The sequence below is a fragment of the Vipera berus genome (genome assembly GCF_964194415.1).
Source record: "Vipera berus genome assembly, chromosome: 1".
Taxonomy (NCBI): Eukaryota; Metazoa; Chordata; class Lepidosauria; order Squamata; family Viperidae; genus Vipera; species Vipera berus.
In genome coordinates, this window is record NC_138202.1 from 336,119,472 (window position 1) to 336,263,650 (window position 144,179).

Sequence of the window (144,179 nt, forward strand, 5' to 3'; positions counted from 1 at the left end):
ATGGAGAAAGCTAGGGAGTTCCAGAAAAACATCTACTTCTGCTTCATTGACTATGCTAAAGCCTTTGATTGTGTGGATCACAACAAACTGTGGCAAGTTCTTAAAGAGATGGGAGTACCAGACCATCTTATTTCTCTCTTGAGAAACCTATATGCGGGTCAAGAAGCAACAGTGAAAACTGGACACAGAACCACTGATTGGCTCAAAATTGGGAAAGGAGTCCGGCAAGGCTGTATACTATCGCCCTGCCTGTTTAACTTATATGCAGAGCACATCATGAGAAAGGCAGGGCTAGATGAATCAAAAATTGGAATTAAGATTGCTGGGAGAAATATCAACAACCTAAGATATGCAGATGATACCACTCTAATGGCAGAAAGTGAAGAAGAACTAAAGAGCCTCTTGTTGCGGGTGAAGAAGGAGAGTGCAAAAGTTGGGTTGAAACTTAACATTAAGAAAACCAAGATCATGGCATCTGGCCCTCTCAATTCCTGGCAAGTAGATGGGGAAGAAATGGAGGTAGTGACAGATTTTGTTTTCCTGGGCTCCAAGATCACCGCAGATGGGGACTGCAGCCAAGAAATTAAAAGATGCTTGCTCCTGGGAAGGAAAGCCATGGCAAATCTAGACAGCACACTAAAAAGCAGAGACATCACCCTGTCAACAAAAGTGCGTATAGTCAAGGCTATGGTCTTCCCAGTTGCAATGTATGGCTGTGAAAGTTGGACCATAAGAAAGGCTGAGCGCCAAAGAATTGAAGCCTTTGAACTATGGTGCTGGAGAAGACTCCTGCAAGTCTCTTGGATTGCAAGGTGATCAAACCAGTCAGTCCTAGAGGAGATCAACCCTGACTGCTCTTTAGAAGGCCAGATCGTGAAGTTGAAACTCGAATACTTTGGCCACCTAATGAGAAGGAAGGACTCACTGGAGAAGAGCCTAATGCTGGGAAAGGTTGAGGGCAAGAGAAGAAGAGGATGACAGAGAATGAGATGGCTGGATGGAGTCACTGAAGTAGTAGGCATGAGCCTTAACTGGACTCCAGAAGATGGTAGAGGACAGGAAGGCCTGGAGGAACGTTGTCCATGGGGTCGCAATGGGTCAGACACGACTTCGCAACTAACAACAACAACAAAGATTTACCCTCAAGTATTAATGTGATTTCAAATTAGATTTTTTTCTCTCTTCTGTAGCCCTTAAATTTATACTAGCCCCTACTAATGCCCGTAAAAATTTGGTTACATTCCTCTTATCTCTAAATGGTAGGAAAAAGATACAGGATAATTACATTCTTTGCTGTCACCTAATGGCCCCCCTATATGAATGCTTTATATAAATGCTTTGAAAATATGCTTGTTCAACTACACAAAGTCCTTGACGTACGACCACAATTGACCCCAAAATTTATGTCTAAGCAAGACATTTGTTAAGTGAGTTATGCCCCATTTTGACTTTTCTTGACACAGTTGTTAAGTCAATCATTGCAGTTGTTAAGTTAGTCACATGGTTAAGTGAATCTGGTTTACCCGTTGGCTTTGCTTGTCAGAAAGTCGCAAAAGGTGATCACATGATCTTTGGATACTGGAATCATTATAAATATGAATCAGTGGCCAACTGTCTGAATTTTGATCACGTGACCATGGGGATGCTGCAACGGTTGCAAGTGTGGAAAACAATCATAAACCACTTTTTTCAGTGATGTTGCAGCTTTGAACGGTCATTAAACAAACTGTTGTAAGTTGAGGACTACCTGTACCACTATTCCCAGCTGGGTGGGTCATAATGGATTTTCTTTTCTCAGTTTTACTTCTGTGATCCTTTTAGATAGGTAAGCCAGACTTTGAACCTGGACTTGTACATGCAAGGTGGTGCTCCATCACGGGGCCATCACTCCTCTCATCTTTTTGCTTGCTGCAAGGAGACATTCTCACCTTCATAATTATGTCCATTAAATCTATCTGCACTGCAGACACCTGCAATTATGGTGTCATTGAGGGATTGCATTTGTAATCCTGAGAGTGCACTGCCTCACTCCCTCCTCTGAGATGAATTGTCTCTTTAGTCACGATAAATTCTATTCTTGCTAGTCATATACATCTTTAGATGGTAGAGTGATGAGACTGTGAACTCAGATGAAGCTCGGGTAAATAAGACTTAATGGTCTATTTGCTGCAACAAGAGGCATTTTGCCAGCTTGGGAAATGTAACTTAGAAGTGATGCTGCTGTATTAATATACAAATAGAATGTGCAGCAAAACATGGTAGTACAATGCAGTGTTCTTATTTAAGATAATAGCCATTCATTTTATAATGCTTTGTCTCTCCTCCACTACTTTTCTTTCTTTCCATGCCAGTGAGTGTCATGGAAAGATGAGTGAGTGAGTATGAAGGATACAGAGTATGGAGGGAAGATTACTAAAACAATGATCATGTAAATGAGTCCTGAGTCTGGACCAAAAAACTAATTTATGAAAATGCCTCAGATATCCCACCCCCAAATTCACAGGAAGGTAAAAGAGAAAGAAAGGGAAGCACTTTTAGATTTGCAAAATTCTGTTACAATGGCTATTCTAATAAAAGTAGCTTTAGGTCTGCATGGTGTCTGTTTCTTAGTCTGGTTTACCATATAGGGCCAACAGCCAGTCGCTATACAATGTACATTGAGCAATCTTTATTGTGTTACTTTTGCATCCTCAGAAAACATGTTAATTCAACTTAAGAATATTTTGTGAAGCCAACCAGTATTGATGGATATGTGACCGTTCTGGTTGTGACCTCCCAGAAATTATTTTTTTAAAAAAGGCTGCCAAAATTATCATAAGACAAGTACTGCTTGTTTATGAAGAAAGGTGGCTAGAAAGGCAATACAGAACACAAAAAAAAACAGATTTAGATTTAGATTTTAGATCAGAATAACAGAATTGGAAGGGACCTTAGAGTCTTCTAGTCCAAACCTCTGCTGAAGCAGGAAACTCTATACCATTTCAGACAAATGGTTGTCCAATTTCTTCTTAAAAACCTGCAGTAATGAAACACCCAAAACTCCTGGAGTTTGTTCCACTGATTATTTGTTCTCACAATCAGGAAATTTCTCAATTAATTTCAACCATTGCTTATTGTTCTGCCTTTATATGCTTTTAAGAATAAGTTGACACACACCCCCTTCTTTGTGACAGCCCCTCAGATATTGGAGGTGGAAGAATACAGCAATTCATAAAATGAAGAGCAGTGTGGGAAATGTTGCTCTTCCATTCACAAAACTATACTATAAGGCTTCTGACCAATTGACTGAAAATAGATTCAGAATAAGCAAAACAAAGTTTTTCACAGAAGTGAACTATTGCTTATATCTTCAGGCTGCTTGGTAGATTTTAAGAGGATTAGGTAATATTAGGTAATATTCTGATTGTTAATTATCATGGCTTATGCTGGTTCATGATTGTAATGAAGTTTGATTGCATGATTATGACTGAATATGTACCTCTACGTGCAGTAGCTATCTACATGAATTCCAACTGCTGTGAGAAACCACAGAGAGCTTTTGCCTTATACCTTGCTTGTTGGCTTGCTAGAGGATGTCATCATCATCATCACCATCATAATCACATCATCATTTTAACCACTGTCTATCCACTGCAGGATGAAGGCCTCTTCCACATTTTTCCAACCAATACAGTCCCAACCTTTCTTTTGCCAATTGGGACCGCGATACTTGCTGATGTCATCGATCCATCTTGTTTTAGGTCTCTTTCATGGATGTTTTTTTTTTATCAAAATGGGATCCATTCTATGACTGCCTTAGTCCACCTGCCATCTGTTCTTCTTGCTATGTGACCAGCTCATTTTCATTTTAATTCTTTTACTCTCTTGATGATATTGCATACTTTCATTTGTTCTCTAATCCATGTACAGGTCTTTCTATCTTGCCTTGTAATGCCAAGTATGGATCTTTCCATGGCTCTTTGCACCACTCATAGCTTTTGTATCGATCATGAGGTTAGTGTCCATGTTTCACTGGCATATGTTAAAGAAGGTAGCACACACTGATCAATTTTTTTTCTCTTCAGGTATAGGGGCAGGTTGTTCTTGAAAATTATGCTTAGCTTGCCGAATGCCTGCCAACCAGTGGTGGGATTCAAATATGTGAACAACCGGTTCTCTGTGTGGATGCCACTTCCATTCTGGGAAGTCCATTCTGGGCCTGGGCAACAAAAAATTAGCTACCGGTTCTGCCAAAGTGGTGCGAACTGGCTGAATCCCACCACTGCTGCCAATCATATCTAACACACCATTGAATTTCCTTTATTGTATCACCTACAATTCAGATCCATTGGCCAAGGTATATATACTGGTCTACTATGTCTAGTTCTTCTCGAGATATAATTTTTTTTTCTTTCTTTGGTGAATTTATGAAACATAACCTGGCTCTTTTTTAGATTGATTTTTAAGCCAAATGTTTCTCCTGCTTGTATGTCTTTGGATCTTGTGAGGAGAGAATTACATCATCTGGAAATCTTATGTGATTTAAATAGGTGCCATTGATTTTTATTCCATCTTTTGCCCAGTATAGTTTGTAAAATTCTTCTTCAAAGCAACTGAGAAAAGGATAGGTGATATTGTATCGCCTTGCTGTACACCTTGTTCTATGTCGACTTCCACTTTAAGATCATTATGGCAAATTGTCACCACTTTTTCATATACTGATTGTAGTAAGTTTATGTAAGCAGTGTCTATGCCTTGGCTGAGCAATGCATTAATTATTGCTTGCTAGAATACTGAGTCAAAAGCCTTTTCATAGTCAATGAAAGCTATACAGAGAGGCATGGTGTACTCGTTGTGCCTTTCAATGACTTGCTGAACAACCTGGATGTGATCTGTTGTGCTGTAGCCACTTTTGAACTCTGCCTGCTCCTTTGGTTGTGCATCATTTAATGTTCTCAATATTTTTTTTGCTATTATCTTGGTGAAAGCCTTGAAGATGACTGAAAGAAGGCTTATTGCACGATATTTCTTTAAATCATCTTGGGCCCCTTTCTTATGTATAAGAATCACTTCAGCATTTTTCCATGCATCGGGTATTTTTTCTTCTCAAAGACATCTCAAGTATAGTTTTACTAGTATCTTGTGTAAATTGTGACCACCAGCTTTCAGCATTTAAACCGTAACATAATCATTTCCTGAAGCTTTGCCATTTTTTATTGATCTTTTGGCACTTTAAACTTCCTCCAGTAGAATATCTGACATTTCCTCTTTTATGGGTATTGATACTGATCTTGATCTTTGTATAGCTCTGAATAAAATTTTCTGGTTATTTCTAACATTTCCAGTCTTGTTCTACACACAGAGCCATCTTCACGTTTTAATGCAAAAACATTCTTTCTTGTATATATATGCTTGCATTTTGCTTTATTAATCCCTTTGTTTTCTTCAATTGCCTTTTTCTCACAAGCTTCACATTAAACTGACGTGTTTCTTCTTGGATACATTTTCTTATGGTCTTGCAAAATTCAACATACTCCAGTTTATTAGTGAAAATTCCAAAATCTTATTGTAAAATTTTCAATATTCCAATTTTATCTGAACCCTATAACATTCTAAGATCAAATCTTATTTAGCCTTTTGCTGCTTATTTTAAGATTCTTTAAATTCTTAAGTCTATGATTAATATGTTCTTTTGTTCAAGACTGAAGGCTCGTCCATTATTTTCAAACTTGACATTCCAAAGGTTTCTAATAACCTAGAAGTAGTTAATGAGCAATTACTGAAAGTGAGCGTAAAAGTAAGATTTCTAAACTAAATGTTCTTTCAAAGGCTGTGCTACAGTTGCCAACAAGATGGCTAATCTTGTTATCTCCTGGTCCTCAAACCTACAGAAAACCACTGTCCTATGTTCTCCTCATGAGGAGCAGCCACTCAGGGCACATGTGGGTGCTCTTCCATCCTTTTCTTATCCAGAGAGGTTCCAAGGAAGTGGTCTATTCACTGGTTCCTTGATCTTTGCCACATTCACTGGCTCAGCTTTTGAAGAGCTGTCTTCAGTTCTTCCCAGAAGTCACATCTGCCCTGATCATCTAATCAGTTCCCTCATCCATCCTCAACTTTTTTTTTTTAATCCCATTTATATCCGCCCTTCTCTGAAGACTCAGGGCAGCTTAAAATCTAAGAAGCACAAATCAATGTGCTTAGCAATAGCCTTCATTCTATGTATATGCCTGCTTATTAGGGCTTTCGGGGGGCCCCCAAGCAGCGTTTTTACAAAGTCAGCTTATTGCCCCCAACAATCTGGGTCCTCGGAAGGATGGAAGGCTACCTACCTCGGAAGGATGGAAGGCTGAGTCAACCTTGAGCCTGGTGGGACTCGAACCTGCACTAAATGCAGGCAGCTGGTGTTACTTAAGGAGGCATTAGCCCACTGCTCCACTGCTACATCCCAGTTCATTAGATCTTTGTCTGAAAATCCCAATATTTTTTTACACTGATAATTTTGCTAAGCACGTCACATTCTTTCTCCCACTTAGAATTTCTTTATATCCCCAGCAGGAGAATACTCCCAAGTTTAGTATCCCTGGTGTAGACAACTTCCTATAATTGCTGCAGCACTATTTCCTTATATTTGATTTTCTCTCTAATTAGCTCTTTGCTCATCATGGGCATAATCTTAAATGCAACCTTTTATCAGCTCTTTGAACAACCACTTCATTGGCTGACTAAAAACAATGCTTATTTCTTGGATGAAAATATTTCTGGGTGAAAATACTTGATGTGTGTTAAATACTGAATACAGAGTTAAAATATTTTGGGATATTTCACGAAGTGAAATATTTCAGGAGTTCTGACCCACTGATTTGCATTTGTGGGCCAGGTGTAAACATCTCAACTGGTACATGAATATGATGCTGTATGCAAATGACACATTCTCTCCAATGATTGACACTTACTTAACAAAGGGTCATGCTTTTCAGATGAAATTGCCTTTGGAAAATTTTTAGAGAAGAGGGCATTTTTATTAAGCAGCCACACTGACAAGTGTGAGATGAAATTCTATGTATGTGGAGAAATGAAAGAGGGCTCCTGCCATTACTTGTACTATCATTCCTATCATTTCATTGCAGTCCTTGTATTGTTCAATTTCACAATACAGGAAGGTGCTGGTGACAGATTAACACTTTAGTGACAACAATAATGGCACCATTCAAAACTGCACAGGAGAAGGCAGTGGTAAGCTATTTCTGTCTTTTACTAGGAAAAAACATGTGGATGGGCAAAAAAAAGCGATTAACAATACAATGCCAGACATGGCCCCTCAGATGGAAGAAGGAAAAACTGAGGATTTTTTGAATACTAATGGTGTTTATGATGTTATTAGATTAAAGCTGTCTGGACTTCTAGTTGTTGATAATACCAGAAAGAAAAGAAAATCTGAAGCTGCAAACACAGAATTATAGTGAAAACATGTAAAAAGCATGAACATGGGAAAGCTCAACATGATGAAACATGAAACAAATTGACTACCCATTGACATTTATTTTTATTTATTTATTTATTTTTGGGACTTATATGCCGCCCTATCTCCCGAAGGACTCAGGGCGGCTTACAACAATAAAAAACAACAATACAAAAATTAAAAAGAATTAAATAACAGCCCCAAAATAAATTAACTACAGTTAAAAATTAAAACATATTTAAAAACCCATCATCAATCCAGGTCAGCCTGATGGAAGAGAAAAGTTTTGAGGTCGCAGCGAAAGGACCGGAGGTCCGGGGCCATCCGAAGCTCAAGGGGAAGTTGGTTCCAGAGTGCTGGTGCTCCCACAGAGAAGGCCCTCCTCCTGGGGGTCGCCAGCCGACATTGTGTGGCCGACGGCACCCTGAGGAGGCCCTCTCTGTGTGAGCGCACTGGGCGATGGGAAGTCGTCCCCGGTAGCAGACGGTCCTGCAAGTATCCCGGGCCTAAGCCATCCAGTGTACCAGCAAATTTTGAAATGGTTCAGAACTAGACACTTTCAGTAAGAACATCTTAATGTTTACTATTTAGTGCTCTCTCTCTCTCTCTCTCTCTCACACACACACACACACACACACACAATCCAAAACCAGAAAAATAATGGCTTTGCTACCATAGCCAGGAAGAATATAGCAATCCAATGATTTCTTCATTCTCACTGCATTCTTCAAACAACCAAAACAATGCCTATATACATGGACACCACCAGACAGAGCACACAGAAATAAAACTGGCTATATTATTTGTACTAAGGGGTGAAAGAGCCCAGTTATAACAAATCTGGCTACGGGCTAATTGTAGAACAGACCACACACTGTCCAACCAAAGTGGAAAAACGAAGTCAATATGACATATAACGATCAATTTCAAGAAGAACATAAGGAACTGCTTTGAATCTAACCAATAGCGAACCAGAGGAGCTGCAGAGTGAAATCAAATAAGCAGTAAAGAACAAATGTGAAAAGATACTGCCCAATATGAACAGAGCAAAACGAATTATGTGTTACAACAATTTGGAAAATGTCCAAAAGACAAGAGAAACCAAAGCTAAGAAAGGCAGATATCTCAGGAAAGATCTTAAGAATTTCAGAGACCTCCTAAAAGAAAGAAGCAGTATTATGACAACATCTGTAAAGACACTGGAGATGGAAAAAAAAACAGAAAAGCAAATTAAAGCTTTTTGAAAGATCTCCAGACTCATAAGGGGGTTTGAACTTCAAATTAGCGTGCTAAAGGAAATCAATGGTCAAACAGTAACTGATTCAAGGGAGATCAAAGATAAAAAGTGTATACACAAATTCTGTGTTAATAGGGAGGTCAACATTCAAGGTAACTTAGAACAGATGTCCCCAACCCCGGTCTGTGGACCAGTACTGGACCGTGGCTTGCCAGCAACCAAGCCAAACAAACAAGGAAAGCCCCATCCACGAGATGCAGGCACACAACAAAACCATGCCCCCTCCGGTCTGCAGAAAAACCTCTCCACAGAACCGGTCCTGGTGCCCAAAAGGTTGGGGACCTCTGACTTAGAAGATATGCTGTGTGTACAAGAACCTCTGATACTGGAAGTTGAATTGGCACTTTGTGCTGGAGAAAACTAAGGAAAACACTAAGGGCAGCCAGAGAGACAACAAATGGATCATAGAACAAATCTGTCTAGAGTTCTCGGTCGTAGCATAAGTGATCCGGCTCAAGTTATAGTGTGTATTTTGCACATATTACGCAAAGACTTGGAAACCCTGGTCTCATAATGTTTAGGAAAGTGGAAGGCAAGAGAACAAGGAGCAAGATGGATGAACTCCATTACAATGGTAATGGGTATCACATGCTTTGAAGCAAGTTGAAGATGGAGCTTAATGGGGGGGGGGGATAAGACATATCCATTATTTCTCAATTTTTAAGATATGCGGACTTCAACTCCCACAAATCCCCAGCCAGCATGCTGGCTGAAGAATGCTGGAAGTTGCAGTCCATGCATCTTAGAATTGCTGAGGTTAAAAAAAGCTGACTATGGGGTTAAGAGTTAATTGACAAAACTAATCATTTTTTAAAAATAATAATACATCAAACCAAGAGAATGAGTAACTCAGAATAATGATCCCTTGGGGATTCAACTGAAAATCCCACTGCTTGTAGCACTTCTTGGCTTCTAATCTCGAAAACCCAATTCTTCCCATGCCGGCACCAACCAAACCTTTTGGACTACCAATACCGTGACCCCTTACCATGGTACACAGAAGGCTCCCCTCGCCACAACACCACAGCAAAAACATCCTGTGCATTATGAGAACAACGAGTTGGTGCAACAAGCGTTTCGGATGCGCCCCTCCTCCCTCCCGGATGTCCGCGGGGGCGTGTCCACCGGAAAAGGGACCGCCTCCTGCCGGTCGCCACCCTATCCCTCGCTCATGCGCAAAGCGAGCATCGGCCGCCGCCTGCGAAGGGGCCGCTATTGTGCCGCCGCCGCCGCCGCCGCCTGCGTGTGCTTTGTCGCTTCATTCATGCTCCCTCCTGGTTCCGCCCACTCCTGGCTGCGCCGCGAAGGCTGAATGAACGCCAGAGGCGCCGCAGAGGCAGAGCGAGCGAACGAGCGCCGCGGAGCTGGAGTTTGGAGAGCGGGCCGGCGGCCGGCGGGGTCAGCTGAGCCATGTACGGTAAGAGAGGACGGGCGTCCGTTTTCTTTCGCTTTTCTTTTCCCTAGAACTGGCTGCTTGGTTTTCCCGGCTGGATCCGCTGGCAGGTTTCTTCCCTCCCCTTTTTAAAGCTCTTGCCATTGGAGCCGCGCAGGTCCGTTCCGTTCTCCCCAGCCCCCCCTCCCTTCCCCGTTTCCTTCCCGGTCGGAGGCATTCAGACGCTCTCTTCTGCACGGTGTTTTCCGAGAGCCACTTGCTCCGGAGAACCTCCTCGTGCCTGGAGATTTCCCTTCCCCGCCTGACGCTTTCCTTGACGAGCTGTCTCTCCAGGGAGCCCGCGAGAGCGGGGTTCTCTCCCGGCTCTCCGTGCATCCGTGGAAGGGGGAGCGTGGTTAGGAGTTGTTTTTACCGGCAGCCGACTTTTCTCCTGGGGTTTGCGGGCACGGGCTTGTTCGGGAAACGAGTCGAGTGATGTTTCAGGAGCCAAGTTCATCTTTTTTCTAAATTGCAGCGGGCTGCTTTGGAAAATCGTCCCTTCCTATTTCTGAGAGCCGGCCAGACAATTAAGAGTACTTTCTTTCTTATTCCAGCAAAGGCCAAAAGGTCAGAGATGCGGTTGGAAACTGAACACTGTTTGGGAGGCTGGGGGGGGGGAATAGCGTTTGCCTCTCCCCTATGGTTTTTTAAAAAAGTAAACATCGGTCTAAAACAGCGTTTCCCAACCTTTAGGAACTTGAAGATGCGTGGACTTCAACTCCCAGAATTCCCCAGCCAGCTATGCTGGCTGGGGAATTCTGGGAGTTGAAGTCCACGCATCTTCAAGTTCCTAAGGTTGGGAAACGCTGGTCTAAAAGATATACGTGGGTGGAACGGCTTCTTAATTGAGATGTCATGTGTTGGACATTACTGTCTGGGGAGCTGTCCTTTATGATAGCCCTCTCAGCATAAAGATCGCCACCTTGACAAAGTTCTCTGTCAGGAGGTGTTTTTGTTTGTTTTGCTAGCATGTAAGAGAACTCCCTCTTTCAGCCCTGACCATTAACTGTGGAGACAGCTTAGCCACTTCTGGAGAAAGAAATCCTGCGTGAGCAAGGTTAAAAACCCTTTCTCCTCCAAACTGCTTCCTTCCAAGGAAAGAACTACTGTCTGTTTTCTCTCTTTCTCATGCACACATCTAAATCAGAGCTCTCTGACACTTTGGGCCCAAACAGAATAGACAACAAACACACAGAGCTGAGGGGGGGGGGAGATGCAGAGTTCCATCAAAGATTACAGCCTCCCTTTGTAGTCTTCATCCTGTTAACTTGCTTCATTGATAGCTAAGCAAACAGCTTGCAGTTTATATGGAATGACTATTGGAGATCTGCGGCAGAGGCAGTGTTTACTCTCCACCCCTCCATCCCACCTGTCCCTTCTACAAGCCATGTGTTATCTAATTCTCCTTGGATCGCTATAGTGCACTGGCTGCAGTTTTACTGGGCAATTGTAGTTGGTGTTTGCAGCTGTCACTGTGTTGGTACAAGGAGGAGAAGTGAACTCAGTACAAAGTTTGAGCACAGGAAAAGTTTGATAACTGCACTTTAGAAGATCCAAGTTGCAGGAGTCCATAGATAAAACACACTGTGAGGAAATGAAGTGGAATGTACCAACCACTGTCCCTCTCCCTGTGATCATACATTCCCTGCATCCTGAACATGCTAGAACTAGTAGCAGGCTCCAAGAATCAGTATAGATCAGGGGTGTCAAACTGCTGGCCCACGGGCCGGATGCACCATACCGAAAGCACGCCCACCCCATTGCCAGTAATAGCAAAAAAGATGTGATACATCACGACACGTCACGTGACATTGTGAGTTTGACACCCCTGGCATAGATGGAGCTGCTCCCTAGCAATGCTTATTCAGTGGCTGCCACTGTTAGATGTGCAGCATCAGGAGTGGGGTGAGTAGTGGAAGGGATTCATTAAGAAGAGTGCCATCTCCATCACCTCAGGCACCAGGCTTTGCTTGGCATGACAAGAACTTCAGTTTAATAGAGCCCAGTTTGAAGGAAGGGGACTCAGTTCGAGGAGTGAAGTATGTACTTTAAGCATCTTCAAAGCTTAACCATTTCCTTCAACCCACTCAGGGGGCTGTGTCCATTCCAGCACTGACTCTGAAGCCAGAAATCAACCCCTGGTTGTGCATCCATGGTGAAAACATATCTAGCTGGGTTCTGCTGAATGAAACTCTTAATGTTTCCTCCTTGCAAACACTGGTCCAGCAGAGTTGTTCTGTGGCGAGTTTCAGTATTGCTCTAAAGTTTGTTTATAATTCTAGAAAGAAAGCCTTAATAGTATTTTGCAGCACAAATAGAACCCCTGTACATTTTAAAATTTAAGCAGTTTGTTTTCATGTGTTATAGATCACTAGCCACTTCGTTTATCTAATACAGTATACCCTACCACCCATGAAATCTTACGTGATAATAAATTGGCTAGTTTTCAAGATCTGCATGATTATATTGCTGTTTTTTCCACAGTAATTCATTTATAACTTTAATTTATATAGTTTGGATTTTGTGGTATGTTTTTATTTAGTGGCTCTTCAGCGACATGAATCAGCAGCTTTAGATAGCTATAGAAAGAAAAATTTCCCTGTCATTGCACAAAAAAATCTTGGCTACTATTTATCATACATTTCTGCATGATAAAAATATAAGGTGGCAAATCTTACCCCCCCAAAATAGGGTTATTTTTTAAATATAACCCAAATCTGATTTTCAATCCAGTTTTATAAGGCAGTGCTTCCCAACTTTTCTGACACCAAGGAACGGTTTTGGAAGAAAAATTGTCTTCCACAGACCGGGGAGGAATGGTTTCATGTGCAACAAATCCTGCGCATGCACAGATGAAGCTTTGCTCACTCACCCGCCATTTGCATGGCCCAGTTCCTAGCAGGCTGTGGACCGGTACCAGTTCATGGCCCAGGGATTGGGGACCCCTGTTATAAGGGATATGAGACAGAAATTCAGCTAAGACAATATGCTAAGATTAACATTTCAGCTTGAGCTTAATTTCATTAACAGAAAGACCCATATAGAAAAAAATAGTCTCTGAAATGTATGCCAGGATTCTCCAAAATCTGGTTTACCTTATAGGTGAGCACTGTACAGATAGATTCTGCTTTCTCTAGAAAAGCTAGAATCATTGGGCACGTATTTATCAAATGCTCTTTGCTGTCCAGATGCCTACAGAGCTCTTAGCTGTTCAGTGAAAGGTACAAATAAAAAAAAATGCATATATGTTTTGTCTGTGACTTGGTGTCTTCTTTCTCTTTGGTTCTTTTCTGACAGTATTCTAAATTTGCATGCATTTTATCTCTTTTTAACCCTATTAAAAGCTCAATAACTTGGCAAGGGTCCCAAGAGACAAATCCTTACACTTACAGGGCTGTTCATGTCAAATAGATCACTAAATCCCTTCCTCTTCCATTAATGTTGATCCTTAATGTTCAACATGCGAGATTTAAAAATGTGACAAGAGATTATTAAATTTGTGTCCATCTGGTTTTTTTGCATCAGCAAGAGTAAAGGACATTTGTGTCATTTCCTGCTCTGGATGGGGTACTTTTCTTGCAGGGTTCCTGCCTGAATCAGGAACCCCAAAAAGAAGAACAGGTGAAGGAACATTGGAATCAAAAAGCATCCGGCTCCAAATTTTCAGAAGTGGTTTGCTGGTACCTGGTACCTTCATTCTTCACTCAGCTTTTCTTTCGGGAGTGAGTGGGTCTAATCAGTTCGTATTGCGTCCATTGTCTTGGGCTTTCCTTAGCAAGATGGGAATTTGATCTGGGTGTTTGTTTCTGAGTGATTCTTGAAGGACCACTGGTTAGTCCTTGCTCTTGTTTTCTTATTCTTCAGAACTAAATATTTACAATATGAATTTTGGGTTGTGCTTCTTGCAGTAGGCAGTTTCACCTATTTGCTACACAGGAGTTTAAACAGTGAAGTTTCTGTGGCCATGATCAGATGGTAAAGTGGGAATTCTGATGTATTTCTAATTCTTAATGATCCTTTGCTGGTGATTCTCCTGAGGAGGTGAAGAAATGGCCGAGGGGAAACCATATAGACGTAGACATGCCCTGTTGCTCACTGTGCTGTGTTTGATAATAGAACTTTAATGTATGATTATCATGAAAACACATGATGCTAATTAATTTTTAGGGAGACAACTGCCTTTCCAGAGAAAGGGTTTTGTATACAACCCATGGAGAATCTTATTTGAAAAGAGAAAGCCTTAGTATCCAAGAAAATAAAAAGGGCTAATTGGCACACATAGCTGTGGGTTTGTCCAATATCAAAAAGTTACATTTCACATGAGCTTGCACAGATGAAGAAAAGCTTTTTATATCTTTTTTATCAATAGGGTCTCCAGCAGATGTTGAGAAAGCATCAAAATAGACACTTGCAGAAGGTGCAAGGAATAAATATGCCTTTTTACTTGTCTTTGATTAATGTGGGTATTTATAGCATTTATGCTTATTTTTCTTCAGGAGTTCAAGGGGGTTTCAAATTTTCTCCTCCAAACAACAACAAATAGGTTGGAATAAGCAATCATGACTGGCTATGAAGTTTATGATCAAGTTACATTTGAACCTGGATTTTTCTGAGCCCTGTTCTGCACCTTAATATTGACACTACCCTTGTTCTTTATCTTTAATTGCATGTTTTTCAACGTTACCTTTAACAGGGACACTGCCTTATCCCTTTGCCTTGAGGCGACTGAGCTTTACAGTAAGAAAAGTACAGCTTTTGATGGATTGCTACTCATCTTGTAGAATTTTTCTCTGTTGCATCAAGACCTTTTTACTTCCTTGTTGATATATTCTTGATTTACTAAGCATTGTATTGTTTACCCAGCTCAATTTACTAGCTGCTGACTTGATTCCTGGATATACAAATTGTTTAAAATAAATTTGGGAACTCTTATAAGAGCTGCATGTTCTTTGCAAAAGATTTTGCACTGAACACAAATACCATTCCCTGATCAGGCTTGCTAGGCCATTATATTATCTGGGAATGTGCCCTTTATTAATCCTCCCTTGAAAACTTTTGATAAAGGTCACATTATAGAGTAAGATGCATGGTAACCTTTTTATGCAAAAGTCCTTGTGCATCATTTATGATTTCTCACTGAGGAACCCAGAGGGTCCCTAGAAGATAGCTTGAAGATACTGAGCTGGGTTGAGTGTCATTCTGTCTATTAATTAAATGCAAGTTTGCACAGCTGAAAGCTGGCTGGTGTTCAGTTATAGATGACTTGGCAGAAGTGTCTGTCCAAGGAAAACAGCCCTGATGGAACATCTCAGTGAGTGCTGCGTCGTAAGATGGAGATGATTAGGAGTGCAGTTGGGACTATGATTTCTTCCCAGGCTCTCTTCTAGGTGGAAGGAGAGTAAGTGCTAGTTGTATCAGGTAGAGACCTTCATAGAAGAGGTGGACAATAAATTAAAGTTTTCTATAATTTGGCCCAAGCTGTATGGAGCAGGAGCTCTCTGAACATATAAAAAGGAGAAATTAGAAAATTCTGTTTTCTTGAAAATGTTGATGTAATCTTCAGGCATAAGTCTCTATGTCTAATGAGGCTAACCAGACTTGGATCAGAAGCAGCTACCTCTGTATTTAATTAACAAATATAATTACAATAGGCCATTAATTTAAGGAACATTTTTTTTACTTTTTGTTCACAATTTTCCTGTTTTGTTTTAATCCGTAACAGTGACGTGAACGAAGAATGATTACCATGCATCCACCATTCTCACAGCTACATGAACTATTTATTAACACTTATTAAGATGGATATGAGGATGGAGGAACACTTTCTTAAGTGGTGGTGCATCTTTGCTGATTTTCTTGCTGCGCTTGAAAACAATGGAGACTAGTTATAAAATAGGACGAAGAGAGAGTTGAAATAATGGTTTAAAGTCCAAAGATACAGTCATGGATACATAAAAGAGAAATATTTCTAGGCCCAAGCCTATATGATTGCCATAAAATGGAACAAGGTTATACATAGGCACAGACTGGGAACTTTGACATTTATCAAATGAGATAAGCACCTTTTATCAATGTATACAGGCAAATATCTCCTTTGCATACAGAAAGCTATATTGTTTCCCACTGACCTCAAATAAAATGAAAGATGGCTGCTTCAGAGGGAGACATTCAAAAATAAGGATATACTCTCTATATCCGTGGTGGCGAACCTATGGCACGGGTGCCACAGGTGGCACGCATGCTGTTGCCCCAGTCCTAGGCCTTCAGCTGGGCTTTATAAAACCTTTTTTGCTTTAGGCCTCCGCCACCGTGTGCAAAAAAAAAAAGGTTCAATCAATCAATTTCAATTTCTCGCGGGGGAAAAAAGTTCTTGCAAAGTTGGAATTGATTGATTGAACTTTTTAGTCCCACCCAGTCTGCCATTACCACTGCAGCCATGCCCACCCAGTTGGCCACACCCACCCAAAGGGCCACACCCACTTGGCACCCGATGATACATAAGTGGGTTTTGGGTTCCAGTTTGGGCACTCCGTCTCTAAAAGGTTTGCCATCACTGCTCTATATGAACAGTATTCTAGTCATTGATTATCATGAGTGGTATTGATAGTTGGATTCTCAGATATTGCCTAATTGCAAAGCTGTCATCCAAGTTGTGGGTAAAATGTTTGATTTTGCTGCATTTTGGGGGCATTTTTCTCTTAAGGCTAATTGACTTCCCACATAAGGTACACGGATAAAACAAATGTGCTCTATTCCGTCCTGAATAATCTCCAGGTCCTTTTACTGGTCCATTAAATCTTGATATCACTTAGCTAGTTGCAGGTTGTTATTTTTATGTTTTGCTCTAAAAGAGCTACAAAAGTTATACCTCAAGCTTTCTGTGAAACTGACACCTAGAACTGTGCAATTCTATAACTTGTTCCAGGCATTCTCAAGGACTGGCTCATCCTATTATGTCTCTTGATCAACTAATTGCAATTATAGTATACAAAATGATGCTGATCTGGACAGACTGGAGATCGTGTCTAAGGTATTTGGGGGCCACGGAGCTTATTCTTAGTGCTTCTTCACATGCAGGAAAAATCCAACTAGCAAGGGAACAGTAAAGAGAGCATGAGTAATAGAGAACAGTTATGCAAATGTTTATCTGCTCTCCATAATTCACTGCCTCCCCCTCTTTGCAATAATTTGAAGGACAGCTTGTCTCATTAGCTAACTAGTAACCTGCAGGTGGGTTGATGAGTGATTTTTCCAGACTTGGGAGGAGAAGGCTGAAGCTACTAGAATTTCTGAGCTTTCATAAGTTCAAAATTTACCTACTATATTAGCTAATATAGTATAGTAAACTATATTAGCTATTCAGAAATTGGCTACTGGGTGGGAGTGAGGAGGGAAAGCTAAGTTAGGGAGGCTGTTTCAGTAGCTGCTGTGGCAGAGAGGAGAATGGCCTAGCCAATTTTACTATCAAGGTTTCTGATATGTGGCTTTTATTTATTTGCTTGCTTGTTTTTCTTAGAGTTTAGAGATATTTTGCAGCCAATGAGAGTTCCAGAAGGGTAGCTGCCATGTTAAATCTGTCACAGAAAAGTAATCTGTGGTTCCTGTGGCTTTCTGAAGATTTCTGGCTTCATAGAGGCATCCATTTTCATGATAAGAGGATGTAGAGGTTTTTTATAGTCTGCCTGACCAAACGGGACATGAAAGTTGATGCCATTCTAATACTTCTAACAATACACGGATACTGAGTGGCAGAAGAATGCAGGACTGATTAAAAATAAAAGTGGGGAGAGAAGAACATGACACTCTGCATTTATATTTTCAAGTCCAGTGTCACTCAGATGTTGGGAATTGGGAATTCAGGGAAGTGTAATCTACATTTTGTCTGCAGCACTTGATTTTGGTTGGTATTCTGTGTATTGGTTTAGAAGTCAATCCACCATGTTGGTGTGTATGCATGCATATTCTTCCTTGGCTTTTTTGAAATAAGTATTGTGCTGTATATGGTTTGTTTGGGTTGGATTTAACATGTGCAAACCCAATCATTTTGGTTTGTAAAGCCACATTTCATGGATGAGCATATTATGTAAACACAGCCAATTGTGGTTTATTCAGCAAAACATAATGGAACACAGTCTTTTACATCTTCAGGTGAGCTAGATCAGTGACAGGCAATCTTTTGGAAGAACTTAATGGAAGAAGTAGTGGGAAAGGTATAACACTGGGGACCAACTTAGATTGGATTTTGTTGTCCTGCATTTTGAAAAGAGGATTTTGGTGTTTCTTGGATTATTAAAAACATGATAAATCTTCTTTTAGGGCTTATAGTACCATTATTTTCAGCCTCAAATGCTGAAAATAATTACAGTGGTTTTCTGCAAATCACAGAGCTTAGGAAAGGGAACAGAAAAGGAACTTGGGAGTTGTCTATCACCTTGAGTTCATAGATTGCTTAGTTATTATTTTTTTGTGATCCCCTTTTTGCTATTATGAATTTATAGTATGATCCCCTCTAATGTTTTATAGCATCTTCTAGCACCATCTACCCGAGAATCTTGTTCTCATTACTGTTATTTTGAGACAAAGAAAGTTGTAAGCAAGAGTCTCATAGCTTTGGGCTAGATTTTTCCTTTGCATCCCTGGGATCTTTCCACAGAACCAAATAATAGGTTGGATCAGACATATCCAGTTAGGTCCGTGGTGGCAAACCTATGGCACGGGTGCCACAGGTGGCACGCAGAGCCCTCTCTGTGGGCACGTGCATCGTCACCCCAGTCCCAGGCCTTCAGCTGGGTTTTATAAAACCTTTTCACTTTAGGCCTCCACCGCCGTGTGCAAAAAAAAAGGTTCAATCAATTTCAACTTCTTGCAGGGAAAAAATATCTTGCAAAGTTGAAATTGATTGACTGAACTTTTTAGTCCCACCCAGTTTTCCATTACCACCACAGCCACGCCCACCCAATGGGCCATGCCCACCCAGCACCCGACGATACATAAGTGGGTTTTGGGTTGCAGTTTGGGCACTCAGTCTCTAAAAGGTTTGCCATCACTGAGTTAGGTGGTAAAGGAAGAGACAAATTCAACATTATTAAAATAAAGAATTTATTTTTATTTTCTTCCATAAGCCTGTACAGAAATGCTGCATTAGTAGTGGGGTTCCCTTGCTGTTTTTCTCCCATCCTGCACCGTGGTGTCAAAGCATGTCATTTTGGACATGACCATATGTTGAACAACTGCTACCGATCAAAGAAGATTTATTTTAAACCAGATGGGCAAAGACTATGACCTAATAATAAACCAGATGGGCAAAGTATGACCTAACCTCCTTGTGTCCTTGTAGCAAACATAATGTAGTGCACAGTAAAGTTCTCAAATTTATTTACATATTGCTGCTTCCATTCCAAAGGTTGGTTAGTACCAAATCTAGTAGAATAGGCACAGGAAAAATAATAAGATAGGAGTGTGGAAAATAAATTGCATTTTCTTTAGTAGAATGTGTAAAATGCAGGGTATGCTAATTTATTTTTCCCCTTGTGCCTGAAATAAAAAGGATAAAAAATTGACTGGGTTGTCTAGTGAATGGTATCTGGCAATACCTACCTTTCAAGTTCCTTTGCAACTTAAATGGCAATGGGCAGTAGAGAAGGAGGTTCCTTGACCACAAATAAAATGGATGAAGAATCACATGTTACTAGGAGTTTCAGATACAATAACATTTTAAGGGTGTAAAGCTCGATGCCAGCACTTTGAATTTGCCAGAGAAACAAACTCCTTTCGGATATGCCAAAATGGATGATTAATTTATGACCTTCCAAAAGATTTGCAGACTAAATAATGGCCCCCAATCCACGGAAGGCAACTTTTGCCAGCTTGCTTGGCTATGTGATGATCTCAGGGGGAAAGAAAAATTACTAAACTCCCTCTGCCATAGAAGGAAATAGGAAATAGAAGAACAATTCTTAGAAGGAAACACCTGAATCACTGAAAGTGCTTCTTATGTATGTTGACTTGAAAACTGTTTAAAAGATAGAACCTACTTAGATCTTGAGTCAGCAAAACAGGAAGCAGTTCAAGCTCATCTCTGTAGTTATGATCCCAAAAAAGGTAAAATCTCAAGACAGACTGGACTCTGGATGACTTCATGGAGAAGTCAGCTCAATCTTCTTGGCAGCAACATGGAAGTGATTTGTTATTGTTTACTTCCAAGATGTTATTTTTTAAAAAAAAAGTTTCTGGTTTGTCCTATAGTACTGGAATTTCCTGATGTTTTCCCATCAAAATGCTCACAGGTCAGATCCTGCTTTTAGCTTTTTAAATCAACCAAAACTATAGAGATTCACAGCAAGATGTTTTATGCCAGATCACTTTACTGTCCATTTAGTTTAATGTTATTTGCTTCAGTTGGCAGCAGCTCTCCAAGGTCTCACTGAGAAGAGGGGTCTTTCTAATTCCTTGACATGTGCTTTTTTCTCATTTTTTTTAAGGGATCACCAAGAATGATGTTTTCATTTGTTTGTTTATCATTTTGGAGGACCACCCATCTCCCTCATGTTTCCTCATCTGCCTACCTGAGCACATGTGTATCTTCATACACACTAAAATACATTGACAATAAGTGGATCAGGTCATTCTCAGACTCTTCCAGTCTAGTAAAATAACATCAGGATACTTAGATAACCCAAGGGGTTGGGTTTTTTTTTTATTTCTCTGCACTGATTCTTGTCTGGATCAATTGACTGTTACACTCCAAGGTTGATAAAAGTTCTCTGCAGGTCGAGTGCTCCTATTTAGCAACAGCACAGGGGAATAAAAGATGGAGGGAAACCGAAATCTTGATCCATTTAAATTCTTCATCAACTTAACAGTTTGCTGTTCATTGTGCTGCCTAGCAAGATGAAGGCTTTATGTACTAACAGCAGTGCATTGGGGGCATTTTTTCAGGGATTACCAGGAGAACCGTTGCCCCAACAGTCCTGTGTCACTCTCAGCTATGTTCAAGTTGGCAGTGGTTTTCTTATGGTCTTGTTCTTGAAGACAGTTGGAAAGAGAGCAAGGGAAAACCAACTGAATTTGGCTGCTGAAAAATGGCAATTGTTGAGCCTCTCATTTCAGAAAAGAACATTTTGTTCTCCAGTTTTGGTGTCCTAGTTCTCTAGACACAATATTGTAATAATTGGTAAAAATGCTATACTTTCTAAATTGTCAGTTCCATTTTCTGTTTATCCTATCTTGACAATTCCTTCTTGGCTGGAATCTTCTATGGATATTTTTTTTAAGAATTCAGTCCTGCCAATGAACCGTTTTTATGGCTTTAAAGGCAGTTGGCAAACCTTGTGGCTGAACCATACTCTCAACATTGCTTAGCTCATATACGAAGTTTGGGGTGGGCAGTATAGACCCATAAATACCAGTATGCCTGTGACCACACTCTCCATGCCTGTCAGATCCCTTGTCTGATTTCTCCTAATTTTTAAAGCAAGAGGAAAATGACCATGTTAGAAAACCAAGTGGAAATGCCATCTGCATGTACTGGAATATTGCCAGACATCACATAAACTTGATAGGGTTGCCTTAAAAATAAAAATGTTATGTACCTGCAACTTGCTACCTTGTTTGAAAATACGTTTACCTGGCCAGATGTAAAGGAGTATGGAGGTGACCTTGGAGAAGGAAGGAGGGAGCTGTTAAGGGGGAATTTACACAAGAGGTTACACAGTCTTGAGAAACAGGAAAAAAATAACTGCATGCACCTTGATTTTGTTTACACATAGTCCTCAACTTACAACCATTCAATTAATAAACTTTCAAAGTTATGAGAGTGCTGAAAAAAGTGACTTATCATTAGTCCTGACTCTTGTGACTCACAGCATCCCTGTGGTCATAATTTGTGTGTTTAGCAATTAGTATACCTTTAGATGGTTCCAGAATCCTGGGGTCATATGATCGCCATCTGCAGCCTTCTGAAGAGAGTTCCAACAAGCCAAAAGTCATAAAATCAGGTGCAACTCACAACCACATCACTTAGCGATGGAAATTCTGGTCCCAATTGTGCTAAGTTGAGAACTGCCAGTTGTATAAGATGGGATGGAGAGAAACTTCACATGTTTTTAAAATTCTATGTTGTTCTACCTTACACAATTTACACAGTTTGGTCTTGTGATTAAAGCATCAGGCTAGAAACCAGGTGACTGAGAATTCTAGTCCCACTTTAGGCATGAAAGCAGGCTTGGTGACTTTAGGCTAGTCACTCTGTCTCAGCCGAGGTTGTTCTTGTGGGGGGAAACGGAAGGAGGAGAGGGAAGTGTGTATGTTCACTGCCCTGAGTTACTTATAAAGTAATAAAGATGAGATAAAAAATAAAAAATCAGAAAATCCAATTGGCTGTGCCTTTTGTGGTCCCCATTTGGGAAAATGTTTGCCAATTTTCTCAAAACATGAAATTTACTCTGTGAAAAAAAAATATTTGGAAAATATGCAACATTTTATTGGACTTCTACCCACATAAGCTTTGATCAGATTGGGTCTGTTTTATTGCAGGTGCTTTTGTGCCTCTTCAATTAAATACAAGAATAAGTTTATAAAATGACACAATACATAATATCAAATACGGTATATACAGTATATACATAGAAAAAAAATCAGTAAATATATCAAATTTAAAAAGCTAACTGTAATAACTCTGCCATTTGTAGATAATGGGGTGAGGGAAAGGATTCAATTTCGCTTGCTTATCCAGGGATAATTCTTATTCACCACAAGCATGCAGTCATATGGTTTTTGTCAAGCAAGTTATTACTCAGTCTATCTGTACTGATAACAGCAATATTATTCATACCTGTCTTTCTGTGGTTCTTTTGAAAACCCTGCCTTTTACTGTCACTTCTGCTTTCATAACAGCTCATGCTTTATGGATTATTTTAATTACACATAATTTTTCTTCATCTGAAAGTATCTTTTGAATTCTTTAAATTAACCTTCTTTGTCATGATGCTATTGCCATATGTTAACAATTCATTTTTTTAAAAACCCCAGACCTTTATTCAGATCTTTGTATTAGTCCAACTTACCTTAGTTTTACTTTTGCTATACTTCCCACCTTCAATTTTCAGAATAAAGGTTCACGTTTTTAAATAGAGCTTTCAAAATAACAGGAAGGGAAGGGTGTTTTCTGGTTTATCTTTTTTGCTTTAGATGAGTTGCTTCATGCAGGTAATGTTGAGATGAGTTACTGAAGTTGTTCAGCAGATATCCCTCTCTATAGTGATGGGATTCAGCCAGTTCGCACCAGTTCGGCAGAACTGATAGCTAATTTGTTTTTGCCCAGGCCCAGAATGGACTTCCAGAAGCGGCATCCACACAGAGAACCAGTTGTTCACATATTTGAATCCCACTACTGCCTCTCTAAGGGACGCGGTGGCTCAGTGGGTTAGGACGCTGAGCTTGTCGATCGGAAGGTCGGCAGTTTGGCGGGTCGAATCCCGAGTGCCGCGTAACAGAGTGAGCGCCTGTTACTCGTCCCAGCTTCTGCCAACCTAGCAGTTCGAAAGCACGTAAAAATGCAAGTAGAAAAATAGGGACCACTCCGGTGGGAAGGTAACAGCGTTCCGTGCGCCTTTGGCGTCTAGTCATGCCGGCCACATGACCACGGAGATGTCCTCGGACAAGCGCTGGCTCTTCGGCTTTGAAACGGAGATGAGCACCGGCCCCTAGAGTCGGAAACGACTAGCACGCATGTGCGGGGGAACCTTTACCTTTACCTTACTGCCTCTCTATGATAAGATTATATTCAAAATAACACACAATGGAAAGGTGACAGCTTCCATCCTTTTCTGCACAGAAAAATGCATGATGTAAGATGGCCCCATCCTCTAATCCATGGCCAGGTTGTATAGATGGTAGCTAAAAGACTAAATTCCTACACTAGATTGTGTCACCCTTTAGATTGCTAAAGTGGTTCATATTTTGGCCATCTCTTTAGGATTTCGTTGCTGTAGAGCGGGGGTGTCAAACTGCCGGCCCGCGGGCTGGATGCATCATAATGAAAACGCGCCCACCTCATTGCCGGCAATGGCAAAAAAGTCACGATATGTCGCAACACGTCATGTGACATTGTGAGTTTGACACCCCTGCTGTAGAGTAAAACTATACTGGTTTGTCTTGGTAGCAGTGATATGCTTTTGGGGTAGTGGCGGAGGAATCCAGTGCTTTGCTTTTCTGTGTGAATAATTATTCCAACTCATATTGCTAATGATGCAATTACTCATGGGGCATATTGGGAAGGGTGATATAAAATCAATGATGCCACATGTGAACTGAGCCCATTCTTTTTCATTTTTTTAGACAGTTGGGATTTGTACTTACGTAATTTATTACATTTTTGAAATCTGTTTAAAAAATTTCAATTAAATTTAGATGCTGCCTATCTCACTGTTCAGGGTGACTCTTTTTCCTTCGTTCCTTAACTAGTCCAATCCCATTATAGGCTCACATGGTATTCTGTGCATTTTCCAGCACAAAATGATGGAAACCTGAAATTTGGGCATGCAGGTAGAGGTGCCTTAGGAGTTGCCAGCAAAGGTCCCAGGAAGTTGCCCCCTCATTTAATAGGAGCACCTATGCTTCTACCTCAATTCCACAGATTGAGCTGCTGGATTCCAAAAGTGGATTCTTATCTTCATTTTGTAAATTCTCTGCAGACATTTTCTCCTTCTGCCATGGCTCTTGATACATTTTGTCAATGGCCAACTGTACTTTGCCGTTCAGAGGAGCTGCAGAGACTCATTTAGAAGTTCAAAATGCATTTAATGTGTTTATTATAATAAAGTAATGGCTCACGCAGGCATCAAAGCAGTTAAATAAAGGTTGCAATCCCAAGTGGCAGTGGTTATAGATGAATTACTGTAATTATCCTCTGTTAAATCAACTTCCCCAGCTTTGAAACATCTATTTTTCATGTTTTTATGCTATCAGTCTGCTTGCAGCGTCTTGGCAGGTGGCAGTGCCTGGCTGCTGACCTTGTTTGGATTCAGAGGCTAAGTAACATCATGCATGGTTAGAACTTGGATGGGCAATCTCTGGGATCCCAGAGCTACAAGCTACATTTGAAAGTGGAAAAACTTTTAGAAGAAAATAGTGTAAAATCTAAAACCTCTGTATTGTTACCAAGAAAACTAAGTCTATTTAGCTATTAGACACAGTGTGCAGATTTCATCTGCTGCTTTGATCAAATGCTTGAGGTACCACCAGTGGGCTCCAGATCTTGAAGACATTGCACTAGGTATCAGTGTTTCCAGTCTGATGAATCTAAATTACGTTTAACATTTTATTTTCACTACAGTATACCAATCTCCTTGTTGAAGGAACCCTGAATGATATACCATAAACAAATCAATCAAACCCAATTTAAATAAAACCATCATCAGTAAAAACAACAATCCTGATAAAAAAATTAAAATAAGGTTCCTTTTAAAAATAGTCTGAAAGACAATCCTGGAGTTGTTGATATCCTACAAATGTTTAGTTAAGCAGGTAGGTTTTTTTAGTATTGGCAAGGAGACTCCAGGTGCAACTCCCCAAATCCTTAGCTAACATGCTCTTGAAATCTGAAATCCTTGCCAGATGGGGGCATAGCAATTCTGTACAGTTGATATGCTTCAAGACTTTATGCATTGTTCTTCGTGCTCAAACTTGGATTAATTGATTTGGATTTGCTATATTTTGCAGGAAAGTGAAATATAGACAGTGATGCTCTTGGGAGAGTATCACTGTCTATATTTCATTTTCCTTCAAAATCTACAAGAATACATTTAGTATCCTTGCTTCACAGGTCCTCTGTCCTGCTGAGATGTCTTCAGACTTTGGATGCACTAATAGATACATTTAAAGCATATAATTTTGGATTTTAGTGTATTTTAAGTATACTCTAAAATTCTAAATTATTTTACATAAGAATCTTCTGGCTATATATTTTGAAATTCTAAAATGTGTTTTTTATTGCAGAAGATGATATATTTTATAGGTGTTTTCAGTGCAAATCCACAAAACTCACCTATTTTTCCCTGAATACTTCTAGTTCCATTATCTCCTACAACCCTTTTCCTCCCCAAACATTTGATGCTATGGAATCACTGTTGGCTTAAAGAAAGCACTATGTTGTAGCAGTTAAGTTTCCAGAAGGAAGCAGGGAGTGGTCATTCTCCATCTCATTTTGAACAGGAAGTGTGTTCTTCTCTCTGTACAGAAGTTTTACTTGACCAGAGTAAGGTATACTGACAGAGGAGTATGTACATCTATGTATAATTGGAACTGTAGTCTAACTTGATTGAAAAAAACTAATACATTTATCAGTTACTTGAGTCTCAAAATACTCATGTGGTTATTTTTTAAAAGAGTAACTTTACAAAACTGTTGATTAAATGTTATTAAAATCCCTTGCACCTATTAAATTTATAGGCTTTAATGCATCTTTTTGAATAAACTTTGCAGTTTATGAATTATTGATATGGCCACTCTTATTTCCCATCCTTTCTTTGCCCAAGCTTTGCAAGGTAATATTTTAACACTACAATTCTTGAGCTGCTGTAATGATGCATTGCCATGATTATCAGCATTCTCTCTCTCTCTGTCTCTCTCTCTCTCACAGATAAGTTTCTCTGCAGAATTTTATTTCAGGCCACTCTAGCAACCCAATTTTGCTGTTAATTAAAAATGCCAAGGAAGAAAAGATAAACTGACAAACCAGTTATTTAAACAATCTTTTCTACTTTCTTTCTACATGATTCTTGCAGTACCTCCTGAGAAAAGAGCTGAGTTATAGGGAAGTCAGTCTGAGATACAAATCAATGCTGATTGTTTGGTTGTGCACTTTAAAGCAGAGGCTCCCATCTCTATTGGGGGCACTGGGTATATTTAGAATTTTGAAAACACATGGGCTGTTTTGCAAAATGATTTCTGGGTAGGTGGTAACCAATTACCAAGGGCTTTCCCCCTCTACCAAGTTACCATAAAATCCACCCATCCTGAAAAATATTATATGCACTGTCCCAATGCTGATCCATATTTTTCCTCTGTTGATCTGTTCCTAGAGTTCGCTGACTACAAGATGACAAAGCCTAATACACTTTGGAGACTATCTTTGAACAGTATCCAGTAAAACAAAAGTACTAATTTATCAGATGTTACCTGCTGTTCCTCCTGTTGGAATGCTGTTACCACTTCTTATTGTTATCATTTTTCTGAAAGATGCACATATCTCTAAGCAAAATATTTGTATCTCCCCCTAGTTTTATTTCATAAGAAAGCTAATGGGACCCAGTTGAATATTTTTAAAGACAGATGGTGCTTGAAGCTGGTATGTTAGATTATAGCAGGGGTCTTCAAACTTGGGCCTTTTATGACTTCTGCACTTCAACTCCCAGAATTCCACAGCTAGGCATGCTGGCTGAGGAATTTTGGGAGTTGAATTCCACAAGTCATAAAAGGCCCAAGTTTGAAAACCCCTGGATTATAGTGTGCTTGGTTTGTTTTTGTTTTATTTGTAGACTTTTTAAATATAAAACCAAAATGAAATTGGGAGCATCAAAGAAGATCTCCAGAGAAACATTGGTTCCCTCTAGATGCAACAGTGCTGGGCTCAGATATTTAAAAATGGTTTAGCCCAGTGTAAGGGAAAGATAGATAGATCTCAGGTTCATTGGAATAGATGGATATTTCTTTAATTTAAGCTTGTAGTGTTGGCCATTATATCTGGGGCATTCTGGATAAGAACCTGGTGAACCCAAGGGCTGTTTCCCACAGCTCAATTAAAGCATTCTGCTGTCATCTGTGAGCCAGCATAAAAATAATTGTCATAGTTTTTGCTGTTCTCATTGCCATATTGTATTGTCTCTGTTCTGGTTTGTAGCCACTGGACAATATTTTTATTTCTTGTGCAGAGAAGCTGCCACCCACCGTTCACCTTCTAATAACACTAACCAGCAGGAAAATCTGCCAGTCACAGTAGTGCTTATGATTTATATAGTAATGGTTGGGCAGATGGCTACATTTATGGGTTTAATCACCTGTCTGAATTTGCCTTCCATCTTCCCTGGCCTGAATCAACCCAAATAGTTTACAGCAGGGGTCTTCAAACTTGGCCCTTTTATGACTTGTGGACTTCAACTCCCAGAATTCCTCAGCCAGCATGCCTGGCTGAGGAATTCTGGGAGTTGAAGTCCACAAGTCATAAAAGGGCCAAGTTTGAAGACCTCTGGTTTACAGGTATAGGTTGCAGCATTGACCCTTTTCTGTTGTTTCAGTTGTGTAATCCCACCACAACTTTGAACTATGGATGGCACTCATTAGTCAGGCTTCTTTTGAACACAGGTTTAATGCTTTTTGCAGAGGAGTACTAAACCAGTTTTCATTTAGAACTCTTCTGGAGAAGTGCCAAACCTCTGTTACAAAGCATCAGCTGACAGCTAGGAATGGGGATGGGATTTATATGGACTGGATCTTTCACTCTGGTGCTCCACTGAGCAACTTCCCTCATTATCTACTGTTGTTTCAGCTGCTGTTGAATAGAGATTTAACACTTTTCCAGAATTGCATTAAACCTGTGTAGCATTAAACATTAGTTTCCTGATCTTCTGAAAGAATTTTAAATTTCTGTTCAAAAGCAGCCTCTGAACAATAATCAACGTGCAATAGCTAACAAAATGAATCTCTTTGCTCTATATGGTGTAAGCTCCATATAGGAACTTAGGTAGGAGCTTACACCACATAGAGCAGAGGGATCCATCTTTTGCAGTAGTGGCAAGTATCTGTAGCTCGAGTGTAGGATGAGGGTGAAGGTTCGTTCTCCGAGCTTGTAGGTTGGTTTCCAAACATTTCATTACCCAACTAGGTAACATCTTCAGCAGAGTTTAGGGGATGTCAGTGTCAGTGTTCTTCTGTTTATAAGAGCTTCAGGTGTGGGCATGTCAAGTGAGGGTCTTGTGATAGGGAGGTTACATCAGGTCAGGATCATTGGGAGGTGAACTGGTGGGGGGAGGGCTTGCGTGGGTTGGTTGAGGGTTGGTGCTGTCTCTAGTTGGCTGTGCAGTTGATTTGGATTCTGATGGGTTTATAGGCTGGTTGTAAGTCAATGTGTCTGTTGATGGAATTGCTTGTGGAGTGCCAGGCTTCGATGAACTCACAAGCATGACAGGTGAAGAACACTGACAGTGACATCCCCTAAACTCCGCTGAAGATGTTACCTAGCTGGGTAACAAAATGTTTGGAAACCAGCCTACAAGCTCGGAGAATGAACCTTCACCCTCAGATCCATCTTTCCCCTATTTCATCTGATACTTATCCTAACATTCCTACTGTCAGTTCCTACCTAGGCTGATCCAGGTTTCCACTCCAAAGATTGGTTCAGAAATCACATTGAACCAAGGAGTCTCCCACTGCCCCAGGCAGTGGTCCTCAGAGGACAGGGGGAAAGATTGTGCACACAAAAGGTTGCCAATTGGTACCAGGGTGAACCTAACCTCTTAAGGGTCACCTGAAGTACCATTAACAAAATGTTGGTGAAACATTTCAGATTGTTCTCATGGTTAAACTTCCATAGCTTATTACCTCCTTAAGGAGGGGGCAACTCTATCTTAATGCTAGAATGGCTAAGGACAGGTTTAAATTGCTTGAGTTACATACTGGGGACAAGAGACAGGCACTATATTGTGTTGTGGCAGAAAAAAAAGTACAAGTGAGGAAAGGCACTAAGTGTATAAGATTCATGAGCACGTATAGGGCTGGCTCTTTTCTTTTGTACTCCTCTTGGGGGTTGAGGCCACTTGTATTTTCTTTGGAGTGGATGGGTTGACATTTTTGGTGTTGGGAGGAACATGAGGAGGGTTTAAGTAGTAAAATTTTGTTCCTGAAATGCCTTTCTCTGTCAATGAAGAAATCAGACTGATTTTTAAGAATTTGGTTTTTTTAAGAGGTGAAACAGTAAATTGTGTCTGTTGCAAGTATTATGCAAAACACTTTGAGATCACAGGGTCCTCCTTCTGTAAAAATCCAAAGTGCTCTGTAAGCTGCAAACTGGGAGTTGGGAAGTGACGTGAGGTTTGCTGTCTTCTCATCCCTATTATAGAGTGCTGCTGTATATTGGATAACTTAAATGTCCTTTTCTCCTCTTCCTCCCATTAAATTTAAAACCCTGCTTTTATAAATCCTAGTAGTTGGTCTTCCTGTACAGTTGGAAAATATAACTTGAATTGCTTTAGCTAATTCCTGTACTTGGTGGAAGCCTTGATGCAGGGGTCTTCAAACCTGGCCCTTTTATGACTTGTGGACTTCAACTCCCAGAATTCATCAGCCAGTGTGCCTGGCTGAGGAATTCTGGGAGTTGAAGTCCACAAATCATAAAAGGGCCAGGTTTGAAGACTCCTGCCTTAATGCATGTGTGCATTAAAGAAAACAGGGTTCAGAGAGTTTGTATCACATAGTTGGGCTTCCATGCAAGCCAGACACCTTGGTCCAATAATTGTCCTTTTGCTTCAAGTTCCACCCCCCTCCATTCTATCCTAGGAGAAAACCCTGTGGCTCCCTTCCTGATCCCTGGGTGCCTAGAACGTCTTCTCAAGAAGCACCCTGTGACTCAGCAGGATTCGGGTTGCACAGCAAAGGCTCCTTCGTTTACATCAGTTGCTGCCAAATGGATGAGGCTCTGGCTTGGGTACAGAGCTCTCTCTACTGGCAGAACTGCCAGTAGGTGCAAAAGCACTCTCATCCCAGCTGGGTTTTTCACACTTGCTTATCTAGCATAGCAAGAAGTAGGGCATGTTGGAGACTCATAGTGCCTCCTTCACCTCTCCTGAAAAAGGCAAATGATGACCTCTGCTATTGATCCCTTTGCTGTGAGCCTGGCATGGTGCTGGAAAGCGGTCCATTTTACCAGAGGTACCTGTTTTCAATCTTGTTTTTGTGTGGTCGAATGTTCTAGCGCAGGGGTCCTCAGGCCTGGCAACTTTAAGACTTGTGGACTTCAACTCCCAGAATTCTTCAGCCAGCAATGCTGGCTGAGGAATTCTGGGAGTTGAAGTCCACAAGTCTTAAAGTTGCCAAGCTTGAGGACCCCTGTGCTAGAGGTGTGATTGAGGGACTCCAGTAATACACAGGCCAGGTTCCTTTTTCTCTCTTTATTTATAACCTCTTGCCTCTTCGGTTGTCCTATTGAGGAGAACTGAAAAGGCCCCGTGGTTTGAAGCATCAGTAAACATATTTGCTGAATAAATGTGTTTGTTTGAATGAAATCCTGATCTTAAGCTGTAATATCATTTAATTGTTAGGCATAATAAGTTGTATAATGTTGAAATTGTGCTGTGTTAACTTTTGTTTAGAGTATGGCATGATATGTGAACCCAGCTAGTGGGTCCCTAGTAAGCAGAATTGCCATCATGCAGATGCAACACTGCTAAGTGAGAGTAACAACAGAGAGTCTCTTACTTTTCTTGGGATTGCAGTGTCTAGAAGTGGAGGCCTTAAAGTTTAGAGAATAAATGAAATCAGAAACAGTTTTAAACAGTTTCTACCCTGTTGGCTGATGTGCTTGTAGGCATCAGTAGTCTTAGTTATTTTAATTGGGCATTGGTTTAATTTCTTTTTAATTTTTGTACTGCTATTTATATATGCCCTGTGAACCGCCCTGAGTCCCTCGGGAGAAGGGCGGTATAGAAATCAAATAAACTTAAACTTAAACTTAACTTAGTTTGACTCTGGCTATTGGACAGAAGTCAGGAAGATGTGTGCACCCTATTTTAGCCTTTTCCTACATGCACTTTATAAAGCCAAGGAAGAAATTGAGAGATGCTACTGTTTACATTTGATGATTGTTTATTGTTCAAGTATACTGATGAGGGTCCTGATTATCTTAGTAATAAAATATGTTCAAGAAAAAGCTTTCAGAATGTTAGTAAGAAATACATGGCTGTATTCGGAGGGGGAGGAGAAAAAGACTTGCTTATTCTGAGGAAGATACTGTACACTATTTGCATCTTCCCTTGTGAAAGCGTTTAAGAACAGCGTTGCATAGCAAGAGGTTGTTTCTCCTACAAAAGAGGGGGTGGGATTCAGCAAGGAGTCTTCAGATGTTGGAGTGGAGGAGGAGAAGGGAAGCTTTTGTAAACTTACACAACAGCGCTTTGATTTCCCCTTGCCTTCTTTTAGTTTCACAAAACTCTGCACATCAGCAAGAAATCTCCCAGAAAGGACCTTTCAAAGCTGTAATGGATCTGTTTGCATCAGTGAAAATCTAGAGTCTGGAATGCACATTGATTGATAAACATCTGTCATAATTTATGTTTGAAACAAAGAAATATATTAACATTCCAGTTACATAACATGTGGCAGCAATTAAAAAGGTGGCTCTTCAAAAGTGTTGGAAATAGTAACCAGGGGAAAAATTTCATTTCCTCAAACAAATATAATGGGGAAAACAGTAAATGTTGAGAATAGGCTACTGATATCTGTGCAACAAAAGAGTAAATGCAGTGGCTTCGTGCTTAGCCTTCCGGAAAGATCACTCCATACTTCACTCCTGGGAGGAACAAAAAAAACCACAATTGCAACATTATATTCTTAGATCAATCAAGAGTTGCAATTGATTGGAAGCCTGCTACTGGAAGGCAAAGAGTACTTTGCTGCTGTTGTACCACTAATGCTATTGTACAGACTGCTTTTCCTACTTTCTAAAGTTGAAATCACTGGCAACTTCTGTGTCAGTTCCTTGCTTCTTACCTGCTACTCCTTCACCCACCAATGTGCCCCAGTCTGCCAACATGGAATAGATGTTTGCTTGCTGAAAGTCTTTTAAGTTACCAGATATAATAGTGATTTGTGTTGCAGATATGGCTACCATATTCAGTAGAACTGAGTCTACATTGCTCCCTGTTAAATTCCCTTCTCTGTTGTTCCATTTTTAAATCTCTCAAATGCAGAGGCTGTTCTGGGGGGGAGAAGGGGAGAATACAAAACTCTTGCATCTATTATCTTTAAGAGACAGAATAAATGTCCGTATTTACCTTCTCCATGCAGAAGAAAATCCTACAGTGTTGACACCCGTGGACACATGTCCCATCTGCTTCAGCCTGCAGGGAATCAGGCCTTTCCAGGGGGGAGAAAAGGAAGAAGTTTGTTTTTAAGAAAATGGAGCAGGCTCTTTAATGAGCCCCAGTAGCGTTAACATGTGGGCGATGCCCTTTGCCAGGCAAATGGTTTCCAGGGATTCCTCCCTTGGTAGCAGTCCCAACCTCAGAGCAAAGGCAGAAGACGGCGTTGTGTAACCCAAATGCCTGGAGAACAAGAGGCTTCCACGAGGCCATCTGGTCCTAGTCCTTGGTACTGCTTATCACAGGAACGGAGTGGGCTGGGTTTGCTGACGGAGCAGTTCCTCTGTTTGTTGGGTTAATTTAACTCTTTGTCACAAAGACAAAGGGCGAGATTTTAGCTGTCGCTGGCTTCATGATCCCATCCGAGCAGCAGATGGTGGCTGCAAGTAAATCCAGGGGGCGACTGGGGTGGGGTGGGGGGCGGGATGTGATATATATGCAGGCAGCGGGTCTATTTGTGGTGGAGGGTACTCCTCTGTATATGCTGGCGTTGGCTTTTCCCCCCTTTAATTCATTATTTTGGTTGCCCTCAATGACTTTATGATCTAGTGTTTCTCATTGCATCAGTAAGCTGCTTTTAGAGAGGCAGATTCGGTTTAGCACTTCTGCATAATTTTATGATGGGGTATCATCTGCAAGGGGGGAGAGGAGCTCTCCCATGAACCCTTGTTGAAAGGAATTGGAGCTTTGCAGACTATGGAAGAAATTCTCTTTGCCTGCAGAGCATGCCCCCTATGAGGTATATTTCAGTCATTCAAATGTGTTTTCTCTTTGGCTTTCAGAATCAGTTATCCAAGGAAGTTGGTTCCTCTAATCTTAAGAAAAGTCGGGGGGTTTTCAAACTCTGCTGCAAGGCATCCAGAAAGTCTGTTTTTCCCTGTTGTCTATGTTGAGGGAGTATATGGCTGTGATTAAGCAAACTTTGGTACTTATAAAGGTCCAGATCAACTAGACAGCATTCAGATGGCACAGCTGGACTGCTTCATGACTAGTAATATTGTAAGAACTACCTTTTGAGCACCTTTAGTGCACTGTCCCAATTATTACCTGGATACATTGTCTGAATTGATTTAGATAACTAAGCCCGAGAGTATGTTAATATGTAACATTTTATTAGGAAGACTTCACCATCCGTTGTATGTTGAACTATGGCTGTAATTCTGCTATTTGGATCTTGTAGAGCAAGGGTCTTCAAACGTGGCCCTTTTATGACTTGTGGACTTCAACTCCCAGAATTCCTCAGCCAGTGTAGAGGGAGATAAAATTGAGAGTGATATTGTCTTAAAATATATAAAAGATAGCACCAGGTTAGAGGAAGCCTGGCTGATGGCCACCAGATCATGCTATAGATAGTTCTCAACTTACAAATGTTCATTTAGTGATCATTCAAAGTTACGGTGGGACTGCAACAAGTGACCTATGACCATTTTTCACACTTATGACCATCAAGGCATTTCCATGGTCACACGATCAAAATTCAGACTCTTGGCAGCTGACTCATTTATGATGGTTGCAGTTTTCCAGGGTCATGTGATCACCTTTTGTAACCTTCTGACAAGCAAAGTCAATGGGGAAGCTAGGTTCACTTAACTAGCATGTTACTAAGTGAACAACTGTAGTGATTCACTTAACAACTGTGGCAAGAAAGATCGTAAAATGGGACAAAACTCATTTAACAAATGTCTCAGCAACAGAAATTTTGGGCTCAGTTGTGATCATAAGTCAAGGACTATCTGTATTACATAGGTGATTCTTGAATTTGTGACTTCTGGCTTTCTTCCATACCAGTGGCCCAGTTCTTGAGAGTGTGATTGGCCAGTGCTACCGCTGTAACTAAGACAAGCAAAACATTTACTGTATTCAAACAACATCATTAATTTATAGACTTTAGCATAGTAAAATGTGATGGTAATAGTGATAACCACTAGTTTTGATGTCTTTGGGGTGGGAATTCCAGGGCTAAGAAAAATGCCTCCTTTAAAAAAATCTCCATTTGTAGGAACATAGGCATTTCTGTGTTTCTTTTTGTGATTGATCGAGAGTTACTGGTTCAGGGCATTTTTTTTTCTATCTATGGAGATTCTCAACCATCCAAGTCATGGTTGTCCCAAAAGTGCTTTTCCAAAAGACATCTGGACTTTCTTGGCTTCTTTGAAAACATATTACTTCTCACAGTACTTTTTTTGTAAAAGAAAAAGGTGCCAGAACTCACACATGTCATACAACCCGCCTTGCCTAACCTACAAGGTTCCATCCAAAAAAGGTGCCGGAACTCCGTTCTGAGCGTTCTATGAGGAAAAAAGCCCTGACTTCTCATACAGGGAACTTCCTCAATTCTGAACTGAAGAGGCCTCTTGGATGAGAAGGGAAACACTTTCGAGGAAAAAAACCAAGAAAGTCCAGTTGCCTTTTGGAAAAGCACCTTTGGGAAAGTCATTTGTTCCTTTCTCCTTCCCTTTTTAAAAGCCATCTTGCTTCCACCAGAAGCAGAAAGAACAAAGTCCAACTTTGAAAAGAAGGTGCCATTGCTGACACCATTACATGATAAATACATTCCTTGAGATTATGAATAATTTCAATTCATCACAAAGGGAACCATACTGATGTTTTTTCGACATGCCACTGTGATTCCACAAATGCAACCTGTTAGGGAAAAAAAGGTTAGCAAAGAGGTGGAACAGCTGCTTTGCCTGCAAAAATTCACAGATTCAATCCTAGGTGGATGTTGAGTTTGAAAACCCAGAAAAGCTGCTGTTACTGCCAACACTCTTAAACTTGATCAGCTAGCTAGTGTTCTGACTGCAGAGAAGGCAGCTTTGTACAGTAACTTTCAGCTCACCAGTAGATTAGACATTCTTCTCTCTGAATCTATACTAAGGAACTACATATTGTTGGCAATAGTGGTGGGTTAAGACGCTGAGCTTGTCAATCAGAAGGTCGGCAGTTTGGCGGGTCGAATCCCGAGTGCCACGTAACAGAGTGAGCGCCTGTTACTCGTCCCAGCTTCTGCCAACCTAGCAGTTCGAAAGCATGTAAAAATGCAAGTAGAAAAATAGGGACCACTATGGTGGGAAGGTAATAGCGTTCCGTGTGCCTTTGGCATCTAGTCATGCCGGCCACATGACCACGGAGACGTCCTCGGACAAGCGCTGGCTCTTCGGCTTTGAAACGGAGATGAGCACCGGCCCCTAGAGTTGGAAACGACTAGCACGCATGTGCGGGGGAACCTTTACCTTTAGAGCTTCTGAATTGGAAAACAACAGAAATTGTAGTTCCTTCCATGTCTTTTTCTGAACACACTAGAAAGCTCTGCCTTGCCGCTTTAGAATGGAATGCTGGATTAGATGGTAGTTGAATCTCACCTGCCAATAGAGTGTCTTGTCTTTTTTTTTTAAAAAAAGCACCTCTTTAGGCCATATTGATTAAGTCTGTTTGGTAATTTGTAGCAGTTTTCTTGCAACCATAAAAAAAATGGTATACTTAACTTCTCATGCAAGAGAGGGAAGGCAAGAGGAAAGTACCATATTATGTAGATTAATTAGATAATGTTTGCAAATTGTGTTGAACATGGCAAGAATGAGATAAAAGCTAGGCCTTATAATGCAAATTGCTAGCGGCTTTTGGCTGCTGGCAAGGGGCCAGAAAGGCTTTTCTCATTCTCTTATCTACTGTAGTTGCTTCTCCTCCTGATTCTCTCCTCCTTTTGCTTCTCCTCCTCCCCATTCCAGAGAGAAAGAAACTCTGCCAACCCTTCTAGGCTGCCTTCCCTGCATAACTACTCCAAATCAGTTGAATTTTGCCTGACAAAGCAGGGAGTCCCTCTGCAGGCTATTTCTGCATTGGTATAGTTACAGTATGCTGCTGTCAGTGCTTTGGAAAAAGTAGGAGGGTGAGAATTGCTAAATCATCTCTCAAAGCTGGCATAAATCTGGGCTGCTGCAAGAGTTGGGGAATTAGTTTAAAGAGGTGTTTAAAATGAATCCACCATATGTTCAGGAGCTGAATGTTTGCTAGAGGTTAAATTCACCTAAAAATTATTGTTGATGTGGCTTTGGATGGATGGGTCTTGTTCAGTGGTGGTCGGGTTTCAGCCTTCCTCACCTTGGCCATATCTTTGAGCACTGAACACCTTGTACTTCTGGGCACTCCAGATAGGTTGCAGTTCTGGAATAGGATAGCACTGGAGGATAATGGGTTCCTGGTTCACATTTGATGTTAGAGAGGAAGTAATAGCTTGGATTTACTCAAAGTTATACTGCAGGAGAAAAATGACTGAAGGTGAGTGGCCCATAGCAGTTACTGTGGAATTCAGGGCTGCAAGGGGAGTCAGGGCTTGGCAAAATGTGCTGGCATGGCTGGCTGTGGTATAGGGATTGAAGTGGCATTTCTCAGGTGCCAGCAGCAGCAGCGGAGCTGAAGTCCAGGCCTGGGAGCAGTGGCAGCTGTCTGAGACTGTTGAAGACCCCAGGCTCCTTGACTTCAGCCCGAGGCCCAGTGCTGCCATTACTGAGTGTCATTGTACAGGGTAAACAAAAGGGCATGGATTGGGGGGAGGAAGGGGAGATGGGGAGGGGAGAGTTGCAGCACCATTCATTGAAATCACGTGAGGATTCTGAAGTATCAGGAGAACAAGATCCTACCATTCTCCATGCTGGCATCCAACTGGTCTCATTGCCTGATTTGGAGAAGTTAAACACTGGGAGTGATGACAGTGCCAACTACTATAACTTTGGACCGGGTCATAAATCCATTTTTCATCACAGTTGTAATTTCAGACAGTCGCTAAACAAATGATTTTAAGTGGTGGTGGCACAGTAGTTAGAATGCAGTATTGCAGACTAATTCTGCCAACTGCCATCAGTTCGATTCTGACCAGCTCAAGGTTGATTCAGCCTTTCATCCTTCCGAAGTCATTAAATAAGGACCCAGATTGTTGGGCGCAATATGCTGACTCTGTAAACTGCCTAAGAGGACTGTAAAGCACCGTGAAATGGTATATAAGTCTAAGTGCTATTGCTATTGTTTCTTTAGTTCGTATTCTGCCTTTCTGTCCATGCAATATTCAGGGCAGCTCACTATGACAGTTGCAAATATAACACATGAACCATTTAGAGAAAAGTAATACAATTAAAATCAGAGGTAAAATTTAAAAAGACATCATTCAAATCAGGTCAGTTAAAAATTAAATGCTTGTTGGAAGAGATTGCTCATCATCAGTTGCCTGAATTCATGGAGGAAAGGTGCTTTGATGACTTGCTTACTTTCTGATGATTGTCCCTTCTTTGCTCCAAGGTTTGCCCTTTTGTGGAATGTAAGACGACGTTTTTTTCCACAATCATAATAGGAATATTTCTGCTTTCTTTGTCTCTATGTTATAATGCTACCTTTGACAACCTGGTGCTTTCTAGAAGTGTTCGGAAAATATTAGCCAATCCTATGTCCTCCAGATGTGTTGAGGCAGCATCTCTCAACATTTTCAGCCTTGGAGATCAATGAACACGTTGCCTGAGGAATTGTGAAGGTTCAAATCTCAGCATATCTGAGGGTGGGAAAGCCCAAAGATCTCAATGTCATCCAGGTTCCAGCATTGGCTAAGGACAAAGACAGAAAGGATGCTAATGTTAATGATGTGAAGAAGGGCTGCTGGATGTTTTCTTTGCTTTAGAAGAAAGATGGCAAGTTTGCTATTACTGTACTCTGGAAGCATTCTGGGCTGCCTTATATAAAAAATGCATGTAATTGCAATTATGAAGAAAAAAGGAAAGTCTAACAAGGCAAAGGCTATGAAGCAACTCCCTGAAGCATTTTTCCTAGTACTTTGTCTCAGCTATTTTTCTATTTTTGACTGGTGAAGCTTCTGTTACTCTCCTTGACTCATAAAAATGTAATGGGAACATATATTGACTTATCCATTTGTAGATTGCAAGTGTTTACAGCATTTATATTATCTGTTTGAAGCAAGGAACACATTAATCTATCAATTCTGGAAGTTTCTGATATCTCATCCCCTGCTTTGTACAGATGAGTGTGTGTGTGTGTGTGTGTGTATAAAAGGTAAAGGTTCCCCTGCACATGCGTGCTAGTCGTTTCCGACTCTAGGGGCCGGTGCTCATCTCCGTTTCAAAGTCCAAGGACGTCTCCGTGGTCATGTGGCCGGCATGACTAGACGCCAAAGGCGCATGGAACGCTGTTACCTTCCCACCGTAGTGGTCCCTATTTTTCTACTTGCATTTTTACATGCTTTCGAACTGCTAGGTTGGCAGAAGTTGGGACGAGTAACAGGCGCTCACTCTGCTACGCGGCACTCGGGATTCGACCCGCCAAACTGCCGACCTTCTGATCGACAAGCTCAGCGTCCTAAACCACTGAGCCACCGCATCCCTTTACACACACACACACACACACACACACAGATATATATTAGTGTTTCATTAGTGTTTCTTATTATTTATTGTTCAATCTGTATACATTCCTTCCTCTGTACACCGCCCCGAGTCCCTCGGGAGAAGGGCGGTTTATAAAAACTAATAAATAAATATATATATATATATTTAGATTACCTTGCTAGGCCCCAAACATGGGACAAATCTTTATTTCCTGTTTCAGCCTAACCGAAGGCCATCGACAGGCAGTAGTCACACCAGTGACAGCTCATATTTATCTAAAATTTACACACACACACACGCACACACACACACATATATATATATACACATATACATATACATATATGTTTTTGAAATCAGTAAAAATAAAAACGATGAACTCCGGGATATAAGAAAAATTCTTCTTTATTGTTGAGCTTTCATCAATAAGCTGTTGACATCATCAGAGCAAGGGCTGAATGATAAGGGAGTCAGTACATACACTTATATGGTAATAATAACGGTCAAATTGTGGGATGTGGGTGTAGCCTACTCGTGACAAGTTCGCTCATGTATAATCACAGTGGTTCCAGCTTTGTTGGAAAAGCCGGTCTCTGGTTGTAATTCTCACTGAAGTCACTGGACCTTTATTTCTAAATAAATATGTAGATTACGCTGCTAAAAACTAAGTCATCAACTCTCAATCATTTTCTTGCATAGCTCCTTATCATTTAATTGGCATTTTCAGAGAAGAATGTGTAAGCGTAGCATTTCTAGCTTGGTATCTGCTACTTGGGGATTTTTGCAGGTACAGTCCAGGGGTAGGCAACCTTGGCTCTTTTATGACTCGTGGACTTCAACTCCCAGAATTCCTGAGCCAGCATGAAGGTTGCCTACCCCTGGTATAGTCCAACCAATACATATGATAATCAGGTTGGAAAGGCTGCTGTAATGGACTGTGAGAGAGATTTCATCAACAAGAATATAAGGCAGACTGAAAAATATATTAGCTGAAATAAACCTTCAAGTAAACAACCTGAAAAGTATTGAATGTAATTATAAATCTTTATCTGTGTAATAGTCTTTTTATTACATAAGGGAGCATGGTGGCTTGCAAGGTTAGGAGTCTGGGCTGACGATCAGCAGCCTCCCATTCAAAACTCATTGCTGCTGTGGGGCAGGCTGAGTACTTATCACATGCTCCACTTCTGCCCACCCAGTGGTTTGAATGTGGGCAGCCACAAATAGATAAATGGGTACCACTGTGGTGAGCAACTTCAGGGGGACGCGAAAGGAACCCCCAACTGGGCGTCCCCTGGGCAACAGTGATGTCACCAGCAAATCCTTTCACCACAGAAGAACTTTGATGCTTCTGACACAAAAATATTACTCTATTACATACAATACAATTACAGTTACACAGCATCACTGTAACACACAAACATCTCCAAAACATCTTAAGTAAACCAAAGGACAAGTAGCGAAGAAGAGGAAAAAATGGGAATCATCTACAACAAACATTGCAAAAACTATAACAGCCGCTATGTGGGACAGAGTGGCAGAATATAAGTATAATGCATGCATGGATGCCAACTAGCAGTCATAAGACACAATGAAAACTTCTTAAGCTCACAACATGAATCAATTCAGCCATAGCTGTAATTGGGAAATTCTGAGTCAAATCCCAAAATACTAGGGAATGACTGAGAGTATTAACTGGGGTTTTAATTGTATTTTAGCTATAATTGGGGTTTTTAGTTCAAGGTTAGTGTAATCATTTTAATTGTTTTTGATTTTTGTAACTTCTTGTATTGTTTTTTAAAAAAAACCTTGTGAACCGCCCTGAGTCCTGCGGGAGAAGGGCGGTATATAAGTCTAATAAAATAAAAATAAAATAAATTCCTGAAAGCCTGATATTCAGACAAAGCGGCCATCAATAGACACATAGAAATAACCATATTTATGCACTATTTAAAAGAGATAATAAACTAGCTAAAAAGAAAATAGAGGAAAATACATTCTATCTAATAGACCACACCCAGACAATATGCAAGGATTAACACCAAATAATCAAACAGAAACCAATACTCTAATCCACGGGTAGGCAACCTTGGCTCTTTTATGACTCGTGGACTTCAACTCCCAGAATTCCTGAGCCAGCCATGCTGCTCTAATCAAAGGTATTCCTAATCCAATATTCCTAATCAAGGAACTACCAAGGAGAAAACCACCAAAACTGGCTTCTGTATTAAAAGGAGCAAATCTCATGCTCACCTCATACAGATGATATTACCTAGTTAGGTTATAAAATATCTGCAAGCAAACAACCAAGCTCAGAAAGCACCAAGGACTCCACACTTCAACCCAGAGCGGCATATATTCTCTTCTATTTAAATTTGCTTTAATCTGCGTCTCAGTAATGAAGGAGGGCACAGCTTCAGGGTCAAAATGGTCCCACCTAAAAAAAAAATTGAAATAATATAGGGAAATCTTTTAATATAAAGTAAGGTAAACATTAATGAGTAAACAGAAGCATATATTATTTCCCACAGCAAGGAGAAGCAGAAATAGTCAAATTGATTCTTTTATCCAAAGAAGAGAATATATTTAATTTTGTTTCGATTTGGACATTGCTTCCAGAGTTTGAGCTTGCAATGAAAAAAAAATTAAACTTTGATTTTGTTTTTGCTAATTAGATAGGTTCGTTGTTATAGAAATGTATAGTTGTTATAGAAATATACTGTATACTGTATATAGGTAAAGGTTCCCCCACACATGCGTGCTAGTCATTTCCAACTCTAGGGGCCAGTGCTCATCTCCGTTTCAAAGCCGAAGAGCCAGCGCTTGTCCGAGGACGTCTCCGTGGTCATGTGGCCAGCATGACTAGACGCCAAAGGCGCACGGAACGCTGTTACCTTCCCACCGTAGTGGTCCCTATTTTTCTACTTGCATTTTGACGTGCTTTCGAACTGCTAGGTTGGCAGAAGCTGGGACGAGTAACAGGCGCTCACTCTGTTACGCGGCACTCGGGATTCGACCCGCCAAACTGCCGACCTTCTGATCGACAAGCTCAGCGTCCTAAACCACTGAGCCACCACGTCCCTTTATTTATATATACATACATACATACATATATATATATATACATTATAAAAATATATATTGTATATACCACTGTGTAAAAGTAAAAAGTTGAGGTTATAATGTTATCTTCTACTGTACTAAAGTGACTTGCAGAAGTCAGTGCCTTTTTCGCTCCTTTTCCCCCTTTACACCATGTTTTCCCCTCCCCCTTCCCCTAGTTTTTTATTACTTTTTTGAATTTCTCTTTGTATTTTATATTTTGATAAACTACCGGTAATAAAAATGTGAGACAAAAAAATGGTCTCAACTAATTCTAGGATTCTGTAGTTTTATTTATAGTTGCAAGGGGAATGATTGGCATAATTAATTGAAAACTAATCTAGGTCTCATTTCTGCTACTCCTTTGTTGTGCGGAGATTTAATTTTCTTTCTGTTTCAGGTGTGTGTGGCTGTTGTGGAGCATTGCGTCCCCGTTACAAGAGACTTGTTGACAATATCTTCCCAGAGGATCCAGAGGTAAGTGAACCTTAACTAAAAGTCTTTCTGCACAAAAAATCAGTTCTAGTGGTTTATATGCAGTCATGGCCTCATTGATTATCCCCCTGTTTGGTTTTTTAAAAGTTATTTATTTATACAATCTATATGATTGCCCATCTCAATAAGTCTTTTGCTGGGCATTTTACTTCATTATGCTAACCCATTCAAGAAAAGAAAAATGCAAATACGTGCAACAATGTTAAGGATCAACCCAATCTCAAAACTGACAAACAGCAATTATCAATTCATAATTTTTTAAAAAACAAATGTATTCTGGTTTTCTCAGTCTTTCAAAACTTCCAGGAAACCATATCAAAGCTTTTCTTCGTGTCCAAATAAACTAAAGCTGCTGGATCTTACTTCCATGTAATCAATCCTCTTTTTCTCTTACCAACCCCCCAGGCTCCACCAATTTATCCAGTCCAATTTTTAAAACAATTTATATAAGTGGCCATTACCAAATCAGAGAGCAGATAATTCTGCAATTATTTTTATTTATTCTATTTTATTTAAATGATTTATATAGCTATCCATCTAATGACAGTGTACATTATGTACTATGTAAATTTTGTGTACATTTGTATAAATGAGTAATTCTTCCTGTTATTCACCTTAAGTCTCCCCGCATTTTAGTTTCAGCAGATGATTGTGAGTTGTAACACACTAGAGGGAAGGAAACTTTTTTCTGTCTATATTTTTCATATGAATTATATATGTTATGTATATATACATACGCCCCATGTATCTCTGTTACGTCTTTCCTTACTTACCCTCTGCAGTTTTTTGAGCAAAAGCCCCAAAGCAAATGGGCCTACATGATTTCATGTGTAGAGAAACATTTCTCAAAATGGTGGCTGTTTTATATTGTCTCCCCATCTAGTATCCAAGAAGCGGACGTGCTCATTGAATCAAAGTTAACCTGATTCTAAGTTAAGAGATCTCATGTGATCATGCAAATTTCTATATACATACAAACATATATATGCGCACACACATACACACACACACAAAACTTAGAAACTTAAAACTAGCAGAAGGAAACAACAAAAGAAACATATTTTCTCTATCTACTTTCATATTCCATCCTTGGTTCTGAATTAAAATGCAGAAAATACATGAAGAAGAGATCTGAGAGAGCTGCCAAATCCCTTTTTTAAAAAAAACAAAAAAGAGAGAGAAGCTGTTCTTTTAAAGTTTGAAGGATATATGAGTGTACATGAGGACAGCGGTAGTAGTTATACATCCACGTGATCTTGTAACCCATTTCCTTTTGCTTTGAAGAAGCTGTGGTCATCTAGAAGCAATGTCTTTATCTCTTTATTCAGCTGGCCGTGTCATTCATTGGTGCTCATGTGTCCACTAAGGGTCCACATGGGAGCCATTCATTGACCTCAGGTAGGCAGGGATATACAGGTTCTCCAAAACCAGCAGTTGGTTTACATATACTTTCCAAACTCTGGTTGCTCCATGAGCATGATAGGAAACCAGAACAACGTTTTTGCTCTCTTATGATGTGGATCATATTTGCAATGCAGTCTAATGGTGCTATGGTGTGGTGCATAGGAGGTATGGAATCTGGTGAAGTATAGATTTTGGAGCTTTAAATATCTTTACATACCTTTCTGATGGTTGAAATAGACCAGGAGTGTCAAACTCAATTTCACTGAGGGCCGCATCAGCATTGCGGTTGCCCTCAGGGGCCCGGGTGGGTGTGGCCTGGGTGGGTGTGGCCTACTGGGTGGGCGTGGCTAAAGTGCATATGGCCTACTGGGTGGGTGTGGCCAGCTCTACTTCATTTGCATCAAGGGTGCCTATGGGGGCCTGGGCAGGAGTGGGACAGATCTGAGGGTCTCTGGCAGAAGGAGGGTCTCTGGGCCAGGGCCAAGGCAGTGGGGGCCGTTCCCTCACTGTTTCCAGTATGGCTTTGCGGGCCACATGAAACCACTTCACGGGCCGGATCTAGCCCCCGGGCCTTGTGTTTGACATGTCTGAAATAGACATTCAGTAAATCAAGGTCGAATAAGCACACCCAGTTGCTTCAAAATGTTTACCCTCCAAGCTCTTCACCACCTTTAGCAGTCTTCTCCTTCCTATTTCCAGTTCTTCAGTATATTTCCTGTATTTTGGTGAATAGAACTTAATATCCCAGAGATGGTCTAACCAATGGAGAACAGAGTAAATCTATTACTTGCTATGATCTCGATATTATATTTCTGTTGATACAGATCAAGTTTGCATTTTTTTGTTTTGGCAGCTACAGCACACTTCTGTCTCATGCTTAATTTGTGGTCTATTACAATGGCTGACCTTCCTCATAAGTTCTACTTTCAAACCAGGTACCACTTAGCTTACACCCATACATCTGTTTTTTCCTTCCCAAGTGCAAAACCTTACATTTTGCAATACTGAACTTCATGACGGCCATGGACCTGACGCAAGTAATTTTGGGACCCACTCATGAGGGAGGCCACACCCTTGACTTAGTTTTCTTATCTGGACGGTGGTTAGATGATCTTGGTGGGGGCTCTCCAATTATTATGCCCCTGTCATGGACCAATCATCATCTCCTGCGCCTGGTCTTCCGTTTTGCCACCCCCCGCCGTGGGTGTATGGAACCAATTAAATGGTACCGCCCCAGACGCTTAATGGATCCCCAGAGGTTCCAGGCGGCGCTGGGGTCCCCACCTGCCTCCCTTGCTCACAGCTCGGCAGATGCCTTAGTGGAAGCCTGGGAAAGGACGGCCACTGAGGCTCTTGACCGAGTTGTACCCCTGCGGCCCCTGACCCGGTGCAGATCCCGTCGAGCTCCATGGTTTTCTGCGGAGCTCCGGGAGATGAAGCGTCGGAGACGGGGCCTAGAGAGCGGTTGGAGATCCAGCCGATCCGAATCCGACCGATTGCGACTAAGAGCCCACATTAGGTCTTATCTCGCTGCGATAAGGGAGGCGAGGTCTAACCACTTCGCCACCCTTATCGCGTCCGCAGATAATCGCCCGGCCGCCCTGTTCAGGGTGACTCGCTCCCTCCAAAATCAGGAGGTGAGGGAGGATCCCTTGCAGGGTCGTGCCGAGGAGTTTAACCAGCATCTGTCGGACAAAATCGCTCGGATTCGGACCGGTCTGGACTCTGACTGGGCAGAGTCTGGCGATCAGGACACGGGTGGTCTTGTCGATACCACCTGGGATGAGTTTGATTCTGTGACTCCGGAGGAAGTGGACAGGATCATGGGGAGGCTGAGCACCACCACATGTTTACTGGACCCGTGCCCTTCCTGGCTGGTCTATGCAGCCCGGGAGAGGACACGCAGCTGGTTCCAGGCAGTTATATCGGCTTCTTTGGGTGAGGGTAGCTTCCCCGCCGTCTTGAAAGAGGCGGTGGTGAGGCCTCTCCTCAAGAAGCCTGCCTTGGACCCAGCTGTATTGAACAACTTTCGTCCTGTCTCCAACCTTCGCTTTCTTGCGAAGGTTGTTGAGAGTGTGGTGGCGCATCAGCTCCCTCTGGTCCTGGATGAAGCGGATTATCTAGACCCGTACCAATCGGGTTTCAGGCCCGGGCACAGCACGGAGACGGCATTGGTCGCGCTGGTGAATGATCTCTGGAGGGCTCGGGACAGGGGATATTCCTCTGTTCTAGTCCTATTAGACCTCTCGGCGGCTTTCGATACCATCGACCATGGTATCTTGCTGCGGCGTCTCAGGGGACTGGGAGTGGGAGGCACAGTCTTACAGTGGTTCTCCTCCTAGGAACAGACTTCAACTCAACCCCGACAAGACTGAGTGGCTTTGCATACTGTATCTTCATCCCGGGTCTATTCGGACATTCCACCTCTTGCTATGGGGGGTGAACTATTACCCCCCGTAGATAGGGCTCGCAACTTGGGAGTCCTCCTAGATTCACGGCTCACCTTGGAAGACCATATAGGAGCTGTGACTAGGGGGGCTTTCGCCCAGGTTCGCCTGGTGCGCCAGTTGCGGCCCTATCTTAGCCGGGATGATTTATGCACGGTCACTCATGCGCTCGTGGCCTCTCGTCTGGACTACTGCAACGCTCTCTACATGGGGCTGCCCTTGAGGACCACCCGGAAGCTCCAACTGGTACAGAATGCAGCCACGAGAGTTGTGTTGGGAGTCTCCCGATACTCCCACGTTACACCTTTGCTCCGTGAGCTGCATTGGTTGCCAGTTGCCTTCCGGGTGAGATTCAAGGTACTGGTAATGGTGTTCAAAGCCCTTCATGGCATGGGGCCGGAGTACCTTAGGGAACATCTGCTGCCGGCATCAAGCTCCCTGCGCCCTGTGCGTTCCCACAGAGAGGGCCTCCTCAGGGTGCCACCGATCAGAGAATGTCGATTGGTGGCGCCCAGGGGGAGATCCTTCTCTGTGGGCGCTCCGGAGCTGTGGAATCAGTTGCCGGTAGAGCTCCGGATGGTGCCCGATCTTCGCTCCTTTCATCGCGATCTCAAGACGTTTTTGTTTGTACAAGCCGGCCTAGCCTGATGGGGATTGGTGGGGTTTTTATTTTTTTTTGTACTCTTAATTTTATTTTTGGGGTTTTATTATTGTATTAATTGTTTTAACTTGGGCAATTATTTAATCTCTTTTTAATGTTTGTACTTTGTATTTGACTTTTGCCCTGTGAACCGCCCTGAGTCCTCAGGGAGAAGGGCGGTATATAAATATTATTAAATTAAATTAAATTAAATATTATTGGATAGGCCCCAACTGCTCAGGTTCATAGAGATCCTTTTGAATCTTGTCTTCTGAAGTATTAGCTGATCTTCATAACTTCATAACCTGAAGATTTGGTAAGTTCCCCTCTATCCCTTTTCAAATCATTTTAAAGAAAATGCTGAAGAATGCTAAGAAAGAACCCCAGAGTACCTCATTACATTTCTCTCCCCATCCAGACATAAATCCAGACTGCATTGGCTACAGTTGTTCAACCAATTGTAAATCCATCTATTTCACATTGTTCTATTTGTGAAGAAAGGAGTTTATCAAATGCCATACTAAAGTCTTATTCAGTGATTCTCAAGAACTTTTAAGCTGTGATAGTCTACACATCTTAAATGTTGCCTAGGCTGAGAAACTGGTCTAAATACATTACATAAACACCATTCTCTTTGTCTGTCCTATCTAAACTTTTCAAAAAAGGGTATGTGTAATCCATCTGATTCCAAAGTCTTGAATCTTTCAAAACATCTTGGCATCTTCGCATCATTTTTTTTATCCATTTTTACCTGCTTTTCTCCTCAGTCCTCCATAGTATAGTTTCTATCAGGATAGACTGCTTTTACCTTTTGTGAAAAGATAGGTGTACAATAGTAATTAGGAATTCTGAGTCAAGAATATGCAAGTCAGAATGATGAAGTTAGAAGGGTTGGCCATGAGAGTCTCAAATTCAAACCCAAGTCCATACTCAGCCATAGAGTACTTGCTGGTTGACTTTTGGTCTTTCCTTCTGTTAAACTGATGTGTTTTGAGGGTAAATGGGGGATAAATTGCATGCGAGAATATTGTACACATTGCATTATGTTCCTACATGAAACCTGATTTTGGGGGGGTTAATATGTTCAATAATGAAAATGTTTCTTTCAGGATGGGCTGGTAAAAACCAACATGGAGAAGCTGACGTTCTATGCCCTCTCTGCTCCAGAGAAGCTGGATCGCATTGGAGCTTATTTGTCAGAGAAACTGATCAGAGATGTGGGCAGGCACCGATATGGGTAAGGGATGCTGTGTATTTTCAGAAATGCCTTTAAAAATGGCTCTTTTTTAGCTCCATTCTTTGTCATTATGAATCATTTCTGCTTATTAAAATACAAATTTCTGGTTTCGGATATATAGATCCAGTTTGTGCCATCTCATCTAACTCTCTAGGGAAGCAATGCTCAGACCATGGCCTGAGGAGTTTGTTTGTTTGTTTGTTTGTTATTAAACAAATTTATATAGTCACCCAACTCCTACACAGTGACTCTGGGCAGCATACAACATTTAAAGTGTATAGATAAAAATTCACAATCGTCCCGTCCCACCCAGAGTTTGCCAAATAATCTACCACAGCCTCCACACATTCATGCTCATCATTTTCCCAAGCGTTCCAGCAACCAGCTGTTTTTGAGACTAGAACAGTGTCTGAAAACTGGTTTACCAGTGATAATACAAATGGCAGCCATACAAGTAAAAATGTGTGTACCGTAGATTCCGGCGTATAAGACTACTTTTTAACCCATGAAAATCTTCTCAAAAGTCAGGGGTCGTCTTATACGCCGGGTGCTGAAATTTTAGGGACAGGGCTGGCTGGAAAACCTGAGTGGATCTTCCATTTAGTCTGCGCAGGGAAAGCGGGACCAATTGGAGTAGAAGCTGCAGTCTGTGATTTTTTACAGGCTAGGGTCTGGGCTTCTTTCCTTCTAAAGTTGAAGAGCAGCTGTAGGCAGGTGGGGAATGCAAGAGCAATTTGAAAGGCAGGTGGGGAATGCGTAGCAGAGCAGCAGCTTAGCTCTAAGGACACATTTGACTCAGGAACTGGACGGGCTGGCTGGAAAACCTGGAGTGGATCTCCCATTTGGTCTTTTTTTTAATCCCATTTATATCCCACCCTTCTCCGAAGACTCAGGGCGGCTTACACTTTAAAGCACAAATCAATGTGCTTAGCAATAGCCTTCATTCTATGTATATGCCTGCCTATTAGAGCTTTCACACACACCCCCACAAGCAGCATTATTACAAAGTCAGCTTATTGCTCCCAACAATCTGAGTCCTCATTTTACCTACCTCGGAATGATGGAAGGCTGACTCAACCTTGAGCCTGGTGGGATGAGAACCTGCACTAATTGCAGGCAGCTGGGGTTACTTAAGGCTCTGCGCAGGGAAAGCTTTAGAGTGAATTAGGAAAAGTGAATTAGGAAAATAGGAAAAGGGTTGCTGGAATTGGGTACGTGTAGTTTAATGAAGAGAAGGGTGAGGGGTGACACGATAGCAGTGATCCAATATCTCAGGGGCTGCCACAAAGAAGAGGGAACCAAGCTATTCTCCAAAGCACCTGAAAGCAGGACAAGAAGCAATGGATGGAAACTAGTCAAGGAGAGAAGCAACCTAGAACTAAGGAGAAACTTCCTGACAGTTAGAACAATTAACCAGTGGAACAACCTGCCTCCAGAAGTGGTGAATGCTCCAACACTGGAAGTTTTTAAGAAGAAACTGGACAGCCATTTGTCTGAAATGGTATAGGGTTTCCTGCCTTAGCAGGGGGTTGGACTAGATGACCTCCAAGGTCCCTTCCAACTTCTTCTTCTTCTTCTTATTATTACTATTATTATTATTATTACTATTATTATTATTATTATTATTATTATTATTATTATTATTATTATTATTATTATTATTATTATTATTATTATTATTATTATGTTTAATCCACTTGCACTGTTTTATGTTTACATGTTTGATGACAAACAGCCTTATGTTTATAAGTGACAGTTTTCCTACTAAGTACCTGCATGTCATAAGCATTTGAATTAAAATTACCATATTAAAATCAAATCTGATGTTTTTTAATTTTTATTTGGTGTGCGTTGGAAGAGGGGTAGTCTTATACGGCGAGTATAGCCCAAACCCTATAATTTAACAGGAAATGTAGGGGGTCGTCTTATATGCCCAGTCGTCTTATACGCCAGAAAATACGGTACTAAAATTTATAAAATAGACAATAATGGAATGGCTTCAAGTTCAACTGTGAACCCATGTGTTCTATGCAAAATGGGACAATAATGAACAACCGCAAAAGAAATATATGAATGGGATTATGAGTAACTAAAATAACAAGATTTCATTGGCCTGGAAATTTGTTTGACTTTAGTCTTGTAATATTCAGGGATTATTTATTGAAAAGCATCCTTGACCAGCACGTTTGTGCTGAGTTTTGTTGTAGTAGTACAAATAACACAATGTAAATGGTAAAGAAAAACATGCAATGATAAATATTTTGGTTTAAGATTTAATTTCACACTTTTAAAAACAAACAGAAAGTATGCACAAATCCAACCATAACCATCTTATTGGCCTCCAAATGTGAATTATTGTGGTTAGAGACAAAAATAAAGGGATAATGCTGACTGTAAAAATGAATGATCTCTGTTGCAACTGTAAGATCACCCTCAACTTTGGGGTCATGTGGTAAACTTCATTAAATATTTGTTCAAATATTTGTTTCTTTTTAGCCTTATCTGCTTTTAAAAAAAGTCCTGAAAGAAGCAGAACTATGATAATGACAATATGACACAGTCAGTAACTTTTGGAATGAAAAATAGAATCATAAATTTGGGAGGATTGCTTAGACACCATGCTCAGTGCACTGTTTCAACACCTCTCACTAATCTGAGTAATTAGTTTGAGTGTTCAAATACTGTACTGTTATCAAGTTTGCCTAACAATATCTCCCTTCCTATATTTTAATTCAGTGTTTCTCAATCTCAGCAACTTTAAGACGTATAGATAACTTCAAGAATTCCCAAATCCATGCATGGAGTGGGAAAAGGAATAGAGGTTTATCTTCTTTCATGTAGTTTAAGAATACTGTCATATGTCTTCAGTATTTTCATCTCAGAGAAGAAAGCTATTGGGAGACTGTTAGTTCTAGTCCCACCTTAGGCACAAAAGCCAGCTAGGTGATCTTAGGACACTCACTCATTCTCAGCCCTAGGAAGTAGGTAATGGCAAACCACTTCCAAAAAAAACCTTGTCAAGAAAACTGCAGGGATTTGTCCAGACCATTCTGGGAATCAACAATAACTTGAAGGCACACACAATGTTTCAGTTGGAACTGGTAAAATACAGCTATGCTGAAGAATTCCTGGGTAGTGAAAATGTACAGAATTTATTTTTTATTTTAATTCCATTTATATCCCGCCCTTCTCCGAAGACTCAGGGCGGCTTACAAGCTTAGCAGTAGCCTTCATTCTATGTATATGCCTGCTTATTAGGGCTTTCACACACACCCCAAGCGGCATTATTACAAAGTCAGCTTAATTGCCCCCAACAATCTGGGTCCTCATTTTACCTACCTCGGAAGGATGGAAGGCTGAGTCAACCTCAGCTATTTACTCATAGCTGAGCCATCAAGTTCTTCCTGAAGCAGTGGGAGCTGCCCTCCATACCCCATTTCAGTATTGGGAACACTGCTGGTCATTCTAGATATGACTGTGAGACATCTGAAAAAATAGGCTTTTTATTCCTGTAACGCTATTGTAGTGAAAGACAGCAAGGAAGCGGTAAAAGGGATGGTAGCTAGAAGAGCAGATGATCTTATTTGTCTTTTTAAAATGCACAAGTTAGGCAATTTTTTAAAAATTAAAAATGGGCAAATTAGCAACTAGCTTGGGACATAGGAAGCTGCATTATACAGCTATGAGGCACATCAAGCCTAGACAAATTGCTTGCATCTCTTTAGATTCCCAAGCAGAAAAAGAATTTATTTTTTATTTTAATTCCATTTATATCCCGCCCTTCTCCGAAGACTCAGGGCGGCTTACAAGCTTAGCAGTAGCCTTCATTCTATGTATATGCCTGCTTATTAGGGCTTTCACACACACCCCAAGCGGCATTATTACAAAGTCAGCTTAATTGCCCCCAACAATCTGGGTCCTCATTTTACCTACCTCGGAAGGATGGAAGGCTGAGTCAACCTCAGCTATTTACTCATAGCTGAGCCATCAAGTTCTTCCTGAAGCAGTGGGAGCTGCCCTCCATACCCCATTTCAGTATTGGGAACACTGCTGGTCATTCTAGATATGACTGTGAGACATCTGAAAAAATAGGCTTTTTATTCCTGTAACGCTATTGTAGTGAAAGACAGCAAGGAAGCGGTAAAAGGGATGGTAGCTAGAAGAGCAGATGATCTTATTTGTCTTTTTAAAATGCACAAGTTAGGCAATTTTTTAAAAATTAAAAATGGGCAAATTAGCAACTAGCTTGGGACATAGGAAGCTGCATTATACAGCTATGAGGCACATCAAGCCTAGACAAATTGCTTGCATCTCTTTAGATTCCCAAGCAGAAAAAGATGTTATTCCATTGCCTGGTATCTTGTGATGCCAGGGATTTAACCTACTCCTTTCTCCATCCATTCTCTGTAGCTGAGCTGCAGTAATTCATTCCTAGCAATCAGAATGAGTACTTCATGGCAGACACAACAGTACAGAAAGAACAACTGTATTGTTGCATGGTATTTCACAGAATAATGTGTTCAATGGAGTCTTTTCACAGTTACTAGTCAACCAAGGCTGACTTATGAATGGATTTGCAGTAGTCATTAGCTGACTATTGGGAGGAATGAGCTTAGGATGCAGAAAGTGGCTTTCTGGCATGATTTTCTGGGCTGATATTTTTCCTCATGAAATGAGCAAAATATAGTCTTGTGATTTAAATATATTTTCCATAACAGCCTGGGATGTTCTCCAAATGTTGATGGGGATTATGGGATTCTGATCCAATACACCATGCTGCAGAAGGCTGCTTGAATCTCTTAGCAGGTCCTAAAGTGATAGTGTTTTGCTTCTTGCCGCAGTTTGACTCAGCTGTCTAAGTCAATTCTATATCTATATTACTTCTCTTAGCACTTGCCGTTCATTTCACAAGTACAGCTGTGTTTTGAGGAGCTGCTGTTTATTGGAAGAAGAAATACATCCATGTATCTTGTGTGGGCACGTAGTTGCCAAGAATAAATTGCTGTTCCAATTAGAATTATCGGATGAACAGATGGAACATGGTCTGCAAATAGTTTTGGACTGGAATCCCTTTCTTAATCTTACCAGCCCAATGCAGATATGTAAATATCCCTGTTATAATTCACACTATGAATGGCTTTTATCTGTCATAAATAGACAAAAGGGGGAAAGAGGCAGAAGCAACATTAAGGCACAAAATAAAAAAGTTGTTCCAAGTCACAGAAAAGTCTTTTCACCTGAGCTGATAGTGTCTTCAGATTTGTATCAGAGGGATTGTGGTTAAGAAATTATTAATAAGATTACAAATAATGACAGATGTTAAGTTGTTGGAAGAAAAGATTAAGTCTAACCTACCTCTTAGATAACATCAATAGATGGTAGCACTTGGCGGACTAGGCAGGCAAATCTGGTTAGTATTTGACGGTGAAACAACTGAAAAATTGCAGAGTTGCAGACTTACTATAAGTCAAAAAACATCCTCCTGAAAGAAGACAGTACATTAGTTTGTGTTTGCCACAGCCTTCCTAATAAAGGAGAATATTTGTAGCTCAGGGTTGACATGAGGAGTTCTTGGTGCTCTCTGAGCTTGCTTGTTTTCTTGCAGACGTTTCATTACCCAACCTAGGTAACATCAGTGCTAGTTGGTGCTTCCTGCAATGTAGGGTCTGTGTAGTCATAAGTGCTGAGTTCAGCTGAAGAACATATTTTCCATTTACATCATAATGAAAAGGTTGAGGCTGACAAGGTAGGAACCAGCTGTTTCCAGGCTAGTGATGGCTATTATGTAAACGTACCATCACTACAAGATACTGAGTGGTGTGCAAAATATTTGTTATTTGGAAGGATGAGTGGAAGAAGTCTAGAATTTAAACACTTGAGAGAATATAGAAGTCAGGTTCTTTGTGTTCTTCTAAAGCTCAATAGATGACCTTCAGACTTTTCATTCCCTAACTAAGTAACATCATCAGCATGTGGATGGGTGAAGTTTGTTGCTTGTTTATATGTGGTAGCTTACCTTGCCACATTTGGGCAAGGTTGTGGTCTCTTTCTTGATCTTTTATTGGGCTATTATTCCCTAATCATTTATCTGGTGCTATTTTCTGCTTATCTGGATATTGATTGTTGAGGAGGATATACTCTGGCTTGTTTGTTTCCTAATTTTTTGGTTATATATTTTAAAAAGAATTTATCATTTATCTCTATGTATATATCTTTTAATGGCTGAGTGTCATGCTTCCAGAAATTATCTATCATTTTTGGATTTGAGTTTATCTAAAATGTTGACAGTTTTCCAGTTGAAATTGTGATTGGTTTTATCCTCTAATTCAGAGATTAAGGAATTTTCATGTCTTCTGATCGCCAAGTGATGTACAATCTTCTTTCTGCCTGCCTGTGGCTGTTACAAGCCATATAGTGTTTGCTGTAGATGACTTCTTTTGTTTCTTCTTTGAGTAGGAGTCTTTGGATTTGTTTTAGGTGTTTTGAATGGATTTCATTGAGTTGAATGCTACAATGATGTTAAGAAATTGTTGGAGTCTGTTAGTCTCTTTATACACTTATGATTGTGTATCATCTGACCCATCCACTGCGATAATCAAGTTCGCAGATGATACAACTGTGGTGGGTCTTATTACAGGTGGGGATGAGACAGCATATAGGGCGGAGGTACAAAAACTATCCATATGGTGTAGTAACAACAACTTGCACCTAAACATCGGCAAGACGAAAGAGATGGTGTTAGACTTCCGGAGAAAAAAGGAGGAACCTGCCCCACTTTACATCGGGGAGGACTGTGTAGAGAGAGTTTCCTCCTTTAAATTTCTGGGAGTCTACCTCTGTGAAGATCTGACCTGGAAAGTTAACACAACTCAGGTGGCTAGAAAGGCCCAACAGAGGCTTCACTTTCTTAGGGTCTTGCGGAAGAACAGGGTAGAACAACAGCTAATGACCCTCTTTCACCGGTCTACTATAGAGAGCGTCCTCTCGTATGGTATTGTGGTTTGGTATGCTGGTCTGACAGCCGCAGACAGGAAAGTATTACAGAGGGTAGTGAGCACAGCACAAGACATTGTGGGCTGTTCCCTGACACCACTGGATGACATCGCCAGGGCTCGTTGCCTTGGAAGAGTGAGGAAGATTCTCAGGGATGACTCACACCCTGGACGGTATCTCTTTACTCCCCTACCATCCGGTAGGAGATATAGGAATATAGCCAGCCGTACCAACAGGCTGAAAAATAGCTTTTATCCGTGGGCTGTTAGGCTTTTAAATGGGACATAATCTTATGCAGAATTGACTTGGGAGGCCGGTGTGTGGTGTAGTTGGTTCACATGGTGTGGTAGGATGGAGGGTTTGTTGTCACTGTGTGTTTTTATTTTTATTTATTTTAATCCCATTTATATCCCGCCCTTCTCCGAAGACTCAGGGCGGCTTACAATTTAAGCACAAACCAATGTGCTTAGCAATAGCCTTCATTCTATGTATATGCCTGCTTATTAGGGCTTTCGCCCCCCCCAAGCGGCATTATTACAAAGTCAGCTTATTGCCCCCAACAATCTGGGTCCTCATTTTACCTACCTCGGAAGGATGGAAGGCTGAGTCAACCTTGAGCCTGGTGGGACTCGAACCTGTACTAATTGCAGGCAGCTGGTGTTACTTAAGGAGGCATTAGCCCACTGCTCCACCAAGGCTCAACCACAGGATGCAGTGCCCAAACAACCTAAGGGACTGGAGGATTCATACAAAATGCTAAGACATTGATTCTCACAATATTCTCAACCAGACTGCTCTTGGGGGGAGAGAGCACGGGGGGAGGCTCAGCTAATCTCAATGTACACATGTTGTACTTTGACAATAAAGGTTTATTTGATTTATTTGATTTGATGTCTCTGAAAAGTAGAAGTACAGGAGAGTTATCCTTTTCATAAGTTGTGATTGTTGTGTTATGATCAGTTGCATGGCTAGGCATTTTTTAATGATAATTCTATTTCTGTGTGGACTTCCAGAAATCTCCAACCAAAATTATTACAGGTGAATACTGGAGCTAAGGCCTAACTAAGCAAAGCCTCCCATTCAACATTTTATATCCAGCCAAGATGCATGTTCTGTCAAGGCCCTATTTTTCTCACTTTTACTCTCTTCATCTTTCTTAAGGATGATTTAACGGGATTTCAATCATTTGCTGCAGTAGCAGCACTGACTGTCAGTTATAGCAGTCTATAAGTGCTCTAGTTTTCTGTTCTGTCAGGTGATTTATTTATTTTTCCTGTTGGCCAGACTGAGCCCTAAGGAGGACTGGCCCCCCTGTGTTTTCTGTTGACGTCAGTTGCAGTAGAAAGCAGAACTTTAGTCCCCTTTGGCTTTGTTAAAAGAAAGAATATATGCTGTTATGTTGTTGCCTGTGTTGCCCAGAGCCAAGGTAATTCTCATTTTTAGAATGCGTAAGTGCCCTATCTGAGGTAGGATATAAATCAAATCAACAGTAAGACCTCTAGTGCCCAGGTTTAATTGAGAAATATGCATAGGAAACTGAGATCGTATGAATAAATACACACAGGATGCAGTGCCCAAACAACCTAAGGGACTGGAGGATTCATACAAAATGCTAAGACATTGATTCTCACAATATTCTCAACCAGACTGCTCTTGGGTAGGCAATCTTTAATATATAAAACTGATTCTGCATTCTAGCCCCTTGTGCTCAGCTCCAATTGCCTGGGCTTTCAGCTGTTAGTGTGGAATGCCAACTTCACCTGCAATAAGGCCTTCTTTGTCCATTGAAGTAAATGAGATGGCTGACCTGGTGTGCGTTATTATGGGGGTCTCTCCCTTTTGGGAATGTGCCTCTTTTAAGTGTGACACCAACTATGATAATAGAACAGGGATGGTAGAGTGGCTGTAGTCATCCAAGACACCCTGATTGTAGTGCTGTTGCTTTCTAGATAACAGGTGTGATAACAGGTATGAGTCTCCAGATGAGGTGGGGTTCTAGGCATCAGACGGGATTCCTGCTGCTATCCTGGCCTTCTTACTCAAACTGCCTGATGACATATCATGATTGTCAGTGGAGTTCCCCAGGCTCATGTTATAGGAGGACTTTATTCTGCCTTGCCTGGGCATGGGGTCAGAGGCAGCTTGGAACATCTTGGCCACCAAGACAACTATGGAACCAGTTATACTGGGCTTGATTTATAGCAACAGTCACATTAGTTCTGTTCATCATCTTAGGGCAAAATTATCTGTGAACTTTTTCTAGCCTTGGATCCCAGAAAATCTGGAATATCAGTCCTCTAAAGGGAAAAAAAAACAAAGAGTGAACTTGATAAAGTATGGGTAAGAATCTTGATTAAGGATTACTCATAGCAATTAGAACAGCAAATATAATTATTTTCTGCTCATATTGCTTCTGCAGATGGCTACGCGTTGGCTTTGTTTAGGGTATCCCAGTTCCTGCTGGGAAAGGAGGGGCTGGAGGAACATCTGCAAGGCTGCTGTAAAGAATATTCTAGGCAATTATCAGATAAAGTCATTCAGATCCCCTGCCAGTTCAGTTGTGGAAAAATTTTGGAGTTGACTGAGGCACAATGTAGCACGGACAGGTTCAGACTTTTTGGGAGAAGATAAATGTTGTTGTACCTGAAGAAGTGGACAGGGTCCTTGGGGTTGTAAGTACAATCACCTATATGTAATAGATTTAGGACCTTCATAATTTATGTATGTGGTTGAATCCAGACAGCTTTTTCACAATCAATCTGTTATTCCAGTTTGTACTCATTCCTGAATCAGAAGGCCCTGCTTGGTATCCTGCCCTTGTCACTGCCTAATTAGACTATTGCAGTACACGGTTGCTGCCTTTGAAAACAATCCAGAGGCTGCAATTGAGCCAGAATGCACTGATAATTTTGGCTGCACTCCTGTATACCTATATGACCACATTACTTTGTGATCTGTACTTATGATGCTGGTTATTACCTATAAAGTGGTTCATAGCACAGGGCTGGATTATTTACAGTTATCTCTGATAGTCTCTGCCCTCCCATGAGATACTGCAGAGTCTTAATATTTAATGTAGTGAATGTTCTTGCTGTCAAATAGTGTCACCTAATGAGACCCAGGAAGTATGCCTCCTCTGTCAGAATGTCTGTTCTGTGGAATAGTATACCACCCAAAATTCAGATGGCCTTAATCATATTGGCTTTCTATAAAAAGTTAAAAACCTGGCTTTTCCCCAAGCACTGGATCAAAGCATTGGATTAGCCTGTCCTGTTCATATTCCAGAACTGGAATATGTTGTGATTTGGCCTGTTACGCTGCTATTGTGGTGTGTCTTTGTGTGTTTAGTTAGTTTTTTTGTGTTTATGCAAGCTTCTGGGAGTCAGTGTTGAATAGATATATAGATATATAGTCCTAGTTGAATAGATATATAAATCATATTAATAAACAGTTCAGTCCCATTTTTGCCTAGTCTACAGTGTCACACAACCTCTGCCAATGGATTGGAAAGAGTAATTTAAGATATCTGGCCCAAACCTCTGCTCAGTGCAGGAATTCTAATTAAACCATCCATGATGAAAGGCTGTCTAGAAAAAAGTCAGAAGAATCCCTTGCTATTAAATCATAAGAAAAATTAATACGGCCCTTTTATAATAAGTTATCCCTTGCTCCATCTTAATACTGTCTGCACTAACTGGCAATAGTTCTCCAGGTCTAGTGGTAGAGAATATCTCCTCTCCAGCTCTTTAGAGATGCTGAAGACTGAACCCGGGATCTTCTACGTATATGTTCTGTCACTAGGCTACAATTTTGCTCTGAATCCCTCCAGTGAGTCCCTTTTATTTACAGCAGTAATTGGCATATTTGAGATCTTCACATTTTTACTGTTCAGTGAATTATTGCATACTAGCTAAAAGGGAGGGATCAGATGCTTAGCTAATCTTGGAAGTTTAGTAGGGCTGGCTTGATTAATATTAGGTTGAAGGACAACCTATGAATTTTGGGGTTGTTGAATAGAACCAGAAACCTGTAACTCTACCAAATTATCTCTATAACTTTGCTAAAAAATTGCATGACTGCAGTCACCAATAATTAAGTATCACGTGAGAGTCTTTCTGTTAATATGCTTAAATAAATTGAGGTTTCAGCTTCTGATGCACCCAATTCTTCCTTCCAAACTAGTTTATGAATTAGGATGTAACTATCCACCAACACTCTAGCTTAGTTCAGACTTCCCAAACTTCACTAGTTATTTCAAGACATATTTGGAAAAAAGCAGTTTATAAAAATACATATTGAAATACGTTTCTACAGAAATAAAATGGAACAAACTAGGATGAACATCTGTGAAAGTACCATAAGTTAAAAATAGACTGATTTGTCAATACGCATTAAGAAAACTGGCAATGCTATGTGGCTGCAGCATATATTTCCTCCATTTCCCCCCACACACACACACACACAGAGAGAGAAACACTGATGCACTGTAATACTTACCACATGTCATACCTGGCATTTTGCTGTTGAGTTTGGAAACCTTGAGTTGAACTATTTTAAGACTCTCTACAATCCAAATAATAGACAGTGGCATTGTGTTCAACCTTTGCATTGTGTGCATCCAGTTCAACCTTTTACCAACCCCATTGAAAGTGAAAAGCACCAAAGTGCTCTCATGGAAAAAGGAGAAACCTCCACACTCCTGTGTTTGGTTATTCCAGTTTACAGAATATTTTTCAGAAAAACAAAACCTCAAAGCAGTGCCCTTCCCTCCCCTGCATCTTTGCAAATAATAGCAAAAGAAATAATCAGTGAACTCACCCTTTTCTGTATATGTCTCTTTGGGGTTTAAACCTTCCCTACTCCTCCTGCTATTTTCATGTGGTTGGGCCAAACCATGATTTATGTGTTCTCTTCCTGTTGCAGCTTGCTTAGGCACATACACTATGTTTCAAGAATGTTTTAGGATCTGGATTTCTCAGACAACTACTTTTATATTGGCAGCTGGATTTGCATAATAGTCTAAGCCCAAGCTTGATGGGGTTGGGTAGTGCTGGTTCAGCTTGTGACCTAAGCATGCTGAGTGAATGCAGGTCATTACATTGGAAAATATTTTCTGAACTCAGATTAAAATCTTTTATACTGCGTTTAACAAGCACCTGGGAAAAACTAGATTTTAATTTTTAATCAGGCATGAATCCCCTTGGCTGATCTGAGGCCAAACTCTTTATTGTGAATGAATAAAGGGAAGGACCGAGATGCTCTACGTACGGTCACTCATGCACTCGTTACCTCCCGTATAGATTACTGCAATGCTCTCTACATGGGGCTGCCCTTGAAGACCACCCGGAGGCTCCAGCTGGTGCAGAATGTGGCCGCGCGGGTTGTGATGGGAGCATCGCGATACTCCCATATTACACCCCTCCTGCGTGAGCTACATTGGTTACCGGTTGTCCTCCAGGTGAGATTTAAGGTGCTGGTTCTTACCTATAAAGCCCTACATGGCTTAGGCCCGGGATATTTGCAGGACTGTCTGCTGCCAGGAACGACCTCCCATCGCCCGGTGTGCTCACACAGGGAGGGCCTCCTCAGGGTGCCATCGGCTAGACAATGTCTGCTGGCGACCCCCAGGGGGAGGGCCTTCTCTGTGGGAGCGCCGGCACTGTGGAATCAACTTCCCCTTGAGCTCCAGATGGCCCCAGATCTCCGGTCCTTTCGTCGCAGCCTTAAAACATTTCTCTTCCATCAGGCTGACCTGGACTGACGATAGGGATTTTTAAGTAGAATATTTTTAATATTTTATCATTTTATCATTGGGGCTTGTGAGTTTAATCTTTTTTAACATTTGTATTACTGTGTTTTATTGTTGTTAGCCGCCCTGAGTCCTTCGGGAGATAGGGCGGCATATAAGTCCCAAAAATAGATAGATAGATAGATAGATAGATAGATAGATAGATAGATAGATAGATAGATAGATAGATAGATAGATAGATAGATAGATAGATAGATAGATAGATAGATAGATAGATAGATAAAGGAAAGTTTGAATAAAAATAAGAAATCATCCCCATACCCTCCATACCCTCAAAATTGAATTCAGATTGGCTGGAGTAGTAGAAAGTCTGCCCATCTGTGACAGCTTTCTCTAACTTTAACCTTCTGGATGATTTAGACTTCAATTTCCATAATTTTAGGCAGAACTTTTATTTTGGATGTAATTTTAGGCAGAACTTTTATTTTGGATGTATTTTTATACCCACTTATCCACAGGTATGTGTGCATTGCAATGGAAGCCTTGGATCAGCTGTTAATGGCCTGCCACTGCCAGAGCATCAATCTCTTTGTGGAAAGTTTCTTGAAGATGGTGGCCAAGCTGCTGGAATCGGAGAAGCCTGACCTGCAAATCCTTGGCACCAATTCGGTAAGCATTTCCTTTGGACACAGTCTAGAAGAGACTCAGTGATATTCCTAGTATATTAAGATACTCCCCTCTATCTTAAAATAGGAATTTAATAAAGTAAGCTACTGAGCATTGAACCTGGAAGATTCCAGTTCAATTCTCACCTCACAAGTTGTCCTGTTTCAAATAGTAACTTACTTAAGGCAGAATAGAATAAGACATCCAAACAGGAGATTGATCTACTGTTTCCAATGGAGGACAGAACTCAGGGTTGCCTCTTCAATCAGGCTGCAGGCAACTGTCTTTAATTAAGTGTTATTCCCTTGCTTGGCAAGGAGCTTTATTCTGCTCTCCTAGGGTTTGGAGGCAATACATCTTCTGATTACTCCAATTGTTCTGATGGACCTATATATGATCAGTTTCAGGTGATTCTTAGCTTAGTGTCTCCTGGGGCTGACATTGCATTTCTTTAGCTTGAGCAACTGAGTCAAGTTCTGGGCCATAATAGCTGATCTTAGGAAAGGGGTTCTTAGCATCAAGACTAAATAACCAGCTTGATCTGGGATGGGAATGTGCTACTGCTAGGTATCATCACCATACAGCTGATCTGTCAACTCAGAATAATGGATGTCTTCTGACAGTGGTTTGATACAAGTGCTAAACAGCTGTGAAGAAAATCAAACACTATGGGATTCCACAAGTGAGAGACCAACAAGTACCACTACCTCCTTCATAGGAGATGGAAATACAGTCCCTTTCAGCAAGGTGTGGACTGAATTCTCCCTAACAACTCAAAGGGGCTTGGAGATGCATGAATCAAATTCACAAGTGACATAGGTCATACCATAAAGTACAGGCTAAAATAAGTACCATATAACATTACAAGATATTGTGATATCCCACTGTGCCTTTGAAAAGTCAGGTTTATGGAAAATTTGAGCAACTGACAGCAAAGTGTTGTGCTATAAGAAATCATAATCACCAAGGAGTAGATCCTCTTGCCCAACAATTTCTAACAGGACAACTTTAAATAAGACTATTAGACAACAATCCAGTGACCAAAAAGTAGAGAAATACAAGAGCTTCACCACTTATATTTCCATGATGTAGACTCAGACATGAACTCACACACATGTTCCACCAGATTACCTTTCATATTTGTCTACTGGCTCTTCAGCCACCTCTCTGTTGCTTCATCTCCTGGAGAACTTGTGTAATCCAGAAGAATTCCTTGAAATTGTCCAACAGCAAGAGGCCACATGGAAGCAATCTTGTTGAGAGCTCTAATCACACACTCCCAATTGAACCGATCAAGTAGGTGCTCAATTTTTGTCTATATTCTTTCTCCACATTGTTGGCAAGTCCAAAGTCCAATCCATAATCATCAATCACACCAAGCAAATACACCACACCCATGCTCCCTAACTCCTAAATTGTTCTGTTCCAGCCTACGACCGGCCCTGTTTGAATGTCAGGGACAACCCCTTTTTATAGTCAACAGGCTGGGAAAACCCAACCAAATTTATTTACAAAGAAAGCAAAAGTTCAAACAAGAGTTAAACCAAAAGTTCAAAAAAGAGTTAAACAGGAATAACAGACCAGGATTCTAGCAGAAGATCTTCAAACGGTTGCCTTCAGCAACCAGCACCTCCCACACCTTCCCCTTTTATCAGCAGTCTCAAGGCGTGGCTCCTCATTGCCTTTCTCTGTTCTGCTCTGCTGGATTGCCTTCTGCTCCTATTGTCCCTGAATAGATCCAGCTGTGAATCATCTACGTCCAAAACCTCATGCTCACACAGCTGTGTCTGATGAAGAACATGATGGGAGGGGCCAGGCTGAGAGTCCTGCAGTGCATCAGAGCCTCCCTCTGACACCAAAGGCTCTCTAAACCCCTCCTCCTCCTCTTCAGAATCATCAGACTCAGCTGCCGGTATCACAGGCTGACACTGAATCACAACATAAATATATAGTTTTTCTTCAAACCAAACCAAACCAAACTTTATGCTTCATCATTTTTTTACTTCCCTTCCATTCTATCTTCTGTCCCTCTCCCCCAAGAACTTAATTCTTACTCAGGTTCTCCAGGTTTAAAGTCATCACCCTCCCCAAAGCTTGTCCACAGAGACATCTCACTCAAGGAATAGTTACAATGAACCACAACAACTCACTGAGTTGCTGCTAAATGTTCTTATTGGAGTTTGTTTTTCAATGACTGGTTGGAATTGCTTATGTTCCTCTTCCTCTCCCAAGGGACCCTCAGTGACCAGGAACCAGATTCCTTAAGCAAACACCTCCATCTTCATCAGCCCAGAAAATTTGACCCAATAGCCTTATCTCTACTGCCACCAAGTCTCTCTTCTGCTATACAGCTGCAGTAATGATGACCCCCACCTCAAATGGCCTTCAAGACTATTACCATGCTGCACAATTATATTCTTTACACATCTTATACCAGAGTGCAAAATAAGTAATATTTTTTCTGGGTTATACAGCTATGCAATTTATGGTGAACCAAGCTGATTTCAGAGACCACCCAATTTCTAGCGTTTTTACTATATAAAAATCTGTATCATTGTCTTAAGAGATTCTATTAATTTCTGAAAATATCTTAATTGTCAAGGGCAAAATGATTTAAACTTCATCTCACCCATTTTTGGGGGAATGCAGTGTTGTACATGCCATTAATAAGCCAAGTGTGGGCCTTCATCTAGAGAAAGCTGCATATCTCCCACTTTATAGAGATGCTGATAGTTAATGAGCCTTCTCTAGCAAGGTCAGATGGTCTTAGTCCTAATTAGGATGGCAGAAATAAGTGCAACCTCCTTCCTCTCTCCTTGCATGGCCGAAAGGGTTTCAGAAAGAAGAAATCATATCCAGAAGGAATGTTAGGTGGAGCATAATGATATGGAAGTCTTGCCTTTCCCATCAGCTGACTAGAAAGGCAGTGAAGGTAGAAATGAAAAGAGAACCAATAAAAATTAATTTGGTGTGTGGCAGCAGGCAGCTGTCTTTGCTTCTGTTAAGTGCAAAATAAATCCTATCTCATCTGGTTGGCCAGATGCAAGTCTCCTAATCTGAGTTTACTGTTTGGGAGGGAACAATTGTCTGTATCAGAAATGAACTGGAGTGATTTAGAGGTAAGAACATCTTTGAAGGGAGAGTGGTTGGATTTAGAAAAAGAGTTGATATGTGCATCACACCTGTGCTTTTATTTAAGCTGTAAAGATTTGTTAGCATTAAACAGCCTCTGGCCTATCCAGTAGAGGAGGAGAGGAGATAGCAAAAGAAGTATAGAAATTCCCATCCACTATAACATAATTTCAGTGCCTTTAACTTAATAAGGGAAAATGGGAGAAGAAAAGTAAAAGGACAAGGTGGGTGATGTAGAGGCAGGAAGATCTGAACAGCATTTGAGCTAGACCTTAATTAGATGTCTGCAAACATTGGAGTCCATGACATATGAATACATGAATCACTTGGTAGCCATCTAAACAAAGATAGATACTCCACTCAGTGAATAGAGAAATCATGCAACCTGAACACTCTCCTTTATTCCTATGTTTTATTTACAAGGGTATCCAGGAGACGTGGAATAACTCATATGATGTACAATGTCTGTAATATTTGCTAGCAGAGTACTATTAAATTAGAAGGGGAATGGTCACAATGATGAGAAATGTACAATGAAAACAGGTTTAGGAACATGTATTTATATGTGTTTTGTCTGTACACATAATACAATATGCTGGGGGGTTTTTTTACTGAAGAACTGCATTCATAAAGAGTTATCTGTGAAACAGCCAATATTTATTAGTATAGTATGTGCAACATCATCTGTGATTAATCAATTTAGGTACCACCCAACTCCAAACTAATTCTGGGCAATGTACACTAAAACTAAACATAATAGAAAATACAATAATTATAAAAGAAGAAATTTTTAAAAAACCAACCGGTTAACCACATCCACATCTTCAAACAATCTCACCGATGCAAGTCTTCAGCCACCCTAATCCAAGACCTCTTGTTGGGAAAGAAGAAAATAAATATAGGTAATGGAAAATCTTCATACAGAACTTTAGGAATTAACCATGCTGTCCATGTCATTTGCAAAAAAGAATTTGAAGCACTATAAGTCAACGAGAAGACTTAAGAGGCTACACTACTCTCATTGTAGAACCCAGATGCTTGTGTAGAGATTAAGTAATTCATTCCAGAAACTCAGCTATGTGCCAGTTTAGACCATATGGAGACAAGCAAGGATCTTGCGGTCCTTGAAAGATTCTGATATGTAGATATTAATGTTTCAACCAATAACAGATTGCATAAACATAAAAGGAATCTCAATTAATATGCAGATTATTTTTTACATTATTAAATTCTGCCGCTTTTATTCAAAAGGAGTACAATTGCCTGATTCCACTGAAGATGAATTCTCCCTTTAGGCTCACACAGAAAGGAGTTTTCTTTTAAGATGGCAGCTGCTGCAATGTTCTTCTGCCTAATTTTTAAGAAATCCTGTTTTCCTCTCCCTTGAATGCCTGCATTGAAAAATAGACACTTGAGCTAAATAGTGTTTATCATAATATGCAGAGTTGAGCAAATCTGCTTTATGAATTGTCATATCCCCATCGTTCCACATGTACACCCACACCCTTTTTTGTATATTTTTCTTCATACATTTAAATTCATCTCCCATTCCAAAAGCTCCTGAGGCACGGGAGTTTTGCCATCTGCCAAGATGGATATCGTGAGTAGGCATTGAAAATATGATTGCTTTTTGATTATCTAAAATGCTATTACCAGGTTAACCCCAAAATGGGAAGAATGGTGGATATTTTTAAAAAAACTATTTTGTCCTCAGCCTGACTCTCATTGTAATCTACGAGACTGGCCCTTTTCTGTGGGTGAAGTTTTGCAGAAATAGCACCTGCAAATCATGAGCTGGGTCAAGTGGAGAGTATATGTTTATGGAAATAATGGCTTAAATTCATTCTTTACAGCTTACTGATCAAAATTCAATTTGAAATGGAGGCAAATGATTATCATAAAGTAGGGAACATGCATATACCATTGGCCTGGCAATCCACCTAAATTAGAAATTTGTCAAGGATCCTCAGGGATTGGAGAAAAATTCTAAACTGAGTCGAGGTATGCAAATAGAAATAGAAACACACTGAGTAGTTAATAAAACATTGAAAACAAAAGTATTGTAACAACAACAACAAAAATCACGAATGGTAATCACATGACCCCGGGATGCTGCAACTGTCATAAATACTTGCCAGTTGCCAGGCACCCATATTTTGATCATATGACCCTGCCAGTAGTGTGACAGTTGTAAATGCGAGGATTGGTCATAAGTCACTTTTTTCAGTGCCACTGTAACTTTAATAGGTCATTAAACAATAGGTTGTAAGTTAAAGACTACTTGTAGAGATTAAGAGTAGACCAAGTTTTAAATACCTATCTTCACTGTTCCTGTTTAAAACACATTTGTACAGATGAAGTACTGAATTCTGTTAGGAGTTATTTGGTCATATTCATATCGACAATCTTTAAAAGAGTCCTCAAGACTTTTGCTACTTTATTATTTTTCAGCCAATAAATGCAATTCCCCTCATTTTGAAATATCATTCTGAAGAAAGATACAATTTTACAGTGTTTTATTGTGCTTAAAGTAGCAGCTAACTACAAACTGAATTTCTCCCGTTGCTTTGTTTTATATGTCCTGGGAAGATTGGATGATAAAACTGCACTAATATAATTATTCAAGACTATTGTGTACTTACTTCAATTTCTTTCTCTGTCTTGGCTGTTCTGGAGAACTACTCCCTGCAGCTGGAGAGGTACCAGGATTTCAAAAATTAGATGGCATTATAACATACATTTTTACATAGGCAATATTTAAAATTAATTCGGTAGAAAATGTTCCTGCTGTTTATGAGAAGAAGCTCATAAAACTATTTTGATAGAAAGTGAAGACATTCCAGAAAAATATGCCTGCATACATTTTGGTCTCTTCACAGGAGAGGCCGCTATGATTCGTAGTTGGGAAGAGTGAAAGTGAAGTTTTAGAAAATTGAGGCAGAAACTCCACTGAACTCAGTGAGATTTAAGGACAGATGAGAATTCCAGACATTGAAGTTAATGTTTCCCTTATTTTAAATCTTAAGAAACCTGTTTTGCTTGGGTTTGGGTTTTGGAATGCATCAGGCTTCTGTGGCAGATGCTCCAGGTTGCAAATGCTTTTACATCCCACTCTGCTCTGTAAAAGGCAGCATATAATCCCCTATATTTTATTCCTTCAGCAACTCCGTGTAGTAAATTTGATAACTTCAGAGTCACATATGCACAGGGCTTTTTTTCTCATAGAACGCTCAGAACGGAGTTCCGGCACCTTTTTTGGATGGAACCTTGTAGGTTAGGCAAGTCAGGTTGTAGGACATGTGTGAGTTCCGGCACCTTTTTCTTTTACAAAAAAAGCACTGCATATGCAAGGATAGAATATTATTTGTCCCTTATGCAGGAAATATAATGTAGTATACTGGTAAAGGATTAGATTGGGATTGGAGAGATTTATTTACTTGCTGCCTATCTCATGGGGCTACTCTAGCAGGCTTATAACAGTAAAAACAGAGAAATGAAAAGAAGTGTAAACATAACAGTAGTAATGTAATGGAACTATAGAATAAACCATGAAAAAGAAAACAATGACATGGCGATATGAGAATAAAGGATGGGCAGGTAGGATCCAAGTTCAAATCCAGACTCAAGATGGGAAACTTCCTAGGTGGCATCAGGCCTGTCTTTATCACATAATTTGCAACATCTCTATATTCACTTGTTTCTTGACTTTTAGCTCAGTTCTCTCATCTATTCCCCCCAAATCCATCACCCTCTATGATATTTTCCTGTTGAATCCCCTGGCTTTACATTTAAAATGGTGCAAAATTCCAGCTAAAATCTGCTTTTTCCTCTCCTGTCAGACACGTGACACTCACTGTCATAATCTTGTCAGCTGTTCCCCACTGAACTAATGGAAAAACAATCCATACCAAAACTATGAGTCTATATTCTGTATCTCTTAACCATAAAAAAGCCAATTGAAGCTGAAATTTCCATAATCAGGAATCATTTCATCCTTTTCCTTCTGATTACAAAATGTTTTGCTGGTCCTGTCTCCATTAAATGAATTCAGGAGAGAAGCTGCGGAGACCTTAACCTATAAGAGACTTTGAGAGCTAATAAAGAGCCTCAGATAGGAGAAACTTAATCCAGAAATGATGTAAAGCCTTACATAAGGTAGAGCTGCATAGATCAAAAGCTGCTTGACCCCATCAATCTAGAAAACATTTCTGAGATTGGGGTAATCTGTTGCCTTTTATCTAAAGTTGTGCCCAATATCACAATCCCTTATACCACATATTTATTTTATGAGTGCAAGATGTGGTTTGTACTGCTGACCACCATCCTGACCTGCTTACAGACATTATTATTATTATTATTGATCATCGCACAATCAGCCAGATGTTCAGACTGCATTTGGCATTTTTGTCTACCTATTGAGTCCTTACCAAGGACCTGGGATAGGTAGATATGGATGTTTGAATTGAAGGTATTACAGATATATTACACTGCCTTGGTGGAGCAGTAGGCTAATGCCTCCTTAAGTAACACCAGCTGCCTGCAATTAGTGCAGGTTCGCATCCCACCAGGCTCAAGGTTGACTCAGCCTTCCATACTTCCGAGGTAGGTAAAATGAGGACCCAGATTGTTGGGGGCAATAAGCTGACTTTGTAATAATGCCGCTGGGGGGGGCAAAAGCCCTAATAAGCAGGCATATACATAGAATGAAGGCTATTGCTAAGCACATTGATTTGTGCTTTAAATTGTAAGCCGCCCTGAGTCTTCGGAGAAGGGCGGGATATAAATGGGATTAAAATAAAAATAAATAAAATATCGTTGCAGGATGGATGTTCCTAGTAAGGCTGCCTTTTGCATTTGACTAATGGTGAATTTGTCAATGCCAGTAGTGTTCAGGTGGTGCTCCAGTTGTTTTGCGATTGCACCCAAGGCACCTATTACTATTGGTACTGCCCTTGCTTGCCTTTGTCACAGTCGTTCTATTAGTAGGTCTTTGTATTTTGTTATTTTCTCCAGTTCTTTCTCATCTATTCTGCTGTCTCCAGGCACTGCCACGTCTACTATCCAGACTTTCTTATTGACAGTTGTTAAATCTGGGGTGTTATGTGGCAGGTGCTTGTCTGTTTGAATTCTAAAGTCCCAGAGCAGCAGCAACAGCAATAACAATAACAACAATAATAATAATAGCGCCTTGGGTGCAATCCCAAAACAACTGGAGCACCACTTGAACACCATTGGCATTGACAAATTCGCCATTAGTCAATTGCAAAAGGCAGCATTACTAGGAACTGCTTCCATCCTGCAACAATATGTATAATACCATCAAACATCCACATCTGCCTATCCTAGGTCCTTGGTAAGGACTCAATAAGTAGACAAAAATGCCAAATCCAGTCTGAACATCTGGCTGACTGTGCGATGATCAATAATAATAATAATAAATAAATTAGAATACAAGAATAGACATTATTTGATGATTTTAATAGATTGGTTCATGAATGTAGTATTTTTATTGTCTCCTGTTCTCTGCCCTGATGCTCCTTCCTCTTCTCCAGTTTGTGAAGTTTGCAAACATTGAAGAAGACACCCCATCTTATCACAGGAGCTATGACTTCTTTGTCTCCCGCTTCAGTGAAATGTGCCACTCCAACTATGATGACATGGAGATCCGGACCAAGTAAGTAAATAGAGACTCTAAAAAGAATGCAGAGAAGACCAACAAAGATGATCAGAGGGCTGGAGGCTAAAACATATGAGGAACGATTGCAGGAACTGGGTATGTCCAGTCTAACAAAGAGAAGTACTAGGGATAACGTGATAGCAATCTTCCAGTGTTTGAGGAACTGTCACAGAGAGAAGGGAGTTAACCTATTCTCAAAACACCTGAAGGCAGGACAAGAAGCAATGGATGGAAACTTATCAAGGAGAGATCCAACCTAGAGTAAGGATAAATTTTCTGACAGAACAATTAATCACATGGAAATTGTGGGTGCTCCATCACTGGAGGTTTTTAAGAAGAGATTGGATGGCCATTTTTCTTGGGCAGCAGGTTGTACAAGAAGATCTCCAAAATCCCTTCTAACTCTGTTATTCTGTAGACCTAAATGGATGCTGGTGGCTTTAGCAGCCTAAAAAATTCTTGTTTTTCTACTTTTGTGTTCCCAACCCGCCACTCAGCAATGGTGTTAACCAGATAAAAACTTAGTGTGTCCTAAGCTTTGTTACTGATGACCGTGATTAGATTTTTGAAGAGCATAGACTGCTGTTCAGATCTTTCTTAGATTTATGTTATGATTCGGTTTACTGTGCAGACTCAGAAAATGGATACATTTAGTAACAAGGTTATATATATTCTGCAGATAAAGCCATGTGGTAGCTTTACATAGCACGGAACGCTGTTACCTTCCCACCGTAGTGGTCCCTATTTTTCTACTTGCATTTTTACGTGCTTTCGAACTGCTACCGTATTTTCCGGCGTATAAGACGACTGGGCATGTAAGACGACCCCTGACTTTTGAGAAGATTTTCAAGATTTTTCGTCTTATACGCCGGAAAATACTTACATGCCAGTTGCCAAGTGTCCGACACAAGCCCGATTCAGCCCCGTCTGATGCAAATGGTGCAAAGCCACGCGCTCTTCTAGGCCAGACTCTGCAAACAGCAACCACCGTGGGAACTCTGAGTCCCCGCCTTTCGGCAGCCTGCACGACCAAGCGCGATCCGGCTTTGAGATAGCATTTGCAGACGGAGCAGCCACCGCGTCTGGAGCCAAGCTCCCCCCAGGAGACGGTTGGCCAGGTGGGCCCGGAAGACGCGCTAGAGAGCCGGGCTTGGGGCGGCCATGCCGAGGCTGGCTGGCGAGGGCCGCTGCATGGTCTGCGGGCAAGAGGGGCGCCAAGTACCGCTGTTCCGCATTCTGTGACCAGACAAGTGATTCTTCCGGTCGGCGCGGGTCAGGCGGTGCCTCGGCAGGAGCAAAGGTGCTCCCTTCCTACTGTTGAGCAGCGCGCCTCTGGGGACCGCCTGCCCCTCCTCTTTTCAGGGACCTGACAGCCAGCATTGGAAGCGCCAGCATGGCCAGTCCTACAGAGAGCAATGGCGGCGGCTGCAGTAGCCGCCCCAGGAGCTGACGAGAGTTTGCCCTCCATCACCCGTTCGCCATCGGCCGCTTAACCACAGGTCGCCATCGCCTACCTCCATTCACCCAGCGATCCCGCCGTCCAGCAGAAAAGAGAAAAGATCAGAGAGGTGAATAGTATTTTCCGGCGTATAAGACGACTGGGCATATAAGACGACCCCCAACTTTTGAGAAGATTTTCATGGGTTAAAAAGTCATCTTATACACCGGAAAATACGGTAGGTTGGCAGAAGCTGGGACAAGTAACAGGCGCTCACTCTGTTACATAGCATGCTAAGCTCTTAAAGCAGATTACAAAATTTCATGGTGTGCCCAGCTATTTACATGGATATTGTTCATGCTATTCCCTTTCAGGGTAAGCAGCATTATACCAAACGTAGAAAAGGCATAAGAAATAACCAAAGATACTAAAATATGAAAGAGAAAAAAGGAAAAGAAGAAAATGCTAAATCTAGGTTATAACAGCTCCTTTAATTCCATCTTCATACATTATCTTCTGTCCTTGAAAGCTATTCTAGTTTCCACCACAGACATATACCATCGTATACACTGCCTTTCATTCTTAAACCTCTCTCTTTTTAAAGACTGCATCAATTCCATCCAGTCACAACTGAATAGGATGTTTTATGACAATTCTTTCAATTTTTTCTATCCATTAACATGGTCTATGTGAAGCAGCATAAGGAAGTAGAATACAGAGAGGTATAATAGGTGGGTTTGATATATAGTTGATTTAGATTTCCTTTCCTTCCCCATGCCTTTAAGCTTACTCTTTCTGTGCTTTGCATAATGCAAATTACCTAGTCTAATGGGCATATATGTACTGTAAATATGTACTGTATGTAAATACAAACCATATAAATATTTATTTATACCCCACCTTTATTATTTTTACAAATAAGTCAAGGTAGCGAACACACACAATACTCCTTTTTTCTCCTGTGTTCTCCACAACAACAACCCTCTGAGGTGGATTTGATTGAGAGAGAACAACTGGTCTAAAGTCACCTGGCTGGATTTCATGGCTAAGGCAGGATCTGAACTCATGATCTCCTGCTTTTTAGCTTGGTGCCTTAACACAGGGGTTTTCAAACTTGGCCCTTTTATGACTTGTGGACTTCAACTCCCAGAATTCCTAAGCCAGCATGCATGGCTGATGAATTCTGGGAGTTGAAGTCCACAAGTCATAAAAGGGCCAAGTTTGAAGATCCCTGCCTTAACAGACCAAACTAGCTCTTGTACCAAACTTCCACAATATGACCAAATATTATACAATATGACCAAACTTATACAATATATATTATATAAGAACAAACTGTAATATAAGACATAGAATGATTTACAGTAGTATAACAACCATGTTTCAACAATAGGCTAAACTACAAACTAAACTCCATTTTAATAAAGTCTAGCATGCTATACTAATCAATATGTAGCAACTAATAATTGAATATTGCAGAAAACCCTATCTTTCAATTGGTGGAATTGAATAGTAGTTTCCTAGATTCACTTTGCATTCATAGTCGCTTGCTAGATTCACTTTTTAAGTCAAAGCAGATTTTCAGCTACTGAGCATCATTACATAATTTCAAATGGTGTTATGTCTTGGAAAAAAATCCTTTTTTTAATGGCCAAACTCATGATATTTACAAGATTTTAGATTAAATAAAAAGAGAGCAGTAGGCGCCATCTAGTGGTGTAAATAGATGCCGAGTTGCCACTGCACCCCCTCAAACATAACAATTCTCAGGAGAGGAAAATGTGCTTGTCTTCCAAAAACGGCCAAAGAGACATAAAACTGGTGTGTTGCAGTCTTCCCCTCCACACCATTCTACCCACATGCAGTTTGTGAGCACATCTGTGGGATCAGCTCCCCCAGTTTTCACCGTCAATGGTGATGTCCAATGTATCTCTAAAATTTTTCCTGTGGTTCAGTGTTTGGAACCTAGATAAATTTGGGAACAGCTAACAGTACCTGCTGTTCTAAGGACAAGCAAAAGCAACAATGAGAAACATTAATTCTTCCTTGTATATCATATGTTCTGCATATTATTGGAGAGGCTGCCTTCCATTCTCAGGTTTTCTAGGGCACGTGACAGTCTAGAAATTCTGCATGAAGGCGAGAGGCGATGTGCTGAATATGTGTGATTAGCATTTTAAATAGTGATGATGTTAATCCTAAAACAGCATCTTGGAGAAGGAAGAGACTATTTAGGCTGTGAAGTATTAGTGAAGTATTAGTACCCATTTTATAAAGCCATAGTAAGACCACACCTCGAATACTGCAGCCAGTTTTGGTCACCATATCACATAAAGATGTTGAGAGACTGGAAAAAATTCAGAGAAGACCAACTAAGATGATCAAAGGCCTGGAGACCAAAACATACAAATAATGGCTGCAGCATTTAAGTTTGGCCAGTCTAAAGAAAAGAAAAAATAGGGGAGACATGATAGCAGTGTTCCAGTATCTGAGGGGCTGCCGTAAGGCAGAGGGGGACAGGTTGTTCACCAGAACACCAAAGGGAAGGACAAGAAACAATGTTTGGAAGCTGATCAGGGAGAGAGGCAACCTGGAATTAAGGAGAAACTTCCTGACAGTAAGGACAATCAACCAATGGAACAGCTTACCCCTAGAAATCGTGGGCGCTCCATCACTGGAAGTTTTTAAAAAGAGACTGGACAATTATCTGATGGAAATCATATAGGACCTCCTTCTTGAGCAGGGGGCTGGACTAGAAGACCTCCAAGGTCCCTTCCAGCTCTATTCTATTCTATTCTAAAGTCTATTCTGCTAATAAAGGCCGCCTTTTTATCACCTCTGTATCCCGTTTTTCAAATATTCAGTAAGCTTTTGTTGTACTATATTAGCTTTTGCTCTCCCATTTTCCTTTCAGTATCTCCCTTTTTAGACCTCCTATTTACATTTATTATTAGATTCTTGTCTTGCCTTTGTTTTTGTTCAGCTCAAGGCAGGAAGACAGTATTATGTTTAATATTCCCACCTCCTGTTTTTCACACAACACATATGAGGTAGGCTGGACTAAGAGAGAGTGACTGGCCCCAAATCACCCAGCCAGTCTTCATCCCTAATGGAGCAGAGAAATTGTCTTCTGATTTCTAGTGCAGCAGCTTAACACTACATCAAAGTGGTTCTCAAGTCAGTTAAAGCTAACCGAACCTTTTTCGTCCCTCCTCTGAAAGGGAAATTTGTCAGCAAGAGAAGTCGAGAATTTATTGAACCACATTTGGCAGAAGCTTTGTTTTCCAACAGATGTGATGATGGTTATAGTTCTGCATCACTAATAATTCATACCATTTTAGAAGATCAGAGAAGGGTGTACATCTTCACTTCTCAAGTAGTTAAGTACAGAACACATTCTTCGCTTAGAATAAACTCCCCACCCCAAGCTCACCTAACAGACTGTTTGCTTGCTCTGTGAGATCATTCTTTATATTCCTTCTACCCTCTTACTTTTCAAGAAGCAGTGTTACAATAAACTATAGCAGACAGTTGCTCAAGAGTATCCTTCTCATCCATTACATTTGAGCGCCTAGTGTCGCTTCAAATACATAGCTTCCCTAAGCATCTTTTTCTTCTGTTGAAACTTCCCTAACAAACGCCTAGTATAGTAATCTATACAGAGATGTTAACCCCTGTGTTGTTAAACCTTTGTCAAGGCAAATTGAGGAAAAAAGAATGAAGTCCCTCCAAGAAAGACAAGATCCATAGCCTGGAACCAAATCCCTGAATCAGTTAGACCAGGGGTGTCAAACTCAATTTCATTGAGGGCCGCATCAGCATTGCAGTTGCCCTCAGGGGACCGGGTGGGTATGGCCTGGGTGGGTGTGGCCTACTGGGTGGGCGTGGCTAGAGTGCATATGGCCACGCCATATGTAGAGCATGGCCAGCTCTACATCGTTTGCATCAAGGGTGCCTGTGGGGGCCTGGGCAGGAGTGGGACAGATCTGAGGGTCTTTGGCAGAAGGAGGGTCTCTGGGCCAGGGCCAAGGCAGTGGGGACCGTTCCCTCACTGTTTCCAGTATGGCTTCGCGGGCCGCATGAAACCACTTTGGGGGCCGGATCTGGCCCCCGGGCCTTGTGTTTGACATGTCTGAGTTAGATGAATCAGGCCTAATACAAAAAGTCTCACTCTGTCATAATGGTTCATGCCTTTTCTAATTCGTCATGGTATGCAAACTCAGGGGTAAGTATTTGCTGCAGACTTAAAACCTGTTTTCTTTTGTGCCCAGAACGCTATGAAATTAAATAAATCTGGTTTTCCAAACTTGAGTGTAAAGTGTACAGAGAATGGTTTCCCAGTTATGGTGTCCAGCATTAACTTAGTTTATAGGCAGAAAGAATAGATGTAACAGGAGCATTTCCTAATTCAAATGGCTTTAAAATCAGAAGAAGCAACTTTGGCTAAGTTGAACTTCCTCTTTCATTTCAATACAGGTTTTCCAAAATTTAAAATGTCCCCTCACGGTGTCCAAGCTGTATTTGAAGAATTCCTGATTAGACTTTCCTAATTAGCTTGACTCCGTTATCAAACTGCTCTATAAAGAAAAACTGGTCCAATGCTACATTTGAAATCTAGATACAGTCATTTAATTTAATTTAATTTAATTTAATAATTTAATTTCTATACCGCCCTTCTCCCGAAGGACTCAGGGCGGTGAACAGGGCAATACACAATAAAAATCAGATACAAAAATTAAAAAACCATTAAAAACCAATTAAACATCATGCCCATAAAATCAATACATATTAAGTTAAAAACTAATTTTAAAAAACCCAACCCCACCCCGTCAGACCAGGCCAGCTTGTTCGAAAAAGAATGTTTTAAGATCGCGCTGGAAGGAGCGAAGGTCGGGGGCCGTCCGGAGCTCAACCGGTAAGCTGTTCCAAAGGTCTGGCGCGCCCACAGAGAACGCTCTCCCCCTGGGGGTCGCCAATCGGCATTCTTTGATCGGCGGCACCCTGAGGAGGCCCTCTCTGTGGGAGCGCACTGGACGGAGGGACGTTGACGCCGGTCGCAGGTGTTGCCGTAGGTAATCCGGACCCATGCCATGAAGGGCTTTGTACGTCATAACTAACACCTTGAACCTCACCCGGAGAGCAACCGGTAGCCAATGCAGCTCGCGGAGCAGAGGTGTAACATGGGAGTATCGGGAAACTCCCAAGACAACTCGCGCGGCTGCATTCTGCACCAGCTGGAGTCTCCGGGTGGACCTCAAGGGCAGCCCCATGTAGAGAGCATTACAGTAGTCTAGACGAGAGGTCACGAGCGCATGAGTGACTGTGCGCAAGGCATCCCGGTCTAGATAGGGCCGCAACTGGCGCACCAGGCGAACCTGGGCAAAGGCCCCCCTAGTCACAGCTCCAATATGCTCTTCTTTAAATCCACTCCATCTATATTGTCTTCGAATATAGTGAAGCACAAACTTTGCACCCTCCAGATATTCCGAGCAGGCTTTGATATGTTCATTACTCTGCTCTTTTCTATACTGGTTCCTTCACTTTTAATTAATGAGTCTTTTATTCCTATCCATCTGCCATTTGTAGCAATTTTTCAAGTTAGCTGAGATAGGTGGGATTAAAAGCTAAAAATACAACTGAGGAATATGAATCTCTTCAATCAGTAGGCCCCTCAGCCTTTCAATTTGTCATTCCTGCAATACCGCAAGAATCATACAACAGAATTCTGGGTGTGGTCATCATTTTATCTGTGGAAGTTGTTGTCACCGAAAGGACGTTTCATAGAGAATCCCCCCTTCCCTTTTGATGAAAATGATTCTTCTTCACAAAAGGATTATATCATGAGTGGTAGAATCTGATGCATATTATTTACTGCCATCCAACTGCCTCAGCCATAGCCCCTTTTAAGAGTGATTCATCTTTTCTTGCCCTCCTCTTCCCCACCTACCAAGCACTGTGGATTGTTGCTGTCGTAGATCTATCTTAGCATCTGCCCACCATCATGCTCCCTGCTGTTCTTAGGGTGAGCTCTGACCTACAATTAATCTGCTAAAGATGTGCTTTAATTGTTTCTCCTTGCTCTTTGATAAATACGGAAGCCTAGAAAAGCTTTTCAGAAGCTGAGGGATAAGGGAAAGGCAAGGCTAAGGGTGAAGGTGGTAATTTACAATATAATATGCCAGGGGGTCTTTTGATGTAGTCACCTAAATAGTGACTAACACTCTTCAGCTAGTTGCCTTTTATTAATGCTGTTATTTTTATTCTTTTCTACATGTTTTGGAGTTGTGGGTTGCTGTCTTCTGTCACATTAGGGTTAAAATTCTGTGCCTCCTGGTTTGGCAAGGAGGTTCAGAATAGATTAATAACAGTGTTATTTCAGTTGAGTTGTAAATTTACTGACGAAATTCACTATCATGCCATATATTTGAATAGATGCTTAGATTTCTTAATCTTTATTTTGAGGGGGAGAGGAGGACATTACCCATAAGGTACTATGTTCCAGAGCAGAGCATCCAGTATAGAAATACTAAAATAGCCAGGTGCAAGGAAATTGACTGCAAAATACAGAGTTGTCTCTTTTCTCTTCACATTCACACATCCCTTTACTTCTTTCATGGGTAGATTGTCAATGGATTAAATGGATGAATTCAGAGTAACACATTCTATTTAATTACACGCTCAAATTGTACATGCATAATGCTCAACCTAGGTGTGTTATTCTTATATTGTATTAGTAATGTAATATTAATGTTTTTTTATATTTGTTAGTAATTATTTCTCTAGCTACCGGTATATTTTTAATTCAATTTTCACCAAAAGCCTCTGAACAGCTTAGATAGTTTTCTCTCCTACTCCCCTTACAATGATTTCATCAAATTCATTAAGCTAAGAGAGGACTCTGGACCAAGATTAAAATGGCCAGCTAAATTATGTAGAGCCTATAGAAAAATAAAGATTTGAACTAGGATGTTCTGAGTTTCTAACTGGTCTGCTGCTACCATAATCATCTTTGTGCATTGAATTTGCCCATTTCATTGTTTGTACTATTTAAACAGAAGAAACTTGTTTTGCTGTGGCTCTAAATACCCAGAATGCTTTTTTAAAAAACTTTGTTGCAAGTCATTGTTACCACAGGGTCTCTGTTCTAATTGCTGGAGAATTACCAATAAACTCCTACCTCCCAAGCACTGAAGTTTTCAAACAAACTTCCTTGGTTCACAGTGCCCTTATGGCAGTTCTCAAACTGTGTGCTCTTACACCCTGGCTGTTGCAGATAATTCACTAACAGTTCTTTTTATTAAGTAGTAAAATATCCCACAGTGCCTCTATGAATTCAATGTGACACCCTGGGAACCATGGCCCTAGAATATCCATGTTCCGTATCCTTCAGGAGCCAAACATTACAAAGAGATACAAATAGAAAGAAAAGCCCATTTCCTACTACTTTTTTTAAATTAGTCTTTTATTCCTAAAGGATCCGGATGTCTGGGATCAAAGGTCTACAGGGTGTGGTTCGGAAAACAGTTAATGATGAGTTACAGGCAAACATCTGGGATCCTCAACATATGGACAAGATTGTGCCTTCATTGCTCTTCAACCTTCAGCATGCAGAGGAAGCAGAAAGGTACCTGGAATTGTTGTTACTGTTCTTGCAAACTTAGACTTTGCTACTTGTGAAAACCTAGAATTGGAAATATGTCAGTCTTGCCTAGCAAATTTGGTACCATGAACCCTATAATGCCTAGCTTGGTCTTTACAGAAAATAATTCTTTTTCTCATTTTGGGTATGTGCATCATCTGCTCGTCAAGATGTAGCTTACATCCACACTGATTTACTCTTGGGTTCATTTGTTTTCTGTTTGAACTGTAACATTCCTACTACGGTCTCTTGCACTGTTTTGTCTTTTTTCTATGTTTGTCTCTATGTTTATAAAACTAATTTAAGTGATTATGTCATGCATCTAATACTTAGGTATATATTCTGACTTTCCTCTAGACCACAAGGTAACACACAAGTTTTATCCTGACACCATCTTTCTGAAGACGTTCTTCTAACCCCTCTATTAAACTGATGCAAATTTGCTGCCCTCACTGTATTTCCAAACAATAAGTTGCAGAGTGTAACAATGTATTGTATGAAGAATTTACCTTTACCTATCCTGAAATTCCCACTATTCTGCTTTATCAAAGTCATGGAATTATAGAAGATTTATGGAATAGAGAGAAATAGTTCTATTCACTCTGCCATATATCAGAGGTGGACAATCTATGGCTACAAGCCACAAATAGTTTCTTAGCCTTGTGTTGACAGACTTCTTCCCAGAAACCTGGAATTGTAACACTGACCTTTGGAGTAGATGGTGAAATTTTAATCGCATGATTTCTCATTATTTTGTCTGCAAAGGCGAGAATGGGACCCATGAAGCACCAGAAACCCTCTTGCTGTGATTCAGGCTTTCATATAGCCTGCCAGAACGAACCATGTTCTCAATTTTGAGAGGATCATTCTGACACATTAGCATGCTATGAGGAATATGCAAATAATTAGGATTTTCTTTAAACTAAGGGGAGAAAATTTACAGTAATTCAGGAATAGACTAAATTTCCATTTTCAGTCCTTGACAGTTTGCAGGTTGGCTTGGAAAGAGGCTTTGACGTAAATGCTGAAGAGTGATTGTGCTCAGAGTACACAATTCTGGCTAGCAAGACTAAGATTTGTTTTGCAGGGATCCGTCTTGCATTTCTAAATTCCTGTTTTGGTGTGATTCATTGTCCTGACACAGATTGTTATACGGTTTGCATTCATTAGATCAATTTTTGTACAGAGACACAACAATGACCCAGAGGAGGCTATCCAGCTGATCTCTGCATGACTCATCAAGTGTCTGCGTGATTCTCAAGATGTGGATCGTATGGAAAGTTGTGGGCATTGTCTGCAGAGAAATAAACATTTCCTTAACTTTAATCCTTCCCCACTAATACAATATTTGTGTCTCCAATTTTCATTCCATGTGCTGAGGGAGAGGAATGAACACTTCAGCCTCCCAAAGTCTCTTTTTAAGCAAAACTAGGGGGGAAAGTACTACTTGCATGTTATCTGTGTAATGGATGCTTGACATTTTAGTTGCAGCTGTTTCATTTTCCCTTCCCTGTTTCCTTTAGCCGTTCTCCTTCACCTTTGCAAACAACTGAGAAGGAGAAAGAGAACCCAGCAGAGTTGGCTGAACGATGTTTGAGGGAGCTTCTGGGTCGGGCAGCCTATGGCAATATCAAAAACGCAATCAAGCCTGTCCTCATGTAAGTCCCTTGCATTGTGTTCTGTATCTGCCTCAGTTTCCTTTTTGAGATGTTTATCAAAACTGGGTGAAAGTAGTGCATTGAATTTCTTCTTCCTCACACTTAATGGGCAGACTCGTGGGTAGAACAATGATGATGATCTCCATCATTTGTACTGTTTTCATTCCAATATTTTTCAAGAAATTTGGGAATCATTGCCCAAAGTGTTCTCATCTTATTCCCTTAAATCATAACAAGGCTGTGAGGTGATTTAGAGGTGATCCCTCTAAAACAGGGGTGTCAAGCTGCCGGCCCATAGGCCAGATATGTCATGGCGAAACTGTGCCTGCCTCATTGCCGGCAATGGAAAAAAGTTGCGGTACGTCACAACATGTCATGTGACGTCGCAAGTTTGACACTCTGCTCTAAAACAAACCATCTGTCGCTATGGATGTGGTTCACCCAACATGCTAAGATGACAACTTCCTCAGCCATAAACCGGCCTTCGTTTTAGCTTATTCTGTCATGACACATTAAATCCGGTCATTGATTATTTGAGCCAAAGTGCAAATCATCAACTTTTAAGCCCTGCTCCTCTCCTAATTAGTATCTAGGATAGTGTATAGTAAACCTTATTAAAACAAGTATAGGAGGAAAAGCCATCTAGTACAATTAAATTGTGGCATTAATTTTTAAAACCCCAATGCAATACAACTATTTTTATTTCTCTCTAATGCTAAATAAGGAAACAACTTATTCAGTGACAAAGGAGTTGTTCTAGCACTGGGGCAGTTCTAACCAAAAGGCTCCTATTTCTAGATCAACCAAACTAGTTTCTAGAGTAAAGTAAGCTCCTCTGAATGAATGTATCTTCTCAGCCAGTAATTTTTTTCATTTATATACTTCCCCAATCTAAGATTCCAGAAGGTTCACAACTTATAAAATTACTGACATCATAAATAATAAACATAATTCACATAAAACTAATTTTAAAAACCTAATAGCAAACAGAAAATTAGCAGCAACCTTACTGGGGATAGTGTACCTCAAAAACTCAGTGAAAAACATAAGACCTCAGGAATCTAATCTGTTCCATAAGGTTGGTTGGCTACAAAAAAGGCCTGATTCCATACACACATAACCACTACCCCATATATCCTGAGAATGATCAAGATACAGGTAATCCTCGACTTAGAAACCACAACTGGGACCAGAATTTTCATTGCTAAGCAAAGCAGTAATTAGCATATCCAATTTTAAGACCTTTTTTGGCCATGTTTGTTAAGCAAATCATTGCAGTTGTTAAGTGAATCATGCAGCTGTTAAGCAAATCTGGTTTCCCCCATTGACTTAGTTGCCAGAAGCCAACTGGGGAAGGTCGCAGATGGTGATCTCATAACCTTAAAAGCTGCAACCGTAAATACATGCCGGTTGCCAAGCACCCAAATTTTGATCACATGATAGTAGAGATGCTGTAGTGGTCATAAATGCGAGGACCGGTTGTAAGACGTATTTTTCACTGTAATTGTAACTTTGTACAGACACTTAACACTAAAAACAAATGGTTGTAAATCATGAACTGCCTATACTCTTTTTTTCCTGCCTATTTATCTTTACTGTTCCTGTTTATCAGGATGTTGGTAGCTAGGGAGAATGGGATTTTGACTGTTAGTTTTCTTCTTTGACTTTTAGTTGTATGTTTTAAATAGTATGTAGATAGGATTTGTCTTTATGAGTCTAAGCAAGCAGGGAACAGCATCAGCAAGTTCCACTCCCCCATGTACTAATCTAGCCTTAGATCAGACATGTCAAACACAAGACCCGGGGGCCAGATCCGGCCCGCAAAGTGGTTTCATGTGGCCCGCGAAACCATCATGGAAACAGTGAGGGAACGGCCCCCACTGCCTTGGTCCTGGCCCAGAGACCCTCCTTCTGCCAGAGACCCTCAGATCTGTCCCACTCCTGCCCAGGCCCCCATAGGCACCCTTGATGCGAACGATGTAGAGCTGGCCACGCCCACCCAGTAGGCCATACACACTCTAGCCACGCCCACCCAGTAGGCCACGCCCACCCTGGCCATACCCACTCGGCCCCTGAGGGCAACTGCAATGCTGATGCGGCCCTCCATGAAATTGAGTTTGGCACCCCTGCCTTAGATTGAAACATTTGCAAGAAAAGAAACAACCTTGGAGAACTTGGGAACTCAATAATGAACTTCTCTGGATTGACCCTATTGTTTGTTCATCCAGACCATGATTTAGGATGTCAAAAGTCTTTCATGGACTACTTGTGGACTCATTCTCCAGAAACATCTGGGTAGCCCATTAGTGAAAATAATAATGGATCTTTATCTAAAACCGCCTTTGATTTGCTCCAACTTAAACTTATTTATGAAAATAATTGCCTCTGACCCCAGGGGAAACAGCCATTATTGGTTTAAAATTGTTCTAATTTCTCTTCATAGGAGAGAGGTCTTTTTACATTTTAAAAAATTAGCTAGGTTTGGATTCATTTACTAATTTAAAGCTGTTGCTCTTTGAAAATGGTTGTCATCTAATTTCTAATTTAGATGACTACATTAAGCCTGCTACATTCTTATCTCTTTTTTCCTTTTTATTTTCCAAAAGCCATTTAGATAACCACTCTCTTTGGGAGCCAAATATCTTTGCAATCCGTTGCTTTAAGATCATCATGTACTCCATTCAGGTGAGATCTGCACTAAAGGGACATTTCTATTTTTCTGATCCTACAGTATAAGGAAATTGGGTTTCTACTTCAGCAGCAGCTCTTTCATCAGCCAGATGAAGTGACATAAGCTTAAACTTCAGACAGAACTTGAAGAATCATAAACTCCAGCACCTAAATATTATTTATTTATTTATTTATTTGATTGATTGATTGATTGATTTTTATCCCACCTTTATTATTTTACAAATAATCAAGACAACCACATATATACTGCTCCCTTCTCTTAATATTTTTCCCACAATAGCAACCTTTTGAGATGGGTGGGATTGAGAGAGTGTGATTGGCCCAAAAGACACCTAACTAGCTTTCATGGGATTAGAACTCTCCATCTCCTGATTTCTAGGCCAACACTTTAATCACTGCACCAAATTTTTCATGACCCACAGTAGAAACAACAGTTTGTTTATAAAATTGATATGAACACCCATCTTAAAAGACAACTCTGGATGGCTTACAGCAACAATAAAATGCCAGAACTATAAAACCATAAAAACATACAACTGCAGAACACAACCAAGATCTTGTGCCTTGTTCATCCCCTTGAGATGTCCCAACAACCAGTTCAAGATACCCTCACTCTACCCTAGTGCCTGGATAGAAAGTCAGATGCTGACGGCCTTCTAGAAGGCTATAAGGTTGGGCATCTGCTAGTTCATGGGGAGAGAGTGTTCCATAAAGTAACAGCAGACACTGAAAATATGCTTCTGAGGTCCCACTACATGGCAACATTTCAGGCAAGTGTTGGCTATTGAAGAATGCTTACCTATCCAATCGGATAGGATGGGCAGATGCTTTTAGAGAGAAGCAGTCCTGCAAATAACCTGGCCCCATGGTCTTTAAAAATGATTGCACCCAGAAGGAAACTGAGAGCTGGTGCAGCTCATACAACAGGTGCAATGTGGATGAATCTTGCTTGACACCCAGCTTCCATGATTCATTATGGAATCTCATTCCTTAAAAAGGTTTAAACGCTCTCATATACGTTTTAGGTTGAAAAAAATGAATTTTGAGATACATAAGCTAGTTCAATCATGCACCCTAACCACATATGCACCCATGTTCAGTAGCATGACAAAAGACTCCAGGCAAATACTGATTTAGGCACATAGAGCTTTTCTGCCTCCAAGCCAAATGAAGAGAGAGGAGGAAAAGTTAAATCAACGTGAACTTTTTGTGCATATCCTGTAATTTTTTTGTCTAGTATTGTAATCATGGTATTTTGTTTTCATTAAATAGTGATATATTCTAATCTGGGAGGGAGAGAAGGCAGAGATGTGCAGTGAAATATGTATGTGCTACTTAGGGGAGTATGAAGACTTCAGTAACCTTACCTTTAGCTTCCATAACTCACCTCTCAGATTGCTCTTATGATATCTATAGTTCATAATGTTATTTCCCTGTCTGCTCTACCTTTTCTTTTTTTTCTTTGTATCTAGCCACAACATTCCCATTTGGTGATCCAGCAACTCCTGAGCCATTTGGATGCCAACAGCAAAAGTGCTGCCACTGTACGGGCAGGGATAGTGGAGGTACTCTCTGAAGCAGCCATCATTGCAGCTTCTGGATCTGTTGGTAAGTAGCCTGGATGACCTTCAAAAAGGTATCTCTTCAAGAATCAAAGTTCTCAAATTCCAAAAACTGAATTTCCCCAAAGGATAGTTAATAATACCGATCAACCTATTTGCAGACAGAAACCTAGATGGATCCATTAAAAAGATTGATCAAGAATTGTTCTTTGGGAGATATTTCAGAGTAGCCAAAACTAGACTTTTAAGAGAAGCCTGATGTCTGGGCTTTTAAGATCAAAATAAGTACATCGTATTTAACAATAGAAGTCTTTTTTTTTAACTCTGTTGGGATTTATAGGGCAACACAAGTAAAAGTACTAAGATTGAAGAACTAGAAGGAGAACATCAAATCTTTCCCAGGAATTCTCATTTTTTTACATCAAAATACCCTGGATAGTTCAATTGGAATATAGATGTATTCAAATCCTTAGGCAACAAACATCCCCTTTTTGTTGGGATCCAGCAAAAAACACACCCCTTTTTATGCACTGAAACCTCCAAATGTTCTTCCTTCCAAAGATATATTCTGTGTTGCTTCTAGGACCAACTGTACTGGAGATGTTTAATACCCTTCTAAGGCAGCTGCGGCTGAGTATTGATTATGCTTTGACGGGTAGCTATGATTGTGTCATTGCTGGTGGCACCAAGAACATTAAGGAGCATGAAGAAAGAATGTTCCAGGAGGCCATAATCAAGACCACAGGTATGCTAGATAGCCCCAAGCATTTTTGCTCAGAAACTGGGAAGACGAGACTGTTGGTTTTATCTAGCACTGCAGATGCTTCCTTCCCCATCACAGGTTTCCATTAGTCTTGTAAATTTGAATGAATCCTGCCAACTGTTTATTTCATACAGGTTTAACAAAGACACAATGATAGGAAATTAGAAACTGCATCTAATTTTTTTTAATGCTGCAGATCTTGCTTTTATTCAGAGAAAGGGGAATCAAAGATATATATAAGATATATATAAGATCCTGTATGAAAGTCCTCTAAAACATCTCAAACATGATGAGCCTGCTTGTTTGTTTGTGAAGGGTGAAAGTTACCATTGATCACCACCACTGCCAGTACATCAAAACTGTACTTTAATCTGTATTTCAGATTCTTCTATTATCTTTGTACAGGAAACTAGTAACCACATATCATTAATTGTCTCCCAAACTCAACCAATCTCTATACTTGTGTACCTTTGGTAAAGCACAATTCCAGAAAGCTCCATCTTCTGTTACTAGGTACAGGCAGATCTGTCAGTTATGTCTTTGGTGTTGGAAGGAAGGAATAAATGTACTAATTTTTCTATAAGCATTCTCAAAAAAGGAAATCTATTTAGGTTTATAACCAACTCCTTTGCTACTGTTGATTTTTCTCACTACAGTAAAAGCAAACCTGAACCTGTATTAGACTCCTCTTTAATTCTTTATCTTGCCATTTAGTTGAATTAGAACTGTTTTACTTAATTCCCATTAGCTCCAGACAAGATGACCTTTAAGTCATGATTGAGTTTGCAATCCCTTTGTGTTGAGAACTGTTTTATTAAATTTGCCTCTGTTTAGCTTCTTAAAAAAAATAACTCAGCCCTTTTTCTCTTCCTTGATTGCCCACGCACAGTAATAATTAGCAATAAAAAAACAGTTTCAACAAGCAGCCTGTGCCTTCAGAAATAAATTCCATATTAAAATAATGAAAAAAACATGATGAGCCATTTAAAGTCCCAAAGGGACTATTCTAGTCCTACAGTGGGTAATGGATTGTTATTTGGATGCATGCTGTGTTTTTGCATGGTTCACAGTTCAGTATAATCTCTTGAGATTTTTTTAGGACTAACTGGAGTTTCTAAAGCAGTGTTTCTCAACCTTAGCTATTTTAAGATATGTGGACTTCATCCCCCAGAATTCCCCAGCCAGCATCTCTAGTTAGAAGCATTTGGAGAAGGATAACTTGGGGAAGACCTTGATAAACTGTTGTCAGTCTAAGTAGATATTTCTGGGTTTAATGAGCCCAGGATGAACTGTGTCTGAGTTCACATCACATTTGCTTAGTACAAGGTTTCTGCTAAAACTTTCTGCAAGACAAAAACCATTCCTTGAAATTTGTATCAAAAGGCACATGGAACTCTGCTGCCTTTATAATGAATAGACTTTTAAACAGTATTAGAGCAGTTAGCTTGATCTGGAAGCAAGAGTTCAATGGGAATATTCTTATTGCCTTCCAAGATAAAACTCCTGGGAGAATCTGTGGCACAAATGATGTCACCAATAATACTTAGTTGAGTTTTACTCTAAAAAGGAATAGCAAGTTCTCTATTTTTCCCCAGATTTTTCACCCTTAGATAATCCAGAACTGTGCTAATTATGGGAAACTTTGGGCCCGATCCACTGGCCTTGAGATTGGTGGGTAGGATAAAGAGCTGCCCCTTCTCTTTTCCCTTCTAATAGGGTCTTTGTATGGAACATATAAGGGACATGGTGGCTCAGTGGGTTAGGACGCTGAGCTTGTCGATCAGAAGGTCGGCATTTTGGCGGGTCGAATCCCGAGTGCCGCGTAACAGAGTGAGCTCCTGTTACTCGTCCCAGCTTCTGCCAACCTAGCAGTTCGAAAGCACGTAAAAATGCAAGTAGAAAAATAGGGACCACTACGGTGGGAAGGTAACAGCGTTCCGTGCGCCTTTGGCGTCTAGTCATGCCGGCCACATGACCACGGAGACGTCCTCGGACAAGCGCTGGCTCTTTGGCTTTGAAACAGAGATGAGCACCGGCCCCTAGAGTCAGAAACGACTAGCACGCATGTGCGGAGTAACCTTTACCTTTATGGAACATATATGATTCTCTGTGCCATGTTTTGCCATGTTTCATCCTAAAGCAGCAATTTGATACTGTTTGGTGAAAAAATGGTGTGACTCCCATTACACAGGGAAAGTATTCTTTTGGACTTGGCAGTGAGAGCCCTGAACTAATTTCAATGCTGCGTTAAGCTTGGTTTTTAATCCATACAAGCGAGATCAATTTTGCCAATAACATATTACCTTTGTATGACAGTCCCACCTTCTGTTGTCAGTCATGCGTAGTGTACTTTATAAGTAGAAAGATTACTTTATGAAGCTGCTTACAGCCCCCCTTTATCCTTGCTCATGGGAAAGCTAAGGTAAGGTAAATTTGTGGCCTTCTAAATGTTGCAGAACTGCATATACTGTCACCCCAGCAAATGTTAGAGATGAAACAACAGCAGCAATATTTGGTGGACCATATGTGGCCATCCATATCTGCTTTTAAGGTTAGGTACTAGAAAAGATTTGGAAGCTAAGCCTGGTACTTACTAAACCATAATGCCTGGATTCCCTGATCTTTGCTGTATGGAAATAGCAATAGCACTTAGACATTACAACACTCCTCTAAGTGGTTTACCAAGTCAGCGTTTTGTTGCCAACAATCTGGGTCCTCGTTTTGCCAACCTTGGAAGGATGGAAGGCTGAGTCAATAATGGAGCAACTTCCTTAGTAGTGAGGGGAAAAACCCCTGCGCTTGCTGATATCGGTGCTCTTGAAAGTCTGTTGGTTCTAACACTGAGCAGATTAAAAACTATTCTAAGGCTGCTCCGTAGCTCCCACTAAGTCCTAAGTAATAAATGTGATGTGCATCCTCACATTAAAATCTAGAAGGAAAGCAGAAGATAATATTTGTTTACTCTTATGCACTGCATGGCCAGCAGAGGTCACAAGAGACTTGGGAGAGAGAGAGAAAGAAAGAGAAAGAAAAGAAGAAACTATTCCAATGATTTCCTGAAGTTTGGAGATTATAAGGAGGCAGTCCTCTGGGGAGGGAGAGGTTTTGAAGCTGTCTCATGGGGAATAAACCTTAAATATTCTTCAGGTTAAGCAGTGCTTTTTTTGTAAAAGAAAAAGGTGGCAGAACTCACACATTGCATACAACCCGCCTTGCCTACCCTACAAGGTTCCATCCAAAAAAGGTGCCGGAACTCCGTTCTGAGCGTCCTATGAGAAAGAAAGCCCTGAGGTTAAGCATGCATCCTACGACTCCTGCCCAAGAGTCTGATCTAACTTGTCTCAACCAGCTCTTTATAGTTTTACATCTAGTCCATCAGACTCAACTCATTGAAAGAGAGTGCAGGAAGGTCTGGAACCATTCCAGAAGTGGTCCCGGTCTCTTGTGGTTTTTTTTCCCCACACTTAGTTTCCTTCACTCTATCCTCTTCCTTCAAAGTGCACACATTTGCATATATGTGTATATATACACATGCATACTCATACATTAAACCATTGAAGTGGTGTGTTTTTTTTAATAAAGTGCTTTAGTAAAAGAGTACTTTATTGTTGAAAGGTTGATTGGCTTAATTTTTCTGCTGCATCTTTATTGCTGAACCAAGATAGTTCAAGAAAAGGGCCATTAAAAAAAATGAAGAGCCTGGCAATCTAAATTAGTCCAAAGATCCAGCATATCTGTGGTTCTCCACTGTTGATCCAGCATTACATTCATTTAGTGGCCAAGCAAGATTTGAAAGTAGTATCTCCACAGCAACGTATACAGCAACTCATAGCAGGACCTGATCTCTCTTACTTGGGAATCTGGTTTGAGGTTCTCATTCTGATGGGATAAGGAGGTTTTTTTTTCCTGGCATTAAGAAAATCTTGGTTAAAATCTATACTTTCTTGCCGGTGATTTTTTTTTTTTTGTCCTTTCTTTATTGGGTTCCCACACCAGCTCTGTGCCGCTCCTCACCCCTACTAGACTATCTTGCATGCTTTTCCTGCTCTGTCTTTTCCCAGGTTCTTTTGCCAGCACTCTGCCTACCTATCAGAGGTCGGAGGTCATGCTGTTTATCATGAGCAAAGTTCCGCTTCCTTCTCTGCATCACCCTGTAGACATGGGCAAAGCTGGGTGAGGACAACACTCTTTTTCACTCCTTAATCCTTTCTTTTTCGTTTCCCCTCTCTCGGTTGATTTCCTATCCTTCAGTCTAGACTTCCCCAGCTGGAAACCCTCTAAGTATGTTGGATTATGATTCCATTATTATCACACTGTGATTGGCTGTGCTATCTAATAATTATGGCAGTATTATTAAATACCATAGGGGAAGCCAATTTGGGGCAAGTTGTTTTATTCTCATCCTTCTGGTTTTTTTCCCTTCTTCCTTTCAAGATCATTTTTAATAATTGTTTTTTAAAAAATAATAATTTTCTGTCTTTAAGTGTCACAATGCAAAAATTGAATGGGAAGATATTTTAGTCTTAAAGAGCATATAATTTTGTCCAAAGAATCGCGTAACTCCTTGTCCATCTTCAGGTTCATCACATGTAATCCAAGCAATTACTCATTAATTTCTAAGTCATATTTCATGTATCTCTATTTATGTAATTCTTTAATTGAAAAGAACAAAAAAGTGTAGGAAAGTGTATGTTTCAGAGTAGAAAAGGTTTTACCTACAAGATATTTTCTAAACTCCTGTAATCTGTACCCAGCATGCCTATCTTAAACCTGTTTTAAAGAGGCAGCAGAAGAGAAAATGGAAGCTGGAAGTGAAGTATTTTGAAGGAACTGTTTAAAAATGTATTTTTCCACAACACTAACTGGATTTTTTATTTAAGATAATTTTATTTCTGAGTTGTGGAATCTATGCTTATGCTGGGCTGCATCAGATTATCAAAAAATATAAGAGAGAATTTATTTATAAGAAGAGAATTTATTTCTGGGTTGTAATTTTTCTAGCTCATATAACTGAATTGCTCCTTGATGTCAATGTCTTGTCAAAAGCCCATATAGACCACTGTTTTTCAGTCTTGGCCACATGAAGATGTATGGACCTCAACTCCTAGAATTCCCCAGCCAGCCCTGCTGGGTTGAAATCCACACATGTTCAAATGGCCAAGGTTGAGAAACATTCTTACTAGCTTTCCTTGAATATGAATCAATAATAAGTTATATGAATCTCTATTATAATCAGAAAGGGATACAAGCCAAACATAGAGTATCAGTTAATTGAACTTTAGGTCAAAAAAGGCAATTTTCTTTACTCATATGTCACCCCAGACAGGATTATTAACATGTATTAGCATTTTCTGAGGAAGAAACAATATTCTGTCAAGAGTAGGAATCTTGTCTAGAAAATTCAGTGACCAAATTTAAGTCAAAGACTGGGGATCAACTCTGCTTAACAACCTTTGCCTTCTTCTGAAACTGTTTTCAATTTTCCAGTCTACCCTATAATCCTGGCATTTCTTGATAGTTTCCCATATCATTACTAACCAGGTCTGATCTACAATCCAGGCTTGGATTATTTGGATTAAACCAAATAACCACATCTTCCAACCCTAAATAAATATTTAATTTTTGACTAAAAGAGCAATTTCTGTTATTGGCTGATCATAGGCCACTTCTTTCTACATAATGTGTCTTCTCAGAGGGTTGTGGATTCTTTTAGGGGGAAGAGTAGGAAAATAAAAAATAGGAAGCATCAACTTATTTCTGAGTAGATTTTTACATGGAGATGTTAAAAGAGATTCAGTGTTTGAGTAGCTTGATGAAGCTACTCAATTGATAGTAGAATGTCTGGCCCTTTATAGTATCTAAATGCACATTAGAAATCCATGTTGTGAAGAGCTCATCCATTCAGTTAGAAATTACTGGCTTTTTAGATCAAGATGTTTTTTCTTTCTTGGAGTTGGGTTCCAGTGGGAAGGGTGAGGGAAATGACTCTTTAATCTGACCAGTATTATGTTTTTCAAAATTTGTTCCTGGTGCTTATGTTGCCAGAGAAAAGGGTGGTCCTATTTCTCAATAATGTAAAAAGCAATTAGTTGAAGAGGAATTGGCAATGAACAATTCAGTAGAAAAAGCAATCTTTTTGAACAGGTATATGACATGAGTGAAGTTTTAGCAATAACCATTAGGACGTTTTGCTACATGGTGGGCAATCTTTAGTTCCTACATCCCTTTTCTGTAACCCATGGAGTTAAGAGGAAAATGTAGTCTAGACCTGCTAGAAATTGAAAGTACAATCTTCTTGTTCTTTCAAAACAGTGAAAGTGGCGGGGAAAAACAAGTTAATATCATGGCATTCCTCACCATACTCCATCCCCACTAGCACATCTGCTGTGGTGACCCTTTGCTCCTGTCTGCTTGCTTCACCCACATAACCACAGCAGGTTCAGATTTTCTCCACCCTGTGGCTGGAGGAATGTTATTTTGCTGCCTAATGATACATACTTATAAGAGGTTGTGTGTGTTTGGTTATATTTCATACATAATTTCATTCCCAGCTGATGATTTTCTTATTCATCCTGTCCTGACTTTGGTTGGCCTTTGGTTTTGTAGGCTGTCTTTTTTTCTATGTGGCTTCAATCTTGAGTGTTCATCTGTTGTTGGTGGTTTTTTTAGGGAGAACAGGAATCGGTTGACACAAATCATGTTGCTGAAATCTCTTCTGCAGGTATGTGACAGAGATGTTCCATTTTTCATGTGAGGTTTGCAGAGAAAAATAGCTACCACATTTGTGTAGGTAATAATGTACCTTTTGGCCTACTAAAACTCAAGTGTCTGTAAACTTTTAATAAAATGGTGCATCATAGGATAAAACCTTTTGAACAAGGAATCTCAAATGTGCCCCAAATCCAGGACCTCTGACTCCCATGCAATCGAAATTTTAGGGATTTTATCAAATATTTATGGCATAGCAATCATCATAAGCATTTTATGGTATAGTACAGTGGTGGCGAACCTGTGGCATGCATGCCAGAGGTGGCACTCAGAGCCCCTCTGTGGGCATGCACACCACCGCCACTAGCAGCTCGCGCAGGTCCATTAGGCCACTGCCTAGAGCAGCAGCCCCACCCAGCACAAAGCAGGAAAAATGGCCAGCTGGCAAGCTCGAGTAGAGGTGTTAGAGCATCAAGATGGCCACACCTACCTGGCCACACCACCCAGTCTGCTGTGACCACCCTGGCCATGCCCACCCAATGGGCCACATACCCTGCCCTCCCTAAGGGAACCACAATGCTGATGCGGCCCTGGCACTTTGCAATAAATAAGAGGGTTTTGGGTTGCAGTTTGGACACTCGGTCTTTAAAAGGTTCGTCATCACTGGTATAGTACAAAATGTCATAAAATAATTCCTGTGATCAATTCTCGATGTTTGACTGCTACACATTTCAGCATGAGTTACTATCAAGTCAGATACATCTCTAAATCTCTCTCTGAATTTTAAAGAATTTTTCCAGTATGTTAGAAGTTCTGCCATTGTTGAAGGCACTGAGGAATCTGGTAAGGAAATATCTCTGAAACAATGGACACGAAGAGTCATGGGTTGTCTAGTAACACATTAAAACTAAACTAGGGTTAAGAAAAGGCAGTGGCTGTATTTCTACAACTTGCTGTGTCTACCACTTGTATCCCACATGCTGAACTACAAATCATCCAATGCCATTTTAACTTAGACTAACTGTATCTCTGAAATACAAATTAAATCTAGACAAATTAAGACTTTGAAAAAGAAATTAGGAACAATGGGAGAAGGTTGTTTTAGCGATATCTTGGCTGCTCTGTCATTATTATTGAGTGCATTGCAGACAAACTGCTGAGTATTGACTAATAGAGAAGCTCTCTATCGAACCTGCAGGTTTCCACTGGTTTCCAGTGCAGTAACATGCTCACAGCCCTTCCCAGCTCCTTCCTGGACAGGCTCTTGTCAGCTACGTTAATGGAGGATGCAGAGATTCGCCTTTTTGTTCTGCAGATTCTCATCAGCTTCATTGACCGTCATGGGAATAAGCACAAATTCCAGACAATCAGGTTTTCAGTCCGTTTTTTTCTTGTGATAGAGAGGAGATGCTGCATGAGATGGGACAGTATCGTAGATAATTTTGCTACAAACAATGTGAATACACACTGGTCTCCTTCTGTCTTCCTAAGTAGAAACTGTATGATTTCCTGTTCACCGTTGTGATGGCCTTCTAAGAAGTCTAACGATTGTAGCGTTTATTTGAACCAAAGTTTCATTCAGCTATTCTGAATGTACAGATTAAATATTGTTATTATCATAAAGAATAGAAATAAATGCAAAGAATATTTATACAAAAAGGTTTTTTTTCTTCTCCACTAATATTGCTCAGTGCTAGAATTTCCCTTGAATGCTTTTTCATCACAATTGGCCAAGGGAATAATGCTGTCAATTGATAATCACATAATAAACATAATAACGTTGTGACTACATGGTATCATTTTTGAAGGATGACTATATGGTGATGGTGCTGAGAACACCAGATATATTTGTCCCAGTTACCTATTGATAAGTACTGTTTTGCAATTGTTGTTTTGAATTAAAATTTGTGAAGGATTTAGGCTATGACTTACCGGTATTTTGAAATACATGCATCCTTCCTTCACAAGATTTATTTACTGGAAATTTTCTTTGATGTATAACACTGTTGTAATTTTACCATTCCCTTTGATGATTAGAAAGGGTAGACTGTGGAAATAAAATATATGTTGTAGCCTTAGAGAAGGTAAAATATAAATGAATTTTTATGTTAAGGAGACTAGAAGCTGCTTCTTTATAACTTTTTCATTCTATTCTTTTCCTTTGTCTATTTCTTTCTTTGTGGGTTTTTTTAGTAATTACCTTTTTACTTTTAGTACTTTATTTACTTACTTTCAGTAATTACAGTTCTTACTTTTATCTTTCAAAATTTACATTATTCCTATTCTGTTAAAAATTTCTTTAATAAAAATTATACATAAAAATGTAATTCCACCACTCCTTGAAATATCCTATGAGTTACTAAAAAGGAGAGGAGATGGACAATCTTCTCCACCCTTTTGTTATGGCCTGCTTCCACATACACACACAAACATTTATTTATTTTTTTCTTTTTTTTCTGCACAGCACTATCAGTGATATCTCCATCCTGAAGCTGAAAGTGGACAAATGTTCACGCCAAGATACTGTCTTCATGAAAAAGGTATTGAGGACTTGCCAAACACGTCATTAAAAAAAAAGATAGGGATTGATTGGTTAATATCACTAGTACTATATGATAAACCTTAAAAAAGAATCCTCTTGATCAGGGGTGTCAAACTGCCAGCCCGCGGGTCGGTTGCATCATGCGGAGGCTGCACCCACCCCAGCTCCGGCAATGCAAAAAAAAAGTCACGATACATCGTGACACGTCACGTGATATGGCAAGTTTGACACCTGTGCTCTTGATCAAGCTAAAGTGTGGAAGCCTTGCCTTCAATACCTCAGTTAAATTAAAGAGCTATTGTTATATTTGTTCACAGCACTCCCAGCAGCTGTATCGACACATGTATTTCACTTGCAAGGAAGACAATAATGGGCGTACTCACTATGAGGCTCTCTACAGTCTGCTGGCACTCATCAGTATTGAACTGGCCAATGAAGAGGTGGTAGTGGACCTCATCCGGTTGGTTCTGGCCATACAGGTATGTGCACACTGAAGAATCTTCCAAGTCCTTAGTAGGGAGGACAGAAAAGAACCTTCAAGGAAGACAAGATCACATCTCAGATGATAAATTGCAAACAGGTTTATAAGGTAAAGGTAAAGGTAAAGGTTCCCCCGCACACGCGTGCTAGTCGTTTCCGACTCTAGGGGCCGGTGCTCATCTCCGTTTCAAAGCCGAAGAGCCAGCGCTTGTCCGAGGACGTCTCCGTGGTCATGTGGCCAGCATGACTAGACGCCAAAGGCGCACGGAACACTGTTATCTTCCCACCGGAGTGGTCCCTATTTTTCTACTTGCATTTTTACGTGCTTTCGAACTGCTAGGTGGGCAGAAGCTGGGACGAGTAACAGGCGCTCACTCTGTTACGCGGCACTCGGGATTCGACCCGCCAAACTGCCGACCTTCTGATCGACAAGCTCAGCGTCCTAACCCACTGAGCCACCGCGTCCCTACAGGTTTATAAGGGCTACTACTAAACCTAGATATGGAAGGTGACTTATACGTATACCTGTCTTTTCACTAGCAATAGCCTTAAATTGCTGCCCCTGAATTTTTAAACAGTGAAAAACGATTCATCTTCAAATGCTGACAGTGACACTGAAATCAGTGAAACAATTTATATTTCTTTTACAATTCGTTCCTACCCAGACTTAAGACTAATTAAGCAAATGTGCACATCTACCCCTCCTGCTTCATACAAATTGTATTGATTGCAAAAATGCAGCAGGTGTTGTGGACTTGTGTTGCTGTGCTGCAACAAATCCAAGCAAAGAAAAGAAGTCTTGATAACTGATATATGTTTTGCCTCAACATCTTTAAGGTATGTTCCTGGAGAAACTGACATAATTGAATTCTAAATAGTCTAATCCCTTTGAAATCAGCTTCCCCTGCCAGATGCATTGAACTGCAATTCATGTCCTGATTTTAGCCTTACACATCTGGAGGACAAAAGCTGGTGAACCTGTCTTTTATGATTTGTTAACTACTATACTTTTTAGCCTATTGGATCTAAAAGTGAAATGTGTTTCAGAGGTCATAGGGACACAAGTATATTACCTGTCTGCAATTCATTAAATAAATGTGCCTTTTCTTGGGATTTTCTTTTTTGCCTTTGAATCCAAAGTGATACACAGCCCTCTTCAACATACCCTGCAGATCTGTATTACAAACACCTACTGCATATGGTATCCTTTTGCATATGGTATCTTTGGCACTGGAGTCAACTGATACGGCAGAATGACAAGTGAATAGAAATAGAGAATGCAGCACCCATGGCTATGGAAGTTTTTGCACAGATAAATCTGGTGCATCACTTGCATCCTTTCCTGGACCAGAAGGCCTTGCTCACTGTCACTCATGCCTTGGTCACTTCCCATTTGGATTATCACAATACACTCTGTATAAGGGTACCCTTGAAGACCATCCTCCAACTGCAACTAGTCCAGCATTTTTTTATTTTATTTATTTTATTTTAATTCCATTTATATCCCGCCCTTCTCCGAAGACTCAGGGCGGCTTACAAACTTAGCAGTAGCCTTCATTCTATGTATATGCCTGCATAAAGCAGCAGACACAGTAATGGGGACCCCTAGGTTTGCCCAAGTAACACTTTTTGTGCAAAATGCACTGGCTTCCACTTTCTTTCCACATGCAATTCAAGGTGCTAGTTAAAGCATATCACATGGCAATAGAATATAACACAAGGCCAGGTTATCTGCAGGACCACCTTTCTCTACCAGGCCAGATAGGGTGGGCACATTCCTGGGCCCTTCCCCTAAATAAGGGCTTTTCAACCAGTGGTACGGGTACCTCCTGTGGTACATTGGCACCTGGCAGGTGATACATGATCATCCTAGAAAAGTGGTAGCGGGGAAGGGGAATGAGCTGAACTGGTGGCAGCACCGCACAAGCCTGCGTGAGAGATAGCTGTAGCTGCAGGGCTGTCAGGGCTCAGTGGAAGCACCAGGATCAGCGTCAGGGTACAGCTGGAGCTCGGCGCTGATCCTGCCGCTTCTGCTGAGCCCAGAAGAAGCGTCAGTCAGCTGGAATGTTGCAGCATCTCCAGGGTCTTGTGATTTACATTCAGATGCTTGGCAACTGATTCATATTTATGATGGGCACAGCGTCCCAGGGTCATGTGAAGTAACCAAAACCTGCTGCAACCACCCAGCAGATGGGGGGAATAAAAACCAAACACCCCCCACCCCACCCCTGCTGCCAATCCTCGACAGAAATGCTCACAACAATGAAAATCTCAGACAGGAGGAAGAGCGCCGCCTGGCAGGCTGTGGCTTGGGGGGCAGTGCTGTTGTAACTTCGAACAGTCACTAAGCGAACTGTTGTAAGTCGAGGACTATCTGTACTTCATCACTTTTTTCCTTTTTTTTTTTTTTGGTTATCAAGTTTTTGATACCTTGGTAGGCGACTGGTGGTACTCGGATGTTGCCATATCCTAAAAGTGGTACAATGGATGAAAAGGTTGAAAAGCCCTGCCCTAAATATTGCCATCTGATGCGAGTTCAGAAGTGTGCTTTTTCTGTGGCAGCCTCTGCCCTGTGGAACACCCTGTCCACTGAGGTTCGACAAGCCTCTACTTTCCTAGCCTTCCATTGGGCTTTGAAGACCTGGCTTTTCCTCTAAGCTCTGGGATAAGGATTGGATGACTGGACATTAGAAGTTTGACTGGGCATCAGGTTTATGTTGTTTTTAATGTTTCAGTGTGTTCAGTTTTAGTTTTAATACGTTGCTTTATCTTTTGATTTGAGAGCCACCCAGAATTGGTTAGAAGATAGGCTGCTATGTAAATCTTTTAAATAAATAAATAAATATGTCTCTCTCCCATATGCCACACACCCATATTTGCTCTTCTTCACATGTATTTAGACTCCATCTGGTTATTAGAAAATATTTATTTAATGCAATTTAATATATTTTAGAAGCTGCCTAAATCCAAACGACTCTGGCTGGCTTCTGTTTTTTAAAAGTAGGAAACATTTAAAAAGAAACAAATCACAAGCATCCAAAGTGAGAAGAGGTCAAGTGTGCATGTTTTTTTTTTACCCCAGTCCTTGGATTCATTAGATTCCTTGCAGAAGCAATTTGCAAGAGTTTCTTTCGTGTACTTTATATAAAGAGTTGGATCTATTATGCAATTCCTGCCAATTCCTGTAAAATGCTCTTGAATTCTAACAATATAATTTAATTTAAACCACAAAGATAAAGTATAATAATTTCAAAAGAAAAAAGAAAAATATTGTTAATAAGTTAGGGTAGTTGGGACAGTTTTGATTTGTTAAAATAAAGATGATAAAGGCACTAATCTAATGCATGCTCAGGTTCAATAATGATTGTACCCACAGAGCTAGACTTGTAGGAGGAAAAGGCCTCAACTGCCTCTCTCTTCCGGGTCTACACATCTTAGCTCCTTAGTGCTGTCATCACTTGTCTACTAGAAGATGACTACTCCTGATGTCCTCCCCCTAAGCCTCGTGTGTGAGCTAGAGACCCAAAGTCCTTGTGCCTTACTGGAAAGTAAAAGAACCAAATGATATATTACAGGTACTCCTTGTTTTGTGACCACAAGTGACTAGCAGTATCATTAAGGGAAGCAGTCGCTACTTGAAACCATGATTGGACTTATAACCTTACTTCAGCTTTCCTTTGCTTTACAGATGTACAAAGGTCATAAATGCGACAACTAGTCACAAAGTTACTTTTTCATCACCATCATAACTATGAGCAGTTGCTAAATGAGGACTATCTGTAATAAAAAGTAAATAGATTTTATATCACCACTCCTAGCCCTGTATTCCCCAAAAGGGAAACCCAGCCCCTTTGCTTTGAAAGAGAGATCAATCCCATCACAAGCACAAAATCCAGAAGTGATTTCCAAATGAAAATAAAATTAAATATGTTCTTTTCTTTAAATAAAGCAATCAATTTGACCATCTCTTTTTTTCTTGTTGTGGAAAATACTATATATTTCTGTTTGCACTTACTAATCTTTATAGGCTATCATCATTTACGTTAGCAAAATTCAGTATACTCTTTCAAATTCTTTGACCTTAAGGGCAAAAAACCTTTTTCTGATAAACTAATAAAAAAATTGATACCAAAAGAGAGATCAATCGTAGTAATAAGTAGAATCAGAATTAAATTTAATCGTGCATGCCATATTAAAAGTAAACATGCATCATTTCTATCTAATTTTTACCCATCCTTTCAAGGATAGCATTTTTCCTGAAACAGATTTTCCTCCGTTCTTCTTGAATCCTCCCGGATTTAGACCAGTTAATCCTGAGGCCATTCCCAACTACTACCTTGGTTTAAAAAAAAAAGATTTTTTTTCTTTCTCTCTGATGGGATTTGGATTATTGCCTTTATATACCTTCAAGCTCTGATGCCGATACAAATTCTATGTCCAAGATGAGTGCAGGTAACCTGAATCTCAGATATGTCTGGCTGTCCACAACTTACTACAGAAGTTGTGAATGCTCCAACACTGGGAGTTTAAAAGAAAAGACTGGACAACCATTTGTCTGAAATGGTATAGGGCAGGGGTAGGCAACCTTGGCTCTTTTATGACTCGTGGACTTCAACTCCCAGAATTCCTGAGCCAGCATTCCTGGCTTAGGAATTCTGGGAATTGAAGTCCACGAGTCATAAAAGAGCCAAGGTTGCCTACCCCTGGTATAGGGTTTCCTGCCTGAGCAGGGGGTTGGACTAGAAGATCTCCAAGATCCATTCCAACTTTATTATTGTTGTTGTTGTTGTTGCTACATGGGGGTTGGGGGAGCTTGCTTGTCCTTTCACTACAATGCTGTCTGTTCTCTTTGCAGGAACTGGCCCAGGTGAACGAGGATAACCTGCCATTGTACAGCCGCTGTGCCCTGTACGCCCTTGGAGCAGCCTACCTGAACCTGATCAGCCAATTGACCACTGTGCCTGCCTTTTGCCAGCATATTCATGAGGTCTGCCACTTGGCCTTACCTTTGCTTATCTTTCCTTTACCTGGGGTTTTTTTCCTGCCAGGAAACCTCCTTCAGACTGGTCCAAACAGATTGGTTCAGATTTCTAGGAGCTGCAGTCCAAAACATTTGGAGCACACGGTTGGGGAAACCTATCATAAGAATATGAAGTCTCAGCCCTCCATACCCTGTAAAAAGCAGTGGGATTTTTAGGGAACCCACAAACAGGACTTTCCCTTTTGTGATCCCCAGCCATGCTAGGTGAACTACCTACAGCCTCAAAGTACTCACACGTATCAGACATTGCTGGACTAAACCCATCCATCCAAAGCCTTTCCTGAAAAGTGTGGCTGTCTCTCCTCTGTCTCTCTTCTCATTGCCTCTCAACATATGATGCAGAGTGATCACACTAAGTGGTTTCCTGCCATTCCATCACTGCCTATATATCATATGGAAGAAAGTGATTCCGAAGCACCAACTTTATCAACTTTCAGCAAGATGTGATTAAGGACTGTGTGTACAAGTGCCTTTATTAACAACTGCATATTGGAAATTGTCACCAGGCTCCCAGATTCGATATACTGAAAACTCAATTTGCTAACCCAGTAATACTAATCAGGAGATTCCTGAATAGTAGTGCTTTCTTAACTCCAATTCATTCTGTGCAACTCTTAGTCCTGCACTGGACTAATGATGGCATCCAGTAATATTTAGATGCCCGCTCATACTTACTACAGCCATATCTCTGAAAAACCCAGAGCAGGGGAGCTTATTAGAGTTGCCAGGCAAAGCATCCAAAGATAATACCGATATCTGATTGGATAATATCTGGTATTTGTTATTCCCCTAAAGTAAGGCCTAGCCCGAAAATAAACCCTAGCGTGATTTTTGGGAGTGGGCCTAATATAAGCCCTACCCCAAAAATAAGCCCTAGTTTGGGGGCCAGGCACACACCTAAAAATCAAGCTAGGGCGGGGGTGGGAGGGTGGAGCTGTCCCACACACCCTGCACCCATTTACCTTGCAGTCAGGCCTCTCCTCACTGCCCACTTCTTCTGAGGTGTCTTCTGCAGTCAGGCCTGCATTTCTCAATCACAGGCCTTTCCAGAAGGCCATTGCAGCCGAGAACCGAGCTATGGATTGAATCCATAGCTCAGTTCTTGGCTGCATAGGCCTTTCGGAAAGGCCTGACTGCAGAATGCAGCTGCAGAATGAAGCTGCTGCTTCGGCTCCAGAAGAAGTAGACCTACTGGGTGGGGCTGTCAGTGCTGGAGGTGAGTAAGACATCCCCCCAAAATAAGACCTGGTGCCTCTTTTGGAGGCAAAAAAAGGACCCAGTCATATTTTCGGGGAAACACGGTAGTCGGAACTGAGCGCATAAAGTTTGGTAAAAAAAAAGTCTTGTATTTTTCTTCTCTCCAGGTTATAGAAATGAGGAAAAAAGAGGCTCCCTACTTGCTCCCTGAAGGTGTCTTTGTAGAAAAACCCAGGTATGAGAGCCATTGTTAGCTTAAAATAGATTGCTTATATCCCTCTGTAATTTAGATCAATGCTTTTCAACCCTAGCAATTTTAAGATGTATGGGCTTCAACTTCAGAATTGAATTGCTGGCTGGGGGAATTCTGAGAGTTGCTCTGCACATTTTAAAATCGATAAGATTGAGAAATCTTAGTTTAGATAATGCTTTGGACAAATGGGCTTTTCAACCAATTTAATTATTCCATCATTTGCTTTCAGCTCTGTTTTCCACATGTGTCCTTCCTTCCCTGGAGACCATTTACTGAGTGATATGGGTACTTGGGGAGTCATTGGGACAATCATGTATTGTTTCTCTTGCTTTGACTCAAAGGCTGTCACGGAACCTGGATCACCTTGGCCCCGAAATCCTCTTCCGGCAAAGCAAGATCAGTGAAGTGCTGGGAGGGAGTGGCTACAATTCAGATAGACTCAGCACACCTTACATCCCTCAGCTGACAGGTATGAGGGCAATGGGTCATATATTTTTCTCTACTGAAGAATTTTATCATTACTTTTCAGAGCAAATTTATGTTGTGTTATGACTTAAAAGCATTCTAAAGAGCCAAATTGAAGATGGTTGATTCTTCATTGTTGTCTTTGTGCTTCATACAGCTGGGCTTTGCACTCAAATATAGCAGCATTGTGTTTCATTTATCCCTCTTGGTTTTAATGTACTTGCTGAAGGAATAGCCTTCTGCCATCTCTAAATCTAGGTGGCCCTAGCATCTTCAGCTACTTGGCCTTGATAGGATTGAGTCAGAGACAGTTCCTTCCCAGCCAGACCCACGTAGTTCCAGACACTAGAATAGAACCTCAACAGCCTCTTTTAGCCAACCTAACGTTGGCAGATATAATTAATCAAATCTCAAACTGGCATATCATTTCACCCAGCCATTCCATGTAGATATTGAATACAAAGTGAGAAAGAGTTGCTCTGTGGTAACCTGCAAAGGAGGAACCCAGGGAGTGGCCTTTTTCCCCCTCCACCCCCACCCCCAATTGTGCGAAGCACAGAGAACACAAGATTGTTCTTTGTAACTGGTTCTTCAAGAATAACAGAATAACAGACTTGAAAGGGATCTGGGAGAGATTCTAGTTTTCTAGACTTCTAGACTAGTCTATACTTACACAGCCCACTCTCTCTATCAACCATGGCTTTCTGATGGAAAATTGGTGAGCTGAATTCAGTTCCTTGCATTTGTCCAAGAACTGAAGAGAGGATGAGAGGCTTTTTAGCTAGTACAATAAGATGAAGATTGTCTTTTCCTGCTTAAGACTTAGCTGAACAACATTCCAGAAAATGCTTTTTGAAGGCACAGAATTCAATTATGCAGCCTACTTGAAAAACTGCAGTTAACAGGAACAAACTCTACTCTTTCTATATGTAATAAAGCACTTTGGGACTAGCAAAACCAGAAATAACTTAAGCAGACCCTCAATTTTGGATAAATTATGCAATGTGCTCATTTTGCTTCATCCAGTGTTATTTGTTGTGCAGGATTTGAGTTGCACAGCAACATCACTTTATTTTTAACTCTTACATTTACAGGATATCCATTGCATTCTTTCTTACCCATGTTTAACTGAACATTTGCAATTTTCCTCTTATAGTTTTCTAAACCTTGTGGGTCTCTCACCCAAACAGAAAAAAGTGAAACAAAGTTGTATGGTCTGTCAACCTCAAGAACTGTGTGTTGTTGCTTCATAGTGTGGTATTTGTCTTACTGGGAGGGGCACAGCTCTGAGAATAGGCAAGGATTGGAAAGTCACTGTGCCCTTGAAGTCATCTAGCACTACTGGTTCAGAAGCAATGTTCATGGTTGCTTTGCATAATCACACTTATTCTTATATAAACATTGGTTCAGATTTGGGGAAAATATCCTCAGTGGTTTGTAATTTTGCCTAAAGATAAGCCATTCTGAAAGCAAGGTATACTTAAAAACGTCAAGGAAAAATGAAGATTTTGTAATTATAACTAATTCCTAAAACAAAGCACTTGCCTAGGCTTTAAAATATACTATTGGTGGCTCCTTTCATTGTCACAAGTTGGCCTATCTTTCAGGAGTGTTCTGTGCTTATAAACTACCTCATTGTTCTGCTTAAAACAGCCCTCTCAGTGGTCTCGATGGTACAAAGAACATGCTCACTGTATTTTTGAATTAAAGGATTACAAGCAAAAGGGCTAGGAAATTAAAGCAAGTTCTCTTTGTCTTGGAAATGCATGCTCCACAATTTTAAGTAATAACAACCTTATAACTATAATTATTTTGGCTGTAACTAGCCAACAATCTCAAAGACAGCAGATAAAGGAAGCTGGACTAGGGTGAACCAGTACTCAGCTCATTGATAGGATTCACGCAACACGGCAAACTAAGCAAAAATCAGGTTGGTTAATGATTCAACCTATTACGGGAACTCAGTACCTCACTATCCTGAAATAGGCTGTCACGTTGAGCCATAATATGGCTTATGCTTTTGTATATAAATGTTCAATTATGTTTTGTTAACTCACATTAAGAGTTTAGCATATTGTAGAAATCCAGCCTCTCTGAAGGCAGCATGTGTTTATTTATCAATCACTGTCACAGGACCATTTGAGGAAACCAGGGCCAAATAATTCCTCTTGCTTTATAATTCCCTGCAAAATGCTAGAAACATAACCTTTCCAGCTGGGAAAGAAAATGACTTTATCTCCCTTTCCCCTTTTAGATGAAGACAGACTGTCTAAGAGGAGGAGTATTGGAGAGACCATCTCTCTACAAGTTGAAGTGGAATCCAGAAATAGCCCCGAGAAAGAAGAGGTATGCCATTCTCAATGTATCCCCTTTTTGGCTAGGCTCAGCAAGGATAAATTGAATGAGAAATGGATGGTTGGTAACCTGTTACCAGTCTTGTGAGATCCTCTTTACTTTATTCTGAACTCTTTACAACATCACTAATATTTTTTGAGATGCTATTTTATTTTGTACCTATCATGGAGCAGTTTTTTAAGACCCTAACTAGACATTATGTACTGATTTATTGAATTCATTTGCCCAGGCAATAAGAAGTGTAACAGCAACTTGGTTAGAAAAGGGTTTACTTCATCCCATATGTTTCTTTATTGGTTAGCTCCATTGTGTTCCATCTACATTATGTTGAATTAGATTTCCAAGTTCAAATTTTTAAGGCAGTATGAATTGCATCCCAGGTACCAAAGGAACATTGATGGTGTTGGTAAATTGTCTCTAACAGTGCTTCGAGCTCTAAGCACCTAGCACTTATAAGCAGTATCCTGAATAACGGGAAGCAGGCTTCCTATAATCAGCTCGACTGTCCTTATCACTCTCTGTATGGACCTTCTATCTGAGGCACTGCTACCACCAAACCAAACAGTGATGCAGTTTGTTAAAACACTCTCAATCATCCTTCTGTAAAAAGTGGCCAGGACAGAAAGAGAGATGTGGTCTCCTCATCCAATGCAAGAAATGCAAACGCTGGTTTGCACGTTTCACTAAAGATAACGTATGAAGAGACCAAGTCAGATTGTTAGTTCTTTGTACCCCCAGGTACTTAATACTATTGACCACCTCCACAGCTGCAGCCTTGATACAAAGTAAACTATGCTGGCTCTTTCTAAAATCAACAATGATCTCCTTTGTTTTATTAACATTCAAAGCTCCATTATTTTTATTGCACCAGTCTACCAAAGCCTTCACCTCCTCCCTATATCATCAAGTTCCCTTCGTCCAGTGCGCTCCCACAGGGAGGGTCTTCTCAGGGTGCCACCGGTAAGAGATTGCCGGCGGACGACACCCAGGGATAGGGCCTTCTCAGTGGGTGTGCCTGCCCTTTGGAACCAGCTGCCAGTGGAGCTGAGGACTGCCCCCGACCTCCGTTCATTCCGCCAGGACCTGAAGACCTGGCTCTTCGAGCTCTCTGGCCCAGGCTGAGAATTTTAATTTTAGCTTTAATCTTAATTTTAACTGGGGTTTTATTTATGCAGGGACGAATATAATTTTTTAAAATCTGTTTTTAACTTTTATACCTTTGTTTTTTAATCACCCTGTAAACCGCCCTGAGTCCTTCGGGAAAGGGCGGTATATAAATGTAATTAAATAAATAAATATGAATCTTCATTATCATCCCAAATAAGAGCCACCACTGCCATGTCATCCACATACTTCACAATATGATTCATAGCAGATTTGGCACAGCAGTCATGGGCCATTGATAGATTACAGTTGAATATTAGGGGGAGAGGGGGACTGGTAGTAGAAAGAATTCATCAGTCAGTTCTCCAAAAAGACGGTGAACACACCAGTTTGCTGAATGTGTTCATATAGAGACTGAATATCCTGTTGTGGATGCTTTAATTAGGATTCTTGCACAGATAACAAATTGGGCTGAATGGTCTAAATGGCTTTTTCAGTTCTGTGATTCGATGGAAAGTTAATCTAAGTGAAAATCTGTATTTATAGTAGCAATAAATCAGGAGTCTGGCAGCACCATTCCTGACTCACAGATTTTAATGAAAGACATAAGCTTTTATGAGTTGCAACTCACTTCATCAGATGCATAGAGGTGCTGCCACGTAGCTTCTGATTTTATGGTAGGTCGAGGATAAGAACTTTTAATTCAAGATAACTCTCAGTGGTCAGCAGACCACTTTGGGTAAGCATTTATGAAATGCCAAATGTTTTCTTTTTTATTCTGGCATGTAAAAATGAGGCTAGTGAACTTTCAGATCATTGATCTTATGCTTATCCATCTGTTTTTGTTCTGAATCTGTCATACTTGTATGTTCTTAGTTACAAGACAAGAAGGATGAGAATAAACCTTTTAAAACAAATGCTTTTCATTAATAAAACAAACTCCATAGTAGGATTTAAGAAAAGAAAATAATGGACTGCTTACCAAATCCTAACCAAATATATGAAGCATGGATTCCCTAGTTAGGTAGTTGAGTGTCTCCAATGCCTTGGGCCACCTGGAAGTTTGGCATGCAGCAAGGAGGAATGTTTGGGGCAAGTGGCAAAATTGTTTGGAAAAGAGGTTTAGCTAGAGGAGTGCAAAACAGACAAGATTATAGAAAAGGGGATTTATTATTTATTTACATTCTTAGGATAATACATTATACAGATTATTCGTTTGATGAGGTAGTTGGCTTTTTCTTCTGTTAAATAAAGTTTCTTTATGACTATTATTCCTTTAACGTTGGATGTCTTTCTAAACCTCTTATCAGATTTTAATATGCCTAGTTCCTAACATACTCTTTCTCTACCATTGTTTGTGTTGTTCTTCCCATCAATCCCCCAAAGAGAGCGCCAGCTGAAGAGATCACGTATGAAACCCTCAAGAAAGCAATTGGTAAGTCTTTTTCACGGCAATACAGTTGTACTATTTCAGCTAAAACTAGATTGACTGGGGGGAAGGGAGTTTTGAAAATCTCTGATCTAATTATCTCCCTCCACCCCTTTTCCTATTGTCAGAATCCATTTATATCACATTCATAAATGTATGTTTAAAACATTATCCCACCCCCCCTGGATTCTGCCATCTCCCGAGGAAGGAGGAGCGAATGTGGATTCAGCATGCCTTAGGTTATTTCAAAGACCAAGGGAAACCTTTTGAACTGGGGGAACAAAGGGGAGGGTTAGGGAAGAAGGCATCTGGCCTGTGTCTTCATTTGAATCTGTAAAGGAAGAAGGCAATAACCGTAAAAGATCCGAAGTTCCCTTTTTCCTACAAAAGGGATGACACGAAGTAATGATGGGGGGGCTGACCAAATGGGGTTGAGGGAAGGGGGGGTTGAACCCGGAACTCTTTATAAAGTTTCAATCTGTAAAACAATACTAGGTCCTGTCTTGTATTTCCACAACCAAACATGTCCTAGTAAAAATTCCTTTTGGACTAGAACTGACTCCAAGAGTTTTTGTTTTCCTAGACGTGGATTGGGGTGGGTCCTGACACCTATTCTATATATGCATCCCAGAATAATAGCACAGCAATTAAAACAACTGAAAATTAAGACAAACTCTGCTTTCATCCTAAACCAGGAAGCTGAACTCAAGTTTAAATGGGCAGGATTTTCATCCTACTCCTCCCCAGTCATTAATTTCTCTTGCTTTCTTGTTAGTCGACAGTGTTGCTGTAGAGGAACAAGAGAGGGAAAGGAGGCGGCAGGTGGTTGAAAAATTCCAGAAAGCTCCCTTTGAAGAAATTGCAGCTCATTGTGGGGCCCGAGTAAGTATCAGGGCTTCCTGTTGTGGTCCCCTCTCTCCTGCTCTGCTTGCCTGTATTGTTTCCCTTGGTATATACTGAGGAACAGTCCTCATACAGAGGATAGCATATCTTGAAATAAGTAGGATAGATTGAATAATGAAATCATACCACGTGGCAATAGAAGAGAAATGTGTTTTATTTGTGTTGTAACTTATTCTTGATGCTTCTTTATGTATTGATTCAGCTTGATAAAAGCTGAATAAGATTATTTTTGTTATTTTGCTCGCTCGTACAGATCAGTAACAATGTTTTACAGGTTGTAGAATGGCCAAAGTGAATCATCATCGTGTTTCCTCAGTTATGATGTCACCTCTGTCCTGTTGCAGTCCACTGCTAAGACAAGCTGAAATAGGTTGAGGTGTTCCAGAATGGAAGTGGTGTTTTGTGTGCTAGGTCAGCACAATCTATGCAGACAATATAGGGTGTATGGAAGAGGTAGCTTGAAATGAAGCGATTTTGCACCAACATTCTACAATATTATTAAAAGAGAATTTCCCCCCTTATTCTGACACTGTCCAAGGATAACCTCATGCTGTATTACATCTGTTTTGGGCACACAAGAGTCCCAAGTATCTGTTCAAATATTTGATCAGGTTAGAAAAGATGTCTGCATAAAATTTGTTTCCTCCATATTTGTACCCTATTCTTCCACAGCAATAAAGACAATGTGGTGCTTCCTGTAAATTCTAATCCTGGACAAATTAAGGAAAGCAACTGGTGGAATCCTCAGGTTACTGAATCTTGTTCCTGTTTTGAAACACATTTCTAGAGTTCTTTTAAAGAGCACTCTTGTTTTGAAGGACCTTGTGTAAGATATGACAAGTGCTTCAGAACACACCAGTAACCTGCAAAATCAGATATCCAGTCACTCCTACAACCCAGGCCCACATATATATGGAGGGTAGTGCCAAGGGATGTGTTTGTGTGTGTGCTCAGAGCAGTGTGAATTGGCCAATAGGTGCTGAGCAGATTCCAGCTTCTGATCAAGTCAACTGCATTGTTGATAAGTGTGCTAGATCTTGTCCATAACAAAGACTTTGTAGGGACACAAAAGAAGTAGTCATAACAGGAAATTCGTCAAAAACCATTGTCAGAATGGGGGACTCCCATAGTTCAGTGTTTTCTCATTTGCAGTGAATATGCAGAGCAACTAAATTGCAGTCCCTGGCAATACAGCATTTCTCTCTAGAGCAAATAAGGGTGTGTGGGGAGGACCTTATAATGATCAAGAACCACACATCATTTTGAGGAGGTACAAAGTAGTTGGTGCCGTAAAGGTTGCTTGTGGGCCTGTGTTGAGAGAACAAAAGGGAGAAAAATGTCTTGCTGTCTGGCACCCAAAAGAGCTGCTGCCTTTCCAGATAGGTTCTTAACCAAAGCCATTAAGAGTCTGGTTTGGTGTAAGCAACTTCCTCTATTCATCAAATTAGTTTTAAGATTAAGATGTTGGTTAAATAGACATTTTCTTCTTCATGGGGCCTGAAGTGCTCAGCTTAGGCAGTTTGAGTTGCAGTTCTCAGGAATGTTTGTGGAGGTCACTTTTTCCATTTTCAAACTGGAAGTTCTATGAGTATAGTTTAATTTGCAACTTTTTTAATTGTCCAAATGTTGGTCATAACAATGGATTGTTATTCTGGTGTCATAAATTAAATCACCACCATCCCCAAAATTAAAATGCCTAAGATGAATAAAATAAAAGATTTTTCCAAAGTGCTTCTACTTACTCTGAAATAAGATATCGCTAGTGCCACTGGAATTGCAGAGCTACCCATGAAAGGGGATCCACTCTAGATTGGGGAGGGGGGATTGTAGTAAATTTAATTTAAAGGATTTTGTTATAGTGCCATAAAAAATAGAATTTGATGAAAACCCTTATGAAAAATCTCTTTGTGTTCATTACAAGGTGACTTTCCACTTGCAGTACTTAAAATCAATGTGATATTCTTATTGCAGGCAAGTCTACTACAGAGCAAGCTCAACCAGATTTTTGAGATCACAATACGGTAAGGGAAGGTGACATAACTTTCTCCTTAGGGATATCCAGGCAGCAGATTGCTAGCAGAAACAGCAATTATAGTGGTTCATCAAGACAGCAAGATTGGCAATAAAGGATCTGAATAGATCTGAAGTAAGCAAGGGTGCTTTAGATTCTCTGTAGGAATCCTCTTAAGCCAATTGGCTTCTTCCTAAAGAACGCTTGCCTTTTATGGGATCCTACAGCAGCTAGCTGGTTCAAGGGAAATCTCATTTATTTATTTATTTATTTATTTATTTATTGGCTGTTTGTAGCATCGAGTAACAAGGGGTTCCACCAAATACCTGAGCTTCTGCAAAAAGCAGTAGGTGCCCAAAGATTTGTCCCTGTAGAGATCACAGCCCCAAGAAGCCAACTTTTCAGACTTTTCCCTTTACCAGCATGTTAGTATGATTCATAATCTATATGGGAAAGCTTTCCTAGGTCCTCAAATAATGATTTATTGCTCTTGCTTCTTGCTCTTCCTTCCCAGTTGGTGGAACAAAGTTTCCCACCTCATTCTGTAGTTTAGTTTTTGGGGTAGTTGCTATTTTCGTTTTCTCTTAAATGTCTTATCCCTTCCACACTGAGGGCAGATACAATCTGTCCCCTGTCCAGCCCCCAGGTTTCGCTGGTTCCAGGACTGCCTCTTTGCCTCAGCCTGCCGCACAAGTGTCTCTTCAAATTGGAGAAGGCCATGCTGCGTCTTTACCCTCTAGGCTGATCAATCAGAGGTCAAGGGTTCCCAGCTGTTAATGTCCATTCCCAAGGCCTTTAGATGTGGTCCGGGATATCTGAGGGAACACCTGCTGCCAGCATCAAGCTCCCTTCGTCCAGTGCGCTCCCACAGGGAGGGTCTTCTCAGGGTGCCGCCGGTAAAAGATTGCCGGTGGGTAACGCCCAGGGGGAGGGCCTTCTCAGCGGGTATGCCTGCCCTCTGGAACCAGCTGCCCGTGGAGCTGAGGACTGCCCCCGACCTCCGTTCATTCCGCCGGGACCTGAAGACCTGGCTCTTCGAGCTCTCTGGCGCAGGCTGAGAATTTTAATTTTAATTTTAATTGGGGTTTTTATTTTCTCAGGGACTATTATAATCTTTTTAATTGTTTTTAACTTTTGTATTTCTTGTTTTAATTCCTTGTAAACCGCCCTGAGTCCTTCGGGAAAGGGCGGTATACAAATCCAATTAAATAAATAAATAAATAAATAGATCCCTCTTGCAGATATCCTTATATCGCAGCTCTGGTCTCCCTCTGGGGCGCTTTCCCTGTACTAGTTCTCCATACAGGAGATCTTTTGGAATCCGACCATCAGCCATTCTCACGACATGCCCAAGCCAGCGTAGACGTTGCTGTTTCAATAGTGTATACATGCTAGAAATTCCAGCACATTCCAGGATTGTGCTATTTGGAACTTTGTTATGTAGGTGATGCCAAGAATACGTCGGAGACAGCACATATGAAAGTGTTTAACTTTCTCTCCTGCCGTGCGTAAAGGGTCCAAGACTCACTGCAGTACAAGAGTGTGCTCAGGACGCAGGCTCTATAGACCTGGATCTTTGTATGTTCTGTCAGCTTCTTATTAAGCCATACTCTCTTTGTAAGTCTGTTAATTGTGGTGTCTGCTTTACCAACCACTCTTGAATTGGCCTTTTTAGCCACACCAGATGCTGCTTTAGGACCTCTTTCCAGAGCATGATGCCATAGTCTCTCGAGACTGAAGGATGCCAATGAATAAATGTCTTATACCTTCCTGTCCTTATATGCTTGTTTTCCTGTCTTCCTGTCCCCCTCCATTGCAGACCCCCTCCCAGTCCCTCTGGAACCATCACAGCTGCTTATGGCCAGCCTCAGAACCATTCCATCCCAGTGTATGAGATGAAGTTCCCAGATCTGTGTGTCTACTGAGAGCCAGACTGCATGCTAAGACGAAGCTGAGCAACAAATCCTCCAGAACCATGGCGCCTTTGAGAGCTACAGGGAGCTCCTGGGGCCAGGGAGCAGCCACTCAACATCCCTTTCAAGCAAGAGAGTTGGACACCTCCCTTAGAGTCTACTCACTTGGTTTCTCTTCCTTCTTCGTGATCAGCCCATGTTCAGTCATGATAAAAGCCACAAAGTGCATCCCCAGAGCCTTTTTATAGACTGGGAAAAGGTGGCAATTTGTTTTGCTTCCCTTTTCTAGAAGCTGTTTTAATAGTGTTGAAGAATTGAATCTTTCTCTGGTAAAAGCGAGTGTTGATAATCCATTACATAAAATGAATTTATTCTCTGTGGGTTTGTCTCATTTATCTTATGTGTGTGGTTCCTTGTTCAGAGTAATTCCCTTGGGTTTTCTTCCTCTTGTCTCCTCTCCTCTCCCTTCTCATAATTGAAATTTTACTCTTCATTTCAAATGTTCTAATGAAAGGAAGGGCACTTTTTGGTGCCAGGGTGTGCACTTAATCTTTTGGAGAACATGATGGTACAAGGCCATGCCATATATGTAGGCTTTCAGGTGTATTCTTTTGGCAATATTAAGAGTATTTAATGCTCTTCCTTCATTGACCTGTGTGTCAAACCTCATAATGGCACGAAGGATTTTTAGCAAGGTGAGTGAGAGGTTTAAATAAACCAAGATGATAACAGACACACTGCTCCTTTTCTTAAACCCATTATCCTTTTTAACAAGTGGTACTTTAGTTGTACTGTTGTAGGCTCCATCCTGACTTGGTTGAAGTTCCACATGCTATTAAATTGGGGGGGAGCATGATTGAAGGCTTGCATACAATCCTAAGGCCTCAAATTGCCCTTTTCTAATTTTTAAAATGTGCAGAAAACTTTTCCTCTCTAATGAAAAAGAAAACACTGACGCATATTGTTTGGGAGGAACAAAGAGAAAGTAAACTACAGGGAGGAGCTGCAGGAAATGTGCTGCTCATTAAATGTTCAGCTGTGGCAAAAATAGCAACTTATTGAAACTAAAGGAGAGTTTTTTTGCTGCAAAGATGATCATCCATATGGAGAAAAATGTTCTTTCCAGCCTTGTGGTTTCTACAAAGGAGTAGAAGATGGATATGACCAGGAATTATTGTCCTGTCCACGGGAATGTATTCCTAACCAAGATTACACAAAAATTGTGAAATGTATATTATGATGTCACAACACCTCTGACCTTTCATATTAGTGTTACAACTTTGCATACAAGTAAAGACAGGCAGAATTTGCATCACAACATTTTGATCCATATTTCGCTGGTTGCCATACTCTCTCCTGCAGACCTGTATAGTCCTGATTCCATGTGAGCTCTATCTGCCTGCTGTGATATTTGTCCACTGTAAATCTGTCTGGGTGCCTAACATAATGTCATTCTGTTCATTCTATGACTAAATGCCTGGAGATTCCCTCGAAGAGACGAAGAGATTAAGAAAAGTGAATTTTTAGATACTTAGGAAATATTTTCCATCCCTTGAAAAGTTATTTCTTGGCCTGAAACATCAGAGCAATTGGGTACAAAGTTGCCAGAGTTCCTACAATTTCAATTTCAAATACAGAATTATGAATTGAGCTAGTGCAGGGGTAGGCAACCTCGGCTCTTTTTTGACTCATGGACTTCAACTCCCAGAATTCCTGAGCCAGCCAAGCTGGCTCAGGAATTCTGGGAGTTGAAGTCCATAAAAGAGCCGAGGTTGCCTACCCCTGAGCTAGTGGCAAAATGTAATGATGGGCTTCAATAATAGTGCCCATACACAAGTTCCCAGTTCAATTCTTGACTGTTGCCACCTATAAAAATATTCTATTCTGTTTAAGATTTTAGAGCAATCATTTGCTAGAAGGCTCTCTGCCACTCTATTTTTCCAGAACACCAGCCAGGTTTACCCTTATGTTTTTTTCCTAGACTGCTAGGCTATAAATAGCCATCATTTAATTTACTAAGAAAGCCCATAGGTTTCTGCTGAGTTACAACTCATGAAGATAAAAACATATAGAAGATGGTGCTATTTGTGGCAACATACCAACTGCTTCTTCAATCATCTGGTTTTAATTGACCATTTTAAAAAGAAGAAAAAGTGGCCTGGTTGCCATGTTTGAGATAAATTCCAAATTCCATCAGCCTCGGCCATCATGCCCAGTGGTCAGGGATTGTGGAAATCCTACCTTTAACATATAAGGAAAGGATGTCGTTGTAGACAAGGCAAAATCTGGACCAGTGGCAGTCTTTCATCTATAGCTTTTCTGCAGACTAAGCATAAAACTCATATAAACAAACAGGTTAGAATGGAGCCGAATGACACTCCTGCTAAATTACAGCTCCCTACAACCCTAAGCCAGCAGGTCAATGGTGAAGGATGTCATAACGTCCAAAGGACCAGATGTTTCTTATCCTTAAGTTTTCAGGATCAGCCTTTTACAGTTGTAAAGTTGAGCAATGTACTGTAGTGGTTCAGTTAATAGTGAAATAGGATTCAAATATGTTGCTGTTATGGAGCTTTGGAACTGCTGGACAAAACTGCAGTTGTCATCATATCAGCTGTGGAAGATTTGCATGTGAGTGACTATTTGCCACAACTGCACCTGGAAAACTGACAACAGCTAGTAAACTCATCCAGTTCACCTCTTCATAAACCATATTGTATAGGTCAAGAGCAGACACTGCAAGGACTACTGTATGCTACTTCATTGTTGCTGGAGAGGACATGCTCTGGTCTTTTTGTTTTGTTTTTATCTTTTTTTGTCTCTTGAATGATGTGTAAATATGGCTTAGTTTTATGTGCTTCTTGATAGATGATTTGTCTGAATACAAAAACTTCTAGGAATTCCCTAGGGTGTATGTGTGTGTTTTGGTCTAGGATGCTTACAGTTTCCCAGACTAATTTAGGCACAGTCCAGAAAACCACACCCCCATGAACATTGGCTAAGCAAGCTACTGTATACTATATAAACAGAGAGCAAATCCCACACTCGCCCTGATGGTACTGCTTAGTTGGTTAATGAAACATTAACAATCAAACAACCAAGATTCCATAACATACTTTATTTATATGTATTGCCAAATGAATATTGTAGATAAGTCATATTCAATACTCGGTCCCTCAAAAAAATTTTAAAATAACTATTAGAAATAAAATGAACTAAGCTACTGATCCCTTGGTTAGCCCAAGCATTCCAGTAAAGCATCTTTCATGCTATTTTCAAATTTGGGTTATTCTATCATTTCTCATGTGATTCAGAAATGAAATGTAACCTTTTACAAATAACCAAATATGCCTGGTAGCTTTTAGAGTTGAAAACAGGTCCCAGTTTAGTATACCTGGGCCACAAACTTGTCAAGGTTTCAGAAGTGTTACACATTCATTCTCCAAAAAGGCCCAAGGAGGGGAATAATCATAAAAAAACTTGTTCAAAAAGTAAAATTTTAAACTTAAGGCCCAATGATATAGTTGAAAATCCAGCATGTTAAAACCAGCATCATCATCTAATAACCTCAGTTTGGCCAAGGATATTCAAAAGGGTTTATCCTGAAATAAAGTTTTTCTCATTACCTTATCTATTGTGTAGATATCTAATAGGAATTAATATTGTAAATCCCTCTTAGAATATACATTAATCTTTTGATTTTACCAAAATATTTAATGGGAAGTTCAACCATTGAACAATTTATACTGCTGAATAAATAATTGATATCTACTGTCCACTGAAATTGCATTTATATATTTAGGCATATTTAATTCCCAGCTCTTAGTTCAGGTATAGCCCACAGCTTCAAGATAAAATGTGACTCTGCACTAGGAACAGGTGGAACATTTCCAAGTTAAATAATATTTCATTCTTTTTTATGGCTAAATCTAAGAAAGCTTGAAATACCATATTTTTGTAATCGTGGCATTTAAAATACACAATATGCATTTTATGTGGGGGAACAGATTGCATTAGGTATTAGCTGAAGCTGTTTTACTGTTGATCTTCCCAAAGGTCATTTATAGATGAGGGACAGTTTATTTATTTCTGAATAAAGATATCTGGGTGCCCTTTCCAAATAAATGTTAAATGTTGTTGCCAATTTGGATTGCACTATCTTTAAGAGAGTAAAGCGTAATATTTAAAGCATGAGATTGAAGGAAAAAGAAAACAAAATATGATTCTTTGTGAATGGCCACACTACTTAGTTTATCCATACAGAAGATTTAATGTAACTGTCCCAGATGTTGCATTTTGTTTTCCTGGTGTGCTCCTTTCTGTTCCTTGCATTCACTTACACCAAATCTTATGCCTAGATATCTACCAGCCTAGAAAACTATTTTGCCATAATAAATATTTGGAGTTGCAGTTACTCAAAATTTTCCTCAAGGAAAAAAACAACCAGCCCAGCTGTCTTTTGAAGAAAAAACAAACACCTTTGAGTCTTCTAGTTAGTGTTATTCCAGTTTCATTGATAGACTAAATTTTCCCTGCTGAGGTAAACAATGAAAACTTGCCTCACCCCACCTCTCAACCTCTTCAACTGTAGTATGCCATTCCTGAGCCCCCACACCACTGCCCCATGGCCCTAATTTATGAAGTGCTGGCTGCTACTAGAAAAAGCATCTGGCTGAAAACTATGGAGTTGTATATTAGATTTCCAGTTTGGGGCATTTTGATGGCCAAGCAGTTTTCCTTTGTTCTGACAGCTTAGATTGTTGAAGAATAAAGAACCACAGGTATTGCAAACACGGGGGCAGGTAGCAAATAATTTCCCTCACTCCCCTTAATCTCTCTCTCTCTCTCTCTCTCTCTCTCTCTCTCTCTCTCTCTCTCTCTCTCTCTCTCTCTCTCTCTCTCTCTCTCTCTCTCTCACACACACACACACACACACACACACACACAAACACATTTTTTGTATAGGTGGGGTTTGTGAGGGTTTTTTCTAACTCCAAAAGCAAGTACAACTCAAGAGACGGGACAGTCTCAGTGGTGATGTTTTGGTACTCTCCCTCTGGTTAGCTGGAGAGAGCATCAATTGCCTCAGGCTATTTCCCCGCCTATTCTCAGAGTTCCACTGTCCACTAGAGGCAACGTCCAAATCAGCATCAAAATGCTTTGGAGAGAGACTGAGGGGTCAAAATGTGTTGTGTGGAAGATCTTTTGGTTGATTCTCAGGGACATCCTCATTTTCAGTCAAATTGTGGACAAGTAATTTACTCTTGAAACTCACAGTATGGTTCCCCCATAAAATGTAATGTGGTACATAGGGGGGAAAGGTAAATATTTAGAGGTGGCACCCATTTTCCTTGAGATGCGTGTGTAAAAGTGATTTGACCTTGCCTGCTTTTTGATCCACCCACTTCTGGACTAACTATTAGCTCACAAAGACAGGTGCAAATAAAATCTTTTTTCCCTCCAAAAATGAGCCTTCTCTGATCTTTTTTTTTTAATGTTGATGCCATTCAACATTGCATCCCTGCCTGCTGCAAAGCAGAAGATTCTGAAATGATGAAGATTGCACTCCAAGTAACCAAAAGACAATCTCAGACACTTAGTTAGCTTGCAAAAAATGTATTGTTATTCTTAGTAGTAGTAGTTTACAACTTTAATCCTTTCATTTACAGTATTGTACAGCTGGTTTAAAATATAAAAATAATCTGTCCCTCTGAAAGATAACTACTCCTTTAGCTCTTCTTCCTGCTTACTTACACACCTTGGCAGTTGTCACCTTAAACATCTGTCACCCACGCCTCCCACCAATTATTGGTATATTCAAAACCAGAAGGCAAACGTGAAAGTGTCTCCTAAGCAGTGAATTTCTTATTTAATACTAATAAGTAAGAACAATGAAAATAAATGATATTCATTAATAATATTGTCATGAAATATGTCAGAGAAATTCTTATGTGAGGCGCCCAGACCTTTTTTCCCATTGCTACCCAGCAAGGGTGCTGTTGGTCTTGATCTCCCTCACCCTTACTGGCCTTTCTTATAAGCAGTTTTGATGATGGCGTTCTTAAAAAGAGTCACTAGAGGAGTGTGACTGTGCTCTGAGGTCATGAAGCCACCGTAGCGCTTCTTCTTGGACAGGGCTGGGGTGTTCCACCGAAAGTGGTGCATCTTGTAGGCAGCATTAACATTTTTTATTTTTCTCAGTTGCTTTTCTTTGTCCACCTTAGTGGCTTCACTGCTCTGCTTTTCCTCTGGGGAGTCAAGTTCAGGGTATTCCATCTCCCAGGAAAGGTCTCTTCTGAACTCCTGAGGATAACTCTCCGACGATTCCTCTTCCACCCCATTCGGATTGACTTTGATGGGTCGCCTTTTCCTGCCCACTGGCTTCCCCCATCGGAAGTGCTCCATTGCATAGGACCTCTTGCCTTCTTGCTTTTCTCGGGACTCTTGGTGGCTTTCTCCTTCCCAGCTGTCTTGGGTTTCTGAAGAGGCCGAGAAAAGATCTGCTCCGGAGTCACTGGAAAGGTCCTTTCTTTTATTGCCGAAGTTGCTGCCGTTGCTGTTACTCTTCCCAAATTTGTTCCAGTGGATGTACTTCTGAATATTTTCAGAGAGAGGCTGCATGTGACCATTTCCTGGATATAAGGGAGACTCGTTTGAGACGCCCATTCTGCAAGCCCTGAGGCACTCCTGCAATGGAAACGGGAGGACAGGCAGGGAGATATTGGTTTCAAAACAACTGTACAGGTTTTAGTTCAGCCTAGAGCTCATTTGCCTTTCTTGTTTTCTCACGGTTACTGCCTCAGCAATGAGAGTCAGACTCACCAGCCTTTTGCAAGGCGTTTTTTTTTATTTGCAGGCAAGTTTTTCTAAAGCTGAACTGTTCCTTTTTAAATTTAATTCAATCATATTTAGAATCTTATTCACGCCTGGATCATGTATTCTTTTAAAGCAGGAAGCAACTTGGGAGAAGGCTTTCATCTAAGCATAGTTGGTACCTCCAAAAAGTTGGCTGAATCTCACCTAGCCAGTCAAACCACTCCTGGTGCATCTGCTTTTGCATCCTCCCACTGAAAGAATTTCCTATATGTTTCACTTGGACAGGAACAAGCAAAAGCTGCTTTTCTCAGTGAAGATAAGGTGGCAAAAAATAGTAAGTAACATTTCTTTGGTTTCAATTTACAATTTACAATTTACAATTTACACTTACAAATTTTCAGCCATTGTTGGAAATTGAATCCTAGACTAGGTGAGATAAATGATTTGATATCATAAATGAAGTTAGATAGCAAGACAAAATTACTCCTGTCAATGCCTCACGTATTCATTGGATGTACATCCTGCCTTTCCTTCTTCAAGAACATTCAGAATGAGATCCTTTTCTCTTCCAGAAATATCCTGGGCTTCCAGACATCCCTTTTAGAAGCCAGATTTACCAGCAATTTCCACATTACTGAAGCCCTCCCACCTCTAATCCATTATAAATGCCTCATGCCCCCACTATTTTCTCCAGCAAGGAATAGTTATTTCGATGTTTCAAATCTACAAAATTACTAGCTTTGCTACTACATCAAGGAGCTCAGTCTTTCTGTAACCCAGGTCAAGAGTTCTGTTTTCCACTGGAGAGTATTCTCATCACATATCTCATTTTTCCATGCTCAGTGTAACTATTTCATTGCCATGTGAAACTAAGTCAGAGGCCGTTTCGGCAATCAGTTTCCAATGTTCTGGTGTTTGTGTGTGTATTGTTTGGCGCTGCCTACCACCACATGCTGCCATTTGGAAAGATTTTGCCACCATTCTGCTAACATTTGGAATGCCCCTTGAGGTTTTCAAATGCAGGCTTGCCACCAGGCTGAACATGAGGGTGCCCTTCCCTTGCCATCATTTCTATCAGTCTCTCTAATTAATTAATTAATTAATTAATTAATTAATTAATTAATTAATTAATTGTTTTCAGACCACCAAATACACACAATGATGTTGTGGAAGAGCAATTTTATTTTATTTTTTTAGTAGTAGATGAGGGATTTCAACTGATTTGTTTAAGTCCAGGAGGCAGGGTTCAGTTATCAGCAACCAAAAAGGTGTCAATTATTGACATTCATTGGTTGACTTCTCCACGAGCTCTAGACATGCCAAGATGTGGCTCTGCTGTGCATACTGATATAGAACTGGAAAAAAAGTGATCATTTCAGAGTTTTTTGGCCTTAATTTTAAAATGCAATATAAAAGCTTAAGAAATGGAAAGACTAGTGGTCTGGGGGGAAAAAGATCGACGATAATACAAAAGGAAAATTAAGTTCCCATTATCAGCCATTCAGTGGATAACTCAGCCTAGCTTGCTTCTGCTACACTCTCCTTCCATAGTCCCTTACATCAATGGGTTTCCTTCTATAGCTGGATTATACCATCTGAGCCCATGGTTTACCTTCCCCTCTACAAAGAGGATTCAAAGGCAATTCATTGACTTCTGGAAGAATGGGGTAAAACAGATGGATTAAACTTCAGCACAGCTTACCATTTTGCCTCAAATGAAAAAAAAAGAAATGAAACAAAAATAAAAGATGAAAAAGTTATTTCCTCTCCTCTAATGAAGTATCACATCTCAGGCCCCTGGGGGGGTGAGAGAAAGAGAGGGGGGAGAGGAGAAATAAATAGACAGAAGAGGAGGAGGAGGAGGAGGAGGAGGAGGAGGAGGAGGAGGAGGAGGAGGAGGAGGATAGATGATAGATGGCAGACAGGCAGACAGGCAGACAGACTGACATTTAATGTGGTCTCTGATTGCAAAAAGTTTGCTTGCGCTGCTAAGGATCTTTTCAAACAAATACACTGTATCATCAGATTTCCCAATTTTACAACATTTTTGTTTCATTTCTTTTTTTCATTTGAGGCAAAATGGTAAGCTGTGCTGAAGTTTAATCCATCTGTTTTACCCTATGTGAAGACAAAAGGAAATGCTAAGGAGATGAACTAAGGTTGGGATCAAGAGTTGATGCTCTCAAGATGCCAGCCATAGTTGCTGACAAAATATCAGGAGATTTATTGTCTCAACCACAGCTACTAAGCTCTGAAGCTCAACATTGCACTACAGATAGTGGCCGTGGAAGCCTAGACCAGTATATAGATAATGCATGATTTAAAAAATATTATTTGATTTTAATTATGTAATGTAGCCACAATCAGTTGCCATTGGGCTTTTTTAGGGAAAAAACAGCATACATACAAACATACATAAAATTTACTGTAATTAAATTATGAATTCTCCCAAAGTATATAATAGTTTCCTCCTTTTGTCACATTAAACATTCCAAGTTGCTTCTGGAGAATTTTTTGAGGACTATATCCCATCCTTTGCGGGGACTACATGTAAGCCTGGGACTCTGGTTGCGGACTTTTGTTGTAAATACTCTGATTTAGGTCATTCAGGACTTTAGAAGGTCCTGTGAAATAGACACATGTAGGCTTCTTATGATTAAAAAGTTAATCACAGATTATCTTCATCAATCTGAATAATTTATATCAATAAAGGAAAATATTTGTAGCTCAGGTTAGTTCTCTCTGAGCTTGGTTGTTTTCTTGCAGACATTTCATTATCTAAACTAGGTAACATCATCAGTGCACTGGTAATGTTACCTAGTTCGGTTAATGAAATGTTTTCAAGACAACAGCCAAGCTCAGAGAGCATCAAGGACAATAACTTCTATTTAATCCCCATATAAGCAAGTGACTATCACCCATAATGTTGGGTAACGAATTCCATACAAACATTATAAGGCATTTCCTTGAGTTTACCTGAACTTAATTCACAACCATTGCATTGGATGGTCTACATTCTGGGCCTTTTCTCCCAAATACAGCCACTTAAGAAAAAGAGGGGCCTAGGTAAACCGTCCACTTACCAACATCTTCACTTCCGTGTCCATGTCCCAACACCAACTATTGTCCCAACAGAGGCTATGCACTCCTGCCACTGAATGGATGAGCAGAACTCCCATGATGGCCCAAAGACTTCTCCACTGGGAGTTCAGCATCTTCAGAGAAAGAAGACTGTTCCTGCTGAGATAAAAATAATGGCCACCAAAGAAAGCAAAGTAATATAGATTATAGAGAGTCAGTTGGATGTAGCAGATATAGCATCAGGCTAGAAACTGTGAGACTGTGAATCCTCATCCCACCTTAGACACAAATCCAGTTGGGTGACTTTGGACCAGTCACTTTCTCCCAAGCCACTTCTGAAAAGCCTTGCCAAGGAAAGTGCAGGGACCTGTCCAGGCAGTCTGAAAAAATCAGACACAATTGAATGGAAGGGAAAAAATATGGGTTATAAGTAGCATGAAATGATGGGGTGCTTGAGCTGTCAAAGGTTTGGTCCAGATTTATCCTAAGCTCACTACCTAGTCTTGGTTTACTTCATTTCTTCTATCTGCATTACTGATGGATAATACTAAATTGCTATCAAGCATACAGTCAGGTCCAGAAATATTGGGACATCGACACAATTCTAACATCTTTGGCTCTATACACCACCACAATGGATTTGGAATGAAACAAACACAATGTGCTTTAACTGCAGACTGTCAGCTTTAATTTGAGGGTATTTACATCCAACTCAGGTGAACGGTGTAGGAATTACAACAGTTGGCATATGTGCCTCCCACTTGGTAAGGGACCAATAGTAATGGGACAGAATAATAATCATAAATCAAACTTTCCCTTTTTAATACTTGGTTGCAAATCCTTTGCAGACAATCACAGCCTGAAGTCTGGAACACATAGACATCACCAGACGCTGGGTTTCATCCCTGGTGATGCTCTGCCAGGCCTCTACTGCAACTATCTTCAGTTCCTGCTTGTTCTTGGGGCATTTTCCCTTCAGTTTTGTCTTCAGCAAGTGAAATGCATGCTCAATGGGATTCAGGTCAGGTGATTGACTTGGCCATTGCATAACATTCCACTCTGTCCCTTCATAAACTCTTTGGTTGCTTTTGCAGTATGCTTTGGGTCATTGTCCATCTGCACTGTGAAGCGCCGTCCAATGAGTTCTGCAGCATTTGGCTGAATGTGAGCAGATAATATTGCCCGAAACACGTCAGACTTCATCCTGCTGCTTTTGTCAGCAGTCACATCATCAATAAATACAAGAGAACCAGTTCCATTGGCAGCCATACATGCCCACGCCATGACACTACCACCACCATGCTTCACTGATGAGGTGGTATGCTTAGGATCATGAGCAGTTCCTTTCCTTCTCCATACTCTTCTCTTCCCATCACTCTGGTACAAGTTGATCTTGGTCTCATCTGTCCATAGGATGTTGTTCCAGAACTGTGAAGGCTTTTTTAGATGTCGTTTGGCAAACTCTAATCTGGCCTTCCTGTTTTTGAGGCTCATCAATGGTTTACATCTTGTGGTGAACCCTCTGTATTCACTCTGGTGAAGTCTTCTCTTGATTGTTGACTTTGACACACATACACCTACCTCCTGGAGAGTGTTCTTGATCTGGCCAACTGTTGTGAAGGGTGTTTTCTTCACCAGGGAAAGAATTCTTCGGTCATCCACCACAGTTGTTTTCCGTGGTCTCCCGGGTCTTTTGGTGTTGCTGAGCTCACTGGTGCGTTCCTTCTTTTTGAGAATGTTCTAAACAGTTGTTTTGGCCACGCCTAATGTTCTTGCTATCTCTCTGATGGGTTTGTTTTGTTTCTTCAGCCTAATGATGGCTTGCTTCACTGATAGTGACAGCTCTTTGGATCTCATCTTGAGAGTTGACAGCAACAGATTCCAAATGCAAATGGCACACTTGAAATGAACTCTGGGCCTTTTATCTGCACATTGTAATTGGGGTAATGATGGAATATCACACACCTGGCCATGGAACAGCTGAGAAGCCAATTGTCCCATTACTATTGGTCCCTTACCAAGTGGGAGGCACATATGCCAACTGTTGTAATTCCTACACCGTTCACCTGAGTTGGATGTAAATACCCTCAAGTTAAAGCTGACAGTCTGCAGTTAAAGCACATTGTGTTTGTTTCATTCCAAATCCATTGTGGTGGTGTATAGAGCCAAAGATGTTAGAATTGTGTCGATGTCCCAATATTTCTGGACCTGACTGTATTTTTCCAATGATTCTAGGAGTAAGTATCTCTTCAGAAATCTCTCCCAAAATTTTAACTCCCGCCTAGAGTAGCAAAGTCCTTTGGCACATTTTTTGGTACCTGCCTACTTATTTTAAGTAAGAATAGGAGCTTGCAGGCTGCAAAAATAACATCCAGTCTCAAGCATAACACATTCCCATTAATGTCTTTGGACTCACATAGACCTGGAGACATTCTTGGGAAAATAAAATAAATTGTTCAGAATCAACAGCCCTGTCCTTTGTTTAAATATTGTAAAAAAAGTTAACCATATCCACCATGACAACATTTTTGTGACAATGTCTATCACCTGATATCGAAATTCGAGATGTGCTTACTGTATTGGTCCTAAAAGGCAGAGGATCACTGCTTTAAATGCTAGACAATTTGAGCATTAGATGTTGGCACTTGCAGAGATATGCATATTCCCTATTTCTAACATATTTTCCCACTAATTTGCTTAACTTCTCTCACACAAGCTATATATGGCAAACCCTAGTAAAGTTGATTTGCTTTTATCCTGTTGTACAAGTCTAGCCACCATATTTGGAAACCACTGAAAATATGGGAACACAGCCTATTGTGATTTGTTCAATAAGCCATTGTTAATATAAACCATTCCTTAGAGTAATAATGTGTAAAACTAGCCAGAGATGGTGGTGCTAATGGGTTTCCCAGATTATTCTTCATGTATTTGCCATGAATAGAGGTGCAACCTTCATGAAAAAAAGACCACTGTATGTCCTTTTATCCAAAAACCCTGAGTCCCAATGACTGAAATTAACTATTACTATGGTTTATGATGTTATAATTCTGTCCAGTACTCAAACCCGTAGTAAACCATGCTTAGTTACACCTGCTAATCCCACAGAAACACAGGAATGAAATGTATTACAAAGCTAAAAAGAAGTGAAGCTAAACTTCTTTAGTGGTAGGCTAAGACGTTCATTGGATTATTTATACTATTCCCCCACCACCCTCTATGCACAAATAAGCCTATTTTCTATGCACATTTGAAACATCAAAATTATTATAAATGTCTTCCAGATGTTGGGCAATACTGTGTCATTATTCTTAGCAGGTATTTTCAAGAATGTTCCTATAAATAAACACATATGTTGCAGGGGAAGAAATGGTTTTGGTTTTTTCCTCTCTCTCATTTCAAAATTTACATTTCAACTTTCCCCCTCTGTTATTTCAAAGTCTGCTGAAACTTTCAGCATGTGGAGCACCCATGTCGCTCCAAGCAGAAAATGAGTAGGCTGCTGTCCAGGAATGTCTATCCTTCTGCTACCAAGTTAGTTTGCTAGTCCGTCTAGAAGATTAATATTACAATACCAGCATGCCAGATAAAAGATGAAATTTGAAGAACCCTGTAAGGAAGTGCCTTTTTGTGAGCTGTTCTTAGTGCATACTTATATGTCTGAAATTTGTAGAGAAGCTGTGAGAGAAGCCTAAGCAGGCAGGACCAGAGGTTTAGTCTTCCGAGTTTTCAGACTTGTGCTGGAGCTCATCCTCAGAGAATTTGTCTCTCACCGGAAAATGTTCTCACCAGAATGTGTTATCACCAGAACACACTCTAGTGAGAGAGAAGTTCCCTGAGGATGGGCTCCAGCATGAGTTTGAAAGCTTGGAAGACTAACCTTCTGGTCCCGGTGATCCAGTCAGATTGGATCCTGCAACATTATCCTGGGACTCGTATATTCACCTTCATTCACGAGACCTAAGCATCTTGGCAGTTGAAGAAGATACCAACTGGAGACTTTATGATTAAAAAAATGAATAAGAACACAATAAGCAGAAAATAAGTAAGGGAGAAAAAAACAACTGAACTGTGAAGGTTATAATTGCTTCAACAGTAAATGGGTGGCATATAAATTTAACAAATATTTTTAAAGTGGAGAGTTTGCCAAGTATTCCACACAGTCAGACTTAGTACATTCCTCTTACATGGTGAAACTGCAACAGAATAAGAGAAAAGGCCACAGATGGGGGACCAAGACTACTGTGAAGAGAAGAAGGTTCATAGGACCCAAGGACATGGTTCCTCAAGGATGTTTTTAGTATAAGTCACGTTGAAATGAATAGGTCCTATAGTGGACTTCAATAGCCTCCTTAGGCAGTTCTCATTGATTTCTGTGAGTCTTGTACAGAAAAATTCTGCAGGAGATTGGATCCATGGTATTTAGGAGAAGAATGGTTAGGCAACACCAGATTTCAAGTGAAACCTGCTACAGATTGAATTTCCCTCTTCTTCCCATACTATTGCCATAATGTTACCACGTTCAGGCTCTTACATGCAAGGATCTTATACAGTACATCGCCTCCTTGTAATAACAAAATTGGATTTTTTTTATCTCCTAAATAATGGAACTGCTTTTGATTTGTATAACAGCTCTATGGGAGAATTTCTCATCATCAGTGTGCATTCTCTTCTTTCAGTGAATTAAATCCCCTTTAAGATATCTTACATTCTCATATTTTCCTGCACATGTGTTTTAGGGGATAACTATTTCCTCATAGCAAAATAAAACTGTTGTTTCTTCTAGTTGCAAAAAGCAAGCTTTTTTAAAAAAAATGTTAGATTAAAAGGTTAATAGTTTTAGTCCATTAAAAACTAATTCTATTTTAGAAGAACTGTCATCCCATGCATTCTTGAATATAGATTTGAAGCTAGAAGGATGGATGTGTAAAGCAAAGCTCTAATAAAAAGACACAAATGAATTTTATTCTTGAGGAGTTATATAACCACAAAGTTCTATTTCTCAGAAGGCTTTAATTGCTGCCCAATTTAATTCTAACTATTCAGCACACTTGGGATATTGCATTCATAACTGTCTATGAAGGCAGAACCCCTGAACGATTAAGCAGAGAAGTGATGCTGTCTGCAAAAACAGCAAGCAAAACCATGCATGTGAAATAAGTTCTTACCTACCACTTATTCAGTTGGCTGGGAAAGGTGCAAATAAAAGTGGATCAGATCCCTTCTAAAGGTTATCTGCAATATGACAGAAACTTAGAAAGGGGACATGCCATGGACAGCGACTTGCTTCATTGCCTTTAAAGCTACCTCCTGCCGTGCCCTGGTCTGAGTTTTTCCCTTCTTGATGTTTGTCAGCGGGGATCTGCGCTGCAGAACTTTAAAGGCAATGCTTCTTCACCTACACTTAGAAGAAAATGAATAAAGCAAGCCTTGCCATCCTTTCAGATAGAAACTTACGGGACCAGTATCTGAAGAATTAAAGCGCAGCTAAGACAAGAGCGTAACTTACCTGTTGCTGCAACGAGAGTTCTCCCTCTTCTCTCTTCCTCTCTCAGTCTCTCTCTCTCTCTCTCTCTCTCTCCCTTTCTTCCTCTTAACATCTGCAAGGTTTCAGCTACAACCCCAGCCCCTTTTTATACCACACAAGCTTGTCTTTAGTGCTAGAGCAACCTTCCGGACAGACCTTTTGAAGCAACAATAAAAGGGGAGGTGTCCAAGAAAGCTCCAGGTGTAGAAGAATGGGGGAGATTAGCAGGCATCCACCAAGACGTAAGATACGTAGGGAAAGGCTCATGAAAGGCAGCTGGAGGTGGAGAGAGGATTAGCACCCCAATGTGAAGAGGACTGCCAGATGAGGCACAGGAAAACTTCCTCCATTTTTAGCCCCTTAAATTGGTTCTGCAGATCAGGAGTAAACAGGTGATTATTATATTTTTTAATTAGAAACCAGACACCCTTTAATAATAATGGCATATTGGTTCATGGAGGATTAACACACTATTAAATGCATATTGTACACATCTGTTCAATACTACCTCTCCTTTTTTCTCCCTTTCCACATTGCATTTTGTAAAGTTCTTTTGTTCAGCTTGGCAAGACAAAAGAGCCTCAACTGGTGGTCCATATGGTAATGTTTGTGTATCACTGTGGTCAGATAGATTTCAGCTGACATGACAGTAGGATGCCATGCCTCTCAAGCTACAGTCATCCTTTACTGAGTTCAGCATTTTAAGTAAACCCCTCTAAAATTCCTTTAAAATTTTTAAAGGATGCCTTCATCCCCTGAATTATAACTGCAGTCAGCTCTAAAGAGCTTTACAGAATTCCCTGCCTGTTCTTCCAAGGGTTTCCAATTGTTATTTTAGATTTCTTCAGTAATCTAAAAGCATATTCCACCAAATGCTATATTTGAACCAAATTGGAGGATCTTTGGTTTAGAAAGACACCTATAGAATTTTAAGGAATATGAAATAATTTTTATAAGTGTAGCATATCCTGGATTTTTCACATGAGCTAAATGGTCACTCAAAGCAAGATTGGGGAAACAAATTCAAAAATTCTTGCTTAAACTGAAATATTTGAAGAATGACAACCCACCATACTCACTAATATTTGTGAAATGTTTTAATATATCCATACTGGATAAAGTAAATTATTTAGAGTAATTTAATAAAAAAAAACATGAAAAAGAAAACATCTATCTAATTCTTTGAGTTGACCAAAAATAAATACTGGGATGATGATGATGATGATGATGATGATGATGATGATGATGATGATGATGATGATAGTAATAAACTGCCACCAAACTGGCTTAAAAGAAAGACCAAATGAAAAACAGAACAGAGACATGGCAAGGCAAAGTGTTATATGATCAATACATAAAATAAATAGCAGGCAAATCAAATAACAGCAAGCCCTGGCAATGGCTAAGAGTAGGAAAATTGAAGAAAAGGGTCAAGGGGCTAATTCTGGCTACACAAGATGAATTCTTTAGAACAAGGGTGTGAAACTACCGGCCGGTGGGCCAGACGCGTCACAAGGAAACTGCTCCCACCCCATTGCCGGCAATGGGGAAAAAGCTCTGATACATCGTGAGTTTGACATGTCTGCTTTAGAACAAATGCATACAAACTCAGAATTGAGGAGACAACAACACACAGCAAACGCTGCCTCTGCAAAGAAGCTGAAGAAACAGTGGACCACCTAGGCATCTGCTGCAAGAAGATTGCACAGACTGATTACAAGGAAGATCATGACAAAGTAGCAACAATGATGAATTGGAAGATCTGTAAGGAATACCATTTGCCTGAAAGCAAATGGGACCATAAAATAGAGAAAGTAATGGAAAATGATCAAGCTAACGTGCTCTGGGATTTCGGAATTCAAACAGACAAGCACCTTTACACAACCCCTATTTTAACTATTGTTGATTTAAAAAAGGCAAAATGTCAATCCTAAAACATTTGGAGCACCTCTTGAACACCATTGGTATTGACAAAATCAGTATCAGTCAACTGTAAGTGTCAGCTTTACTTGCAATTTCTTATATCTTGTGACAATACCCTTAACACCATCAAAAAACAACACCTGCCTATTCCAAGTCCTTGGAAAGGATTCGATCAGTGGATAAATATGCCAATTCCAGTCTAAACATCTGGCTGACTGTGCAGCCAATCACAATAATGTTAGGCTTACAATCTGGTTCTGATACTAATGGACTAAGTGTGTAATCACAGGCTCGCCACACAACACAAACATTTGGCTTTCCATTGTGAATCATATCCTTTCTATTTTATGTTAAGTACCAAAACACTAGCAAAAGCGAAGGGTATTTTCTGTTTTCATTTTCATTTTGGCAATAGAATCATGTACTCAACTGTTCTTTTTTAAAAGTAGACTTAATTTTAAATTGCTGGCCAGCATTGCTAAACAATGACACAAAGCAAATATTGGGGGAAGCGTATCCCTCCATCATTCTTTTATCATTTTTTTACCTTCCAGAATAGGGATACTGTGTTCCCTAAAAAGATGCATTTAGTAACAAAACAGAGGATGCCAGCTGCTTTGATTAAATAGAAATGGGTAGAGACTCCAGAATTAGAGGATCATCATAGAACAAAAGAAGATTTAAGAGCTGCCATTTTTAGAGAGGTGAATTAAAAAGGTTGTTGAAGGAACAGGGAAAGAGAAAAGGTCTGTTGAGTCTGTACAACCTGCTAGATTTAGTCTAGAGTAAGGAAACCTAAACCTAGGTTTTGGAAACCTAAAGTACACTGGGAGAGAAAAATATGAGATGGTCATTCATTAATAGATGTCAAGGATTTGCATACTATGGCCCCATAGGGAAAACTCTATCAAGTAAGCTTCATTGACTGGATTTAAACAAGCCGGCCTGGCCTGATGGGGGATGGGGGGGTTTGTTGTTATTTTAATATTTGTATTTACTGTTTTTAGTTGGGCATATATTTAATCCCTTTTAACTTTTGTATCTCTGTATTTTTTATGCTTGCCCTGTTCACCGCCCTGAGTCCTCCGGGAGAAGGGTGGTATATAAATAAATTATTATTATTATTATTATTATTATTATTATTATTATTATTATTATTATTATTATTATTATTATTATTATTATTATTATTATTATTATTATTATTATTATTATTATTATTATTATTCTCCCCAAATACATTTGGTTGAAACTTAGTGAAACTTAAGAATATTTCATTAATGAAACTAACAGAGAATTTTGATTATGGAATAATATAATGCAATCAGATATGCATGGTGGGGGGGGGGAGATCCTTTAGGCAAACATCTAACAGTTCTCTCTGACTTGGTTATTTTATTATTATTATTTTTGCTCTGCTGGCTTTGTTTTCAAGCCTGGGGTCTTATTTTGTTCTTTCCTTCTTTGTTTCTTTAAAGCAGTAGTAGAAATGAAGCAAGTGCACCAAGAATTTTGGCACTTTGGAAAAGCAGAGAATGCTACCCTTTCAAAAGGAAAAAAATGGGATTAAGAGAAATATAAACCAAGCCAAATTGTAAATTTTAAGGTCTTTTTCCTCTAGTCACATCCAGGTTATAGGGTCCTTGAGCAAATAATTTCTTTCACTATGTGAACTAACTACCTCTTCATTCTTAAGACCTCAGGCTGCTGAAAATCACAAGTCCAGGAACCATCTTGAGTGGAACACAATGCCACAGTGCCTCTTGAGTTTTGCTGGGGGTAGGATCCTAGAGATTTGAGTTTTTAAGAATCAGAATCTAGGACCCTCAAAGTCCTTGTGGGTGCACAAGTGACTACTTAACCCATCTTGTTTTTACACTTTAAGGGGAGCTTTAATTTAAAGATTGAGAAAACGAGATACAGAAAAAAAATCATACCACAGTACAATGTACCAGCCTCTAACACTGTTTACATTTCCCAAAATATCAAAACAAACCTCTAAGCATTCTTAGGCCGTAGATGTCATAGGCAGCTACAGTCCAGCTCTTTATTTGGAAGTGTACACACCTGAACAGAGAAAAGGTCAAAAGTAAGCAAGACTAGTAAAGATCCTCCTGAAGGAGGGAAGATCTGAGAGGCTGTCAGGTGGAAGTCTAATCAACTGGTGCATTCTAATTGTTTATGCCCATCCCTCATGGCAGCAATTCTATGAATTGACAATCCCCATGACAGCCCTGGGCTGAGAGCGCCCAAAGCATGTTCTCAGAATTCCAGATGTTCCCATCAGCCCTCAAAAGTTGGGAGTTGAAAGTTGAATCTGAATGGCATAAATTAGAGAAAAACAAAAGAACAGGATTCAGTCCAGAGCTCTCTGGTCACTCACATTGGCCAGAGGTTAACAGTAGGATGGTGCCAAACCTTAAGTTAATCCCCTCCTATAAAGGACATATAGTTTCTGGAAGAAATATTCACTCATGATCGTCATGTTCCTCAAAAGGAAGAGTATGTTAAATTTCTCCACAGCAAGCAAGAACTGAAAGAAGGGGTTACTGTACTGAGCAAAAAATGGTTATAAGACTTTGATTCTGGAGGAGATTTAAAACATAGGCTAATTAAATGTCAAGTTTTTTTTGTTAAAATCTTAATAGCATAATACGCAAGTTGGCTATTAGCAACCCTTTGTTTTTATGGATTAAAGCAGCCTTGCCCAACCTGATGCCCTCCAGATCAGTTCAGCTAATGTTTTCAGCCAGCATGTGTGAAAGTGGAATAGGACCGTTCACTGCTCCCACTTCACCCCCAGCCACCCGCCTCAGCCGATTTAAAGCTGAACCTCCTTGTGCTGCAGCTTCTTTTTATAATTCAAACCCTGTCCCCCTCTGCAAGACCCATCAGAACTACGGCTCTGGAGCCACCCCATTGATCTGAAAGCACAGTCCCTTTTTTAAAAAAATCTTGCAGAGCAGCTGTGGGGCTTTAAAAGAAATTCTTACATTGCATACTGCCCCTCCCCCCCCCCACAGCCCCTGCGATTGTCCCACCCTCTGCTCCCACAACACCATTGCTCACCACCTGATTGGATGGGGGCTATTTGTCCCATGCAGCAAAATGCCTGGGTCAAACGGTGCCTGGATAAAGAAGGGCGGGGGACGGAAGGCCAAGAGACCATATGGCGATGGACAATAGCCAGGGTAGAGAGGAAAGCTGGCTTTGAATGTGCTGAGGTGGGTGGCTGGGGGTGAAGTGGACGCAGCCAAGGGTTGGTGGCTAAACGTCCTACACCCATGTGAAAGAAACAAGATTATAAGAACCATCCAACTCATCAAGAGAACATCAGGTTGAGAATGGCTGTTTAAGGGCCACAAGAGCCCAGAGCAATGGAGAAATGTACTGTATGTATGCACAGGAGATAAACAGTTTTTTTTTTAAAAAGGAAAGTTTATCTTTGTAGAAAATAAATCAAAGTAGAAAGCTGGGGCACACATTAAAAGGGGGTGGGACTTTACTCACAACCTGACTTTTCAAACTGTCCCCACCCTGCCCTCAGACACCTGGCAGTAAAATACAAGAGGAAGCCAATTTTGTATATATGATTTCACTTGTAAAGTTGCTTATTAGTCATCTTCCACCTTAAAATACATGAGTCATAAAAATGCTTACATATGGCTAAGACACTCAGCCATTATTATCACTGCTACACTGCACAAAAATAATATATCCCATCAGCTTGGAGATAAATTGAAATTTTAGAATGAAATGTTAATTTAGTTTAACTGACACTGATTTTCAGAGATAGATGCCTGACTGCTTGAAACAGCTTCTATCTGCAGAGAATTCATGCTAGTGAAAGATTCACTGCCAGCATCAGGGGCTTCCAATTTTAGCAGCCTGAGCTATCCTGGGAAACATTGTGTTCTGATGGGGGAGCTATTTGGATAGTCTAAATGGGCCCAATCAAAGGCTAAGCCATTGTCCTGAATTACACTTTTGTACCTCAACAGAAAGTAGGTTGGGTATCTAACTGGTGGTAACAAATCAGTTTCAAAAGGATGACGTTTGGAGAAATAATTTGGTTATAGAATGCAGAGATAGAGAACTATGTTTTAACCACTTTTAATATGGATTCCTGCCCTCCTGTTTTTCTCTTTATTTAATTTTGTCTGCTATCCTTCTGCTTGGTTTCTTCTATTTTTAAAGTTTGAGCAGAAAAGACCAGGCAGATTATCCTACTTAGTCCTACTTCTTACCCCTTACTACTTACTTTTCTGATGCCTGGACTACGATTGCCATATATTACCTACTTGGATAATGGAACTCTGAAAGCAAACAACCAAGCTCAGACCATACCAAGGACTCCACAATTTAGTTAACACTTGAAAAACATTTATCATTCATTTCTTCATCTGCAAGTATATTTTATCTCTATCACATAGCATGAGAAATATATACATGTTAAACTGCAATAAGCTTTGTTTGTCTTTGATTTAACACAGTAGTTTGTTTAAGATCAATAATCAATTCAAAGCCAGGGTTTGTTATTGGCTGACTGGAACTGTCTTCAGCTAAAACAAAGATGAATGGATTAAAATCATAATTGTTTGGCTGCAAAAATTACTGTCACTTGTACCAGAAAACATGCTTAAAACAAACTGTTGTTTTGGGTACTGATATACTTCATAGTATAACAGCCTATTATCCAATGCTGGATATTAAGTAAATTAAGAATTTGAACTATTATTACCTTGACTGAGTGCTTAAATAAAGTTCAGGGTAGGCATATTCAGCATCCTAAACCTGGCACTATAGCATCCTTCTGGCTTATTTATTCTTAAATCCATTTTGCCTAGAGAACTAGCCCAATCAATCTAGCTACTGGAGTAGAAGGCCTATTATGAAGGTAGATTGAATGCCAGACTTGAGATTGTATAGAAAATCAAATGTCTGTATACCCTTTAATGCTGCTGGAAATAGAAAACATATTTTATTTTTAAACAAAGGCTAGCAAAGCTAGGGGAAGAGATTGAATATGAAATAAAGGCTCTTATCTCCCCAATTGCCTCTGAAAAATGTTTAGAACCCCAAGCTGGAACAATTCAAAAACCTTGAAAGAAAGGATCATTTCTTCAATTTCTGCAAACGTTGAATAAACTGTTGAACCAGGAATATTCATTAGGATTTAAATTTCTGTTGTTATGAGCCTTTAGTTGACAGTTCTTTATTTTTCTTACAAATTAGCAAATTGTATTTTACATCTGGCTTTCAATGAATCTCAGTGTGTGCGTGAGAATATTCCCCCTTTTAAAATATTGACTGTGATTTATATTAATTTGAAACTGCAAGCAGATCAGCAACATGTTCTGCCAGAAATTATTATTTGCTTACAATCTGTAGTTGAAGAATTTCTAGGTGGAATATCTGCATTTTGAATATATAAAATTTAAAAATGTTATAGTTTGTTTTAAAAAAACAAAGTTTGTTTTTATTTATCTCATATGAGATTGATCTATCAGCAAGAAATGACTGAATGCTTTAGTATAGGTCCTAAGACACAAGGCCAGATTCATTATAAACATTATTTCCTCTTTTTTCCCTTTTATTTTTAGTATCTGACAGTAGCATGGGATTTGAAAATACTATTTCATAGATGAGAGCTGTTACCAGGTCAAACCCTGTCCTCTTCTAATGCTTTCCATACACAATAGCCAATTACACTGGCAGTTGTAATTTACTCTGGTGCTTGGAAGTACGCTGTTTTAAGAAACAAAGAGCAGCCTCATACTACACAGTGCTCTCCTCCAACAGAGCTTTGAGAAATAGGTTGAAAAAATCCACATGACTAACAGAGGTAGAAAAAGAAAGATAAAGTTCTACATTTAGGCAAGAAAAACCAAATGCACAGGTACAATAGGTGGTACCTTGCTCAACAGTAGTAACTGTGAGAGGGATCTTGGAGTCCTAGTGGACAATCACTTAAATATGAGCCAGCAGTGTGCTGCAGCTGCCAAAAAAGCTAACACAGTTCTAGGCTGCCTTAACAAAGGGATAGAATCAAGATCATATGAAGTGTTAATACCACTTAAATTTTACTAATAGAGAAGAAGTGATGGAGTTGAAGTTGCCGGAACCTTGGGGGAAAGTGACCACATCATACTGCAATTTAATATAATGTGAACACTAGCAAGAGTAAACAATCCAACCAGTGTCTTAAACTTCAAAAGAGCCGATTTTAACAAACTGAGAGAAAACCTAGGAAAGATTCCATGGATGAAAATCCTAAAGGGAAAAACAACCCAAGAAGTGTGAGAAACTCTGAAAAATGCTATCGTAAAAGCCCAAACCAGCACAATACAACTGAAAAAGAAAAACAAGAAATTCAAGAAGAAACCAGCATGGCTACACAAAGATCTCTCTGACAAACTGAAAGATGAAAAGGACAAATACAAAAAATGAAAAGGCCAACTAAGGCCAATTATCAGCAGACAGCCAGAACATGCAAAGATGAAGTCAGGAAAGCAAAGACTCAGAACAAACAAAGACTTGCAACAGAGATCAAGGATAATAAAAAAAAGTTTCTTCCAACATATTAACAAGAAGAAAAAAGTTAAGGAAACTGTAGGTCCACTAAAGCAGGGCTTTTCATCCAGTGGTATGGGTACCACTTGTGGTACATTGGCACCTGGCAGGTGGTATGCGACCATCCTAGAAAAGTGGTAGCAGGGGAGGGGAATGAGCTGAACCGGTGGCAGCATTGCACAAGCCTGAGCGAGACATAGCTGCAGCTGCAGGGCTGTCAGGGCTCAGCAAAAAAACCAGGATCAGTGCTTCTTCATGGCTGTCAGGGCTCAGTGGAAGCACCAGGATCAGCATCAGGGTCCAGCTGGAGCTCGGTGCTGATCCTGGCGCTTCTGCTGAGCCCAGAAGAAGCGTCAGTCAGCTGGAATGTTGCAGCATCTCCTGGGTCTTGTGATTTACATTCAGATGCTTGGCAACTGCTAAGCTTGTAAGCCGCCCTGAGTCTTCGGAGAAGGGCGGGATATAAATGGAATTTTTTAAAAAAAACTGATTCATATTTATGATGGTCCCAGTGTCCCAGGGTCATGTGAAGTGACCAAAACCTGCTGCAACCACCCAGCAGATGGGGGGAATAAAAACCAAACACCCCCCCCAACACCCCTGCTGCCAATCCTCAACAGAAATGCTCACAACAATGAAAACCTCGGACAGGAGGAAGAGCGCTGCCGGGCAGGCAGGCAGCTGTTTTGCTTGGCTGTGGCTTGGGGGGCACTTTTTTCAGTGCCATTGTAACTTCAAACAGTCACTAAGCAAACTGTTGTAAGTCGAGGACTACCTGTACTTCATCACTTTTTTCCTTTTCTTTTTTTTTGGTCATCAAGTTTTTGACACCTTGGTAGGCGAGTGGTGGTACTCGGATGTTGCCATATCCTCAAAGTGGTACAATGGGTGAAAAGGTTGAAAAGTCCTGCACTAAAGAGAGAGGATGGCAAGGAAATAACAGACAACAGGGAGAAAGCAGAGCTGCTTAACTCATTCTTTGCATCAGTCTTCACACAAAAAGAAACTGCATCCCAACATACCAAAAAAAAAACCACTGCAAAAGACAAACTAGAAACAAAAATTAAAATAAGCAGGAAAATGGTAAGAGAACACCTATCCAACCTTGATGAATATAAATCACCAGGACCCGACAGACTACATCCCAGAATTCTGAAGGAGCTGGCAGATGTTATCTTAGAAACATTGCACCATATCTTTCAAAAATCTTGGAGCACCGGAGAAATACCTGAGGATTGGAAAAGGACTGATGTGGTTCCCAAGGGAAAAAAAACGAACCCAGGAAACTACAGACCAATCAGTTTAACATCAATACCTGGGAAGATCCTAGAAAAGATAATTAAAAAACAGAACTGTGAACAACTAGAACCAAACCAAGTTATAACTAGTAACCAGCACAGGTTTTTTAAAAGCAGATCGTGCCAAACCAATCTTATTTCATTCTTTGATAAAGTGACTAAACTAGTACACCAGCGAAATGCTGTGTATGTAGTATACTTAGATTTCAGTAAGGCATTTTATAAAGTAGACCACAACCTGCTGCTTAGTAAGTTAGAAAAAGGTGGAATAGACAACATCACTGTTATGTATTGATGCGAATCACATGGGCAGTTATAAATAAGTAACTGCTGTGTTTGTTTAAACTGTTAACTGTCTATCTGTCTATGATTTTGCAAGCTTGTGTTTGGGGTGGGAAAATTGCTTTAAATTCATTGGCCACCGCCTATCGGTGGTCTGTATACATAGATGTCAAAGCGGCTGTTAGAGTCGCTTCTGTGTTAACTTAATAAACGTTCTGTTGTTTTCACCTTCACCTCATCAATGCCTAACAATCCCAGTACACAACAAAGAGCCTTGGTGGAGCAGTGGGCTAATGCCTCCTTAAGTAACACCAGCTGCCTGCAATTAGTGCAGGTTCGAGTCCCACCAGGCTCAAGGTGGACTCAGTCTTCCATCCTTCCGAGGTAGGTAAAATGAGGACCCAGATTGTTGGGGGCAATAAGCTGACTTTGTAATAATGCCACTTGGGGGGGGAAAGCCCTAATAAGCAGGCATATATATAGAATGAAGGCTATTGCTAAGCACATTGATTTGTGCTTTAGATTGTAAGCCGCCCTGAGTCTTTGGAGAAGGGCGGGATATAAATGGGATTTTTTAAAAAAAATCACCACTAGATGGATCTGTAGCTGGCTGGCAAACCTTACTCAACAAGTAGTCCTCAATGGCACTACAATCCACATGGAGAGAAGTAAACAGTGGGATACCACAAGGTTCTGTCTTAGGCCCAGTACTCTTCAATATCTTCATAAATGACTTAGATGAGGGAATTGAAGAGGAACTCATCAAATTCACAGATGACACCAAACTGTCAAGAGTAGCCAACACCCCAGAAGACAAACTCAGGATCCAAAAACATCTTGACAAACTTGAACAATGGGCCCTATCCAACAAAATGAGTTTCAGTGTGGAGAAAAGCAAAGTTTTACATTTAGGCAGGAAAAAATCAAAGGTACAAGTACAGATTGGGCAAGACCTGGCTTAAAAACAGTAACTGTGAGAGGGAACTTGGTGTCCTACTGGACGATCATTTGACTATGAGCCAGCAGTGTGTGGCAGCAGCCAAAAAAGCTAATACAATCCCGGATTGTATAAACAGAGGCATAGAATCAAGATCAAGCAAAGTATTAGTACCGCTTTATAAAACCCTACTAAGACCACATCTGGAATACTGCAGCCAATTTTGGTCACCATATCACAAAAACGATGTTGAGAGTTTGGAAAAAAATTTAGAGAAGAGCAACTAAGATGATCAAAAGCCTGGAGACTAAAACATATGAAGAACGGCTGCAGGACTTGAGTTTGGCTAGTCTAAACAAAAGAAGAAATAGGGGAGACATGTTAGCAGTATTCCAGTATTTGAGGGGCTGCCACAAAGAAGAAAGAGTCACATTATTCTCCAAAGTATCAGAGGGCAGGACAAGAAACAATGTTTGGAAACTGATCAAAGAGAGAAGCAGCCTGGAATTAAGGAGACAGTGAAGACAATTAACCAGTGGAACAGCTTGTCTTCAGAAATCGTGGGTGCTCCATCACTGGAGATTATTAAGAAGAGGCTAGACAGTCACTTCTCTGAGATGGTATAGGTTCTCCTGCTTGAGCAAGGGGCTGGACTAGAAGACCTCCAAGGTCCCTTCCAACTCTGTTATTCTGTTATACTAAAAGAGAGAAAAAACAGAATTATTTGCTTCCACTGAGTTCCATTCTCCGTGATATTTGCATGCCAAATCTAATAGCCTTAAGCAATCTTTATTTTTATTTCGCGTGTGGCACAAAATCATAAAGTCTTACAACTTACAACTTAACCACTTCCTCTAAACTTACTAAAAATGTTGAAGCTAGCAAGCAGAGCAGGGTGCCTGGGTAAAGGCCACATGTTGTTGACACAGCAATACTGTAAAAGTAATAGGAGTATTGGATTACTCATCCATGTAATTGATGGCATTTGGGAGAAGGGCAACATTAATTTAAGAGACAGACATTGGGTGTAAATAAATTCCACAATCCGGCTGAACTTCATGCATTCAGTTCAATTCTAGCAGATTCAGAATATCCCAAGAGAAAACAAGAATAATTGGGGAAAAAGATTGTTTACACCACTGATATCCTACAGCTCACAACTCTGTGATAATAATAAGAGTTATCATTATATCTGCTACGAGCTAGTAAAATCTGTCTTTCAGTCTGTTAATGCTTTATCCAGTCAGGAATCTAATAAGATTGTAAATCTGTAAGATTCCATCTTGGTTTATCTTTTTTAAAAGGCTGGAACCTTCCATTTTCAACCTTTACTTGTCCACATAATATTCTGCCATTCATCCTCAGCTACTGCCATGGGCCAGCTTCTCCCTGCTAATTATTAACAGAAAATAGAACAACAGAGTTGGAAGTGAACTTGAGGATCATCTAGTCCAACTCCCTGCTCAGGCAGGAGAGTTGATACCATTTCATACAAGTGGCTGTCCAGTATCTTCTTAAAAAACTCTAGTGATAGGGCACCCACAACTTCTGAAGGCAAGTTGTTCTACTGTTGATTGTTGTCACCATTAGGAAATTTCTCCTTAGTTCTAGGTTGCTTCTCTCCTTGATTAGTTTCCATCCTTTGGTTCTTGTCTTGCCTTCTAATTAATTAATGATTAGTTCTAGAACCAGTGCTTTTTTTGTAAAAGAAAAAGGTGCCGGAACTCACACATGTCATACAATCCGCCTTGCCTACCCTTACAAGGTTCCATCCAAAAAAGGTGCCGGAACTCCGTTCTGAGCGTTCTATGACAAAAAAAGCCCTCCTAGAACTAAGGAGAAATTTCCTGACAGAATAATAAACCAGTGGAACAGCTTGTCTTCAGAACTTGGAGGCTTAAAAAAAAGACTAGAAAACCATTTTTCTGAAATGATATAGGGTTTTCTGCCTGAGCAGGGGGTTGGACTAGAAGTCCTCCAAGATCCCTTCCAACTCTGTTGTTCTGTTACTTTTTGCCCCATATCCCTCTCTGCTGCCTGGGTCCAGTTGTTATGTTCTTTCCCACAATCCTGACTCACTTGCCCAGTTTCCTGCCTCTCTCCCTTTTGCCCACCTTGACTTCCAGCCCAGGCTGTAGTGTTCCTTTTTCCTTCCTGCTCTCCAGCAAAGGAACTAATATCCTGTCTTGGATCCACGTTTTAATTCTCTTCAGTCTTCCTCCATCTCTCACTATTATAATTGCTCTGTTATTATAAAGTACAAGCACTGAAGGAGTTTCCCATTATATGTGAGCGTGTATCTCTGTGATTGGGTTGTGTGTGCATAAACAAAAGGAGTGGGACTTTGGTTGCAACACCGCCCCCACCCCCTTCCATATTCAGACCTCCTCCCTGAAGACGCCTCTGCACCATATTTTTCCCTTCCGGTTACTATCTAAAGCCAGACTACAGTACATCGCCATCTTTTGTGCTTTGAATGATGTGTGATAGATTTCATTTCAAAAGATAGAGGGACCAGGAAAAAGAAAAGCTGGCAAGACCAGGAGAAAAGCTAAAAAGGATTTAATTGACTTTAAGACTTCATTTATTTATTTTTTCTTCTTTAATCAATTTAAGCATCCTTTGAATGCCCTAGCAACCCCAATTGTGCCCTGTCTCCATGGAAGTTGCCTTGTCTTGTCTCCAAATCATGGTTTATGGAGCATTATCCTGCTATTTCCCATACCACAAAACATCTGGCAGCCACAAAACACAGCCAAAAGAATAGGAATAAGCTATTATAATGACACTACCTCTCTGCAGGACATAGCCAAGGACTGATTTTCATTGAGGATTGGAGGGAAAGAACTCCATTATCAAAGCCCATGGAATTCCCCTAGCATTGCACAGATAAAAAGTGACAATCCACGAAATTACTGTAGTGCAATTTCCCATCAACTTTTATCCCACAGCTAAAGGATTGATGGTGATGAGAAGTTTGTCAAACATGTTAACACCTCATCATTATCAGCAGGCTTTATATGCAATATTAGAATTTATATGCTACTTTTTATCATCAGTTTGCAGTAATCATAAAACGATAGATATTGAGGACCAATATCTGGACCCATAGGATAAAAATAATTATAGGACATTGGAAAAATATTTCTTTCTTAGGCAAGGTGTTTGAGCAGGTAGTGTCTGTTCAATTGCAGTTTCTGCGAGAGGAAACTGATTTTCTAGCTCCATTTCAATCCAGTTTCAGGGCTGGCTATGGAAAACAAACTGCATTGGTCACCCTGCATTGGGAAAAAGAGAAGCCTCTCAGTAGCTTCCAGTACTGGCAACCACGATGCTCACACAAACCAGGAGACTTTTGTGATGTAGGGATATTGTACTACAGTGGTTCTGCTCCTGTTTGGATGCCTGTTTCCAGACGATTGTGCTGTCTCGGGGTAGCTGAGTTATGGAATCCTGTAAGACTCTATTTTATCTCTTACATTGTTTAACGTGAAACCATGGGAAAAGTCCTCCAGGGATGTGTGCTGAGGTGCCATCAGTATGCAGATGATAGCCATCTCTGTCTCTCTAGGTGTGTGTCTCTCTCTGTCTCCCTCCCTCCCTCCCCTCTTTCTCAGATGAGGTGTTCTGAACCCATGCTTGGGCAGAATAATGGACAGCTTTTCTCAGACGTTTTAAATGCCAAGTCCTGCTAAGAGCACAGTTGCAACCCTGGGGTGGTTGGTGCCTCTTCCTGTTAACTTACCTTTTATCTTTGTTTTTACTTGATTCCTATTCTGTTTTAATTCTATTATAATTGTATCTTTTTATATGTTTTATAAAAACATATGGCGGTGCAGTGGTTAAAATGCAGTATTGCAGGCTGACTCTGCCCACACTCCAGAATTCAATCCTAATGGGCTCAAGGCTGACTCAGCCTCCATCTTTTCAAAGTCAATAAAATGAAGACCCAGATGGTTGTGGGCAATATGCTGATGTTGTAAACCACTAAGAGAGTGCTGCAAAGCACTGTGGTTGGTGTATAAGTCTAAATGCTATTGTTAATGCTATTGCTATTGCTATTTTTACCTGTAAATCACCAGTCATTTAGATAGTGAGATGGGCCTTGCCTAAATTTGATAACTAAATAAATTGACTTTTAATTGTATTTTGAATGACCACTGCCTAATTTATATGGCATTTCATTTTATATTTTGTTTGATTTTATTTATATGTTTTATTCAGATTATATTTTAGTGTATTTTAGTGTAATCTTCTAAGAGACCTTCAGCTATTGAGTAGTTTAAAAAGCTTAATAAATAAAATAAATAACATTTCCACATCCTTTGAAAAGGCCATTCCAGATACATATAGCATATATTAA

General features: G+C 40.4%; 2 protein-coding genes across 2 annotated transcripts; one reads left to right on the forward strand and one right to left on the reverse strand.

Annotated features, from left to right (window-relative positions):
- Positions 1 to 9,893: 9,893 nt before the first annotated feature.
- On the forward strand, positions 9,894 to 113,759 carry EFR3B (EFR3 homolog B). Its single transcript, XM_081346344.1, has 23 exons — positions 9,894 to 10,155; positions 43,188 to 43,264; positions 48,883 to 49,010; positions 62,271 to 62,421; positions 71,103 to 71,224; positions 80,140 to 80,289; positions 81,828 to 81,962; positions 84,569 to 84,647; positions 86,126 to 86,261; positions 86,799 to 86,960; positions 91,040 to 91,151; positions 93,648 to 93,699; positions 94,885 to 95,057; positions 96,151 to 96,226; positions 96,546 to 96,707; positions 101,564 to 101,695; positions 103,114 to 103,181; positions 103,541 to 103,668; positions 105,919 to 106,010; positions 108,510 to 108,558; positions 109,328 to 109,434; positions 111,427 to 111,476; positions 113,286 to 113,759. The coding sequence occupies exons 1-23, from the start codon at positions 10,149 to 10,151 to the stop codon at positions 113,389 to 113,391; spliced, it is 2,454 nt and encodes an 817-aa protein (XP_081202470.1). The 5' UTR covers positions 9,894 to 10,148; the 3' UTR covers positions 113,392 to 113,759.
- Positions 113,760 to 119,400: 5,641 nt separating this feature from the next.
- On the reverse strand, positions 119,401 to 123,467 carry POMC (proopiomelanocortin; the record flags this gene model as incomplete). Its single annotated transcript, XM_081334723.1, has 2 exons — positions 123,279 to 123,467; positions 119,401 to 120,066 (listed from the first exon to the last, which is right to left on the reverse strand). Exons 1-2 carry the CDS (start codon positions 123,408 to 123,410, stop codon positions 119,401 to 119,403), a joined length of 798 nt encoding a protein of 265 aa, XP_081190849.1. The 5' UTR covers positions 123,411 to 123,467.
- Positions 123,468 to 144,179: the final 20,712 nt, after the last annotated feature.

Bases quoted from the DNA above. Each gene is read 5' to 3' on its own strand.
- EFR3B (XM_081346344.1), top strand. The intron at 80,290-81,827 runs GTACCTGGAATT...TGTTTCCTTTAG, and splicing joins CATGCAGAGGAAGCAGAAAG to CCGTTCTCCTTCACCTTTGC. The intron at 81,963-84,568 runs GTAAGTCCCTTG...ATTTTCCAAAAG, and splicing joins GCAATCAAGCCTGTCCTCAT to CCATTTAGATAACCACTCTC.